The sequence below is a fragment of the Anoplopoma fimbria genome, chromosome 16 (assembly GCF_027596085.1).
Source record: "Anoplopoma fimbria isolate UVic2021 breed Golden Eagle Sablefish chromosome 16, Afim_UVic_2022, whole genome shotgun sequence".
Taxonomy (NCBI): domain Eukaryota; kingdom Metazoa; phylum Chordata; class Actinopteri; order Perciformes; family Anoplopomatidae; genus Anoplopoma; species Anoplopoma fimbria.
The window spans coordinates 11,308,100-11,451,684 of record NC_072464.1 but is presented as its reverse complement, the minus strand read 5'-3'; the positions used below and the strand labels follow the sequence as shown (position 1 = coordinate 11,451,684).

Here is a 143,585-nt window from a genome sequence, read left to right as displayed (position 1 = left end):
TTTTGTGTTGCCCCAAGACCACCTGTGGGGAACTAAAAACATAGCAAGTTGGAACAGAGGACAAATATTTGAGAAGTTTCACTTCCCTCTCAAATGGTTAAATGTTCCATTCTGTCATGAGGGCAAATTATAACGTGACTCTTAAAATGTGTACTACCTTGGGAGTGAGATCATCGAAGGGTTTCTGAATGTCACTCCTGAATGAAATAATACAGACAGTGATGGCCTATATATTTATATTCAGAAAATAATTGCATAATTAAATATGTTATACACCCCAATAGTCTTATTTCTGTGAATTATGAAGTAGCAAGGTCACTACTATGTGTAACTAACAAATTCAGGCTTATCGTGATTAATGCACCTTCAGGTATTGTTTGTGCACAGTCTGCTTAGTGAATAGATTACGGCTGTGGGCCAAGATCCCCATCAGCAGATAAATATTGAAGCAACGTAAACATGCATGGCATATGGTGTAATTAAGTTTCTGGAAACTTTTGTATTTTGTAAACTGTTTTTACCTTAACAATCAATAATGCCTTGAGGAAAGTGTAATGAAAGAGCGGTCATGATTGAGTGAACAGTTTTCTTCATTTTTTGGGTTTATTGTTTTGAATAATGATTTTGATCTTTAAAGCACTTAAGTAACATTTTTAACAGTTTGAAGTCTTTCCAACGGCTTAATATTTAAAATGGTGAACCATTCATTTACTCTGTTTGTCATTCACATTTAATTTACATTCAAAATTGTACTACTGGAATGCCAAATGATAAATAAAACCCCCAGAGAATTGTCTCTTGAAGCATGTTTTGTAGCCTGCAAACTCTGATAAGTCTGTTTGTTATCCCAAGGTTCGGACTGAACTGGATGTTAGAATTCTGCTGTGCGGTGCTTAACCAATGCAATTATATAACACCTAAACCGGTAGATATCACAAAGCACAAGATTGTGTCTATTAATCTAAATGTATTTTTTCCATTGTTGGTCGAGCTCACTGGGGAAAGGTTGAAGTTGTAAAGCCTTAAAGTCTAACACAAGACAAACATTACCTTAGGAACTACATCAGACAAGAAAATGTTTTTTATAGGAAACTTTTTTGAATACATTTTTCATTTGTGAAACAAGAAAGAAAGATATAAGACATCAAATATGTGTTAGGTATATACACAACAAATAGACAAGCAGATGCATAAAATCCTTGTGCATGGGATGCAGTGATTAACTCAGGAGATGTTTCTTTCCAAGAAACTGTACTTTCCTCTCAAAAGCTGTTGAGCGGATTGGTGCATTGATTTCATAGAATGGATTCATCGCAAACTGAAAGACAAAACAGGTTTAAATCAAACAATGAAGGCATAAAACAGACCAAAGGTTAACTCGTGCCTAAAATTCTTGTAATCATATGGAATACAACTCACCTTAATGTATAAATCATAAACATCATTAAAAAAGTTTTTGATTCCATCTTCTTGTCGCACATCATGCAGCATGATGAATCTTATATGTACGGCAAACAATTAAAGAAAATAAAGCCGTGCCAATGAATTTCTTGAATATGACAGTACGTTATGACAGAACAATATGACTGATGATAAAATCACATACTGCAAACTAACATGTTAAATAATGACAGTGGATATTCATCTTACAATTATTTCCATTATCAATCAATATGGTGATTATTTTGTCTATTAATTCTGTTATCTGAAAAATGGCTCATCACAATTTCCTTGAACCTAACTGACATCGTCACTTTTCTTCAACAATCAGTCCAAAACTCAAAGATGTGCCATTTACAATGATTTCATTATGGCATCATTTAACTGAGATTATGAAATTATTGTAAATTGATCAAGAATTGATCAATATTCCTGAAATGTACAAAAGAAATGCAACTAAACTTTATGTTAAATTGGCTGGATTAAAAGAATCGTTGGCCTGCTTTGATGAATGACTAAACAATTAACCACTTATCGATTAGTCAATTGTTTCAGTTATCTTGCATAACTGTATTCAAATTACAGATGTTTATTAAACATGTAGGGTTTTGTCTGTCTCTTCAGTCAGTAAACTATAACATAGCAATACGTTTGTTTGTTTTTTGATTGCGACTACCACTATTTATAGAGAATTATGTATAATCTGTTGTGTGGCAATAAAAAGGGAAGAATCAAATAGAGTTAAAAAGGATATGTCCTGCAGTGACGAAGGCAGAAACAAACCACTCGTTGAACTTGTCCACAGTTTTCAAGTACATATTGTTGGACAGCCACATGTTTTCATCCACCAAATCCAGGGCAGCGTGTGCTATGAACTGGTTCAAGTGACGATGGTCATCCTGTGGTCAATGAAGCAAATCTTATGAAACAAAGTAATACACGAACAGACACTGTGAACCATTTAAATAACCATAAAGGCATTGTACCACTTACATTAAACACAGTGGTGTGTTCACAAGCTTCATATATTGTATCCTGACAGTGAGCTGTGGTATATGGCTAGGCTAATGACTAACATTTGTTTACCACTGTTACTGCACTGGTGTGTACTGGGATGCATGCTTCTGTGATTAATAAAGTGTTACCTTTGATTCAGCCTTCCCAGCTGGTAGGAACTCCATCTCAAACACAGGATTGTCCTGATGACCGACCATGACATAATAAAAGCTTCCAGACATCGTGTTCCCGTCGTCTTAGCAGAGTCAAACTGTCCTGAACACAATTCAAAACCAACGGAGCAGGTTAAACAATCCAATCTTTACATACATTAAGTCTAATATTACTCAATTGGTGGTGAATCTTCCCGCTAGCAGGCTAACGTAAGCCGCAGTGCTCCGCAGACGTCGTTTAAGTTGAGACTAAAATAAATAAAAACTGAAATAAACAAATCACGTCTTTACAGAGTATAAGAACATAACAGAAAGCTTATTACTTTGATACAGTCGACTTTTTGTTTACCTGTTAATTTTACTTCCTGGAGAGAAGCTATAACACAGTCGCACAGAGATGACGACATGGCCAAGCGGCCCAATATCTTTATTAGTTATCTGATATAACACGGCTGTTTTAAGCTCAGCTTCACATAGATAACGTTTATTACGGCATTGAATACATTATTAATTATTAAATAATAATAATAAACAAATTTTCTCGTGACGTCATAAACATGGGACCGGAGCCGACATGTCCGTTGACGGGTTTGAACGCTAGAGGCACAGCTGGTGTAAAGGGGCGACGACGCGCTCTCTGGTCGTTAGGCTGGTAACTACAGAGATTGTTATTATTCCCAGAATGCCAGTTGTATCACGTGTTAATAATACAGCGTGATTACAGTCAAACACGAGGTAAGAAGACTTTGAAAGTAGTTGTTATACAGCTCTCTACGGCAGCTGTGCCCTTCTGTGGTCTGACGTTGTAGCGTTAATCTACTTGTGTTTTTCTCATGTCAGGATCTACACAAACATCACTCCACAGTTACGCTATGTCTTCACCAGAGGGAGACACGTTATCCCCAGATGAGCTGAGGAAAAGACTCTATCAAACTTTTAAAAATAAAGGAGTGCTGGATACACTCAAAGTAAGTGGTGCAGATCACGTTGTTGTTGTTGTTGTTGTTGTTGTTGTTGTTGTTGTTTGAGTCTAAAGAGTTAAGTCTTCATCCCTCTTGCTCTTCTGATCTCATTCAGACACAGCTGAGGAATCAGCTCATCCAGGAGTTAAAACACCCACCTTTGACAGGAGGAGAACCAGTTCCCAGACCAGTACATGTGAAATATGAACCCCTTTTGGTCTCAGCCTGTAACAGCATAGTGGCTGATCATCTCCGCACCTCGGGGTATGAGTACACCCTTTCTGTGTTCAGCCCTGAAAGTGGCCTATCTAAAGACAAGGTAAGCACAAGCATTTGTCTAATTGTCTGTAGTTTAAAGTGTAAAGAACTTCACAGCAGATGAAGATTTTGGTCTCTGATCCATTTTTGGCAGGTTGTCATGACAGCAGACCTTCTTCAGCTTCTTAAAATTAATCCTGAATCGGCGCTTTACAGATCCCTGGTAATGAATAATATGATTGGCATGTAGAATGTTGCAAATATAAATAATAATTATATATTGTTAGTAATAAAAGTGTTATTTCTTATTGTTTACAGTCTTCAAACAAAGGCAGCAGGGATAAAGGTATGTGCACCATACTGTTCTCAGAATAAAACTGCTCCTGCCGCCTTAGGCCTGTCCTTGATTTTCTCTTTGTCTTGCAGGGTTCCTGATCAGCCTCCTAACACAGCTAGCACACCATTATACTCACAGCCAACGCCATGATGCTGACACTCAGACAACCAGCTCAGCAAGTTGTGGAGAGTCTCTTGGTATGATGAGATAAAGCGTCGCATCATGCTCCACAAACATTCCTTTCAACCTAAATTTGTAATGTTTTTGTTTTTTTCCATACACAGTTGAGAAGATGAAAATTATCGATAAGGAATATGAGAGCTTCAATTACAGTGGGGACAAATGGTTTTCAATCGAATCAAAACTGGCGGCATATAGAAAAGAAATTGAAGCACAGATGCAAGCGGAAATGAACACAAAGGTTTGTGTATTTTTATGCAATGTTAATGAATCAAAAACTGTATGAGAGTGTATGAGGTACAGCTGTTGTTGCAGAAAAACTTGTACTACAGTTCAATCTTCACTTAGATGAAACTCGACTTACTTAAATATATGTTTATTGCCTCCCAACGTGAAGCATGCCAAGGGTGAAGGAATTCACAAAGGCCTCTTAGGTTAATTACCATGAAAGCATACATTTTCTACAACAGCTGCATACTCATATCTGCACCAAACACTAGTGTAAAAAGTTTAAATGCTTTATGGTGTACATTATTGATATGAAATGCTTTACGTTTTATGAGTGGCTAATATGTGATCATGTTGCTTTCCTGCTGGCCTCAACATTGTGTCTTGTTTCTTAAGATGCAACATTTTAAGGATGTTGAAATCGCAAAGGTAAAGATGGAAGAAAAAGCAAAATTTCATAAAGAATTTGATAAGCTGAAGCAAGACCTGGAGAGGAACTACGAGATGAAGGCAAAGGCATTGATGGAGCGAGAGAAAAATGCCATTGATCGATTACAAAAACAACAAGAGGTAGATTACAGCTAATGTAATGTTGTGTTCAGTTTTTTTTTTTTTCTCTCAAGATAAACCACAGCAAATCATCATTTCTTAAAAGTGAATTTAGATCATGCTCTCAGCGTCACAGTATTCATTGGCATTATTTCCAATTACTCAAACCTAAGACTTGTGTTTTTGTCTCTCCTTTAGATTGAAGAAAAAAATGTGTATATGCAGAGACAATCGGTCCTGAAAGAAATTGAAACAGTGCGAAACAGAGAGAATGAGCTGAGGATGAGAACGGAGGCTTTTGAAAAGTAAGGGCTTTTTTTTTTTTACCATTCATGTATGCAAGGCAATGTTATGCTCTCTTAATGTGACTACTAGTACACAGAGAATGTTAATGTGTTTGTATAATGATAGGACATGTCAAATTCATGAGGAGAAGGTCAAGACCACTGAGGAGCTGCTGAGAAGGAGAGAGCTGTCAGTGAAGACTATGAATGACACATACGACCAAACACTGAAGAATGAACTTTCCAGGTATTTTTATTTTGTTTTTTTGCTCACATTGTCACCTCCAATTAGACATATTCAGTTAGTTAAACATGTGCAATCTCATTTGATACATTCTCTCTCAATTCTGTTAGTTCACTTTATCCATCAAGTTGAGGGTATGTGTCATGTTTTTATCCTTGTTATGGGCAATTTTCACTTTGTGAACAGAGGAGCTCACTCTTTTGTAGGTTTAAAGGAAAAACAGTTTCCGTATGTGCATTGGAATCTGCAGTTATCGATTGATTCAATTCTACAGCAAAAATATTTTAGTTCCAACCGTTTGAATGCTGTCAATGAGTCTCAGAGTGCTTTGTTTTCTTTTTGAATAGATGTCAGTAAATATATTGATATTGGGCACATTCTATATTTGGACCCCAAAGTCCAAAAAGTGAATTTCTGTGTTATTATGCTTATAATTTGTTATTACATCACTGGTTGGCTAGTGACTATGGAGTAACATACAATAGGGGACCTGTCTGTTAATATGTACCCCTCTTAAATAGGGAAAGGCCACATGGACATCCAAGATTGTTTGTGTTGATTTTATTTACAAATCACTTTAATATTATTTCAATTTCTTTATTAAATTAGGTATCAGCTTGAGTTGAAGGATGAATTTATCAAGCGAACCGAAAAACTTACCGAGAATGAAAACCGAAACAAAGGTGAGATTTTTGATTATTCCAAGGTTGTTAATTGGTTTTCTATCGCCCATTGGTTTGATTTTGTTTACTTCTTTTTTTTTTCTCAGTGGAAAATGTTCGTATCCAAAAAGAGTCTGTTGTAATTAACGGCAAATTAGAGGAGCACAGCAGAGCATGTTCAGAGCTGAGACGGCTACAGGTAACACAAAACTGCCCCGGTCATTAAGCAGTGTTAGCTTGTATTCAGACACAACTTTTAATCATTCCGTGTGATGTGATAAAATACTGTAATGAAGTAATTATACGATGCACAATGTAATAGATTAATTGAAAGTCCAGCTTTATTTTGCCTGCTCTTTTCATGTCTCCTCTGTTGTTTTCCAGGTTGAGCTAGACACAGCACAGCAGCACATTGCTCTGCTGACTCAACAGAAGGAGCTGTTAAGGGAAAGACTGGAGGCCATGAGGGACTACCCCAGCTTGAAAAGAGAGAAAGCAGAGCTGCAGGGGCAGCTGCGACTGCTAAAGAAACAGCTGGAGGAGGCCCAAGAGGAGAACCGGCTTCTCCATGCAGGTGAGGATTAACTTGGATGGGATAATTGTTTTCTTTTAGCAATAATGTGTAACTGATTACTGTGTGACTCGCAAATGTAATACCTGAGAGTTATTTATTTTAAACCTAGATAATTGGTACCTCAGAATAATTGTCCTTTTTCATAACTGAGATAAATCCAGTTCCTATGTTGCGTTCACAGTGCTTGAGTGTGGGCTCATTGTGAGCTGTGGGAGATGCAGTGTACTGTGAAGCATTCATGTTAGTCTGTCACACTGCTTCTGGCTCAGCTCAGTCTTTTTTGAATGTGTCCTGCTTACAAATGTGTGCTGTATTTGTAGCTCTTCAGACAACTCTCTAAAAAAGAACCAGTGAGGGAATGGGGATAGGAAGGGGAGCAGAGACAGAGGGCTTCCTTTACCCATGGACGAGAACCAAACATTTACCTCTGTCTTAGGGATGCAGTGTTCTTACTGTTTGTGGATGGGGCGCTTTTAACTCATCACTAACAAAAGGCAGAAACATGGTACAAAGCCCCATGTGCTGTACTCTCATGCTGGTCAGATCCATACAGCCAAATCATTGAGCTGGAGAACTAACCTATGACACCCTAAATCAGACTCCTGTGTATCCCCAGAGGATTAATTTTTTTCTCAGATAGCTCTCCCACTGTATAGACAGTGAACTGGCACTTTTTAAAATTATGTTTTGACACCAACAACCCGTCTTTCAGATTTAAGCAAGCCGTCCAAGGAGCAGTTGGCCTTGCAGATGGAGCTACGGAGGCTGCAGAGCGCTGGCAGTCTGGATAAGGAAGAGTTTGACAACCAGAAACAGGTGCTGCAGGCACAGCTCCAGAGTGAGGTTAGTCCCATCCCAGCATTTTTTAATTTTTTTTTTTCACATGGTTTTGTCTCACCTTGGAGAATTTCTTGTGTAATCTGGGTTTTCCGGTGACCCACAGACCTTTATATACTGTGTGCAAACAATAACTCCTCGTGTGACGTGCTGTTGTCTGCAGGTGGAGAGGTGTGCTCAGCTCAAGGCTCAGTTGATAGAGTGTGAGGAGAGGTCACAGTGGATGAGTAACCACTGTGAGGAAATCAAGATGCAGCTTCGCCAAACTCAACAAGGTACCCCATAACTGGGCATGCGTGTCTGCCACGTCTCTATGCAGTCATAAATGTTAGAATATATAACTATAGTTAACTTTATTTCTGCTTTTCACAAACTGGCTTCCTATCTTGGTAATATTTACAATATAAACCTCAAACATTCTCCCTTTTCAATTACTAAAATATTTTTTTTTTCGTTTATCATTAACAAGAACGGAAGCCATTTAATAGTAATAGCAACACGATCCTAGTTGTGAATGCATGTAAAGATTTCTTAGAAAAAAGTTGTAGCAACCCCCTTTTTTCTGATTAGTACCCTCTAATGGTGGTTGGTCTTCTGTATTAGTGTTCAACTCTCCTCTTCTTTGCTTTTTCTCTTCTTTCCTTTTCTTTTTTGTGTAATCCATGCGATGATGGCAGCTCTTGAAAATGAAGTGCTGCGTAACCCCAAGCCATCTCTTGTTGATCGCACAATTCTGGAGCTCAGCACGGACAAGCTCGTCCCCCCTGACATCTATGTGGACCGAGCTCTGCTGAGGGCCACAGTGGGTTATGACGATGTTTGTGAAGCAGGTGGGCCCTTGCGAGCACATAAGTCGCCTTGGAGTGACTCTCCAGACTCCGACATGGAGCTGGTGGCAGATGCGAAGGCTCGGATCCGGGAGCTGCAGAGGGAGGCTGAGACCTTGGAGGAAGCTTATAGGAACTACCAGCAGAGGGCAGTGCGCTCCACCATCTCACACATGCTTCCCCCAGGACCTCTCTCCCCTCAAAGAGCACATCCTTCACATTATCCTGACTCTCCTCTGAGAAAACAAGCCGCTCACCATTCACACACCCACTTACCCCTCACATCAAAGGTCTCACAGAGACCGCTGTCTCCACGTACTACCAGAACCCTCTCCTCGGCACCCTATGACACAAGAACCGCACAACCAAGAGTGAGCTTCTTAGACGACCATAACCAACACCAGTCCACAGTTTGCTCTGACCCCAGTCTCCAGTCATTGACTGAATCTCTTCTGCTAAGAGATAGACACCCTCAGGATGCAAACAGCCTTCCTTCCAGACGCCTGTCCTCCACCCCGCACTCGTCCTCCAGGAAAAAGCTTCAAAGAGAGTTTGCAGAAGGTACCTTCAAAAATTGCTTTATCCCGTGAAAAATACTTCAAAGGGGATTAGATGCACCAAGCTCTTTTAACTGTCACGAATTAAAGAATAAAATAGTTTTATATATGCAGCGCACATATACTGCACATTAAATACTCTCACAGTTTAAACATTCAAAACAGTCAGTCTCGACATTTCCATGTCAGCTTTTGGCTTCTAATCTTCATCCCATGAAGATATTGCCTAAAATGAAGTCTTTAAATTTGATAGAAGCAGTTGGGTCTCCAATGGCGTTTCCGGAGTTGTCGTTTGACGGACAGCTCCCTCGTGCCCCCCACAACGAGGTGGCGACCTCAGGTGACTTTTCCTCTGAGCTCAGTCCACCTCGCAGTCCTCAGCTCAAGAGCACAGCACGAGACCAGTCCAGGTACCATCTGGCATCACTTTGACAAGGACATTACAACATATTTATGCACTTTCACGTAGCGATAGTGAATACTAATGTCCTCACTTTTGTTCCCTGTTTCTGTCAGTCCACCAAAGTTGCACCCCGAGTTCTCCAGCTCAGAGTCATCCCCACAGCCTGAGAAAATAAGTCTAGAAGATCTCACAGGGATTTTGTCAGGTACTCTAAACTAGTATTTATTTATTTATTCATTTTTATTATTGTTTTAACTACACAACTGCATAACTCAGTTGTGTTGCGTTCATTGTATTAATAAACTGCAGCCTTTCTTTAGCAATGTGAGTCCAAGTTTAGATCTTTTCTAGTTTGCAAATTCAAAATAGTTGTTTGATTTATACTGTATAGTGATATTTGAAAGGCTGTTTGGTTGTGTCATTGTATTAGAGCAGAATTGTTGCTATCAAAGGGGAATGTTTAATTTGTTGGCACATAAAGTACTATTTTTAGTTCTGTTGCATGTGGTTTCACTGTCTGGAAGACATGGAGCAGAGATGACAAACCATCTCGGCATCCACTTCAAAAGCACAATTCCCTTTTATAATCAACACCTGGAGGTTTTTCTTTTGGTCCAAAGAATTCACTGCTTCCTGTGTGGAAAAGCCATACTTTATTATTCATTTATCTTTCTTGAATTTCATTAACAATAAGTTAAACAAAATCCCAGTAACAAAATGGAGTATATTTGGTGAGGAGGTTTTTTTGATTTGGGAATGGCTGCTTTTTAATGAGTGTGTGACTGGCCTCCAAAGTGTCTTTTCAGTGGCCTCACACAATGGTGAAGATGAAGGCCAGCTGATTATGTATTCTGTGCCGGTCCTCTGGCCCTTTTGCATTATGGTGGAGCATAAAAGATCTCTTTGTGCGTGTCTCCCTCCAGAGCCCGGCCACATTCCAGAGCTTCTCCTGGACACTGCCATCCCTCTCTGTGAGGAGGCCCCTGACGGCCCCACTGTCCCCCGCCCACAGGACCTCCCAGAAGACCCAATGGACTTGCAAGGCCAGGCGGGTGAGTCGTTAGTCCCCCCCCCCCCCCCGCTCCGTTATTGACGCATAATCTTGGTGACCCCAAATGACAAGTATGGCCACCTTCTACTGTACACCATCAGTGTGACTGTATGAATCTCTCATATATGGTGGCCATTCTGGGGTGCATTGCCTCTGTAAGTGATGACGGACAATTGATTCGTGTCATGTCAATCCCTATGTTTTATAGAAGACCCACAGGCCTCAGGTGAATGTGCTAGGGAAGAAGAAGAAGAAGAAGATGAGGAGGATGAGGAGCAGAGGTGGGAAAGGGAGCGAAAGGAAAGACTAGAAAAAAGGCAAAGGGAACAAGAGGAGGCCAGAGAGCGGGAGCTGCAAGAACTAAACAGACTGGAGAAAGAGATGGTAATAATTATCTTACATCAAGCAAGTTATTTTAAAACACTTCACCAGGGAGGCCTGGTAAAATGAATATTGACACTTTTTATGGCTAAACAGCTTTTGCAAGATACAGAGCAACCAGGACTGGAAAAAGAAGAAGAAGAAGAAGAAGAAACTGAAATTAAGAAAGGCGATGAAGAGCAGATGCAAGAGGCAGATGCTGACGGAGAGGAGTCTAAAGGTGAAAATCCATTAGAGAAATACATGAAGATGGTCCTGGAAGCAAGAGAGAAGCAGCATGAACAGGTGAGTTGCACAAACTTCTGCAAAACTTTTTCTTTTGTGACTTTATTTATAGCAGCTGCCCTGTGTGTTAAACAGAGTGTGTGTGTGGGGGGGGTTTCAGAGCCCTGGAAGAGAAGAAGCAGCAGGACATACGAGCCCAGAGGCTAAGAGTTTGTCTGATGAGAGAGATAACAGGTAACTAAAAACAGTCCACTAGACTTATGGCTTTGCTTATGAACACATCAATGTAAGTTTTCTAATCCAATAGCTATGCTGTTACTGTAGGAAAGTTTAATAAATATATAAGCCTACAAAATCCCCTTCCAAAACATTTAATTTCTTTCCTGGTTTCTCATCTCCTGGTAATTTCAATGTTATTTGTTCTGGAATAATGTCGTCTTAAGGATACATTAATTGAGAAATACTATTTTGGTTTAGCTTTTTCTGTCCCTCTAGGCTCCCACTAATTAACTTGATATTGTGTTCCCAGCGTTGCATTATATTCACACAAGGATGAAGATGATGATTTCTGGTGAGCTGCTTGTTCCAACGTGCTATCTTAAACTGATGAATTTTACACGCCTCTGCACTATTGTACTGTTTTTTTATTGTTTATTTTAAGATTTTGCTTTTCCGTATGTATATTTGTCATATTTTTTACACCTACTCCTTTTTTTTTAATAAATCATATTGGATTCTTCAAAAAAATAAAAATGTTTGTGATGACTGTATACCACCAAACAAGATCTTTCTATCACACAAAAGTAAACAACATCACAACGGAGAGAAGCTTTTTTTTAAATTTATTTTTATTTTCATAAAAACAGTCAACAGGCCAGTTGAGTAATGTCATAATGGGATTTTCAGACGGGATGCTGGATTGTTGTCCTCCTGGTGATTGATAGGTAGCTTTTATTCTTTAGTTTTTGGTTCATTCATCAGGAAACACAGCATACAAACACAAGATGAGATGCAACTTGGCTTCATGTTCATCTGACATCTTTCTCCTTGGCCATTGTGCACCTGTGGCTATTAATCCTGCAGAGAACTATGCAGGTTTTGTCCAACAACATCTCCCAGATACTGAGTAAAACACTGGGCAGAGAGTCACAATGGCATTCATACTTTGGCTAAATTTACCATTTAGATTGCCGTACAATTTAATAAATGACTGGTGTTGCAACTAATTGTTTGAAAGTTGAATTAAAAGTTAAGCATCAGTAATTCATGAGGAAGCCCTTGACATTCATAGAAAATACAGGTATGCTATGAGGCAACAAATTAATATAAGACTCATATACCTTTTGACTTGAAGAAAAAAAAAACTATAACTAATTATACATAAAATGGATTAATTTGTATGCATTTAGAATAAAAAGGAAACAGGCAAACACTGCCTACTACTGATGTCAGTATACATGACTGTACATCACATGTCACTGCAGAAACAGTTGTCTTCATGCAACAAAGAAACTTATCCCTGTAACTCAACTAATAGAAATAAAAGATTACATGAGTAATTATGTCAGCATTATAACAATTGCACATAAAAACAGGTGCAATAATAGAAAATTAAGAAGAAAAATTAAGTAATTCAATCTTTCAAAATGAGACAAAACTGAGAATCCTGACTTGTAACAAGTTGACATTTTTCACACTTTAAGTTCTGTAGGTTTTTCAATAATACCAATGCACATGGGACATAGTTACACTTGCTTTATAAGATTTTTCTTAAGTCATTTTTGTTTCATATATTACAATATATGATCAGATATTACAATAGATAATCAGCTAAAAAGCTGCCTTGATCTGTTTTCATTTGTATTAATGAATATACATGGACCAAGTTTTAAATATAGAATATCCTTTTGTCTGATTTTTGGCTGCAGTTCACATTTAGCAAGCATGGCATTATCTGTAAAGGTTACATCTAAGATACTGTGATGTTGAGGAGCTCCCGGTGTGTGTGTGATCATGAAAAGGATTTTAAACCATAGTTTAATAATTGTTTGTTCCAGTTAAATTGTTCCATAGGCTCAAGTGCACACCTGAGGTAGTGTTAATGGAGGCCATGAATGTTCTGAGTGACTTAATTATCTGTACAATGGGATTTAGAATCTAGAGCCAATTATTAACACAAATATTATCACTACAGAACTGGGTCCACTGTCCTTACTGTGAAGTTAAAGCAAAATGTCTAGTGAAAGCCTTGTGTCAGTACATTATAATTTGATGGTTCTTCCGACATGCTATCTAGACGTGACACACTGACTCTGAATATAAGGCCTTTCATGTTGTGTATAATTAATCTGCATTTTCGATTTGGAAAAAAAGAGCAAACAAGTAAAATGTTATATATTCCCTTGAAATAAAAGACGGAGCAAGACGGTAAAACAAACATGTCATCGTTATGCGTTGTATGAGAATAGTGCAACGTCTCAAGCTTTGCCAGCAAAAAAAACTGACGATTTAAAAAAAGGGCAAGAGAAAATCGAACACTACATGAATATCTGAATTAAAACCTTCTGTTTTTCCTTCAGAAAAAAAAAGCATGAATTACATTTTAAGTAGCAGTTTGAAAACGCTTCTTGATGGGTTAGTGCAGAAAGCAACACTGATGCATTAGTTTGTTAGGAGCCTGGTTAGTACTGCACAGTGTTAGGGCAGTTGGCAGGTTATTTTAGCTTAGCGTTGTCTTGGTCCAAAGGGGCCACAGTGGTTGGCCGCAGTGTCTATGTGTCTTTAAGTGTATGTGTATGTGTGTGTGTGTGTGTGTGTGTGTGTGTGTGTGTGTGTGTGTGTGTGTGTGTTTGTATGTATTGTGAGTGTGTATCCTTATGTGTAGGAATTGAGGCATTCCTTTGAGCGTGATGTGATGTCCTGCAGCTCCCGCTCTTCCTTCATTTTGATGTCTTGGTAGGCATGCATTTGACTGGCATCCTTAAGGTAGGCCCAGTTTGCTGAGAGAATCATGAGGAAGTGGATCTGGAAGAGAAGGGCGAGGTCGATGGCCAGTGAGCATGTCAAAGACGCAAAGCAAGCTACAGGAGTCAAAGCTACAGTTTGTACTTCACAGACATACACAAACATAAAGTTAAGTTCTTAAAAAAGACCTTACAAACAAGGTTGACAAAAGACATAACTGAAAACGACTCATTGTAACATTACTGTTACAGTCATCACTAATACTGGAGTTATGCTACTACCTTGCTATGCACAATACTACAGAAGTGACACTTTTAAGGCGTGAGGATGAGTAAAGAGAAAGAGAGCCACAGGTTGTGCATGTGAGTTGTATTAAGCGGCAAAAGCTTTGGGTTAGTGCAAAGCATGACATGTTGTGAATCTGACCCTGATCCATATGCAGTTCAGTACTGCATCCTGCTGTAGGATTAATAAGAAATAGACCAAGTACGGAATACTTTTGTAAACAAAGATTGTTTATTTTATATAGAAAGTAAAAGCTACAGTCTTCAAAAAACTTAAGAGAAAATTAAATATATGAAATATAGAGTATAAGTAACTATAAACGCATCAAAGAATCTGAAAAATGTAAGCATGCAGGTTCAGTGTTAAGATTAAAACAAATGGCTCTTTAATGGCACTTTGAGAAAGAATAAAAGGAAAATGTAGGAAACAAAACATCAACTTCATAGCTGAGGCTCTTCCAGCATCAGCCTTCATAGAAAAAAAAACACACATTTACTCTACTCTAAAATAGGATAATTTCTTATTTATTTATAAAATGCATGAAATTAAAGTGAGGCTTAGGGCCTCATGCAGAAGTATACCCCTGGTACTGGCCTAACCCTTCATAGTGTGCTGTGCTAGGTATGTGCAGTTACTTTTAAATCTACAATAAACACAACTGATCACCATAATATTCACCAACAGAATACAGTTGATGAAAGGGTTTTAGTTCAGTTTAGAATCTAACTTGAGACAAAAGATATAATACTGAATATTTTCTGTGTAACACTTCATGGTTTCAGGGGTGTCAAAATTTTAAGGCAAAGGAAAGAAACAAAAAATATGAGGAGAAGGCACTAATTGGTCCTTTTACAGATGTATTACTAGAACTCATCGTCACCAAAACTGCTAATATGGCATTCAAAAACAAAGCCTGAGAACACCTTTTATATTTGTAATCAGATGTCCTCACAGACTAATTTCAGAGCTGTAATCTGTTCATCTATATGTGCTTGGTGCAGTGTATATATATTGATGGCCTCATGTCCAACTTTTATCATTTCTAAAATTGTGTATTACAGCCTGTGCAACAATCTTACATAGAGTTCCAAAAGTGCCTCAGGAGTTTGTGCACAAATTCGCATTTCAGCTCTGACTGCAGTCGACTGATGCTCGTCCATTAATGCAAGCTAAATACTGTAAGGTTTTGTGCAGGTCAAGCATTACACATCTAAATAACCCATTTGTGGATTTCTAGCTGTGCACATTTTCTATAAAATCTGATGGTGACAAATTCCTATAAGTGAGTGCCAAAGAAAGCAGAACAAGCCAGCCAACTAAACACCACCCCAATCTTAAGAAAACTTTCATCAGGTGTCCTCAGACAAGCAATATTCCTGGGTACCAAATACTAAAGGAAACATACAGTGAGCTATTTACACTTCATGTGATAACTAATGGAGAAAAGATGGTTTTCCTATTTTCAGGTTGTTGTTTTTTTAGTTCAATTTTTGTCAGTGGCAACTGCCTCTATTGAGTATGTGCTCTTAAAAACAGTTTAAAACTTAGTGCAGCAGTCTTCTCGACTTTTAAACTTCAAAACAGCAAAGTTATAAGTGGTAGCCATCATGTAGATCAGCTGGTGGAAGAGAACAGAAAAGGTTGTAAGAGAACATGCCGGTGACCTCCTTGTCACTAGTACTCTGACAAGTTAGTAAAGTGACCAATCATTTTCCAGCAGTAAAAAGTTCAGGGAAAAAAAGTATAATTTTACAAAATCCTATTTGTGATTTTGTGGTTAAAACTCATGATTGTGACTTTTAGAAATTACATTATTTTATGGCCCAAAAAGCAAGCCCAAACTGTGCTCTCTTTCATCCATCCTATTATAAAAACATGGCCATGTGCATTTATGCAAATGGTAAACAGCAAATGGAATTGGATCTGAGGAAAAGACTGTGTGTAATTTTCCTTGGTATGGGAATGAAAAGAGGAGCACTTGGCACATGATCTACCGGTACAAACCGTGCAAAGATGGACTAAGTGGAGAGGAAGGGGAGACTGAAAGGAAGCTTACCAGAGCGATCACAGTGGCTCCTGCCCCGGCGCACGCTACGATGTATAGGTGATAAGACAGGTAGAACTGGAAAAAGATAACAAACAGTGATTATTCTTCCATATAAAACTTGATTTCCATGACATGCACTGCTGCTCCCATTTGCTGATAGATCTATGCAATTTGTAGGAATGTGTTTGGTTAGAAAACAACGTCTTACCTCACTGGTGTTGCAGATGTCACCCAGCGTAGATCCACAGGCCTTGCCAGGTGTGGCATTCCATGGGATAATTCCTACAGCCATGAAATGGAAAGTTTTCATATACACTCCTTTCTACTTCCTTCATTGCACAAGGTGAATTAATATCAAACTGTCCACTACTATGAATTGAGCAAACCACAGAATTATTAAAATATTTTTTCTTGCTAAATGTCTGATAAACAAAGAAAAAAAAAAGGCATTCCACCAATTTTACACATGAAGATCATTCCTAATTATAATGGAAAGCCAGTTAGGGAGGGTGTAATGAAAGATGCAGTCAAGTTGTATTAAGTGTAGAATTAAGATTTCTTTAGCCTGACCTATAGGCTCGGCCTATGACGCTTTGATTTGGAGCATTCAATTATTTATTTTATTTATTCTTTGAACTGGTCACAATCAGAAGACATATGCAACAGGTGATGAGGGCTCACAAGTAGACATTTCTTGGTTTTAAGGGGTCCCCTAACCCTCTTGTTTATAGTATTGTACTTTTTTAAGCCACCTCAGTGTATACCCTAAAAACACAAGAAATATTCTTGCAGGGTGCTATTCTCTTACCGTACTGACGAACATCCACACAGATGGAGTCAATGTTGGTGAGGTTGGCCATGGGATACCTCATGGTGGCACAGGTAGACCACATGTTGTAGAAGAGGAAGACTGGCACGGCGGAGAAGCCGAACACACCGAGCCAGGCCACACCAAGAATGTATGTGAGGAACACAAACTGAGAATAGAGACATGGCACAATGTTATGCTCTTCCTCCTCATCCATTGTTTTCTGGCATACTTTGTTCCTATAATGACCACTTTTCTATGTATCATTTATTTTAAATCACATGGCATGAATCCATTTTTAAAGCACTCTGTGTTTAAAAATCTGGTTTGAGACAGCAGTGTTGTCGTCTTAACATACCATTCCACTGATGCAGCGTCCACAGATGGTGGTCTTGAACTCGCTGTGCAGTTCTTTAACTGCACTGGTTGTGTAGAAGCCCTCAGCCAGCAGGATGATCCCGTACAGGAAGAAAAACGAGGCAATGCCATAGATGACATACTGCATCAGCTGTATTCTGTAAAGAGCAATGTCACACATGAGCTGGAAGTGGTGCCTGTAAAAACAAAGTAAGGAAAAATCCAGCGCTAACATGCTTTTAGCCTCCACGCTTAACACCTGGAGAGACCCGATACAAACGGGAAGCAAAGTAATACAATGACGTACCGCGGAAAATAGCTGCTTACAATCATTTATAACTTGTAATTTTGCAAGCAATCTTTAAAACACGAATAACCTGGACTGGATTCTTAATCATAAACAGATGTTCATGATAAAGATAGGGATCCTTCTTCCCTAAGAGGTGAAGAGAGACGTTAAGCCCAAATGTGGAGATAACAGGTGATGCATGTCTCTTGAAATCATCTGCCAGGAGACAGACTGTTTCTGTAGACATCTTAAAATTAAACAGTGCACTCCAAATCTACGCCAACATAAAACATATGTGCAGTCCTGTCTCTTGTATGGCCTCTTTTATTGACTCGACTAATGGATCCACTTCAAAATAAAATAAAAAAAAGGTCCATATTAGGACTTTTGTCCAGGATGAGTTGAACATGGGAGATGTAGTCAGCTAAAAATAGCCTACATAAAGTCAACCTCATTAAAAGTGAGATCTATCTTACTTTAGACCTCTCTTCATCGTGATGGTTATGTACGAACACACTTTCCAGAGTGAGTATATTGTGTAATGGATCCTACTGTGACATTACAAACAAAATATATTGTAATTATCAGATCACAGCACGGGCAATCATTAAAAGCAGCCATGTAGCACATACACATATGAGGTCACTTACACATCAGTCAGCATGGCATGATCACTGGTGACCTTGGAGAAGTGGGTTTCCAGGATGGTCACGGTGCCAGTGAGAGCCACATGGCCACATCCACAGAACAGGGCAACGCCAGAGAAGCACAGGATTGTGGCCACCAGCGACGCGTACGGCACCCCGCCTAAACATTTGATGCAGCACTCAAAGCAGCCTGTAAAAAAAAAAAAGACGGACAAACTGGGTCAGTGACAAGTGTCATTTGATATCATTGAACAGTGTTTTATACCAAATCTATTTCACTTTAAAATACAATAGTAAACATCAGCCCCCAATTCCATATAAGGGATTGTGTTTTACTTGCACGACAGGAAGTGACCTCAGGGAGATGAAGTATGAGATGAATATTCACGAGTCATTTATTTATGCATTAAGCCGAGCCCAGTACACCCAGGACAGATCGCAAGTCTACGTCAGACACCAAAGGACATTTTTTCCCACAAAAAAGGACTCATTAAATAACAGCAACACTGGCTTTTCACTTATACATCTTAAGAACAAAGGAACTGACAGACAGAGCAGACAAGTGGCTGTGCTTCCTATCGAGACTCCTGCAATGTAAACTACCAGCTGCAACAGTCCAGTGTGCTGCATGTGGCTGAGGCTTTTTACAGTCAACATTGCCTTTACTGTGTCATCTGACTATTCAACACTACACTTAAAGGGCACTAATGGCCATCCAGTGGGTCAGAGCAATGAGTGTCAGCAAAGCTGTAGTGAAAATCAATGGCAACTCCCAGTGAGGGAATGAAGTGACCCAGAATGATCTGCTTCATCTAGTGTGTTCTTATGCCTTGTGAAATGGAGCCGGTCACCACAATGTGGTGTTTGTGAATGCATGCAAACAAACCACAGTGTGCTTCCAATCGGATCCACATGTGTCTGACAGGATGTTGTTGAGTCACTGGACGTCCAGATCATTGGCTGTTTATGCTCCCCAAAGCTCTCACATATGCCTGATGTCATATGGAAACTAAAGTGTTTAAAGATGCTATAATCAATATTTTTTACATTATCAATGGATCAAATGACTCGTTATGAAAAAGAGTAACCAAGAGTGAGAACTGGACTATATAAATGGTCAGGTATAAATTAATACTAACGTTACTCCACATTTGCTGGATGTATAAGTAAGCAATTGTTTGATAAAAGCGTCTGCTAAATGACTGTAATGTAATGTAATGTAATGATAAAATGTTTGACATATCAGCTAGCTGTTCTGCTCCCAAGTGGCAAAAAAAACCCCAATTATAACACGTTTACCAACTGCATCAACCTTCACAGAACAGATTATGCAAATGCGTCACTATCCAAGCACAGCCTACTGTATGTAATAGAAACAGGACAATAATCATGTTGTAGAAAATATATAGTGTAGAGAAACAGTTGTATAAAGGGTGAGTAAAATTTAACAAGTGATTTACACAATACATGAATTATCACATTCCTCTGCTCTTTCTTGTATGTAGTAGAAAAGCAAGGCTGCTGAGCATATCTCAATCCTACTTTGTGTTTTTCTTGAGGAAAAACACACCAACAATTCTACTTGCTTGCTTCTTCCATGAGGCACGGATCCTGAAAGTTCATCTGTGTTTGTGCTCTTTGCCATAGCCAAAGGAAATTAAAACTGATATACTGCTGCTGGGCCAACACTTCTGCCGTCAGACGCTTTATCCTGTCTGTTTGTGTAGTACAGGGAGATAAAAACATTTTTGTCCCATAGTGGGTGAATAGGAGTTGCCATGGAAGCATGTTAATCACAACTCAATGAATGCGCCCACAGCAGAGTCGCTGACCACCACCGCAGCCCACATTTCTCTGATGACCATGTCGGGGGAGGGGGAGTCAGAGCGCAGAGCTCCACAGGATATTGAGCCCAGCTGCAAAGTAAACACACTTCATTTAAAAGGGGAGAACTGCTCTAGTAGTGGATGTCAATGTCAGGTGGTTCTGATCCAGGAGCAGACTGTATCTTTGCTATTAATCCACTAGCTCTCACTGCCCCCCCTTCTGAAGAAAATAAATGTTTCCATATGATAAGTATGCCTTCTACCAAATCTTGTATTTAATGCGCTTTATTGTGAATTAATTTGATTGTTATCAATTGTGACATGTCATGATGAAAATAAGTATGACTGCCCAACTCATTATGTGTCTGTTTGTCTTCAAACCCTGTCTTGACATGCGTCACTAGTCCCATTAGATCATTTGTCTATATGTTGATGGATTATTGCTGGTTGACATGATATCTGTCAGTCTGCCTTGACTGCCTGAGTTTTACTGGATCTGAAAATGAGAAAGAAACGATAACAGACTGGGATGTCTTCAGCTGTAAGAACTAAAACTGTCTCTGCCGAATGTATGAAATGCTTTAAAATGGTATGTTGACCATGCAGCACCCTCCCCTGGAGCCTGTCACGGACAAGGTCAGACCATGCTTGTCTAACTTGGAGCACTTAGGGAGTGAAAACATACTTTATGTTTGAAAGCCACCATTCCAATCGATAAGCCATCTGTTTGATTAGTGTCCATTCCACAGGGGTGGTTTGCTTTTAAAGCATCCGGCCATCCAGACTGAGAATATTGACACATTAGACATCTCTCTCTCTCTCAATGGATAAACTTTGTGTCACTTACTGGTTGTTATCCTTAATAACGCAATAAATCCAAGGTGGTATTTTCACAGCTGGAGTGGACATGTTGGCCGGTTAGTAGAACTCTGTTCTGGTTGACAAAAGAAAACTGGCAAGGACCGACCGACTGACGAGGTTCAATTATTAGCAGTGCATCCTTGTCATTAAATCTGCCATCTTTAATGAAGCCCTCATGATTCAGACTCAGCTCTTGACACCAGTGTTGTTTTTTTGAGGGAGGTGGGGCTGGCTTAAAAGGAATGAATTTACATTTTGGGAAATTCACATATTGGCTTTCTTGTTATACGAGAAGATTGATACCACTCTAATACAAGAGTTGTATCAATATTCTCATCTAACTCTTGAACTCTTGGCAAGAAAGCAAATACGGTTATTACCCAGATGAATTATTGTTTTGATGTACCGTAAAAAAAGCTACAACTTTAAAGTTGAAATGAAAAATCTCTGATCAGATTAAAAGTTATTCTTTTACGTTGCATCTATTGAAATTACAAAGTCTAGTTCAAAGAGGACGATGGATTCTGCAACTACAGAAGACTGATTGTTAACAAAAAAGTTCACAGAGGATGTTGTAATGTCTATTTATTGTAAAACAGACAGGCAGTATCAGTAAATCTACCACACAGAAAAGTACAGATCAGAGTGTACTGTGTGGGATTTCATAGCATACAGGATATTGCGGGGCAGACTTTAGCTCAAATCACCCTCCTCCGCAGGGGATAACAGTAGGAGCTGGTGACTCTCTCCACAACAAGTTTGTACTAAATGGATCCGGCTGGCTTGTTCTGAGTGGAGCACATTGAATAAATGAAAATCACGTTGGGCCTTATCCCTCTGATGACTTTCACATGCTTCCAGCCCTTGACTAATACTCCTGGTTAGACATACCACTTCAAGAATCTCCACTCACCATCTCATCACTACAGTATACAGGAATCAGAGGAGGATACATTGAATGAAAAAATAGCGTGAGAGAGAGAAACACAGACAAGTTAGCGCCTGTTTGTAACGACAATGTCAGGTCTTGCAGCAGAGGCTACATTTGCCACATCGGGATCACGAGGAGGGAGAGGAAAAAAAACGCTTGTGTGAGGAAAAGTGTGTGTGCGCATTTATGAAATTGTGTGAGAGAGACAGAAAAAAAAATAGAGACAAGAAGTCCAAGAAGCCCTGATACAAAGAGCCAGTGTGTGCAGCCCTGGACTGTCCATCACACTGGACTCTTAGGGGCCATTCAGAATAGCAGTGAACCACGGTCCCGCTCTTCCGGCCCGCAGGCGCAAGGCCCAGGACAAGCCCACTGCTGAGCTCCATCCTGTGCGCCCCTCCAGCACTGCACACAGTTTGGCAACAATGGGCCACAGCGGCCACTTCACACTCCAGGAGGATCCTGTTTGTCAAAGCAGCTCAAATCAACCAATGTGTGAATGAGATGGCTCATTAAGACCGACCCGCGGACAGACAAACACACAAAACTAGGAAGACCAAGAAACGAGGGTGGATTTCAGGCAAAGGGGAGAGAGAAAAGGGAATAACCAACAAAAAGTGCACACAGTTCATGTTTGGTCACCACCAAGGTGCCCTGTTTTTTGGTGATTTGATAACTTGCAAATTTGGACTTCCAAAGGACTATATCAACTGGACGCCGCATTATTACATAATACATCTTCATTATTATAGAGTATATTGCGCTCATATGGTTCCTTTTTCATCAATAAAGCTGTGTTACATCAAATTACCACATACTTAGGTACAGAACACCTGGGTCCAGGTACTACTTTGGCAGTTAGAGTTGCATAGATTAGTCAATTCATTGGTGAATTACTTAAACAGAAAAATAAACACTTTTGATAATCGATTATTTAAAAGTTAATTTTTCCAGCTTCTGCAATCGTCTGGTTTCTTTTGTTTCCTGATAGTAAACAGAATATCTTGGTGTTTTGGACTGCTGGCCAAACGGAACAAGACATCTGAAGATTTATGATTGGACACCAATTAATAAATCAATGAACACAAAAAGCCTAAAATAGATAAAGAAAATAATAGTTAATAGCAGCCCTAGTAGGAAGACTAGGAATAAGAAGGAAGGGAGGAGGGAATAGGAAGACTTTTGGTTGGTTTGCCTACAAATATAAAGAAGCCACCATAGTGTGCTGTGTGCAATGTATTTGATGTGTTTTTTAATGGACAACAGGGGCCACATCAAGTTGCTTTTCCCAGTGTCTCCAAACAGGTTAATCCATCCATGCCTCTCACCACAGTTTGCTTGAGCCCAGACTCATCACACTAACCCCTGCAGCTGGCTCTGCTGCATCACCTTCATCACCTCCCTCCATCATCCTACAGACATCACATGAACACAGCCTGTCAACTTCACAAAGCTGAAATCTTCCAACAGCTGGGATCCTCAGTGGAAAGTGTAAAAAGCGTCCTAGATAAAAAAAAAAAAAAAAATGTACGTGACCAAGTCTGCAGCAGACCTTTTTCAAAAACATTGTTTAATTTGATGTCCATGCCAGACACAAACACAGCCACACCTACGCAAACAATTTAAGCATTTAAGCACCACATAACTATATGTACATAGTAATTTTATGTATATCCCATACAAATAAATCCCACTCACACAAATAAACAAACTTGGACACACAATTTGAGATGAACACGTTGCAACTCTTCCATCTAATCCCTGAGCCCTGAACAACAAGGCTTCCAGCTTCCAGCTCCGACAAAAGCATCATCCAGTTTTAATCTTACATCCATCCATTGCTAACAGATGTGTCGGTTTACAGCTAATGTTAAGTATTGTTGTTTGTTGCTTCACTGGGGCGACCTGCCAAAACACCATTTATGAGAAACAGTCTCATTTTCCACACTCTCCACTTTGAGAGGAGATTTTAAAATGCCATAATGGCTATAATGGCCATTCTCAAGGGACGGGGGAGATGTGAGCCTGCCAATACGTCAAAAAGTGGTCTCAGCGTTCTAACGAGGGAAACTTACACTCTGTCAGCTAATAGCTTTTGACTGCAGCTCACCCATGGCTGTGTGTGAATGGAGAGGAGGGAGATGTGTGGATGAACTCAGTGACAATTAAAGGCAATGATGGCCGTAATGGCTCATAAATTGAATGTTTGGGTACATAATAGGAGTTAATTTGTGAACATGAACTGTGTGAAATGCAAGTAAATGATGGGTGTCAAGTCAGGTCAACTCTTTTTATAAGCCAATATCCCAAACAGTGTCTCAATGGGCTTTACAGGCCCACAGGTTCCTGACCCAGCCTAAGGTTTCAGGAGCAGCTCTTTTTAAAAGGAGATAGCTCAGAGCCCGAACCATGTGATCACAATGTTTGTTGTATGTCATTCCCAATCTCTCATCCATCATTTTGGGACTCTCTACTGCCCTCTAAAAATGTTGAAAAAAATAAAAGAGAGTGGGGGAATACAGAATATTTGCAATTTACATTTTTTGTTGGGCAAAAAATACACTGACAACTATTTTTGAAATTGGTTAATCTTTTAAGTAAGTTGTCAAGCAAAACTTCTAAACATTAGCTGGTTCCATTGTCTCAAATGTGAGGATTTGCTGTTTATCTCAGTTTTATTTCACAGTAAATGGAGTACTTAGGGGTTTTTAAGTGTTGGTGGGACTTGGACTATGGGGAGCTGCCACGGACATTTGCTCTATTATCTGACAGATGGACATAATGACAGTTATCTTTAGTTACTGCCCAAGTGACTAATATAGACTTTGTCAACAATATCAAAAGGTGCAATAACTAGTTCTATAATCAATTTTGGAACAAAATACTTCTGATATACAAATTTAGAGATGATTAAATATCCCTACAAGAAAAGCGATGTTTCAAAGTTACAGTTCTTAATTAGTAGTATTAAATAATCACAACCTTTATTTGAAAAGAGCTTGTCTGAATGTACAATATTTTACCTGAAATAGTTGTGATGTTCAGAAGAAAGAGCAATAGAAAAAGCAATGATTCCAACAAGAGGGTGAGCAATTTAATGATTTTCTCTCTCCTCAGTGTACACACTCCTCACGGTTGTCTATTTGTGAGACTGGTAATGTCTGATTCATTTATCTTTGTCCTTGCCAACACCCTCATCCACCTCATTAATCATCCACCCCCCCTGAAAGAACAAGTCAAACGCACCCTGAGGTTTGATGGATCTGCTGTTGATTCTGCAACAGGCTCACTGACACTAGCATGATGATGAACAGTGGCATCCCAGCATCCCTTCTGCTGCAGGAGTGATGTCTACTGAAAACACCCCACATACTTGAATGAACTAGATCATAAAACAAGCACAAGCAAACTACTGCAGCAAAGAAAAACACACTAGAAGCATGACAGAGGCAATGTGTTGCACAATCAAAAGCTGGAATATCATTAATTATTGCGATTATGAAACAAGGATGAAAAAAGTCCCCGCTGAGCCAAATCTAACCAACTATTGTGTTGAGTGGATCCCAGCAGGCTGGAGTAGGTTAAAGCTCCAGTAAACACAGTAGTGAAAAGAACTGAACTGGCTCTTTGTGAGCGCTCATCGGTACCTCTTTTGTCCAGCCTCTGGTCTTGGTTTTCTTCTGATGGAGTTTCCATGGTTGTTTTTCTCCCATTCAACAAAAATGCTTCCTTTCAGCAAATTCTCTCTTCCTTACTCTCTCCTCTCTCGATCCCTCCTCTCACGTTTTCTGCTCTCTCTCTCTCTCTCTCTCTCCCCCTCGCTCTCTCGCTCTTTTCGTCTCGTCCTGCCTCACAAAGGCACCGCTCAACTGTACATCCCAGTTCCTTTCCAAAAAACAGAGGTATTGTCAGAAGAGATTTGATTGAGCCCCGTTCATATGTCTTGTAAATCCTGGTTTCACAGGCAAAATGTGCATCTGTTCTGTTTGTTAGGACTGTTGTGCGATTCAGTTTAAGTCAAATTAATTTGTCGTCCTTATGACCAAGTAATCCTCGTCCAGGCCCTTGAAACACTCCCTCCTCTCACCCCTGCCTGTCTGAGAAACTGGAGTACAACCCTGAAAAGCAATCCGATGAGAACAGGCTCGGGCGCAGATGGGTGAGTACGCACCCCTTCTTTAGTTGACTGAGTGGGTGAAAACCCTACTCTGTTGTACAGGCTGGGACAGAAAGCATATAGGCACACAATCACCCCTCTCTATTTCACATCTGACCACAGTTCAAGAAAGGGGGAGTGTGTGAGTGCGGGCGTGCTGTGGTGGTGTAGTGTGGCTTGGGGGGTTAGCCCTTCATCTTCTGATTGGCACCATATGCCCTCTGCTCCTGCAGCATACATTAGCAACCTCTGACCGCTGTCTTCCTTCCATCTGGTTGCTTCTAACTTGCATAAAAAAAGGACACAGGAAAGACGCAAATCTACATTTCCTAAACAAGGTTACAGACCGTACTCTGGGCTGATACAAACAGGGGAAAAACAGCATCTGAAAATGGAAAATCCAGAGAATCATAACAGCAAAAACATGAAGAATGGTGATGAAAGGAGGGAGAAAATAGAGAATGCTTGGAAGATGATCCAATGAGAAACAACTCGTTAATAATAAGCGAGAGTTGACTGGCGAAACAGACAGCGAGGGAGACAGTGAAGAAGATCTTGGCCGTGTTTGTTTGGCAACAGCAGGACGAGGAGCCCCAGGGGCATGCTAATGAGAGAAAGGCCTTTCAGCGGTGGGAGGTTGGGGGGGAGCTGGAGTGGGGTCTTCTCACGGATACCAGACCTCAGAGAGGAGAGGGATCAGTAGGGGAGGGAGGCCTCAGGGGTCAGGGAAGTGAACTTAGCGGGGATCCCACAACAACAAATGCCGCACTAATCTTCTAGCTTTCTAATCATCAGCCCTGTTAAACGACGGGAGAACTGAGATCCTTGTGATGTGGGGAAGGAAGCCTCCAGCCCATCAGTAGAAGTGATGGTGGTTAAATTCTACAGCTGATCAGAGGTTGCTGTGCTTAGGATTTCCCCATTAATTGTACCGAGGAGCTCAAGTGACGCTTAAAAAAAAGCAGTTGATACACACACTGTTTATATGTGAATGGACAACAAAATGATTGAGTTTATTGCACACATGTGATCAGGCCTGATCAAATTGTCTTGCAGACTGTAATGTATTTGATTAAATATACATGTGCTTTTGATCTGAAATAAAAACAAATGTACCCTGCGATTAAAATAATTATTTTTGGCTTGGATCTTAAGAAGTTAAAAAGTTAACAAATTGTTCTTCAACGGAAGAAAAGTCATGCATTGACTTGGTTGAAAAAGTGTGGTCAAACCAGTGAAATGGTTTGGTTTTACATTACTAGTCAGCTAGAAGCCAAGCAACTGATGAACGAGACAGTGATTGTGAACCATGAATTAACTGAGCTAATACAATTAACCTAATTGTAGGAATCTAGTGTAAAATATTACATCTACTTTGTGTTCAATAGAAATAATATAAAGTTCTGGCTAACAAATATGCCATTCACTCTCCTTTGAGCTCTGTTTTGGGTCTCCATCAACTCTTGAGTTAAATATCTTGCTCATTAGCAGTTTGATGTTCAACTGCCTGGGCAGGTAGCACAGTGTGTATTTTTTTCATTTATTTGCTGGAAACAGCTGCCTGTTGCTGGAAACAGAGTTAAGTTTGAGCCTTAAATCCCAAAAATGAGCTAAAAAAGAAGCTTAAATGTCACAAATAAATGAAGCAAGAAAGGTATTGTTAGACACATAAAGAGCAACAGACAGATTGGAACTTTACCAAAAATACTGTGACAGACGGAGTGGCTGTGAGAAAAACCATGTGAACATAGGAGGCCAAGCCTGAGAGCTGCATGCTCCGCTTCAGTGTCGAGACAGCGGCACTCCCCTACTTGAGGACACAATCTGAATGGTGATGAAGCTCATACAAATGGAGGAGGCTTCATTGTGGGTCAACCTTTCACGCTGTGAGACTGGGGGCCCTGAATGCTCCTCAGTGTTCAGTCACCCGTGAAGACCTGCACCCTGCTTGGCTCACAGCGAGGACCGAGTTCTCAGGGATGCAGGCAAGGGCCCAGGTCCGAGTACCCCCATTACCAACACTGACAACGGCCTGAGAAAGCAGGCTCACCACACCAGAGCAGAGCAAAGGAGGACAGATCAAACCATATGAGGAATGACTGATTGTGAAGGCCAAGGTCTGATTAAAAGCAGATGAAAGCCAAAACAAGAGAGCAAACTGGTCATCAAAATTCCCCTGAAATTTTTGCTGCTCTCATGGAAAAATCTGAAACATTTCATTTCTTGGAGCGATTGGCGGTCAATTACCAAATTGCAGACAGAGATTCTTGTAAACCCTGCTTTGGGCGTTTTGGTTGCAGTCAGGGAATATCGTTTCCCATGTACTGTGGTGGTATTACTGCCCTAGATTTGAATGCAGGTCATTTTCATAGGTCAATCTGCTCTGTGTTTCTGCAAACATGATTGGCGTGCTGAATCTAAGTCATTGATTGGTTTACAAATGCAACACACTACCAGCCCATTTTAAAGATCCACTCACTTGTTTTGCTGACCCTTTTTCCTCTGCGAGTCTACCGAATAATAAAAAGGCACACATTCTCTACAACTTTTGCTCAACAATTCAGCTATGAAATATGATTAGTAATAACAGTCAATACATAAAAATGCATGCCTCAAACTCACACTATAAGAACAGCCAATTCTTTCATGTAAATCCAACCAACTTGAGACTATGAATTGTATTAATATTTTCTAAGAAATGTCTCTCACCCTGCAATGGAAATAAATAACTATGCGAACTGTCCTCATCCATTATAGCAAAATATGTGGATTGTGAGACGGAAAATCAAAATGGTCTGACTTATAATGATCCTTTTGCTTCCCTTTGGCCGTGGAAAGAAGCTATAAACTAAGGAATATTATCATCATGTGTATTGCAGGAAAAATAAATTCAATACACGCAGTGTTTGAGTAGAGTGAAGGTTAAAGGGTATTTGAATCATTATGGTATAACACTAATGTAGCCTTGAGATGCTGGCTTCTAGCAGAGATGAGGAGAAGGCTAAACGTTAAGCTTACTGTGCAACTTCACACTTTTTTTTGCTTTAAACCTTGTAGTCTTCAGCACCAACAAATGCTGACTCAGGTGACATCGCTGGAGGCAACTTATCAGACTACTCAGACCACACACACACACACACACAAACACACACACACACACACACACACACACACACACACACACACAAACACACAAACACACAAACACACAAACACACGACTTCTTACAATGTTTTCCACATATAAAAGTAAGCTCCCAACCCCTGAAAACATGTGAGGGTGTCTGCCGAAAAACAGTAATCCAGCTCTGCTATTCAATTTCAGCCGTTTACTTTATGTCTTGGCGTTTCTTCCACTGCACAATTTCCAGATTTATTTTTTCTCTCCAGTGTAATTACAAGCATTTGACCAAACAATGCCCATGGTATCTGACTCAGCACTTCTCTAATTGCATGTTTGTGATACTATACCGTGTTAGGTCTAGAAATGGAGCAAAACACTCACTCGAGGATGCCTGGCAGCCATGTTTCTTCTGAAAATGACTTCACAACCCTGACTCTGGCACCTCCACAGCCACTGTGGTTTTGGCCTAAGTGTGTTGCAGAATGAGTAAGAGACACAGATGCTTCCTATTAGCCAGGCTTCCTAGCTTACAGTACCCTGGAAACTGGCACTATGGCTTGGCCAGACAGAAAACCAATGCAATGTCAAAACCTTTAGACTAAGAATTTCATAATTTTAGTCTGGAGTCAAAAGAGCAAATCAATGCCAGGAAACAGAAATCTGGAAGAGAGTGAGTGAGATAAGGCGTTTATAGAAGTTGTACCCCGCAATCTCACATACAGGCCATGAACTTGCAAATTTTAGACAAAAGTAAATCTCTGCATAATTGTTTGTTTTTCTTTCAACCTGCAGTAAATATTTTAATGATGCCTCTGGTCTGGAAGAGGCTTTTTGCTGTCTTTGTGGTCTCCCACACTTACATTATGCTGCCATCGAACCAGCCAAAAAGTACTGGAAGCAAACACCTCTCCATTATCCAGTTAGAATAATGCTAGATAATAACCTCTTGTCTTTTCAATCTATATTGTGATAATACTTTGCCAAGATATGAAGGGAAATTAAATTACCCAGCAACTCCAGAATAGTTGACTCCAAATAATAGGGGGTTTAAAATACAGTTGTATTTCCCAACATGGGCCAACACATTTCTTTCAATAGTTTCTCCAGAATAGACAAGCTTCAGGAGAGAATATTTATGAGAAAAAAAGAAAATTGTCCGGAGGCTTAGTGGCCAATCCATTAACCGAATGTGTCATTTCTTCAATAATGCTTACCCCAAAGTCTATATCTAGCAGATATATGGTCTTCTTTTGGTCTCCACAAACTCTTGAGGGATATATGTGGCTGTGCAGGTGCTACACGTTCCACTATGGTCATCATCTAATAGGAAAAGTTGTGCGTCGGTCATTTGGTGCTGGACAGGTAGCGATGAGCAATTCAGTGAAAACAGCTGCAAACCACGAAAACCAAAGCAATGAGTTGAGGCATGCTATAAATCAGAACTGCAAAGTCAGGTGTTAATGTTCTGTGGATTTGTCACTATGAGCGACACCTTCCACATACAAATATTCATGTGATCAAATTGTTAATATAAGAATATTGATTATAGCCACTTTAGAGCTCATTCATGTACATCTAATTATGGCCCCTTAAAGTGCAGATGTCCTTCTAATCTGATCCAAAGCCCTTTTAAATGTCTGACAGTCTACTGCAGAGAGTACAAATAAATCCCACAGGGACTTCCCTTAGTGGTGTTAATCCTTTAAGTACAATATATATAACTGCAAGTATTTTTATATTTAGCTAAAGACACAGAGCACTGAGTTGTCTTTCATAATACATGTGTGACTGGACAACAGTCACTTTGAATCTTAAGATAGTTAGCAGGTTATTTGTTTAGTCTTGTACTACATACTGTTATTGAGTTAAGAATATTATTTTGGAAATTTAACAACACACGCATGCTGATATTAAGTGAGAGTAACGTCAAACCTGAATAATCAGCTCCAGTAAAAAAAAAAGACATTTGACTTGGTGTGCAAAAAAATAGCACATCAAATTTAGCACTAAATTTCTAAGGATGTTTGTAAAGAAAATCCAGCATGTTGTGCCAATAGTCCTAGAAATTGTGTGAAAGCTAAATATTTCTACATTCTTACAGTGATGAGGATCTCCACAACTCAAACGTTCTCACACTCCAATTTCTTAGACGGAAAACAACACAGGACTGGAGACCGTCTTTCATTTTCCTACTTGTTGCACAGGGCAAAAGCATGTGAGCATACACACACAATAGAGACATAATAAAGCAAAGAGACGTGGGGACTTTAGACGAGACTTTCCAGCTAATCTTGGGGTTGATTCCCATGAACAGCCCCCACCCTCTCTGTCTATCCCAGCTGCTGGGATTTCTTTCTCTGCGTCGCTCCCGCCAAACCCATTGTCCTCCGCCTCATGCTGCCAACCTCTCACCCCTGACCCAAGACTTTACCCTTTTCAAACCCTCCTCTTCTCTGTTACCCCATCCCTCATTAGAAGGAGAAGAAACCTCCTCCTTTCAGCCCCAGCAAGTTAGACAGACTAGCCACTTGGACTCCACCGTGTCAGGATTCATCGCCGGCGCTATGACAACAGAGCAGATGACACGGAGATCACTTTAATGCCATTGTTCCAAAAGGCTCTTCTCTCTTTTTTCTCTAAGCCCTGCGTCCCGCGGCTGGATCCTGGAAGGACCTGAACCTGACACCACCCCTGCAGGGATCTGTTTGTCCTCAGATTCATGATGGAAGTAGTTTAGACGTGGACTAAGTGCTAAACAATAACTGGCAAATACAGCTCATCACAAGAGAGATGGGAGCTAATCTCTCTAGCGGTTGGTGTGTCCTCCCCTCTGGCTGAAATTTGCGAGAGTGGGTCAATCCATTACTTTATTGCTTTCAGTACTGACAGGCAATTGTCCAACAGCACAGGCTGTAATATCCTTTTGTCCATCATACGTGACATTTTAAAGCATCTACTGTGCAATGTAAAACCCATTTATGGCACCATCTGATGTGATACAGTCACTACATCATTATTAGTGTCTAAACATTTACACTCTCACTCTCAGTCGGTGCATAATTGATGGAACCACTGGTCTGATAATACATTAAAAGAGAGTCATGTTTCTTAAATAATTTTGCTGGTATACAAATATAAGTGCTTCTATCTGTGTTTACAGAACACTTTGGCATTAGAAACTGATAAAAAAAAAAAACATTTGCATAACTGTAATAACTGTCAATGAAGAAATAAAACACTGTTTACTTTGTTTGTTTCTTTTTGAAGATATGTTGCTTTAAGTGTGAAAAGAAACCAGACAAGTCAGTGCCTCAGATTCAAATTATTTTGAAATCAAATAATATAGGAAATTATGTTCTTATATATCTTGGAATTGTATAATCTAAACTGCCTACTAACAACAAACACAAGGCCATCCAAAGCAACTCTTGATCCAGACGGTACTGTACACCACACATGTAATGGAATGATTGCAAACAAAAGACACTATGCATACATCTACAAGCTTGAATACACTGTTCTCTCTCTCTCTCTCTCACACGCAAACACACTCACACACACACACACACACACACACACACACACACACACACACACACACACACACACACACACACACACACACACACACACACACACACACACACACACACACACACACACACACACACACACAAACACACAAACACCATGTGTTCCGTTGCAGAAAGCTTGCTCTGTACATTCCAGAACCTTCGTTCCCTCACAACATTACTTTCCCATTTTCAGCTGTGGAGCTTATTGTTACATTATGGTTTTTCCATATAGTGGAGGTCAAAAGCTAAGATGACTTATGAGACCTCTCAGTGGTGAAGTTATAACATTCATACTGCTAACTGATCTCTCCTCTGGTCTGCGTGTGGTTTACAGGGTCAAACTGTTTTTCAGACTGAAACATCTGGGATTTCCTCTCCCCTAAAGCTGCTGTTAGCTGGTAAGTTTCTCCTTACCTGTAAAGTGAACATACAGTGAGTAGGGCTGCTCAATTAATTGAAATACAATATGGCAATATTTGTTAAAGGCAAAATGTGTGTCAAAATACCAATTAAAATCACATATTGTAGTGCTGCAGAGATGTCCTGGCCTACACATCATATTTCACAGAGTGAGAAATCCACTTTGTTTGGTACAGATCCCACCAAAATCCCACCTGATAATTTTTGTATAATTTTCAAGGAAAATGAGAAAAACATTGCGAAAATGATCAATCCCTCTGATATCGTAAATAACATAGCAGTTGCAATATTAATCAAAATAATCGCAATTACATAGTTTTATAAAGTAATTTAGCCCTAAAAGTAAGTGATTAAAAAAGCATGTGTGTATAAATGGTAAAAGCATAACACATTACTAAATGACTCAGTTAAATACATTAAATCTTTTCTACAAACTAACCATTCAACAATTCAGTCAAATTGAAATCCATCTTCTCAAACCCCCAAACAGTTTGTCTGTGAAGTAAAACTGTCTCCCCAAACTCTCTCCCTCAGCTATTGGGTTTCCCTGCAGCTGTTGCTTTCTAAAAGCTCAGCGATTGCAGATTTCCTTCTGCTTGGCAGAAGTTCCTCCTCCTGCATAACAAGACAATCTCTGGAGGATAATAAGCAGACAATGAAAACTCTAACTAAGAAACTATTTCCTTGGGCAGGAAAATTATTCCTGGCTTGCGACAGAGAGAGAGAGAGAGAGAGAGAGAGAGAGAGAGTGTGTCTAGTGGCCTTTAACTCTAGTTTCACTGTGTCACATGAAGAACCACATCACGACAACATGAGCAGAGAGGAGTCATGTGCATTTCCTACCGGAACTTAGAAAAGCAACAAGCTGCGGAAAAATAAGTCCTCACAAAGTTCGTTTCTTACAGTATCATGGAAAAAACATCTTGAAATATCCTAGTAGGATTTCACAAATAATCCAGAATATAGGGGCAAAGAAAAAGGCATAAGGGGTTACATGGGTATTCATTTAAATTCCTGCTTAATAAAGCATAGCATTTGGTTGCATCCAAATGGTCTCAGGCTGTCTGGCAGGGCTCTTCATATGGTGAACATTTCTCACTGGTGTGCTGGGGTACCCCAGATGCTTTTGTCTTACGGTTGTTTAGCAGCTGCGTAAAAGCGCTGAGGACAAAGACCTATCTGTAGAGAGTTGAATACACTCAGTGGGCACACAGCCAACAGCTCAATCCTACAGGCTCCCACAGTTGAAAAGCAGTCTAATGCATTCTGCTCTCACTCCTCACAGATGATCTTGCAGGGAAATTAGCTGGAGGCCCTTTTATTTCTTCTCATTTCACCTAACCGCTTTCACATCTGAACTGTGGTCACATCGAGGTCCCAAATTATCATCTACATAGGAGCTCTGGAAACTTTGAGACAATAACGGCATTTATGCACTTTCTCCCAAAAATAGGAAGAATTAATACATTGTGTTGAAAGAACCAACCATCTTAACTGACAGGCACACCTCCTCACCCCCCTCTCTGATTATAGACTGTGGAAAAATATCAACATAGCGTCTTTGACAAATCCAACAGTGTTTTGAAAGGAGATTCTGAAGCCTGGATTTGGGTTCACTACTTGAAAGCAAAGATTTAAAATTTGAACAATAGGAAAACCTTGGGGAATCTGGAGCAAGCACCACTAACATTTGAAGGACATTTAGAGTGGTTATTTTAATGGCTTCAAAGCCGAACTTCACAAACCAATGGGTGACGTCACAGTGACTACATCCACTTCTTATATACAGTCTATGGGAGAGGTAATGGTTTCGGATGCTGTTTGCAGATAGGTCAAACAAACATGGGACTTTCACCCAGGAGATCCCTATTCATGTTACATGTGAAACTGAAAGTCACGTTGACGTATTTTGTCACACCAGTATACGTAACTTGAGTAGTAAGTCTCAACTCAATTTAGATAGCACCTATCATGGACCCCAAAATGGCTCACAGAGCAAGATTAAAAACAGCACAAACAAATTAAAAGACAACAACAATATTTCACGAGTTGGGAGCGAGAATATGTTGACAGAGTAGGTACATTAGTTAGCGTAGCCCTCTCTGCCGCAGGGATCAATCACACTGTTCAATCACTCTTAACATTGACGCATTATGATCTATTTACTTGTTTACCAAAGACTGGAACAGGAAAATAGGTCATTCTGTTAAAACATTATTGACTATTTAATCAATGTCCCCTGCTCATGGGATTTGGAGAGAGTGAATCAAGGCATAGGAAGTGGTTTTGGTGCTGTAGCAATTGTGTTCATACAGAGGTGCTGCAATGTGGTTTACAGTAGATGGGAGAACCCCTGCAATGGAGCTGAATGCCTGTTGAATGGGTGAGTGAATGTTCATCAGCTGCTGGGGCTCTTTGCTTTCCCCAATCTATTATTTCCCTCAGACCTTCTGGAACAATCATCTGACTGTGAACAAAACACTGATAGATTGCAGCTCCACTAGAAAATATCACCACGGCACTATATGTGCATGTACTGATGCCAACATACTGTAAAAATGAAGAAAAAAACAAATTAGATTCCCTTATTATGCATGTATTTGACACTTTAACCTTGAAAAATGTGGGTGTTCTTTCTGAAGTCTTGCAGATAAAATAAAGGCCAGATTGTATCTTTGGCATATTTTATATTGTGCATATCTGAAAGCCTGTGGTCTTTTGCATATAGGGACTATTTTCAGATATGTAAATGCCACCCTGTTTCTACCATGTGGCAGTTTGACTGTGACATCTCTCTAACAAGGACAAAGTTGGGTACACACACATACACAGTCACCCACGCAGCCACTTGCATCCATTCTGTTCAACAGTGAAAAGGCTTTTAGTAAAAGTGACAGCCAAGGCACATGCTTCAACAAGCATCCCCACTCAGGAACTTCTATTCCTATCATTTCATGTCACAATACTCAATGGCCATCTTTGTTGTCGGAGGAGTTATTAGGCTCAACAAATTATCATGAATGCCCTGGCAGACCTGCAGGGCTGGAAGGAAACAAAAAAAAAAAAAAGTATAAAGGCAGAGGAAAGCAGTGAAGATGAGAGAGGAAAGGAGACCCAGAGAGAGAGAGAGGAGGAAATAAAGTGGAGCAGGAAGGAAAGCAGTAGATGAATGAGGTCTTGATTGAACTAACTGGTTGCAAAAAGGCTGTATGGCCATCATCTGCTGTATAATTACCAAATACGCTAGGTCATACCCTATGCCAAATGGATAGGAGCCCAGAAATCATTTAACTATGACAGCAACTACCTCATTATGAGGGATATTCAGCGTACTTAATGATTGCAAACCAAAGACGAAAAGCAATTCAGGAGTTATTGATGGTGACATAAAAATGTGGGGATCAGTCGTAAGAAAGGTCAGCGCGTACTTTTTTTGGACTAAACTCATGGAGGGCATCTTTTGGAGTTACCAAGAGAAGGCTTTGAATCAAACAAACAAACACAAAGCAGCAAAGCTCATTTTTTCTCTCAGCACACTTTGACCATCTCTGCAGTGACTCACTCTTGCAGGCCTGTGGGTTTCTTTTCCTCTCTGAATCTCTTGGAAACAGAAGCGTGTGCATGACCTACGACATTCCCTCTGAGGACCATATTGCCATGAGTCAACTAAAAGCAGGGGGAATTTATCTGACTCTCTGTTATTGCTGCCGTCAGATGACAACTTGTTGATTCTGATAGCAGAAAAACACCTCCGCCGACGCAGCGTTAGCAGTCATGGGTCTTTCCTCTCCTCAGACTCAGGATGCAGGGTCACAGCACGTGTCTGTGACAGGGATCAGTGCTGATGTGTGAGCTAAATAATCGGACATTTTCCAGACATCCTAGTTCAGATGGAGGCGGAATACACGTTAAAGAGCATTAAACAGCCGACACCTTGGAGACACATGTAAAAAACAGTATAAATAATAATAATAATAATAATAATAATTAAGCCCCCCACAATGGGGAAATTACAATTATCTGCATTTGACCCATCCTGGAGGAGCAGTGGGCTGCTAAGAAGCGCCCGGGGAGCAACTTGGGGTTAGATGTCTTGCTCAAGGACACCTCGGCATGTTGACTCAAGAGGGGTTCGAACCACCAACCTTGTGGTTACGGGACTGTTCAACCCCGGTGTTTGTGGATCATTGAAGAACAGAATCATCAGAGAAAAAGTCTTCAATAAAGTCTTTATAAAAATAGACTACTAACATTTGACACCAGGTTTAGGCATCAACTTGTATACAAGCAACCCATGTGTCAAACAACTGCAGCAAGATGTTTAATTTAAGACACATTCAAAAATGTCAGCTCTGATTTACTCTCTTTTTATTGAAATAGTCAAAAACAATGATGTAACACTTGGATCTGGTTTGCATCCAACCTTGATGACCTTTTTCCACAAGACCACCACGCTGAATACAAAACACTCCGACTAGAGGGTTCATGAGTTTCCATAAGGGAAAACAATCTTTCCTTCATCTTGTTTTTTTGCGATTGGAATCTGGCTAAAAGAAGAACAGACACACTGGTCATAGCCATGTTCATAATTTTCTGTATTTGATTAGTTGAGTCTTCTGTCATAAGACAGCTTTAAATGCCAAGCACATAATCAAATTATAACTGTTAAAGGCATAAATCGAAAAGATGGCAAATCTTCCACACTAAATGAGAGTTTCTAAACTGTTTTCCATAGTGAAAATAAAATATAATCTTTTCTTATGTTTGACTGCTATTTCTTATCTAGTGGGCTACAATCTGCAGCAAAGACAAACTATTAAGCTTTCTTTGCAGTGTCATGTCATTTTCTTGGTAAAATGAGTATGATCATCACATGCATTTTTTGTCTTCAGGCTTTCTTTTCAGATGTTTGACTGACAATTCTTTCCTGTGTGTTTAGTTATCAAGTAACTCTTGGTAACCAAACACTGTTGGGTGAGTAATTGTCACAGGACAAACACCAAGAACCAAACAAGATATTTGTGTAAAATGACTTGCTGTCTCCCTCTGAATGGAGCAAAGGGGACTGAGGCCAAGTTATACTCCCCCGTCCCCCACGCAGGCCAAAGCACTGTTAAATCATTGGCTGCAAGGACGGAGGAGAATTTATCTTAAAATCATGTGGAACCCTCTGTGAGGTGAAGGTCACTGTTAAATCAAATCAGACATAGGTTCTATAACCTCTGAATGACATCTTCACTTCACAGCTCCACAAAGAATCGCCTTCAAGACATCCTGTTTATTTTGGGCTGAAAAGGATTCATGCACACAGTTACTCCATTTTCTCTGTCTTTCTGTCTTGAAGGCTATTTCACATGAAACGGCAAATCACAGCACAGCAGAACAATATCAGTTTCTCAGACCCAACAAATAGCAAGTCTCCAAATGAACTCCCTCATGCCCACAACAACAGGCTACTTCTCCTAAAAAGGGTCATGGAGAATCTTTGAATAAAAAAAGTGTGAGCTTTACCAAAGTGGACAATACACAAAGGTTGATTGCCATGCAGAGTAATATCCTCCGCGAGACAGTGAAAGAGGGTCTGTCGGGGAATTAGTTCACAGGGCATCCGCTCTGAAACTTGCAATCCTGTGAACTTCTCTCTCTACATTAAGAGCCACTGAAGCCGCACAAAGGAACAGCTCCAAATTAGAAGCACAAAGACGCCTCTGTGAGAGCTTCAGAGCGAATTAATGAGCATTGATACACATTCGCACACATCGTTCTTCGCTGGCCTCAGCTGTGCCGTGGCAAACAAGACAAGCCATTAAATGCTGCCCAATAAAACAACAAAAAAAATCTCAAAATGGTAAATTTACAATTAATGGATCCATTCTGAGTCATTTTTACTTTAAAGTATCTACCCCAGAGCTAGATGAGTGTTTTTCATGTCAACTATCCCATCTGGTCCATAGTTTATCACTCTTCCAAAGACTTAAAGTTAGCGAGAAGTTAAACATCCATAGCATGAGCACCTCAGTCCTCCCATGCATCCCCATGCATCCCCCCCCAACATGTTGCGAGCACAGATGGCCAACACTTGAGACTCTCTTTAAAGATGAGAGCCCATCACATAGCAATTACAAGTTTTGGCATAACACAAAGCATATGGAGCATCTAACTAATACAATATGTTGCCAGCTAGTTTCCCAGTAATTTTTAGTCATTCCTTACCAGCAGAACCTGCTGTTGAGTTTGGGTTGGGAAATACTTTATCAAACACAGCAACATGATCAATCACTGCTGACCAATGATCATAAAGACAAGTCAAGTTTTCATCAAATATCTCATCTGATCTCAACAGTTCAGCACTGTGGCCCTATTGAAAGCATGGAGTAAGAGAGACAGTAGAGGCAGCAAATTGATCTGGATTTAACACCTCCGCAGAGTCGGACAGAGTTGACTGCAGGAATCCCTGATGGACTTAATCTCTCTAATCGCTTTCCTCAAGTTGCTTCAGCAGGCTGATTCTCGAGAAACCGGGTCAGGTAAACAGCCTTCCTCTGCAGCAGCAGCAGCAGAAAGCGATTGAACGTTATGGAAATATCGGCGTGCCCATAAAGTTTGGGCGATGGTAACAAAGTATGAACCATGCTGTCATCACGAAAGAAAAGCGGTGACATTGTTATCCGTCTCCCGCAACTGGAGCATTTATAGGTAAATAAATTAAAAGAATAAATAAAAACTTACCCATTGTTGTTAGTTTCCCAAAGTGTCCAAAGTGAAATGATCAGCTGAAAGTTTAGCCACAGCTACACTGATGTTGCGTCCCGGGATGCACACTGGCCGCCTGGCTGCTCAAACACTCAACGCCGCGCTTCCCTTTGGAGACAGCCTGGATGACGTCACCGCGGAGGGGGGATTACTGATGGGAGGACGTCCCCCCCCCCCCCCCATCATCCCCATCATCCCCTCATCCCCACCCCCTTCATCTCCTCAGCACTCATCAGGAAGTTTCTCTGGCCACCAACTCATCATCAGCCACTTCCATTCTTAAGCAGTCTTGTGAGTCCACAACGTCACACACGAGAGATAATGCCCGGATTATCATAAACATTATCTGGAAATTGATCAAATAAATTGATTTCGATCAAGATTATTATTGATATACTATGTATACTATTGTTCTTTACAAAAAAGCAAGCCAATGTTGAGGATTAAGTGTTATCAGGTCAGTTGTGTCAAATTGACAGCAGACGGATGAGGTGTTATCAAAGGTAAGAGACCACCAATTAAACTGCAAAGTCAGGGAATATTCTAACACTGGTTTGTGCCTCTCATGTGTTGACATAGTATTTGTTATACAGAAAAAAATGTATTACCAAGATTGTTAAACAACACCTGGCTTTTCTGAAGGAATATTTTATCATATATGATAAAAAAAATATGATATCTGAAGGTTAGAAAAATCTTTTGGTATTTTAAAATATTCCTTCAGAAAAGCAGTGTGTTGAATTAAAAAAAATATATTCTTATTTTTGATTGAGAATTAAAAAATGGCACAGTGTACCATCAACATTTACAAATAAAACATATATCAATATGCCATATAACAGGGCAAACTTTTTTTTATTGTGCAACAGAAGGAATGTATTTTTTTATAATTCTGTAAATATAATTGGGGAGAGGCTTTACGACTGTAGAAGGGGATAAATTGCAGTCTTTCACAAAGATGAGGCCTTTACAGAAACAATGCCAATCCCCATCTATCCAGTGTGCTAGTATCCGGTATCCAAGGAGTTCTGAGCACCCCTTAATCCAATCCAGTCTTTTCACTGGTAGCCAAGTGGCAACTCTCAATGGTTTGTTTCATGGTCAAACAGGGCATCTGCCCAACATAGTGCACACAAAAGCCCCCGAAAGGCAAATATTTAACTGGTCAACTTCAGCGTTACAAAGACAATATCACTATTTTTTCCCCAAGTACATCTTTTATTCTTAATCCACCATGCACATATATTCATTTTTTTTTTCAATTCAATGGTTTTGGTTTTTGATAAAGTGTCAACAAGTTTTATTTTTATTTTTTTTAATTTGTGTTTCTTCCATCTGGAAATCTGCTTCCATGAATGTAGATACAATACAGTTCTGTAATTCCCGCACATATACTCTCCAAACATTTTGTGACCTGACTCTCCGAGAGGTAAACATGACAACTACGACAAAGAAGTATTGGTAATTTATATCAAACATATTTTATCTGTATTTTTCACAGCTCTTTTGCCAGGACTGCTAATGTCTCCACCAACTGTAGGTCTGTGTAAACGAGCTGCATGTCAGTGTGTGGGAATGGAGGACCTGCATGGGAACATTCCAGCACTGTGCTGGCTGTTACAGCAGGCACGGCAGCTGGCAGACAGCAGGCATGCAACTGTTATTAGGTCGGACCATTGCAAAACAAAACACACCAGACAAAGCCTTTTCATCTGACATTACACAGTACATATGGCCATGTCACTTATAGAGGAATACACCCAGCACATGACGTTTTAATTCCTCAGGGGATGCTGTAAACTGAAGAAAACCATCAATACAACACTATCTGTGTAGGTGTGTAGATATATTTTTTGTTATTCTCCCAATAAAACTTTATGCCATCAAGTAATTGTTCTCAGAACCCATCAGCTGTCGCTCCAATGATGAATAAGCCTCTGGGGGCAAGGGCCTACAGATTCTACATGTGATTGCACAATCTTTTTGTAGAGATGTGTCAGTAATAATAAGTGAAATAAAAACACTGCAAATGTCCATTCAGCTTCGCAGGTCCAGCACTGATTCAGACCTTCGACAGAGCTGTTTGGAGCTGTCAGCCCATTTGATTTATTGAGTGTTTGATTGGTGTATACAAATACCTGAAATATCTCATATGGGCAAAGTATCTGATACAGTAATACTGAAGACTGTAGCACATCTTGAAGCAATTCAGTGTTCTCTTATTCATGTAATGTTTCTATTTAAAAATTGTACAGAAAACGATGTACAGAATACCGCCAAGTTATGTGACTGCTTTAACGCTGCAATTTCCCATTGGAATTGCGATTTCATCTATCTATCTATCTATCTATCTATCTATCTATCTATCTATCTATCTATCTATCTATCTATCTATCTATCTATCTATCTATCTATCTATCTATCTATCTATCTATCTATCTATCTATCTGTCTGTCTGTTTGTCTGACGATCTCAATGTGGCAGTGTTCTCTAAATTCATTATGCGTTTTTTACTAATGATCTCACGTTTAAATATCATGGCCAATGTATTATTTGAACAGTGATGTGACTTTTGTTATAATTAATTGAAAGAAAATTCATTATTTTTCCCCTTAAACTGCAGCACACCTGTAGAAAAAGAAGAACAAAGCTTGACTGACATGTTTTGTTGGTGAATTAATAAAAGCTAATGTTTGTTCAGACAGAAATCACTCATCTGTGTCCAGCTCAATCATTACCGAACTCACTCATCAGTGGGCTTTGATAGAAGTAAACAACTGCATGTACTAAAATTACCTACTGTCCATTATTCAGCAGATTAGGTATTTCAATAACAAATGCCTTCTTCCTGTCACAAATGTTGAACGTCATGTAATCCCTGTTATGTTACTTGACTGATTAAGAAAGTGTGCCTGAGTTTACCTGAGGGAAATTATTAACTCATTGGTTGACAGGAGACTTGTGTTATTTGAATGCTATCACCTTCAAGCAGCTGCTCTCCTGTTGACTATCCTTAGTGTGAAATTAAAGAATGTAGTCTTGTGTGTGCTTGTGTGTGTTGGCAATCACATCTGTGCAATTTTTTGTCAGATATAATAATAATATGTTTTAAACATTTAACAGATATTTTCTTAGCTTATCTTTAAATATTAAATTTAATTTATGATTAAATATATTTTTGTTGGATATCGTAATACTTCTTGGCGGATATTTTACACAGTACATATGGCCATGTCACTTATCGAGCAATACGCCCAGCACATGACGTTTTAATTCCTCAGGGGATGCTGTAAACTGAAGAAAACCATCAATACAACACTATCTGTGTAGGTGTGTAGATATATTTTTTGTTATTCTCCCAATAAAACTTTATGCCATCAAGTAATTGTTCTCAGAACCCATCAGCTGTCGCTCCAATGATGAATAAGCCTCTGGGGGCAAGGGCCTACAGATTCTACATGTGATTGCACAATCTTTTTGTAGAGATGTGTCAGTAATAATAAGTGAAATAAAAACACTGCAAATGTCCATTCAGCTTCGCAGGTCCAGCACTGATTCAGACCTTCAACAAAGCTGTTTGGAGCTGTCAGCCCATTTGATTTATTGAGTGTTTGATTGGTGTATACAAATACCTGAAATATCTCATATGGGCAAAGTATCTGATACAGTAATACTGAAGACTGTAGCACATCTTGAAGCAATTCAGTGTTCTCTTATTCATGTAATGTTTCTATTTAAGAATAAGCACAGTCAAAAGGAGATGATTGCAGGCAGTGGAGGTCAAATTGAGGTAATCCTGCAGCGTCTAATTGCAAATAAAGTAAAGCTGTTGAAGTGCTGCACCCAACGCAACTGCCACCATGGTTACGAACCACTGAGAAAATGGCAGACACTGTGAATGGGTTCAAAATGAGAGGCGCTTTAAAGTGTACTCAGAGTGAAGTTGGCGTCAGATCGAATTTTGCATGACTTGGTTGGACAATTCTGACTCATAATTCTGCATTACAGTAGATGAAAAACAATTCTCTCATATTAGTGATGAGATAGCAAAAAGGGGTTTCAAAATAATACAAAGTATAAATACAAATAATTGTCTCCAGGAGATATGCAGAATGTTGGCTAAAAATAACTCAGTTGATTACTTCAGCTCTTCCAGATAACTTTCTTAGGGTAAACAGATGTTACGGAATGCGTCAGCAAACACCCAGTTGCTTAACACGTTTTGCTAAAAAAGGCTCAATGAGGTTTGTGCAAACTCCTTCCAGCTCAAATGTTTTGTGGTTTTCCCAGAAAAGCCATTCTTGTATATATTTTACATTTATACTTTTTGTGTCTTCATTCTTTGTCACAGAGACATTAGTCATTTTGTTGATTATTTATGATGACTGGCTGCAACTGATGATTATATTCTCTGTGAAAGAATCAATTCAGTGTCATGTTGTCGGGTGAAAACAGTTTATCTCCAACATTGCTGACTTTGTTGTTTAAAAATGGTTTGAGAAAATTCACTCAAACTCATAGAACCTTCTCAAAACCCAGTGAATAATACCAAAAATGTATAGACACATTTTTCACTTGAACATAAGCAAACAGCTCAACAGAAAATGAGGAAAAGTGTAAATAACCAGAGCACATATTGTATTTATGTGTAAAATATGATATGTAAAACTCAGGAAATACAATTCCTCCCGAGACTTTGAGTGAACAACTTTTAGTGAGGTTTAGTGTGGAACGAACATCTGGTTTAATATTTGAAAAGAAAAGAGAAACAATGTTTCATTGCCTTCTCAGGGGAAAATATTCTGAGGAAATATGTTGTTTATCCACAAAAGGCTATCAAAAGAGTTCAGTCTAATCAAATTCCCTATAAAACAAAGTCCTGCTAACAAGTTGAAAACATATGCCATTGATAAAGTATGCTTTCGATCGAGTCTAACAAAAAAAGGTCATGTCTCGGAAGGGTTTAATAGACATGTCAGTCTCTGCTGGAGGTTCTGCTAACACAACGCATCACCAGTGCTTATGAGTCAAAACAGACAGTGGTGAGGCGCTGGTGACTGACTCCAGCAGGTCAAGGGGAGTGATGAACATGTATGCAGCACTGAGCTCATGTAATTTATGGCCCCTGAGGCCCCAGGCAGAGGGCAGTCACAAAACAGCTCCACACACAGCTGGGGGCTGGGCAGGAAGTTACATACAGACCAGTTATCTCCTCAAGCCCATGTGTAAGACAAGAGTTTAAAAACAAAAAGAAAAAACTTGCGTTACCATTAGATCCCTGTGGATAGACATGCTGAAAGTGTGAAATGAGTGAGAAAAACAGTCCAGCTGTGGTGTAACAACCATACACTGTATGGTAACAGCACTACAAATTGTGGTGCATGTACTGCCCTTGGTTTCTGGTGGTGTTAAAAGAGTGAAAATACTTGGGAGTGGCAAGATTTTGGAGGACTCAACAGACAGACTTAACTCTGGGAATGGAAAAACAACAAGGGCAACTATGCACACCCTCGTGACTCTGCCTCCAGATAATTGGGTCACTGCAACTCCGATCCTTACCGGTATACAGAACTCATCCTGATAATATCATCAGCTGTGTGTTGAATGTTCAGATATGAAATATTGCTGTACAGAAAGGGGATAACAGAATATGGACACTGGATCAAAGTTAATCTTGAATGCATACTTTCTTAAGCTAATATTCTATTGTACAGAAATAGACACTGAGTACCATTAACATATATTGATTTGATGTACACTGTTTATGTGGACTTGTTAACTCGGCTGTGAATAATCACACCACAGTTACATCACAATGTCATTTGTCTCCAAATGCTCTTGATTGTTTTTGTTTTAATTCTGTTCTTAATGTAGATGTACCTTCTCATATTTATTTATGTTATTTTCTATAGTTATCTGTATTCATTTCTGTCCTTGGACTGCTGCAACAGCTGAATTTCCTTGCTGGATGTATCTTATTCTCAAATTTTGCCTTAATACTGATGGAAACTATTCCTCCACCACTCCCGTCATTAGTTGCCTGGCAGCAGTGGTCATGGGCAGGGGACACATCAGCAAATGAGTCATTCTAGCAGATCAAAGTTGTGTTTTAGCCCATATTTTGCAAGTCAAAACTAATGGCCTTATATAGCGCTAATAAATGTTTTATATGAGGACTTTTTGTTTTGAAAATGTACTTTATTGTTACACTAACTGAACTCATGGCAATAGTTTTAACAGTAGTTATACTATGCTGCCATCCAGTGGATTATTTTATGGTGGCCTCAAGGTGCCCACTACAAAAACACTGAACAAAATATATTTTCTTAATTGTTCAGATGCACAGCTGCCAGTTGTGTTCTAACACAGAATTTGATAAAAACTTGATTGATTGATTTGAGTTCCTTTCACACATAAAGGTAGGTCTGCAGAACATATACGGATGCTCATCTGCAGTGACCGAGTGCAGATTTCACCTTTTGGAAGATTTTCAAGGAAGATTTTTAATAACATCTCAAAACAAAATGCAAGTACGAAATAAAATGTGTCTTTTTGCTACCAGGATGAAGGTTTTTTGCAGCATTTTTGCTGTTTGGTTGCAAAATGCAACATGATTTCAGCACTTGTGTAACCTATTCTCAAGTATGTGCCCCTTCTTTCTACAATAGTATCCCAAGAATTAGTTTTTTTAAGGATTAAATTGTTTTGCTTGAAATCTCATATTGTTTTTTGAACTAATAGCAATAATTGTACAGTACAGTTTTTTCTATAATTAAAATAACGATGTACAGAATACCGCCAAGTTATGTGACTGCTTTAACGCTGCAATTTCCCATTGGAATTGCGATTTCATCTATCTATCTATCTATCTATCTATCTATCTATCTATCTATCTATCTATCTATCTATCTATCTATCTATCTATCTATCTATCTATCTATCTATCTATCTATCTATCTATCTATCTATCTATCTATCTATCTATCTATCTATCTATCTGTCTGTCTGTCTGTCTGTCTGTTTGTCTGACGATCTCAATGTGGCAGTGTTCTCTAAATTCATTATGCGTTTTTTACTAATGATCTCACGTTTAAATATCATGGCCAATATATTATTTGAACAGTGATGTGACTTTTGTTATAATTAATTGAAAGAAAATTCATTATTTTTCCCCTTAAACTGCAGCACACCTGTAGAAAAAGAAGAACAAAGCTTGACTGACATGTTTTGTTGGTGAATTAATAAAAGCTAATGTTTGTTCAGACAGAAATCACTCATCTGTGTCCAGCTCAATCATTACCGAACTCACTCATCAGTGGGCTTTGATAGAAGTAAACAACTGCATATGCTAAAATTACCTACTGTCCATTATTCAGCAGATTAGGTATTTCAATAACAAATGCCTTCTTCCTGTCACAAATGTTGAACGTCATGTAATCCCTGTTATGTTACTTGACTGATTAAGAAAGTGTGCCTGAGTTTACCTGAGGGAAATTATCAACTCATTGGTTGACAGGCGACTTGTGTTATTTGCATGCTATCACCTTCAAGCAGCTGCTCTCCTGTTGACTATCCTTAGTGTGAAATTAAAGAATGTAGTCTTGTGTGTGCTTGTGTGTGTTGGCAATCACATCTGTGTCATTTTTGAACTCTTAAGATATACATTTTCTAAAATATAAATCCACGAACACAAGAAGTCAGTTACTAGATTGTGAAAAGCTGGTTGCAATTTTTTGTCAGATATAATAATAATATGTTTTAAACATTTAACAGATATTTTCTTAGCTTATTTTTAAATATTAAATTTAATTTATGATTAAATATATTTTTGTTGGATATCGTAATACTTCTTGGCGGATATTTTACTAAAGTTCACTGGAGATTAGTGATATTTTTTCACATATTCAACTTTTTTTGTCTAATATTTTACTAATAATTTTTTATATGTTTTTGACATCACTCACTTTTAGAAAATGTTAGCATGCTGATGTTATTATTTAGCTCAAAGCATCCCTGTGCCTTAGTACATCATAAAACAGCATCTGGCTCTGCAACCTTTCACATAATTATTTTAAATTAAAAATTTTAGTCAGAACGTTGTTTTTTTACAGAATTGTTCATAACAGTAAGCTTCATGAAAAATAGAATCATATTAAACCCTATAAAAATATGACAAAATTAGCATCACTTATCATTCAAAATGTAATGTAGGAGGTGATAGTTTTGACAAGATTTAGTTCCTCGAAACAAAGCGTTAACTGCTGCATTTTATGGAAGCCCATCTGCTGCACAACCTTTTTAAACATTTAAACAATTCACTCTCTTAGGTGTGATTACTTTTCCTTTTTCTATCATCACTGTATATTATTTGGTGTTTCACACCTGTAATTGAAACTTTATGAATTTTCCTCCCTCATAATTCAAAGATGTGTTCTCATTGTTAAGGAAATTAGGCTATACGTGGTATGTAGTCACTGAATCAATATATTGAATGGTCTGTATATGGATAATAGTTGTTCTGTAAACATTTGTTATATTTACAACTAATGCCATCCCCAAAAATTATGTCAAATTGAATAGTGGTACAATTCAACTTTTGCTGGCTAATTCTCCTCACCAGCCTTGATTCCCCTGCCGTATCTTTCCCAAACAGAATATCAATTGTTATTAGAGATAAATGCATCTTTTTCATATTTATTCATTCACAGGTTTAGTGACCTCCAAATGCTGAAGTTGCAATGTGGTTTTTACTTCAACAAACAGTACTTGATTTCTCTGAGAAGCCATTTGTGTTCTGAGTCGCACATTAATACGCTGTTAGCTCTTTGCATTGTTTCAACTGATTACTATTTTGTCCAATGGATTTTATCTACTTGCCCTCCATAGTGGTGTTGTCACAGTTCTTGCTCTCTGCTTTAAAGGAGTAAATGAGGTGAATCACACGGTTCGCTACATTTATGTCAGTGTGACATAAACAAATCTACTATATTAGAAAGCACTTCAGCTTCTATATGACCACATTATAACATTTTGCCACATATCTCTGCAATTTTGCTATAACATGCTGTCTATGTTGATGTTTCTGTTCCACCTCTGTATCAGGGGAAACTGGGCTTTTATATTGTGAACATAATGATAGAAGGCTCTCTTTTGCTGACCTGGTAATTGCAGTCATTCATTATTATTTTCAATTATTTTGCCAATGGCTCACTGAGGCTTTTGAATGCTGCGCTGATATTAGTGTCTGGCACATTGGATAATTTTGACCCAAATTTCTTTGCTTTAAATATGGCAATTTAGAATGAGGAATATCAAAAGGAGCAAATAATCTCATTTTGTTTCTCATGCTCCCCTCGTTTCTTTTATAGCATATACAATGGCTTTATCATTATCATTAAATATTGGTTTATTTTTACTCATAGCACCCACTGTAGAGAAAGAAAAGAAGAACATGGCTGGGCTCCACTTACTGATAGAGGCGTGACATTATTTTCTTTCTCATTATAAAAAGACCCATCAGGCTGGCAGCAGGGAACAGGTTCATCACTGAGCCTCATCCACATTGATCCACACAGTGCAACAACATAATTAGAAATTCAAACTTAAGATGTGTTTTATCAAAGCAGACAAAAGTTCTGTACAAAGTAAAAACTGAGGTGACATAAACTACCAATTTGCTTAATTTCACTACATTAACTCTGGGCAGCTAACGGTTGTTGGTGTTTCAGCAGTACTCTATACACTCCACCAATCAACATCCCATTAATGAAGCTGTATACGTTCTCTGAGCTTTGAGGGGAAAAGACTGTTTTTTAGGTCAGATCTCTAAAACCTTCTGTGCAGGCCTTTTAGGACCATGAAAGCTGAAGAAGGGAATTTAACTGCTCTCAGGCAAAGCATCTCTCACGACATCAACGGTTTCACTGTGATCAAGTTCTTTGTGTCCTCCCAACAGCTGAGTCTTAGGCCATAACCCTGGAAGACATGTGACACCGTGTAAATAGGCTTTTGGTCTAAACTGCTTTCATACAAAATTAAAGATCTCACCAAAACGATCTGAATACTCTCCTTGGTATGATAATTTGTGTTGAATACGTAAAAAAAAGAATGATAAAAAAGCAGAAAAATACATGAGAGACGGTCAAACATCCAAGCCAAGTACATTTTTGAGTGCCTGTTAGAACTGACCATGTCTGACCTTTCTATGTCTTCTTCTTCTTGCCCTGCTTAAGACTATTGACTGATCCTAAATTAACGTGTGCCTGATTGTTTCTCTCCAGCTTGATGAGAACAGCTGCACCAGATCAATATATCCATTTGTAAAGTCAAATCTAATTGGAAATTGTTTCCCATTTGTGACTGCACTCAGACACACACAAGCAGACCTGCTGGCTGGCTGGCTGGCAGGCAGGCAGAGCCAGAGTGTGCATTTGGCCAAACCAGATAAGAGTCATTTGTTATCTGCCTCATAATGAGAAATCAAACAGATTCCTCCGCTTATGTGGATCCCTCCATCCCGAATATATTGGCTGCGTTTAATTGTGTTCACCAGCTGAAACCCTCACAGCTTTTGAGGTTTCATTCGTCATCAGAGGAATACAGCTGCTCCAATCCGCTTATCAATGTGTGTCTCGGTGATGTTTCCATGGAAACTGTGTTTACTGCCCCACAGTGTTCTAAAAATGGTTCCAAAGTGATAACGGTGCCAGACTAGTGAAAGCAGTGCAAAGATGTGACAGACAATGACAATGATTGACATTGTGACAAGTCTAATTTTAATGTATATAAGCCATCGAGATTTTCTATATACAGTGTTAAAACAAATTCAATGTTTAAAGCTGATTATCTAAAGTATTGTGGAAAATGCTGAGTAAAATATTTCTCTCTTCCCCCCTCTATTTTCTGTATGTCTCATTCTTTTTCCTTACCACCGCTCTTCATAAGTCTTGCTGGCTGCTCCGGAGAGGTGCTGAATATGTTGAATTGATGAGCACAATTTAGATAGAGGCAAATTAGAAATTGAAGTTGACCTTGTGGTAGTCTGTTCTCAGTGGGAAGTCAAAATGGTGGAGTTAAAAAGGCTAACTAATCTAATTACTTTTCTTTCATCTTCTAATATTATCGTTTTTTGTTGGCACTTTACCCAAACTTGAATACTTCGAGATATTTCCTTTTGTGCCATGGGAAGATATTTTTTTGTGAGTCTGATTATGTGTCTGTTTCTACAGTTGTGACAGTGCCCTCCTCTTATAAACCTCCTGATTATTCTTGGTCAGCGCTTTCACTTGAAGGTGAAGGACATCATTGAAAATTTTCAAAAGATGAAAGAACGCACACATAACAAAATCATTTGTATCCACAATTATCTCTTCATAATCTGTTTTATTGTATCTTATTCTCCATACTATATCATCAAAGTAGTTTTTTTTCACTCTGTGAATGCTGTAAGATATCTTTTGAAGAAGACAATTATCAGCTGTCTTAGATGGAGGAGACAGTTACTGCACTGTTCCCATGGCAATCAGACAAGAGGAAATAACTTTGCATTCATCAAGTTGAAAGCAGGATTTTCTATCACTGGGGGAAAGTTGGGTTTCAGTAAAGCTCTGATATCTTGTTTAATCATTTCAATGTGATCAGTAGAAGAAACTTTTTTTGGATTGAACTCAAATTAAATTCAGATTCTCTTGATCTTGATATCTTCTGCTTTCTTTAGCATGATTCTTGATAATGACATTTATTACTGAAGTAGTCTAAGTTGCTAATCAAAAATCTGCTGAACACGTACATTCCAATGCAGCAGCAAATAACTAATGTTATGCACAATGTTAAGGTATATTGGACTAATGTCTACCTGTGCAGAGAATGTGTCACTCTCCCTCTGTGTGTGTTGTAATCATAGCTTCTCCATGTTAATGTAGAAGGGCAGGCCTCGCGTAAATCTTAGTGCATGTTAGCGTATGTGGCGGATACAGCTGATTACCTTGTCCCATTCTGGTTCATACCAGGTAAACAATGTTAGCTCTGTCAGCACTGTTGCTGTTGTTTGCACTGTTAGGGCTGTTAGCACCGCTAGCTTCTAGCAGGTGGCTCAGCCGTCGCCATGTTGAGAGCCATGTGAAGGCGATAGATATGCTTTGAATTCTGTATTAAGCACCTTGAATGTTGAAAAACATTTGATTTGTTACAAAGCAACACTATTTGATAACAAATTCCATCCAAGTGTATGTGATTTATGACTGTGAATGAATGAAAGAAAAGGCTGTCATAGTTTTTATTAAATTATTTTTGAGTTCAGACCACTAACTGGTCAGAGAGAGAATTCAGTCGACCTTTGACTTAATGAAAGTGGAGCTGTTCCACAGACACATAAGACCTGGAAGCTGTCAGGTATCTTCTCTGGATGATGGTAGCTATAGATCATGTCCACCAACCAATTAGACCAAAGAAACGGTATTCCGAAATGACATCTGCACCCTTTTACTTTAATATTTATGAGACTCTGATCTCCATCATTCTAATCTAAGTAGCTTTCATTATGTAGCAACTTCCAAAATCAAATTTTTTTAGTTTTTAATGGCTTCATTAATTGTTAATACATTACCTGTAGTTTGTAGATCACTTATTAACCAATAATTAACACTCTTGGGCTGCAAGTGATTTTGGGATTTAAGTAAATGTGTTAAACATGAATAAAGCCAATAGCTACAACCTATGAACACTCTATGAATGTTTGGAATAAAAATGTTAATTGTTTCATACATGTGAAGATAAAAAAGCAATGTTATTTGACTCTTAGAGTTTCGTCTGTTGGTTGAATTTTGCATATACTTTCCCTGCAATTAGTTAGTAGTTGGCTTCCTTATTATAACTGCTGACATTAGATTTAGATTGTATGGACCCAGTAGAAGAAATTAAATGTTGCCCCGCACTTGTTTGATCAAGTGGCCAGGTATTACATATTGCAAATTTGAAGTTAAGAACATAACAAAAGACAAGCCAAACAGGTCAGATTCTTAATCAAAAACAATTTCAAAGTAAATTTAGTTTTGGTACAGCTGTGAATGACGTAAACCTTCAATTCGTTCTGACATTTTAAAGCAAGACAAACATGATGAGTAGGAAAAGAGATGTGACAAGTGTCCATTGAAGAAGACACTGATGCTTGATAATAGAGAACAGTGTGTCTTTGGGCTGCCAGCGATCCTTTGCTTCTTTACTTCAGGAGAGCACACAGCGGTGCGGCTCACAAGATAAAGATGTAATGCTTTACCTCCAAGTGGTATTTATATTTAAATGCACTACAACAGATAACAACAAAGACAGTATAGTGAAACATGCTGCTCACCTCTATAGAACTAGATTCCTTTTGAGTGTGACAGGCTGTCAACTTTAATGTGTTCTTCCATCTGACAGGCTGCATGCTAATCACATTTATGAGGCCATGTTTTTGCAAGCATACCATGTCTTGTGCTGAGCCTTTAAAACTGTACACCTGCACATGCTCCCCTATATGACAACAATTAAAACCTTCACTGTTTCCTCTGACAGACCTGGTGAGATGTTGCAACCAACCACATTTGACAGAATTCCTTACCAGCCACAGTTTAAATTTTGCCACATTGGGGTAGACTACCAACACACATTAATATTCAACACAAGACTCTGCATATAGCAGATTAGTTTCCCCATAAATGTCTAAAAGAGCTGCTGCTCTGTGTCCCCCTAATGGATAATTGCTCCCACAACATACATCTAAGCTCCACTGAGAGGAAAAAAAATGTTGTAAACCAGTTCAGCAATTGAAATTGCATTCTATCTTCAATCTATTCTTGCATCACTTTGACAGCTGCACAGCTCCAGCGAAAAACTCTCAGTGAGACAAGCCTGCGAGCTAGAAATAGATAAATGTGAGCCAGTGTCAACAGGGAGTAGGCATTGGACGGGGAAAAGTATGTGTATGTGTGCTGTTTAGGGTTTGGGTGACTGCACAGAAACTGGAACTCACAGGAGACAGCCTGACATGCAGATGTGAGTGAAAACATGATGGATTTGCCGTCGCTTGAATAATAATTTCCTATCAAAATGAATGTGGTCTTAAGAGATCGATAGGTTGTCTACATGCTGTAAAAGCAATGTGGCATTTTATTTAGCTGTTTGGACGGGAGAGACGAGTGTGTGAGGAGGTCTAGACTGAGGATCAGCGGGTTTTCAGTGCTCAGTGATGGAGAAAGGCTCTGTGGCTGTCAGGTTGCTCCCACTGATGAACGGAAGCTGTGATTGACAGATGAGTCCAAGTGAGGACCAGAGCCGCTCTCTTCACTTGCCCTGAGGGATAGCATGATCTAAGGAGCAGCATCCGTGTGGGGCACTTACGGTGTTATTTCTCCCCTGGTTCAATCCATAGCGCCTATACTATATCTAGAGGGGAGTATTTTTAAACATTTCAAGTGTCTGTGGTGCAGCCAAGATTTGTGTATAATCTAAACATGTTCATCTCTTGCTTGTGCGGCTCAAAATAGCTTCATTTTGCTACGACAGAGATTATGGTAAGTGTATTGGGTGTTGCGGCACTAGAGAATTCGCAAATCCTTCCACCTCTTTAGGAATCCACTCATTAAATCCTTTGCCTTCTTCTTCCGGCATGTTACCTCGTCTCGTCAAAATCGCTCCCACCACCAAGTTGCTTCTCTGTATCCCTGCTAGGCCCCGGATCAGCTCCATGAGATGAATTATAGAGCGAAAAAGTCATTAAGGGGGATAAAGATACAAGGAATCGATGGAGCAATTGATACTTTGCAGCTCTCAATTGTCTCCGGTCCAGTGCACATGAGCATTGGGCGATAAAGCCTGCTTTTTGTTTCCAGGTGAGATCTCCAGCCGGTCTACAACTCTTCAGTTATTGACGCGGATCAATGGCATCAACATACCCAGACTACATGGAGCATCCAACTGGTTACTTATTCAACCTTACTTATCTTAAAAACAATTCTCTGTACGAATAAAGATGGAAATATTAGAGTAGTAGTAGTAATATAACAGTGTTTTTAATCTTTTATGTGTATTATTTAGGGTTGTAATATTATATTTTAAAGCTATAGATTTTGCTGCAAATCCTTTCAGACAACGCCATAAACCAGATAATGCAAAACCCTTCATTCCCCGCAGAATAACAGGCGGTAGCGACCAATCTTTGGTGTGTGTGGGCAGCTTTAAGATATCGTCTTAAGCCTGTAATTTTAATGGCTGTGAGGAAACTGCTGGATAAATGAGACAGACAGACAGTGTAGTCTATAGAACTGTTCTGTTTTATTCTCTCCTTTCACACACACACCCAGCGAGGCACACTACATCTCTCTCTCCCCTCTAATGCAACGCAGATTTGACATGTTCTCCTTTAATTATGTGACCCACCTGGCCCCAAAGCCTTTCCTTATGGAAGCTAATGGCCAACTGAAGCTCTGGTTGGTCGTCATTACACAGACAAGCCAACTGCAGCTGTCTCAGAGATGGGAAATAAATGACTTGAGTACAAAGATAGAATGTTGGCCCTTAACCAGTAGGAAATGTATTCATTAAAGTGACTTCACAAAATATCTGATTTATAGATGTTATTCTGGACTAAGATCAGGCACAATGACATTGGAGTCATCCACATTGATGATGTGCTGCTCATCATGATACTTGCAAAGTCTGTTTGTTTCCTGTTGTGATTAAAAAACAAAATACGGCCATGCAGTACATGTCCCTGTTGGTGAATAATACATACAAGGCATTCAGTATTTATCGCGTCAAACACGCTGCTGCGCAAGACCTCTGATGACACACTGATGTTAAATCCCCAGACCAGAGCAAGCCATACATCCCCAACCATGACATGCAACACGACACTTGTAATTTGGACGTCAGCATTAAAAGAGGAGGAGAACTCGAGGACTGCTTCTCCGGCTAAAACTGGCTGAGATTATCAGGACACTGGTCAGTAACCGAGTGTCAGACTACAGCGTAATGTGGCCCAGAGGACGCCACAACGTTGAGACATGTGATGTGCTGAGAGTCATCTCACAATATCATGCCTGTGGTTGGCTTGATGTGAATGAAATACCTTTTTTTTTTAACCTCACTAAGTTTAGCTGTTTCTTCCACAGCACATGCCTGTGTGTTCATTTGGAATGAGTCATTCATGCCTGTGGTCCACGAAGCCTCACAGCCCACTCACATCCTCACACTGCCAGGTTTCCCATGCAGCCTCTGTATCAATACCTAAAGCTAACATAAGGCCGATTGAATAATGATTACTAGATCTGTGTGGTGGCCTACTAAACCTCAGTTCCTCCACCCTTAAGCCAACCCATAGTATTTTTCTTACCGTCTCTGTCTGTTTCTCTGTCTGTCAGTCAGCTCTCTTCTGTCTCGCTCTGGGAGGCCAACCTTTCAGAATTTCCAATGATGCCTCGGAAATCTGTTTCCAGGGCAACCAGGGTACCAAATACTCTCCCAGCGGTTTCTCGCTTGTGCGTCCTTTGTTTACACTTTTTATATCTCTGTGAAGATGTAGGTTGCTCTAAACAGACAAGGACAGGAGCAACAACAAAAAAAAAGGCACATATACAGCCAAGGATGATGTCAGAGTAACCCAGTCAAACTGTATGTTATATTCTGTTGTACACCCATATTATGAATCTCTTTTTTTCTTCTTCTGATTTGCATCCCTGACTAATTGTACGTCATTAAAAGTGCATGTTTCAAGTCATGATTTTACTAGAAGATGAAGATTTACATTAGACTCCCTACATTATCCATGTAATTGCTTGTACTTAATTACACCACTGGGAAACACGGATCCTAAGACAGTTGATCCATGATGCGCAGCTGGGCGCGCTCCCGTGAGACGAAAGCTCAAACATTTAAAACTGACACCTGCCGTTATGTAACACACACCGAAGACAATGTTTGAATGTCTTTCTGATGATTAGCTCCCTTGTATATTGGACTTATTGAAATCCAACTCACGTCCACCACTTTTAAGTCTTGCGCTTGCGCGTATTGGAGCTGTCCAAGTGCTGAAATGAGAAAAGGCGTTCCACTCCCATTCCTCAACAGAGGACGGTCCTCCACCTGCGAAAGATTTCACTTCACAAGTAACAACACGGGCCAGCGGGGTTGTCCTCACAGCGCGCACTCTGAGATGTGAGCTTCCAGGCGATGCGTTTTTGGAGTTTCACCCTCTCGGCGTCCGAACACGGGACTGATGTTTCTCCACACCTCCGCTTCGAGAAATGTGTTTTTGGGAGTCAGAATTTCGTGAAACTAAACTATGATCTGTGGCTGCGTTGAGGAATGTCTCCCGTATTCTTCTATGACACAAGAACACCCAAACACCCACGACTTGGTCAGGAAGAAAGCGATACCCCTATTTGGATTATGTGTTTGACCAATGTAAACACATGGAAGAAATAAAAAAGTGAGCACATGGGAAACCCACTAGGAATGAATCGCTCCTTTATTAAGGTTTTGGCAGCTTTATTTACATATTTCATGGAGACAAACAACTTCAGGTAGGCTAATCAATTTACTTAATATATATTATTGTATAGACTGAAAACTAATTATTTCTCCCTTCTCAATTTTCGATAATCAAATAATGCAGTCAGGTAATAGGCGTAATTAAAGAAACAACATGAGATGGGCAGAGACTTCTTTCTGCACAGACTAAGTTTGTAATTGCTAAAGAGCGGCTTTGATTAGGATTAACTAAAGTTGCTCTGAATTCTCAACTGTTTGAATTGTTTTTCGACCGCCATATGATCCCTATGATAGCCTATGCGTAAAAAATGTGTCATCATGATATATTTTTTTGTTGTTACCTGAAGTACAATGACTTTCTTGTCATATTAACGCACGTAGTAGTATTATCATTTATTCTCTTGAGACACAATAACAACATCCCTACAATGTTTTATATGAAATTAAAGCATGCTGTGATATCTGTGCAGTTGCCTTGCATGATGTGACACAAATATAGCTCTTTCTCGTGAAATGCCCACGATGTCGAAATCACGCAAGATTCGTCTGATACGTGTGTTCTCCTAAACGCATTTTCTAGTTTCCCTGTGCTTGCCCATCACACCCAGGCAGCTGTTAGGCGGCAGATAAGGTTTAACTCCTGGTTTTCAGCTGGGACTTCTGTCTGATAATGTGATTTTTTTCTGACTCTCTCTCTCTCTCTTTCTCTCTCTCTCTCTCTCTCTCTCTCTCTCTCTCTCTCTCTCTCTCTCTCTCTCTGTGTGTGTGTGTGTGTGTGTGTGTGTGTGTGTGTGTGTGTGTGTGTGTGTGTGTGTGTGTGTGTGTGTTACAGAGTTGTGGATGCCAAGGAGCACGATTCCAGATCATCCTCCAACATGTCTCCATCAGACTTTCTAGACTCACTCATGGGTCGCACGTCCGGGTATGATGCAAGGATAAGACCGAATTTTAAAGGTTTGTTTTTTAATTGTCTCTGTCTTTCAGATATGTTCACACACCTCACTATACACAAAGTCTCACCTTTACAACAAACAAAAATACATAAACACAGAATGTGTGATGAACACAGTAGAGTACTTCTGCAGAATAAAGTACTCACCTAACCCCTAAACACACAAGACTTTGACGTAATTACTTATCTGGAGATCAATTGACTGTTATCTGATGCTAAGATACCGTGCTGCCAGTCCTCTGATAAGAACAATCAATCACTTCATTTGACAGTAACATCGTTGTCCTGGCTTGAATTGAATCATCAACTAACCCCTCATTGTAACATCACACACTTGTTTTCATTTGGTAAAACCATGTCAGAAAGAATCTGCATCCCCATTAAGTCATAATTTGGAAATCAAAAAAAAAGGCTTGTAAATATCACGGTCACAGTTGCAGACAGGGATGCCACCATGACAGGCCAAGTGATGGTTGATGCCCCCGTGGCAAGTATACAGGCTACTGACTTCCTCTGCTGTTGATGCCGTGATGCTGGGGACAGACACAGCATCTGTCACTGGAACGGAGCTGAGTTAGGAGAGGCCGACCCGCTGGGGGCTCAGGCCCACTCCAAGCTGGGTCAGGTGGACCGGGATTTGTTGGTTGGGGAGTTATCGCAGCAGCCAAGACAGTGTAGCACGGGGTTTGATGAGCAGGATTCAGGAACACATGGCCCAGATATTTCCTCTCCAACTGGTAAAAGAAAAAGAAAGATGTTGACAAGATTGCTGGAATGGACATAAGATGGGAGGAGAACAGCCTGTTTAATACCGGCTGGCATTTTCAGGGGAGGGATGAAGTGAAAGCAACTATTTCTAGCTAATGAAGAGAGGATGAGCACACATGGATTAAAAGGCTTAAGCATATTCATGTTGCTGGTTGTATTTGTATTCTCTCAGTGTTTTACAATCCATCATCTCATAGCTAGAAAACAAACAGTATTGCCTGAATCCCACTGCGATGTAAACAGATGATTTGGGATGCAAACCTGCTAGTCATACTTTGAAGAGAGTGTTGAACTGTATTTCTGAAGGCTGACCTAGATTTCCTGGCTGAGATTGTTGTGAAGAGGTAGTGCTTTATTTTTCTGCTACTGCTGTTAAATGTAGCTACCTGACAACAAACTGAAGCAAATATTAATACCAAGTGCCATGCAATATTGATGAGGAAAGCACAGGGGAAGGGCACTATGAAGGGCTTACAACTTCTCTTATCAGATAGGGAAAAGAGATTTGCCGTGACTTTAAACCTGCCAAGCCTTGCAAAAGGATGTCAGTTTGGGCCACAAGAAGGACTTTGCTCATTAAAGCATGCTGGGTACTGCTCACAGTGTTGGACGGAAAATGCTCTGATTTGATACTGGAACTAACAGATTACTGTACGGCTGCAACTGACGAGTAAATTCATGGATAACCTACAAATTACTTTCTTGATTCATTGATTAATTGTTTGATACATTCAGAAGAATTTAAATTGCTTGTCTTTTCCTCCCAAAAGTTCAGATGGCAAAGATATTTTGTGATATATTATAGAAGATTAGGAAAATATTCCCAATTTAGAATAACTTTGTTTCAAAATCACCTAAACGATTAAGCGACTATCAAAATAGTTTCAGGTCAATTTCCTGTTAATCGACTAATCAATTATTTGGCTAATCATTGCAGTATTCAATTGCTGTTTGTTTGTGTGCATGCACTGGTGCATGCATTTGTCTTTGTGTGCATGTATCCTCTGCTGAATTCCTGAAAGACAGGATGTAAAAAACGAGTTCACAGTGTGTTAACCACAAAAGATCACCACAAAAAGGATCACTGCATAATTATACAGATAGTAACAAGCTGACACAATTAGCAATTATTTAATTTAATTTAGTACAACAGCATTCTAATATTATTCAGCAATATTTATGTTACTATATGTGATCTTTTGCCTCTGGTTTAACGAAGCATTCGATCTGTCACCATTCACTCCTGCAGCTCCTTTAAAAGAAGAAAAAAAAAACTGGTGCTTGTTGGTAATGCATGTGGACACACATAGTGAAACAGCAGCTTGTGAACCAACGGACCCAAATTCCCTGATGAAACCTCTTCGCTGCTCCAAACCCAGACGTCGTTGATGATGTGGTTAAAGGCCTTTCTTTTCCTGTCATGTCATTGTCATTCCGTTTCACAGGTCTCCCCGTAAACGTTACATGCAATATTTTTATCAACAGTTTCGGCTCTGTCACAGAGACAACTCTGTTCCTCTGGCACTTTTGGCTGATTTCTGCACAATGTGTTATCTATCCCTCAACCTGCAGGTCCACCAGTTAATGTTACCTGCAACATATTTATCAACAGCTTTGGTTCTATAGCAGAAACTACAATGGTGAGTTGAGCATTATGCACGTGTTCTAAAGTCCTGACCCTTGCTCAATAGTTAAGACTTAATCATCTTGTTTCTTTACCTAATCTACCTTGTTTTAAACATTTATCATTGCTGCGTATTCCCCTGCCGGAATACTTTGTTTTTGCCATTAAAAAGAGTCTATTGGCGGTTCCATTGGGTAAAAACAGACATTAAAGATGCAAAATGTATTCCTTGGCTATCCAAGCAAGTGTTTGTTTCCTCTACCATGATGCCCCTTATACATGTGTTAGTCCAGGCTCAATAATTTATAGAATAAATCCCAACCAGTAAGTCACTTAAAGTACAGCCAATAGAGGTGGGTGGCGGGGCTCAGGCTTTCAAACAAGCTGATCTACAATCTGTGATGTGTGAAGGCATCCAGCTGCTTAGGGGGTAAAAATATAAAAACCTGCGAGGCTGCATCGAAACTCATCACGATCAAAGGGGTTCATAATGAGTGATAAAAACTACTTAGATTGTGAATGAGGCATGTTAATTTGCGCAGGAGCAGAAGCTCATAAGATTGCAAGGGAATTACACAGCTTTAGACACGCATGCAAATATTTGGAACCGCCAATATTCTGATGAAATGTCAAACAACATAAGGGCCTCTCATCATCATGACATATCAATTACTCTGAGCAACTGAGCTTTGTGACACTAACTGATACTAAGTGCACTGTCAGAGTTTTCCTCATCAGCCACTTCATCTTATAAATCCACCATTACCTTCTATAATGGCTCTTACATAATTATGGTTAATAGGAAAAGTTGTGTTTTGCAAATGGAACTTTCAACAATAAGTAATTTTCAAACGTGAGTATAATATTTAAGATTAAAGACACCTATTTGTTTTGTTCCTCATCCATTTCGTTATCTATCATGTGTTGTTATCAATATCCAAGGACTTTTTTATGTTTTGTATTATCACAACAGTTGTAATTAGGTGAATTTGACAATGTAAAGTAAAAAGTAAAGAAGTATTTGCAGCAAAATGTACTTAAAGTTTCAGTAGACTACTCATTATGCACATGTGACCTTCCAGAGCATTATTGTATATTTTGTATAATTGCATTACTTTTTTATATGCATTCAGAGCATTTTAATGATAAAGTTGGTCAAAGTTGAGATAATTTTAGCTGCTTTATTTAGTGGAGTAAAATATATCCAACTGAAATATGGTAAAGTAGAAATATTAAGTACCAATATATGGAAATACTCAAGTGATGTTCAAATACCTCAGAATAGTACTTAAGTACAGTACCTGAGAGAAAATGTACTCAGTTACATTCTACCATTCAAGATAATACATGTGAACATTTAGATGTTACAATTGGTATAGATTCTTGCTATTATTATAATTTTGTCTATGATTATTGCATTTTTGTACATTAGAATAATCATGAAGATTCAAGTATTCTATTTTACCTCATCAAAAGGTGGATATATAATAATTAAAGACGATACCGCTGACTGCTTTCTTATAACCCCAATCACTGGATTACAAAATATGAAAAGTCGCTTGTCATCTCTGCAGGATTACAGAGTGAACATCTTCCTGCGGCAGAAGTGGAATGACCCTCGGCTGGCGTATAGCAAATACCCAGATTCCTCCCTCGACCTGGACCCATCCATGTTGGACTCCATATGGAAGCCCGACCTCTTCTTTGCCAATGAGAAAGGGGCCAACTTCCATGATGTCACCACAGACAACAAGCTGCTGCGGATCTTCAAGGATGGGACTGTCCTCTACAGTATCAGGTGAAGTGTTGTGTGTGTTGTTATAAACAACAACAGAATAAAAAATGACTCAAGAACTAATGATGGAGCGTTAAACTAGAGCTGAACCGTTCAGTTGATTATGTGATGGTTGATTAACAGAAAATGAATGTGCATCTATTTTGATAATCTGTTAATTAGCTAAGAAAAATGTAATAATGAAAAAAGAAAATTTGAAAAAAGAAAATTCAAATGTAGATATATCTGTGTTTTCTTCTTAATTAATAAATGGTAAGTCTTTGGGTTTTAAACTGTTAGAAAGACAAAACCACATATTTTACAAGACATCCCACTGGGCTCTAGTATTTTTCACTGCTGGTGGTATAGGGGTCAAGTGATTATTTGAGAAAATAATCAGCAGATTAGCTCATAACCAAAATAATTGTTAGATGAAGCCCTAGTTTACAGCATTTGGCATTGTAGGTCTGCAGCTGAGGTTGGAATAATGAAAAAAATGATACGGCAGAGAACCAAATGCTCTGATGCATAGCTCACCCCAGGACATGTTCACTCATTGCTTTTCATATATTTCCTCTCAAACATCAAAGAATGTCAATCTAAAAGATACAGTTTCAAATGGATTGTATCTCATTATAACCACTCCTTTGAAATGGCATAATTCACTGAAGTACAGTGCATCCCCGTATATGATGTAGATTTCGGACAAAAGAATACTGATTGAAAGATGGTAAATTAATCTCAGGGAAATAGTTAAGAATCCAAAGCGAATATAAAAATGGGAATCCTACTTTATCTTGGTCTCTCCGCAATCAGGATTTTTGTATTACATAAAAAGCATTGTGAAAGACTCTGCAACATGCAGGCAAGAACAGATGTTAAAGGCCCATCAGCCCAAACATTTGAGCAAAACTCAGTACAAGATATGAAAATATGTTTCATTTAATTTCGATACAACTTCAATTGCATGCAGCATTCAATTCTTTTTGCAATGATGCAATATGAAGCAGATCAATTCTGAGTCCATCTAGAGAGGCTCAGGTGTGGAAGCGCAGTGTGTCAACGGGAGAGATGAAAGGTGGTCAGCCACTCTCTGCATTCATGAGAAAAATGACAGAGACAGTAAGTTGCAATAATGAAAGTGTGATAGGAACCTGCTGAAGGGAATCCTACATAATATGTCAGAGGCTGTCGCACAGGAGAAAGAGGCACAGAAGAGAAAGATTGCCAAAAAAAAGTGCCAAGCAAATTATTTTCAATTCATGTTCCACGAGTTCAAGATTAAAAAATCAAACATATTCATTGATGTGTTCACTGCATCTTATTTTGTGACTTTGTCTCGCATCATAGGTTGACTCTCATTCTGTCCTGCCCGATGGATCTGAAAAACTTTCCAATGGATGTCCAAACTTGTACCATGCAACTGGAAAGTTGTAAGCATAGCCTTTGTCTCAGTTTTCTCCCAGCGCTTTCTACGCTCGCATATCCAGATATCGATTCAGCTATTCTTTTCTCTTACTAGTCGGCTACACCATGAATGACTTGATCTTTGAGTGGCTGGAGAACGGGGCAGTGCAGGTGTCAGACGGGCTCACGCTGCCTCAATTCATTATGAGGGAAGAGAAGGAGCTGGGCTACTGCACAAAACACTACAACACTGGTCAGAGGACACACACGCACACAACCATTATGCTGGTATTATACCATTATCTCTCCTGGTCCGGTAACTGAATTGTTTTTGTGTTTCAGGTAAATTCACCTGTATAGAAGTAAAGTTTCATCTGGAGAGACAGATGGGGTACTACCTGATCCAGATGTACATTCCTTCCCTTCTCATTGTCATCCTCTCATGGGTGTCATTTTGGATCAATATGGACGCTGCTCCAGCCAGAGTGGCTCTGGGCATCACTACTGTGCTGACCATGACCACCCAAAGCTCCGGCTCAAGAGCTTCTCTTCCAAAGGTGAACCTCTTTTAGTTAACCCATTGGCATACGTTTTGAATTTGCAGGTCTAAAAAACCTGTAAAATCACATAAAAACCTCTAAGTTGGAAAATATTAAGAAACATCTGGGGGGGGACTACAGGGGACTACAGGCAAACAGAGACACATCTTGATGATCAATTACTCTCCACTCAGCAATATGCACCTGAGCACCGAAGGCCTCGGCCACGTCAGAGATTCTCACATAAAAGACACGCATGCTGATAAATATTTAAACAAAAGCCTTTGAGAGCTCAGATTAACTTAATAATAACTTAATATGCCTTAACTGTCCTGAAAAAGCATTGTTGAGTTGTTTCTTCCACATGCTAATCACTGTCATGGAGTTAGTTGTTCACAATGATGAACAGTAAAGAATGCCAGCTTCAGCCTTCCTTTCTCAAAATAAACATATCAAAAACAGTGCTAGAGTTACATACTAATAATACAGTTCTCTTCCTATTGGTTAAAGAAGGAAGCAATTATTTCCCTCTATTTATGGCCATGCAATCACTGATATTACTGGCAGATCTGATACACTTGTTAACAAACATTACCTATAATTACAGTAATTTAGAAATCTTGGTTAACTGACATAATGAGCAAGATAAAGGGAGAAAAAATAAAGACAAACTGGGTAGATCTTACAGATCTAGGATGAATACAGAAAGGTAAAAACAAAACAAATCTACCAATATTTGAAGTCAAAGCATGAAATCATGCTTTTGTCACCCTGGAGGATCTGACAAAAAAAAATATGTTTTCTCTTCCAGGTCTCTTACGTGAAAGCCATCGATATCTGGATGGCTGTGTGTCTGCTCTTTGTATTTTCTGCATTGCTAGAATATGCTGGGGTTAATTTTGTCTCCAGGCAACAGAAAGAGTTCCTTCGCCTGAGGCGAAGACAAAGGAGGAATCACAAGGTAAGTCTTTTTAAGGTTTGCATTTGGTTATCAAACTTTTTAGCCACTTAAGCTGAGGGCCGATGGAAACATCCATCTGCTGGCTGCACCACTTTGGTCCTGACTGGAATTTTGTACAGGCGTTCATGGTAGCCAGAGGATGAATCCTAATTACTTTTTTGTAATTTGACAAATTTGGCACAGGGTCCCAAAATATGTATCCAAATAACTCAGCCATGGCATGGCCACCATGAGGTTGCCCTTTGTCATTTTCATTGAGATGTTTCCATATCTGCATTACATCTGCTACATTCCCATGTTAGCATGTTCATTGTGAGTGTTGAAGCATGCTGGTGCTTTTAGCTCAAAGCATCGCTTTTGCTAACTTTGGCCTTACAGAGCTGCTAGCATGGCAGCTTCTGGTTGGAATATTGATGTAATATAAATAGGTTATCAAGGTTCATTCTCTAAGCAGCTCAAAGTGGATTATTATTAAAGTACATCAGGTTATCTTTCTTTCATTTAAAACTGTTATGTCATGATTATTGTTCACATTGCTAACAGCAACAATGAGCCAGCGGCCAGTAAAAAAGACCAAGTAAGTTCATTCTGTCCACAAATGCATTCTTTTTTCAGGACGATGATATGCGTGAAGGCCGCTTTAATTTTGCTGGCTACAATATGAGCCAGTGTCTGCCAACGAAGGATGGCTCAGCTGTTAAGAACGCTGCTCCAGCTGCCAATCCTCCACCATCAGTCCCCAAGGACATCGACATGATGAAGAAGAAGTTTGTGGACAGAGCGAAGAGGATAGACACCATCTCCAGGGCAGCCTTTCCTCTGGCATTCCTCATCTTCAATGTCTTCTATTGGGTCACCTACAAGATCATCAGGTATGAGGACATCCACCAAAAGACTTAACCCTGGACAAACAACATTTATTTTTTCATTTCTCAGATTGAGAAATGCTTCGAAAGCACAGTGAGACTGTGCATTGAGAGGAACCATGGTGGTGATGATGGTGATGTTCTTTCAGGGATAATGTATAATGTCCGTGCATCATACAGTAATGTCCGTGTTCGGATATTGCGAACAGTCCTTGAAACACTGATGGTTTTGTTGTTGTTATTGAACTGCTGCATAATATTTCCTGACAAATCTGGAAAAATGGTTTAAAGATGGACCAATTCTTTCCTAATCAATTTTGCCTTGGCATCTGTACAAGGAACAAAGAAACATTCCATGGATTTGTAACTGTAACGTAGCTTAATTAGACCCTCAAACACTTTTTGTGATTGTAAAAAAAGGGTATTTCTTAAGGATGTTTAGGACTGTTTTATATTGTACTATTGTCATGGCACTTCCTCTCTGTTTATACAAAATAAAGCAGCATAACGTACAGGCAGAAAGCACACACAGACACACCCGTCAGACAATAGGCAGCAGCACACGTTTCAGGCATGAGCATGAATAAAGCAGATGAAAATCTGAAATCGGGAATTGGATACTGCATTTTTATGAAATACCTGAGGCCTTAGATATCAAAGATTTGGAGAGATGAAGTGCTGTGATTCTCTATTTTTTCAGTGGTCTATCAGAGCCGAATGCAGTGTTTGATCTTTTCTACCTGTTGCCAGACATCCACTTGTTGTTTGGTGTGTTATAAATGATATTCTTAGACATGGGATGTCACTTAAAATCAATGTAAGTGTATTCCAATGTAAAAAAAAAAGAAGTCACAATTTTTCTTTTCCATTCCTAAATAATTTTAACTAACTGTCATATATTTCACAGGCTATGTTCATAAAAGTATAATGGCCAAGTATATAGGTAAGCCTACAAACTGTGAACACGCACTGCATTACTTAATATTGTCATATGTCCATATCCACATGAATTCATTTATATTCCAGGTAAATACTCCAGGTATCTTAGGTATGGTTTTAGAGTTTGAGCCTATGTTTTTTTGTAGATTTAGTGTGATGAAATATTTATTGTAATGGAGGAAAGGTTATGTTTATTAAAAAAAGTAGCTTTCTGTATACTTCTTCAACCTCCGCTGTGGCCTGTTTCCCTTCACTTGGCGTGTTTGTTGCTGGAATATGACATATGTTTTTAGATGGATTTGACAGTGAAGGACAGAACTGCATAACATTCATGGTACAGAGCAGATAGTGGTCCTTGCACTCCTGATATACTGTGGTGAAGAACTCCTTTCTTGAATGCTATTCACGAAAATAAAAAAGCTTATTTACTGGTCGTTACATAAATAAAATTAAATGCACCAACTTTACTTTATTTTCACTTCTTCTGTCATGCCATAGAAGGTTAGAGGCTTTGTTTTATATTATAATGCCTTTGTTGATGCAATTACACCATATATGATTTATTTGCATGTAAGAAATGAATAGATGGAAGACTCAGAAGAAGAAAATACAATATAAGGTACAAGCACTTGGAAAGGCTTTTAGCGCCCTGCTTGAAGATCAGATCAAAGAAAACGACAAACACAGTCTCCTCACTGAGCCAATAAGTCAGGATGATGACACACGCCATGGATCGCTGGGTGGCCTGGAGTGACACAGATATGATCTGACAGCGGGTTTCTATTAATGCATAGTAATGGTCTTCACACTGCAATTTTGAGATTAAATACGCTGTGGTTATAAATTGAATGGAAAATATTTTATAAGTATTCACAGACAAAAGAGGACAATTGGTATTTATAATAAAGATGCTTCTTGAACTGTTTCCACCTGTTATAATTGCACGTAAACTCAGACAAAATATCTGAATAACCCAAATATATCATTCTTAAAGAGACAAGAGTGTAATTATATCATCCTAATGCTATTCATTCTCATAATGTGGGTAATGCCATGATCTATCAATCTTATATTGATTTAGACGAATAATACATTGCCTATGGTAGGTTTTTTGAGAAGGTGCGTGACTAATCTAACTACTATTTTAATGCACAACACACAGGGATTATAAATTAATCAATAATACTAATCCTAGCATGGAAATACCATCCATTTCACCGACACAGCCTTACATCGCTGCCCATTATGATTGCAGTTAGAATATGCAGGGATGCAACAGCCTTTATGCAATCAAGTTCAGTATAACAGCTTATGAAAGGAAAATAATTTGCAGCTTATGATTTTGTTTAAGAGGGAAAACAACTTTCCATCATTCATTAAGGTTTAGGGAAGCTGCTTTGTGAGGTCGGAGAGAGAGGCAAGAAATGAGCGTTGCCATAGCAACAGCACAGCAATTGAGAAGGCCAGTGTGAGTGAAAAGCAGGAAATTAATGGAGTTGAGAACACTGGAGCATGATTTTGCCAAAAGTGAGTCTCGTATGCCTGAACATGAACACTACACTAAATTAAACATTTATTTCTATTGTTTTAAATTTTAAAACCAGCAGCATATTCTGCTGTTTTCTGTAGTTTATTCAGATGATTATAATTCAATGGCACTCTTTAAACAACAAAAAAGACACTGAGTCCATGTCATTTATTATATGGTATATCTGCTGTACGAATGCTGTACCAGAATTGGTACATGTGGCACATCAGCAACAGAAATATTGCTAGTTGGTGTGAAGTCATCTGCAGGCTGGTAGTATTGATCTGTCCTCCCTAGCTCAAAGTAGCTTTGTTACGGTCATTTTTTTTTTTTTTTTTGCTTTGTCTATAATCACGGTGAACCTATGTTTCAATAGGCCATTATAAAATGAAGCAGCCATCTCCGTGACAACTGAGAAACGATCCTCTTCCTCTGGAAATATCATGTCAAGTTAACACAAATGAGTAGCCATATTAAATAATTATTATTCATCTTGTGTAGACTATTAAATGCCTGTAGTATTATGCATAATTAAGTTTTTTTTTTATAAAAATGTGACAGTGATAAGCAAAAGGGGCAACCTCAATTAATGCTGTTGTACTTTGAATTATATGATATTTGGTGAGATGTCCTAACAATTGAGCTTCTATGTTAAATCATTTAAATGTGGAATCATTGAAATCAGAATCAGAAGCTGTTTACTGCCAAGTACCTTACACATACAAGACATTCAGTAAATAACAAAACACAGTTCAATGAAATTAAGTATTTTTTGTTTTAGAACAAGAGTGTTAGCTTACATGGTGAGCTCCTTGCATACAGAACCCTACTCTACTGTTTGTAGGCTGTGCACTATGCATTGTGTTGTACATATATAATCAATGGCCTCCCACTTTGTTTGGTTGACTCACTGAGTTCCAGAGTCCATAGGACTGACCCTGATCAATATCAGTGGACTGCAGAGAAAACAACAGACCAGTGCCCCTCATCACACACCATCAATACAAACATGGCTCAGCACCATCAATCATCATTATGGAGATTTTAACATATTATTAAAGGCACAATCAGCGAACCTCCATTAACTCTCAAACTAATTAACGTGTTTAATAGTCACATTAGATTAAACACTTTTTAAATTAATTTAACATACTTTCTGATGCTAAATATTTTTGTATATCCATAATATTACAGACATAGAAATAAAACAGTCCTATATGAATATAAGTGTGACATGAAATGCTGAGTTTCAACCGATAACTCAAACTATGAATATAATGCCAATAGATTAAGGTCTAGGTCTTTAAATATCTTATTGTTGATATAATTAAATACAAAAGTATGGCAATCCAATACAAAAGTATGGCAATCCATTTTCTCCATGAAAGGAAAATGCAAGTCAAAATCAATTAATAGTAATAAAACATTATAAAATATATCTAACCATAATTACATTTTACAAATTCCACTTACCTTGAGCATTTAATTTTTTAATTAAAAAAACATGTATCTCTCTCTCTCACTATGTATATACATATTTTTTCTTAATATTTTTTAGTTAATTAATTTATGAGCAACTTTCCGTCAATTATTTTACTGTTCTTGGTGACAATGTATTGCCTAAAGTGACAGTAGATGGCTGGCATCCACACACGTCAAAAGATGCAGGACTCGATCAATTGTCAATTTGTCTGCATCAATAAGCAAGATGTGATGTAGATTTTGTTTTTTCCATGTCTGGGATCTTTCGTAACACAGCAGCAACATTATTCATCTACCACGTTTTCATTTCCCATTAAAGTGAGGGGGCTACGGCGGAGAATAGAAACCCTGCAGCCCTCTTCCAACACTCAGAGTTAATAGAAGTTCACAGACAATAATGGGATGACAAACCATATATTTTACTCTGGGTAACAGTGAGGGCTTTAAGGGAACACCAATACAATAGAATTTTCTTTTTCACATGCGATCCATTTCTCCCTGGCCCTTTAGTGGTGTTATTTAGTGTACAGAATTCACAAATCATAGTCTGCACCAGAAGTGACAGAGGTGTTTGTCACGCAGCCCTAAGAGGTAGTGTGGGTTTGCTTGTTTTCTGTATGTGAGAGATGAAAAAAAGGAAAAAAAGTGTTGATGTGTTTTATCAACTTACATGGTGGGGGAAGTTTAGTTATCTGGATAAAACAGCAAAACCTAACTGAGCTGCAAATAGGGTTCTTTATTTACATTCAAACAAGACAAAACCACAGCAGCATTACCATCATAGAGTAACACACAGGGATCACTCACTTTGAAGGGATGCTTCAGCTATGTTCAGGGGAGTCGGTGAGTCCACTGGAAGCTGTTACTTGCAACGAAGCGGACATATAAAAGTGTAAAAGAGGTTTATCTCTCCTGAGACTGAGTACTAAACACAGATGGAGTAGCTCCCAGAACAAACATGCACATCCTTGTTTCTCTGGCCCTACTGGGAGAAAAAACACTAACCATTTTGGCAAACATTACAGCCAAGAAGCCACAGACCTCATGCAGTCAAAGAAGTTTGGGTCCTTTTAAGTAGGATTTCATGTTTACTTGGACCAACTGCATTTTAACCAACAGTGCTGACAGCCTGTGCAGCCCCATAAGAAACAGACATCAATATTTTTTTTTGTTACTGGAGAATAACTGAAACATGCTGGGAAAGTAGCCTACCACTAAAAGCTTTTGGTCAACTACAGTCACTAAGCAGATCTATAACATCCTTGCTCAACCATCATCTGTTGCCTTTATTCATAACACAAACCGTTTCTCGACTGAAAGTGGTCTCTGTCTTTTAATGAATAGCACACAACAGCAGCAGCAGCAGCAGACATTGAAGAGCATTCTTGAACACAGAGGGTCTTAAGGGACATGAACAGACAAATAAGCTGAGCAGAGAGCAGTATCACATCAGTATCAGATTAAGGCTGGAGGTGATCCAGTGGAAAGTCTATACACAGCAGCAGACAGATATAAACACCAGGAGTCTGAGGGAGCAGACACACAGAGAGCTCCCAGTCCAGGTGAAATGTGAAAAACATACATGACAAACTCTTTTTAGTCATTACACAATGCACCATTTAAGATTGGGTTTACCCCACCCCCATTAATGCTTGTGATTTCCACGAAAACCACGTCTGCAGTATATTAGCTGACCAAAGTTCTCTGAGTGTCTAAGAGAGCTGCCAAATCCCCATCGAGTTGGACTTTGGACATGTTTTGGGTTAACCTACGATACCTCCCCACATCCACCAGGGGGCTCAACCTCGTCCTACTCCTCTCCACGTCCCGCTGGAACACTTCCCTACACCTCTGGAGCCCCTTAACAGAACTTGGCTCAGGGGTCTCCTCGTGTCCAAGGGTCTTCCTCTTTCTTCTTCTTCTTCTTCTTCTTCACAAAGTAGCAATGACAAACACTCTCTGCTTGACACCAACTCTTTCTCCAGGGCCAAAGACAATATTTGAGCTGCAGCCTCTCCTCTCGTACCTCTGACAGACTGGATGGAGCAGGACGTAGGGAGGTAAGCCATGAGAGAGTCCAGGAGCTGGAGCAGCTGTAACTGGCTGCAAAGGAACAATTTGCATGTCATTATTAATAAATGAAAACATGATTGTTGAAGTTCCTTCATGTCTTTTTATAGTTTCTGTCATTTGTCAGCTGCTTCATACTGCCTGCCTTTTCAAAATGTATTCTCATAGTTTGTAATTTTAAGCGCTTTGCTGTCCGGAGAAATCTGATAACTTTGATATTCAGTGGAATATCACACAGATATGCTTCCTAATCAACTTCAAAGCCCTGTCAACTTTGAGTCCATTAATATAAATTGAGCGGTGTCCACTTCTACTACCTTCCTTAGTTCTTTTAAATACAATTTAATTCAGGGGAGTTCCTAGTAGTAGTGTTTGAACCGGTACCACTAGCAGTAATATCATAGTTTGCAAATTATTGGAAAATATCTCAATTTAACAAAGTATTCTGTGTTTTTCTGACTTCCCTTTAATGTAGCGGCATTTCAAATTATGCAAACCAAATAAAGCTATACATAAAAAAGTTATTCATACAATAGAATAAAAAGGTAATATCAAGTCAGCGCTACAGAGAATTTTTTTCGGAGTGGATTCCTGCTCCCAATGGTTTTACACTATTCCACTGATCTACAGGTGGATATGATGCATCAACAGATGCAGTAATGTGCCCAAAAAAAGCAGGGAAGAAAAAGGCTGCTAGTAAGTACATATGGATAAAACAATGCAGGTTTAAAAATGTTCCAGCTTTGATAAATGTTTTATGAGGAAGAAAATGGATTCAATATATTTTGTTCGACCTCGAGAATACACACGATGCATTTTGATAAGTAACACTTTATGCAAACTGAAAATGTGTAAACAAGAAGAGTCTATGGGGCACCTTTAACTTGAAGCTTCAAAATACATTTTTTGACTTTATGAACTGAAAATATTACTGTATCCAAACCATCAACACGTACACTACAGCCTTTTCTTATTGCTATCCCTAATCCAAAATGATTTACCTGGAGTGGACAGTCAGTTCCCCTTGGAAAGGGGTTATCTGATGCCAGTGCAGCAGCATGAGAGCAGATGGTTCTGAAGAATTTAACAGTAGATACTGAGGGCTCACTTCTATCCTCCTACAACCCGCTCTTTTGTGAATCCAGCCATCTATATCACCTAAGCTGTGATCAGGAGAGTCTATGTGGAAGACCCAGCGATCCAGCAGCGCCATCAGGCTCAGCAAGTCCTCTTCGGCGTCATCTTGGTCACAAAAATAAGATAACAATAAACATACATGTTTCAGAAATAACAGCTGAAGTTGAAGGCATTTGTGATTTTACCTGTTTTGAGTTCGGGTTTTTTCAACAGTCGGGTTTGGAAATTACTCTGGATGTCTGACGCAACTTGACCACAATGCAGAACAACCGGTGTTGGGTTGCTCACAACGAAAGCAAAAGCATCTCGTCTCTGGACGTAATGGAGCATGACATGGCACTTGACACAGCCAGAGTTCAACAGAGGTGTCAGCCTGGCCACAGCAGTCACAGCCAGTCTGCACGTGTTGAGATCATTGGGTCTACCGGCATTGTGCTGCTTGCTTCTTTTGGCTGCAGGCTCTGAGAATGTGTAGGCAGAGGAGAGGGAGGAGGAGGAGGAGGAGGAGGATGATGATGATGAGGAGCAGGGCGCGGGGAGCCTGAACACTTGGCTCTGGGCCTGGAGGACTACAGGCGTTGAGCTCCGACCTGTCTCTGTCAGGATGGATAAGCTCACACTGGCCAGTGGTCTGGAGCAAAAATAACACAACACTAATAATCAGATATCACATGGACAGTTGGTAATCATACTGAAAATCAGATACCCCCACCCCCCATAAAATGTGTGTCTGCTTGTGAACTGATTAAGAACACCAATATCTCCAGCTGGTGAGATTTCATCACCTGGACAAGTGCCCCAATCAAAACAGCAATATATGGGCTCTTGAGGCAATCATGTCCGAAGTAGTTTTTTGCCAAATAGAAAAAAAAAAAACAGGAACACGTTGATGGAGAAATGTAATAGCTTCTTGTTCCCAAAAAAGGTGAGTGGGGAGTTATAATATACTCGTTGCCATGGTGAATGTCTAGCCAAGTTGGGGGCAATCAAAGAGGCAAAAAAAATAATAATCCTTACTCAGTTAGAGGTAGTCGTTTACCCAGATAAAGTGACTGACATTAAATTGAATTATCAATCAGAACTTTTAGATCTTTGAAGACAGGTAGAAGTTGTACCTCACAGATGCGAGTGATGTACCACCTCAGAAAAATGGCACCATAATGTTTTAGTTCTGACAAGTCAAATCCGGCAGCAATGAGAAAGTCTGACAGCTGGACAGTGTAGCACTTTCCACCTGATTAAAACATGGAGTGCCACATTAATATTGCCTGTATCTTGACTATACACACATGGATCCACTCAACCAGATGAACTCAAGACAAGTGGATGAGCTTTTTTACAAGAATCACCACTAAATGTTCAATGGGCCATAATTCTCAGTTCACAAAGTTAATACATTCTTCATCTTCACACGGACAAAAATATACAATCAATTTAAATTAATAATCAAATCATCTTTACACTGAGCCGTCAGTAGTTAGTATCACTCCCACAACCATTCGTTCCTCGGTGATGCGATGCCACAGCTTGTCAACTCTAGGTTTTGAAGACACTGCTGGCATGTCTTGCATCTTTTCATCCTTTGACTCATCATCATGATCATTATCATCATCATCATCATCATCATCATCATCATCACAGTCCCACAGAGCAATGAGGCCTTCCTGGACAGATAGAGCAGAGACTATAATCAGCGATGACAAGTGTGTGACAGCATTGACAGCAATAGCAGTTTACGTCAAACGTTTCCATTTTGCAGATACACATGTAGTGGACTTTTAAAATGCTATTAAAGAACAAAAAGTGCAGCACTGATACTTTCTGTCAAAACACAGTTTAATCATTCGGAGAAATTAGCTTTTCAAAAAAGGTCTGTTTGTGGCCACACACACCGTTTGTTGTGGGTGTTGGTTTGCCTCAGAATGAAAGTTATAGCAATTGCAACAAAAGCATTTAAATGCATAAAGAATGAAACAACAACAACAGTTACAAACAAGACGACAAGAAAACAATTGTGGCATTTGTCTTCACTGTCTGCATTTGCTTCCTCAATGCCTGTGGCAACATAAGGAACACTGACTGCTTCGGCCTCATGTGAGATGCCATTTCAAATATGACAACTTATCAACATGAGTGACAAGTGCTGGACCAAAACCTAAACAACTGGGAGGGAGCCTAACAGTAATATAACTCACTGTTTTAAGTTAATAAATACATAAGTCGATAAATACTAATGAAAATAATATACATCTTCCCATTTTGAACTATTTGTTACCCACATTTCATTATCATAGAAATGCCTTGTAAAACTTCAACAGCTAATATTATATTATCAAATAATATTAATCCTTACTTAGTGTTGGATGGCAACATTTAAAAGGTATAATAACACTCTGGTAGTGATTTGGTTGCGATTATCGCTGGTTCCATGACCTTTCTGAAAAAAAGAGCTAAATGCTGTAACACAACAGGCAGTGCTTGTTAAAGTTGTGTAGTCTCGGATGTGAACTGTACCTGCTCATGCTGGGGGAGAACAGTCTCTCTTTCTGAGACTGCATTAGTAAGGGCTTGGACCGACTGCTGCAAAACTCTTCCCTTCACTCTCATCTCTCTTTGAAGCTCCTGGAGCACGGTCAATCCACTCTAAATAACAGATGGGATTTGATTGAGAGTTAATAAATAGACACAATGAATGAGAGGTGTAAAAAAGTTATCTTTCAAAATGTGTCATATGAATAACAATCGGATAATCTACAATGCAGAATAATGGAGTGGTACGGATTAAATTACATCATTATCAAAGCACTTTTATGTTTTTTAATGACCATTTAAGTTTATACACATCACCAAATGGCAAATGTATAAAGAACTTCATTTAAAATAGTCAAATTGAATGCTAATAGTAAATTATTGCCCAGCCAAAAGAAGAGTGCTGCCACTCCAGTAATATCTTATAAATGCTCACCTGTAGTCTGGACTCTAAAGCTCGAAGGGTAAGGAGATCGTTCTCTGCTGGAGGAGGCAGTGTCGTTGGTGCTCTATTGTCATGCCCACGCTGAAATTTGCATTTTCAATGAGTCACTTTAACGACCTTCTGATGTTCACTTTATCAACAAAATAGTTTACATGTATTGCACATGAGAAGTAAAACGTATGCCTTACAGAATATGAAATGCCGCAGAGGTCAGTGAGGAGAAATGTTTCCAAAGGTTGTCCTGTTATGCCATTATCCTTAAAAACCAACATCATTTGGTCGGTTCCACATCCCAGGAAGTCGTCCACATGGACAGAGCTGACACTTGACCAGTGGGAGGCTATCTGGGGAGAGTTCAACATAGTAGGTTTATAAAAAAAACCTGTTAACTGAACATAAAGCTATTAAAAGTCAAGATATTGAAACCTCGGCTTACCTGAAATGTATCCTTCCACACGGCACACACATGCCCCTGGTGAAAAGATATAACAAACAGGCAGCCATTTCTTCCTGTGTTGACAACCTGAATATGTTCAGGTTGTTCAAAGGGGAGCTGACATACTTCTTTCACAATGCCATTCTCAAAAAAAACAAGTTGCTGATTAGAAGTTGCTGCGACCACAACAGACTTCAGCAAATCCTGCACCTTTTCAGCTGAAAGCACCAAGATGCATTGTGTGATGCAAACGTAGGGATGTGGCAAAATCATAGTGCCATCGAACACTTGTCCACTTTCAACCATATAGCCCATGGATTGACTAGTGGGCTGAGTATTGGAGGACTGGTCTTGAACATTTTGCAGTCCAAGAACAAATACCTGTTCTTTGTGGAGTGGGAGTTCTCCAATAACACAGTGGGACAACTGCACGGGTATCTGTCTCACCTCTCCAGTCTGCAGAGATGCATGGTAGACATTACCAGCATGTCTCCAAACCACTGTGGGGCCCTGGAGGATGGACACACTCTCCATCATCTGATAAGGTAGTTTAAACTCAATGCAGGACTCCAGCCGGTTTGAGCTGCTCAATGTGAGAAGACTATACTGGAAGCTCTCCCTCTCTCACTCTTCTTTGCCACTAAAACACACGGCGTGGTGACTCTCTTCTGAACATGCATTGCACATTTACATTTCACAATATCCACATGCGCTGATCTTTTCCTGCTGATGACAGCTGCTCCATCAGCCGCCTGCAGAAACGCGTTGACCTCCCGTTCAAATGAAAGGCTGCGGAATATTAACTCACTTCTTTCGCTGTCATTTGTGGCTGAAGCTCGTTTGCAGTCAAATAAGGTTATCTTTCCGCATAGGGAAAGTCGATGGGGATCTCGATACAAATCTTCCGAGAGCAATCTCTCCATTATGCCCCGGGGAAGCTTCGGGCTCCTACCAGCTCTGATCGCTCCTCATTGACAGCTTGATTTAAAGTGATTGCTAATTTGGGAGCTGTCAGTTTATAGTCTCACTAACGCGTGCATTTGGACTAGTTTGTATATACACTTGTGAGGGAGACATGTATCATCTATCTGCTGCTACACACGCGTAGCGGCGCGCCATCTGACATTGAACACTTCCTGGTGGGCCCGGGTGCATTGTGGGTAAGCCGCTGGTAAACAGTAGTGAGTTGACGGTATTAAGCTACAGTGTTTGCCTCGCTAATCATTTTTAAACGAATCAATTGAATAAATGCTGATGACATAAACGCTGTTCTTGTTATCTTGAGGACAGCTCGACACTCCCTCTGGTCTTCCTGTTAGAACTAAAGCTGCAGTAAGCGGTTCAAACTAACTGTGCAGCGGAGGGGCGTGGCTACGGACGGAGCCAAAATGGCGCCCACTGGACGTCAGTGTCCCACTCCCGCACTGATTCTCCTCACTCACTTCAACGCTAGCTGACTAGCTAGCTCAACAGGGAACTACAGCAGAGACGGAAACCTGGGGAGAGTTGACTATGGCCGAACTTGAGCAACACGAAGCCGAGCAGGTATCCACAACACTACCGTTAGTAAGTCGTTTAGTAATGTCTTGAAAACCAGAAGACGTGTCTTACATTTATTAACTGTGTTTTGACAGGACATGGAGAAGAAAATTGAGGAGACGAGACAGAGATTCAAGACTGAGTTCCTCCAAGGTAACACAGACATGATGCAGCAGCTGGCAACAAGTTTGTCCCTGAACAGTTACTTTTTAATTTATTTATGTTCATGGTCATAAAACTGAAATATTGTGCAGGTTAAGTGTCAACTAGTGAGCTATAATTATACTCGTGTTGATAAGATCATGACCTAAATGCTCAGAGCCGATAAGCTCCAACAGATAACGTTAACTAACCAAGCTAATGTGAGCTCTGTGTTGCCACATGCAGCTAGTTAGTAGTTTTGAATAATACAGCACATAGGTCTAACATTGTGGTCGTTTTGGTTGAGAGTGACACCTTGTACTTGAACTCTTTGTTTTCGGAGCGTCACGTGATTTCCAGCCTTTCGTTTTGTTTACAGATTCAACAGATAGGTATGACTCCAAAGATGTGGAAAGGCTTCAAGAGGACGATGCTCTGGTGGAGAGCTACCTGGAGTGGAGACTTTATGTTGTCGATGATGCCTTGAAAATGATTGATGAAAGTCTTCAGTGGAGAAAAGAATATAGTGTGAATGGTAAGAAGTGTTGCTGAATACATGACTTGTAATATGATATGGGACATTTCAGCTAAAAGTAGGACCATTCCAATACCAAAGCTTTGAAATCTCTCTTTTTTTTTTTTATTTTTATTTTTTTTTTTTTTTTTACAAACCCTCTTTCCGTTTAACAAAAACAAATATTAAAGGTTGTCTAAGAGCTTTGCCAAAAAAATTGTCTAAAGTTGGGCAATATTTGATTTTTAAATCATTAAATAAATCACTATAAATCCAACCAGTCCCGTATTACCAGTTTTGGGGAAAAATATGAATAGCTGTTGATGAAGGCACAGTGATCAGTACCAAAAATATATTGAAGTTAAATACCCAGTCCTGTGTAAAGGTAGAAATGTTCAAATTTCCATATTTAGATGTTTGCAAGCTGGTGAGACAGATCAGTGGTCATGTTTTCGCCGCTCTGGGAGGAATCCAGACAGAGCGTCATTGTGTGTTAAACAGCCATATCACCATGCATTGGCTTCCCCTGAGAACAATCCCCACTCATTCTGTTTTCTGAGGAATTGCTCAGAGTTGTTCTTTGTTAGCCTTTATTCCAGCAAATTCAATTTGTCAAGCTGTTGTTTTTTGTAAATTGGAATTATTCAAGTCCTTAGTATCCAGGGTAATCAGGGGCCATATCATCAAGGCCAAGTGTTGTTAGTTTGTTTAGCAATCTATTGAAGAGGGCTGATGATGAGTGTGTTACATTATTTTCTGAAAAACTCAAGCAGTCTCAGATTATAGGAGGGCTGGTATCCTCAACAGACATGTTTGATAAAACTATTAAATAATGGTAAGTGAGAGACTCCTTCTACGAAGGCTCTACATCTGTTCAGTCCTGTTTCACCTAAATTAAGTTTCATATAAAGTTGCTGTAAACCAATTTTAGTTCTCTTTTGTGCTTGGGATGACTAATCGTTGGGAATGGCTTTGCTCAATATTTTTATGAAACTATAAAAAATATAAAAATGTCTAACTGAATCATGTTGCGCCTTAAGTAGTTAAATTAAGGTTTCAAATAGTCTGGAAAATCTGTAGGAACCTTACAAACAATCATAGCCCTTTGCTTGTTCTGTATAGCTAATATTTATATCATAACAAACACCAGTGTAATGTGTGTCTGCCTGTGTCTTTCAGATCTCACTGAGAGCACAATTCCCAAATGGATGTTTGAAACCGGTGCTGTCTACCTCCACGGCTATGACAAAGAGGGCAACAAGCTCTGTACGTACATGTTCTATTACAGACCGTAGACCTTAATGTGATACACTTACAACTTAGCCTTTCTTCAACTGTTAGACAAGATGTCTGTTCCATTGAAAGTGTGTACCCGTCACTGAAATTCTACACAAATACAAAACTAAGTAAAAAGTAATACTTTATTTTTTTTGTTTACTTTGTTTAGTCTGGTTCAAAGTAAAGCTGCATGTCAAGGACACAAAAACGATCGTGGACAAGAAGAAGTATATTGCCTTCTGGCTGGAGCGGTATGCGAAGAAAGAACCTGGGATGCCGCTCACTGTGGTGTTTGACATGACGGAGTCTGGCCTCAGTAATATAGTAAGTCCATCATGATGGTGTTTCAAACAAAAAGTTTTTTTATTATGTAAGTAACTAGGTCAGAAACTTCTTCTTTATTTCTTTGTCATGCTCTTCAATTTTGATTATCTGCTGTTATTAATATCCAGGTCTCCAATGCAAAACTTATATTGCATCTTCATTTCCTCTTTATTAGATAAGCTTTACTCTTATGTAAAAAAATAAAATACCATTTATTTTTTGTGACTGTCATTGAAATGCTTTTGAGCATCTTAATTTGTCTTGCTGTTTGAGCTTTGGTCTTGCAGGGACTGATGCTCTTTAATGGTTTTACACTTCTGAGATTAAAGTAACCTTTAAATCCGGTTGGTCAATTCGAGTGGGCTGTCTAATCCGTACACTCACTGTGTCGCAGGCGTTAGCTCCTTGACGGAGCTCTCTGTCAGCGAGAGTGTTTCATTGGCTAGGCTCTCTCCTGGAGAAATGTCTCAATTAAGAACAAATAAACCAGCACAAGCACGGCATAAATGATGAATAGCTATGCAACACAAATATGGAATGAGTAGATTAGAAGATTAGTTTGGAAAGCAAACTTGTTGAACCACTGTAGGAGCTACAGCCAGTATGATCTCATTAAAGCTCGGAAGAGAGTCTCCTGCATAGCAATGAGGCGTCTAGCCAATTATAGAACTTAGCCAGGGCGTAGAGGCTTTATCTATTGACGTATCGGCTGTTATTCTGAAGATTAACATAAAATAGTAAAATGAACATTCATCATATTCACCTAGAAAGTGATTTAAAGTGTGGCAGAACGTGGATGTGTGTTTTTTAAAATTAGATTTATAATATGCATTAGATTTAGATATTCTTGTGCTATCCTAAGCGTAGAGAGGATTTTGTTTTGGATCAGAAGTCCTTAATTTCTTTAAATGGAGAAAATGTATTTAAGTCTTAAGCCGTTACTGTAAACCATCTCTCTTGATTTACTTCTTTTCGAAAGGTTGTTTCCTTGAAATGATTCATGTTGCTCTAGGTAATGCAAATGGTGACAAAACAGCATATAACAGCAATGTATTTGATTGTCTTTGCAAATGGTTCATAACTTAATATATGTGTATTATTGTTCAAAAACTTGAAGTAACAACTTGAAGTCTTTCTGAGACAGTATTTGAGGAGAATTGAGCGGGTCACCAGAGAAGTTTGAGACTTAATTTTTGTTTTCGGTTAATTGGGTCACTTCATATCTAGAGGCGGTTAAGAATGAACAAACATTCACCCTATTGAAAATCCTAAAGTGTCTGTTTCTAGTTGAAGCCCTGTATGTTGTTTCGCTTTTTAAATCCTTGTTATTTATTTTACCTCTTGTTTCAGGACATGGAGTTCGTGAAGTACATCATTAATTGCTTCAAAGTATACTATCCAAAGTTTTTATGTAAGTAACAAAGGTTTTTATAGAAGCACAACAAATATATTTCAATATTCACATATGTTACATTTGTCCATTAATAGCGATTTACAGCTACTTTCAAGTCAAACCTATACATTTTTTAGGCATAATTCTAACGGACAAGCTTTTACCTTTTTTATCATTTCAGCCAAAATGATCATCGTGGAAATGCCCTGGATCATGAATGGTGAGAATGAGACTGCCTTCTCTCAGCAGTCCCTACAAACTTCAATGTCATCACTATTTTGTATGAATAATTGTAATCTGATTCTGACATCTTGAGCTCAATGTTTGTATTTCAGCTGCATGGAAGATCGTGAAGTCATGGTTGGGTCCCGAGGCCATCAGCAAGCTCAAGTTTGCATCCAGATCTGAGATCCAGGGATTCATAGGCGTTGAATACCTACCTCCTCACATGGGTGGAACGGTATGTATTATGTCTATTTTTGTATGTGTTATATTCAAAAGGTCCAAAATAGCCTTACATCGTGCAGAAATTAATGTGTATCAGACAGTTAAAAAAAGATGCAATCATTACTAGTTTGAACTTTGTTATCTTCCAGTGGAATTATGTTACGTGTATTCATATAACTTATCTGGCTACGTTCCAGGACACTTTCAAGTACAGCTACCCACCTCTTCCCGATGACGACTTCCAAACGCCCATCTGTGAAAACGGACCAATCGTTAGTGATGACGATACGGAGAGCAAAGAGGGTGAAATGGAGAGCAAAGAAACCCTCGAGTCCAGCTTCAGCTCTGAGATCGCGGTTAAGCCCAAAAAGGTACATTTTCTTTCAAGTTTATATCCATTTTAATAGACTGTGTAAAGTAGAACGTAGAAGTGCATAAAAAATCGTTATCACCCTTGTACACTGTTTCATTTCGCTACAATATAAGGAAGGACTGCTTCTTTGTTGCATAAGTCTCCACTTGGCGGGCCATACTTAAGTCAGCAGTTACTGTTTTATTGATCTCACTATCTATCAAAATGTGGATGAGTAAGTGGTTATGTCCTTGAATAAAATTGGTACATGACTGTGATAAGATTTAGCTGATGCTCCAACTAATATAGTTAACAGGACCAGTGTTGCTGTTATCAGCGAAGCCGCTCTCATTTGTGATTGAGCAGCGATTAATTACGATTCCGGCTTTTCCAGGCGGTGGTGCTCTTATAGACGCGACATTCTGTTCCTAGTTAATAGATGCCCTATGGTCAGAGATTCCTCATGTTTCTTCTTTCACTCACTTTTTATAAGTTGAGCCTGAGATTACAGCATGTAATCAGACCGCTCCGTGGAGACAACTGTGAATTAAGTGGCAAGTAATGCCCTGATTTGGAAGACGTTAAGCTCTTCCTCATTGTCTCTGTGAAGGTGACTTTTAATGTCTCTGGCTGCAATTAACTCCTGCCAACAAAGCCCATGCATCACAGTCAGTGCTCTGCTTCTCTCATCCTATCTGCTCCTCAAATGGTCCACAGAAGTTGTCAGCTTTCTTAAGGCTGCGTGTCCATATAACCCCTAACCCATAGAAAATCGATTGCAGGGCGCTTCATCCACAGTGACGTCACCAACGCCTTTCGGAAAAGTCGAGAGTTTTTAACTAGAAAAGCGCCCGGAGGGGCTGCACAAAAAAAACTGCAGCCCTTTTTTTATTTTTTTTGTAGGCAGCATATGCTCTCTACTCATTGGGAACAATTGAAGGAAAGACGCTGCTGCTCAGAAAAAAACACTCTTTGTTTCCTGCTGTAGCTAGATTCCGACTCTCGCCAAACCGCAGCCTCAGTGTAGCACAATCACCGAGTTTTCCCACAGGCTTTATCTTGAATATCACTGGAAACACTGTCAACTTCCCTCTCACTCTGGTGTCCCCACACTTCACCCGCTTTCAGTCAAGACTGCATTGTAAGCCGCATATTTTGCTCACTTCCTACTGTACAATCCGTCCCTCGCTTCATAATCTATTTAGCTTTTTTTCCCCAGTAGGGGCATGCAAAGAAAGCCTGCATGGAAAAATAGATGGAGGGCATTAAGGGGTCACCTCAGATCACGCTCGGCATCAGTAAAAAGGAAGAAAGTTTTGCATTTACGTTACATTAGTGCATATGTTTTTGATCATGGCTAGATATTGTTGTTGCTTTTCTGTTATTTTGTGTTGAAGCTGTTACTAACAGATATTTTGCTAGATTTGGGGTTTGGGGTTAACCTACATTTCATGTGGGACATGACTGCCCTGTAATTTATAGCAGTTGTTGAGGGTTTTTGTAGCCTGCTGTGCTGCCTATAGGACACAAACTGTATCTGTTGGAGAGGTGCTGCGTCACCCACGGCTACTCCCCTGAGACGCCTAAGCCCCAACAAACAAACAGTGCTCCCATTGTTAATAAATACCACATTGGTCATGCACAGCAGATTCAGATTTACAAAGAAGAGATATGCAAATCAGTCAGTGGTTAGCCTCAACAATAATCTAAAGGCACAAGTTTAAAGTTTGTAAATGTTTGTCTATACACACATGGAATCACCTCACTCGTTTTATTATCGGTGCGAGCGGCATGAACATGCCCCGAAAAACCCTTTAGAAAAAGTACATAACTCTCTATTAAAGCATTATTGACATAATATAATTTCAGGATACTAATCCCAATAACTGTATTTCCTACAAGCACCACAGTCTGTAGTCTGAGGTGTCAGTCTAGAAATCAAAACATGTGAGTCAGCTCTGTGGGAACGGCGAAGATGTTTTTTCAGGTTATCCTGAAAACCTAGTTACACAACCACTCCTACATTATAGTATTAGTAAGTATTTGTATGTGGCTGACTGCAATAAGACGGGCTCAGGGGAGGATCAGGGCGACGGTGAATATTTATATAAAGACAATATAAAGACAATGCAAGTTGAAGCACTTGATACAAGAGGAGGGTGGAGATGTTAATATGAGAGCTTAAGAGAAATGTATAATTGTTAATGAGCAGCGTCTGCTATCTTTTTATATTTTCTCAACTCTTCTTGCACTGAGGGAAGTAGTTTCATCAGACATTATGAATTTTCACTTTATCATCGGTAGCGTGTGCTGTGACTAAACCCACAGCATTGGGTTGATCAACCAGCCTGTTGGCTCTTCAAGCCCGTCTGAACGCATGCCACACTACTGCTTCCGATCCATCTTGTCTAAATAAACAAGAGACTCTCCCCCGCCGCTACAAGCAGCCATCCCGACCTGAATTCCTCTGGGGTTCCAGGCAGCACTGTGCTGATAACTTGATGGCCTCAGGAAGCTAATTGCCTTTCTTTCTGTTTTGGAACAAGGGCTGGAAGTGGTAAGGCAGTGTAGGATCACACCCACACAAGAAGCTCAGAGTCCGGAAGATTTCTACAGGCTGCAAAGGCAGGTGTACTCACGTGACTGAATTATTGTGAGTGCACCTCCTTCACAGTCGACTGATGTCATCTCAACCCCTGCACATGCACATCCCTTGACCTGTCCTGGACCTCAAATTTCAATTTGGCCCTTTTTAAATAGTATTGCACTGTTGAAAGCCACAACATTTCTGCCGGTGTTATGAAGGAATGTAGGCTAAATGAAGGGTAGCCTACTGCCACAGTACCACGAAAACACTCAACCCAACAAGACATTTCACTGTAAAATGTGCTCCAAGTATATTGCAGTACACCAAGTTGTTAACACTATGCACTAAATCTTTAACCATACTTGCCTTTTGAGGCATTGTTTTTAACAAAGGCCGTGTGTGCCTTGTCTGTGACTCCGGAGAGTGCTTATCATGTAGACAATTGTGTTTTGATATGTACTGTATAACCAATAGACACTCCTTACTGTTGTACATCACACTATTAATTCATTTTATGATAATGTATAATCATCAATGATTTTTTTTGTCTTTGTATTACATATCTTACACACAACGTGTAGAAATCATGACGTTCTAAAATTTTATTATGATCATTTTTATTTATTTGTACGTGATTAATATAATTTGTTTGTTTTTTGAAGTATTTGTTTTTGTTCTTTGTTAATCAATAATGGAATTTTGTTTCCATGAGCCTAACAAATATTGTAAAAGCTGTGCAAAAACACCGCAATTTTAATGATAATAATCTGTATGACACGGCCTACTATTTCAATGTAAATTTTTCTGAAGAATTGGAGCATTTTTCACTTCTTTCTACTAACATTATTACATAATTGTGTTAAACTTGCTCTTAAATTGACGAATAAATAGAGACATTTCATCAGCAGCTGATTATCTCTTGATGTCTTCATTGTGGCAGTTGCATGACAGTCAGCCATTAAACTAAGATGACATCTTCCCTTCTGAGTCCCAAATGTTCTCATCACATGCAGAGTCCCCTCACCTTTGCTCCATTCCTTCCATGATGCACTCACTCTCCCATCTATTTTACACAATATGTAGTGCAAGCAACACTGAAAGCAACCATTTCCCCTACTTTTAGCCATGCAAACATTTCACAATTTCTATCCTGTCAGCGGTTTTAATAATCTTGTGATCTGTGAATGATTTGGGTCAAAGTGTATGGATGTTTTGCTGAAGTGAAAGGGTCCCGTGTCTGAGGGATGTTATGACATCTGGTCTGATTGAACTTTTTTTGGTCAAGGTTATTTGTTTTGTAAAAAAAGAAGAAAAAAACCCCATGATGAGTCATCATGGGGTTTTTCTCAGTAAAAGAAAATGTATTTTTGATAACGTAGCACTTCACTGTTATTTCACAAGAACCGTTTATTAATCATTACAGATGACTGTCAAGCTCTTCATTAACTGATAGCTTTCTCCGCATGAAGGGCAAGGGTCAAACATTTCATTTTCAGGGAAGGATCCAGATAAGGGTCGCACGATAACATTATCAGTATTCTGAGTCTCTTTTCTAATTAAGTGCTCTTTGTTGTTTCAGGTGAATTTCTTGGAAGACAGTATGAGGGCAGAGGACAATGATAAAGGAGACACAAGTTCCAGGACCAAAGGGGCCAGGAAGCCACTTACCACCTTCAAAGGCCCTTTGCTGGATGTTAGGTAGGCTGTCCTGCTCAAGACCTTCCCAATCTTGTCATTATGCACCTCACTTTGGGCGGCGTGGGCGATTTGCATAGGTTCGTGTGGTGGTGTGGGAGTGTTTCGTAAATGGCCCATTTAATGTTAAGCGACTGCACGACTATTAAGGCAAGTTGTACAGTTGTTCATGCTAACATCTTTTATCTACTATCACTTGAAAGTTGACCGGCACCCTCCTTTACTAGCATTGTAGGTCCCGTTGTTTAGTCCGCACCAGATTTTGATTGACAGCTTTCACAGAGGCCTAAAAAAAAGTAGACTTAGTTTGAACCAAAACAAACAGATTATGTGGAACAAATTCAATCCAACTTCTCTGCACTGAGGCTTTCTTTAAACTCTTCCACCTCAGACTGATCTACACCTACAGTAGCTAGAACAACAAAAACCTGAACATTATGAATACATGACGGTAAGATGTTTTGCAAGACTGTTGTGTTATACTGCATTTTCTTTTTAACAAGGCACACCTTTATAAACTGATAACTGAGCATATGTGTATTAAGGATCAGTATTCAAAAAGACACATTTTTATTGCTTTGTACAAATTGACAACAATGTTCTCTTCACATATTGATGAAAAGTGTAGAGTCATTATCGATGTGTTTGTACCTTTTTTTTAAAAACCCAATTGATCCGGTCACATGAGGGCAGGAATTAATGATTACCAACCAATAGTTCAGGGAGGATAACCGGTCATTAATCAATACACCTTAAAGAGGGGAGATTTGTCTCCTCTTGCACATGTCGTCAAACACGGCGTAGGTTTTAATTGAGCATTCGTTAAATTGCGACGTGAGTGTGAACTTCCAGAGCATATGTTTCAAAGGAGTAGCAACACACACAGCGATGTGCTCGGTTCTTGGGTAAATACTTAGCAGTGCATTCACACACTGTATGATATTACTCCCATTTTTCATGAATAAAATCCGTAGAGTTCTGTTTTCATAGTAATGGCTTTGATGTGAGCATTCTGACAGCTCTGGGCTGTGAATTATAGTGATAAACAGATTTAAATGAGCCTTAAATGCAATTATGTTTCTGAGCTGTGTTAGCCTTAATTCAAGGCTGGGGGCTTTAGAGGGGAGTTGGGGGCTTTGATCTTGTGTTTGCCAAAGGTTTCCAGAGCCCGAAGACTCACTCTGAGTGCAAGTAAGCGTCAGACTCTACAGCTGTTTGACTGGGGAACAGAACCAACGGATACTTGAAAAGGAAAAATGTACCTTTGTTCTTAGCAGTTTTAGTCCATGAAACGTAGCCAAGCTGCATCAATGAGAAGCTTTATACATATGAGGCAGATGTGATAATCCATTTTCTAGTTTCTTCTTGCCAAAGTTAAAAGTCCCCAATGCAAAAAGTGTTCGCTGTGGCTTGCAAATCACATACTATTTATAGCCAAGTTAGACTGTTGCAAACTTAACTTAGAAAGAAGCAAGTTTGCCAACAACCAATAACGATAGTCAGAGAGCGAGACAAAGGGCCTCATCCCCAGATTTTAGGCCACAGATTTGCTTTGACTTTACATTTTACAGCTTTGATGCATAATCAGAGTTCTATCCTGCTTAGTCTAAGCACAACTGAAATTAAATTGCATGTTTTTGCAGAAGTATTAACATCTGCTCTGTAAATCACATGTCCTGTACTTTTGACACAAATGAAAAACCAGAAAGGAGACATTTTATATTTCATAGTTTCATGATGACGCCAGATGAACAACTTGTTTCCAGACAGTTTGTTGAATGAGCCACCAACCCAACATTCACTGGGTAAAAGAGCACGGCTAGTAGATTTGCACTTTGGTCCTTATAGATGCTGGCCAGATCTGAAACTCATTACACTTCAAAGCTTTTATGCGGGCCATATAGATGCTGGTGTGGTTCTTCCTCTTCAGTGCCACTTCTGACAACAGACAACTGTCTGTAAGCCACAGTTCAAGTTTGTTTGCTTTGTCTTTGTCCCCTGCCAGCTGCTGTCAATCAAACACTGACAATAACACGACCCTCCAGTCACTGAGACGAGGAGTATTTCTGATATTTCCCCAAAGACCTCTGTTTCTTTTTTTTTTAAATACAGTAATAACTATTTGCATTTTTTTTTTAAAAGACACATTCTGTTTTACTGCAAAAATGATGTCTAAATGTGATTTTAGTTAGAATTGATAATAATTACCTGTTAGAGGTCCCAGATGTGGCTTTTCAACTGAAAGCTAAGAGAACCAAATGGGTCAAGAATAAGCAGCAAGTCAGAGGATTTGATAAAGGTTTCAAGAAAGGTATGCAGGAGCTGTGCTAGTATCTTGAAATCTACAAACAACAGCATGTTATCTCTGCTGAGGCCGAGGCTGGATTATTAACCAGGCAAACAGGTTGCTCATCTTTTTTTATTTTTTATGGGAATATGCAACACAAAAGCACATTTCAACTGAATTATTAAAACTTTTAAGGAGGGTCCTGCATTATAACCCATCGTGTAGAGGGGTCTTTTTCCAAAGCATTGGTTGAAATCGAAAATAAAAAAACACACACAGATGGTAAGCACAACTCATTTTTTCCCACGGGGAACCCCTTTGCAGGGTGATTCAACCTTGGAAGGTGTTTAATCAGGTGTTGAACACATCTAGAGTAATGAAAACAGGCTTGACAGAAATCCTGTATTTTATTATGCCTTTTATATTTATGCAAAATATTGTCACCAGGTACAGGAACTGTAGCAGCCCAATCTGTATTAATAAAATACCCCAGAAAGAAACAACAAAGCATTCTGTGAAGCAAAAGGAAACCCCTGTCTCCATCTAGTTGTTGAATCTGCACTGAAGTGCAGAAATAGACACTTTATTGCGCAAATTGTTAATGTATTTTTAAGACCCGGTTCTCTGCTTTCCACCATATTATGACATAGAATGTATTTTCTCTCCCTCCAGCCCCGCGGAGGAGCTCAGCTTTGGTTCTGCAGAGACAGAGAAAAAATGCCTCATTATCCTCAGCAACGTAACCAAAAATCAGGTGGCCTTCAAGGTGAGCGTGAAAGTGCTGACATGCATGAGTGTGTACTAACTTGTGTGATGAAATTGATTTTACGCTTCTACGTTAACGTTTGCTAAATCATTATATTAGAGTTATAAATCTGTTAGTTGATCAACAGAAAATGAACATTTTGATAAGTGATTAGCTAAAGGCATTTGTGAAGCAAAATGCCAATTCAACCGTTCCAGCTTCATAAATGTGAAGATTTACTGCTTTTTTTGCTGTTTTATATATCATTGTAAATTTCATTTATTTTGGTTTTAGGGTGTTAGACAAAATACAACATTTTAAAGATATCAAATTGAGCTGTGGGGAATTGTGAAGGGCATTTTTTACTCAACAATTTTAATTCAACAATAAGAATAAATGTTATTTATTAAAGGTGCCACTGGTGTCTCCACAGGTACGGACCACAGCACCTGAGAAGTACAGAGTGAAGCCCAGCAGCAGCAGCTGTGAACCTGGAGCTTCAGTAGAAATAGTGGTGTCCCTACATGGAGGTACGGCACTTTAGCTCCACTCACAACAGACGTTTCTGACTGTTGAACACCAGAATAATCAAATGGTCCGCTCCTTTTACCTTTCTAAAGTGCTGGCAGCCACTTTTCTGTGCCTGACATACATATTTCAAGAGTGATAAATGAATTATCTCCCCAAAACAATCCATCAGACAACTGACAGCGCCGTGCGAGTTAAAACATTTTATGGCCTTTAAGCACTGAAATGTCAGGTGCAGGTTATGATGTGCTGCAAATAACTTGGAGGAATCAGCGCTACCTATTTCAGGGTTGCTTTTTTCCCTAGCTGTTATGCTCTGGTGGGTTCTTCTTCAAGTTTGGACACACCTTCTCATTCAACTACTTTGAAGAATCTAAAATATAAAACATATTCTGGTTTGTTGAGCATTTGTTTGTTTACCACATAATTCCATATGTGTTCCTTCATAGTTTGGATGTCTTCAATATTAATCTACAATGTAGAAAAAATAAGATTAAAAAAAGAAAGAAAAACCATTTAATGAGAAGGTGTGTCCGAACTTTTGACTGGTACTGTAGCTCCTCCACTTCTGTTTGAAGGGCTCTGTGGTTTTATTATTGATTTTAAACAACAATTTATTTCACATTTACTGAATAAATCTAACCCTTCCCCTGTGTTGCATTGAATTGTATTGGCATGAATTATTTTGGTTAAATGTCGCCCTGAATGTTTCCGTGCAGGTTCTCAATCCTCTCCGCAGGACAGATTTTTGGTCATGGCTGCCGAGATGGACAATGCTGGATCACAAGAACTCGCACAGTTCTGGAAAGAAGTACCAAAAGCCAAGATCATGGAACACAGGTACTCTCTGTGCTCCTTATCTAGCCATGTCCGCAAAAATATATAAAAAAAGATGTGCACTATTCAGTCTCCACACAGTCCTCGATACAGTTGTGACAGTGGACTTGTAAGCTGCATCACCCCGTTGGCCTCCGCTCATTAGATTGTGACTTTCCCACAGATTGCGCTGTCATGTTCTGGAGAGCGTTAAACCAACAGCTAATCCTCTCAGAGACGGCCCCGTGGAGACGGGGACCAGCAGCCAGCAGGAATTTAACACAGCGGTGAGTTCTGGTGGAACAGTTCCTCTCTTCATTATTTTTAAGTTGCGTTACATACTTTTGACCACCATTATAGATTTTGTACACTGCCCTCACTGTTTTATCTCTCAGATTTTGTACACTGCCATCACTGTTTTATCTCTCAGGTCAGGGAGTCTGAAAGTTGAAACAGTTCAAAATATTTTTTTTGCATTTTTATTGCATACTCCAAAAACTGTCCACACCCAGGCACTGGATGATAACTTTAATTTCACATCAGTAAGTATAATATGTAGGTTGTTTGTCTATGTGTATGTCTAGACGATAGTTACCTAGTTTACATTCTTAAAGGTAAAGTTCAACATTTTGATTTATATCTGCATCTCCAGTATACATTTAGAAATAACCCAAACCTGCTCCTGCTGCAAATACAAAAACTTTTTTGCAGAATGCTTTTTTGCCGAGAGTTAAGTGAGAAAATGGCCACCACTCTAGTGTCTCTGTGTGTTAACTTTGGAGCTGTAACAGAGAAGCAGTTCGCCTAGCTTAGCATAAAGACTGCAGATAGGGGGAAACAGTTAGCCTCGCTCTGTCGGAAGTTTAAAAAAATATGCTTTCCGGCCTCTCTAAATGAACTCATCCTTCAGCTAATTAACACTGTTTGAGCCATACACAAAAATAATGACAAATGTATATATTTTACAGACCAAATACAACATGTTAACACACCTTTAGAGTTGCACACAGACACGAGAATGGTATCAATCTTCTCATCTAACTCTTGGCAAGAAATCAAATAAGCGTATTTCACTCTATTCCTTTGATTTGCTGTACTTTCTCTAGCCTGATTTGTTTCTGTGACTTTCATTACGATGGTGTTAGATTGATAAACCCGGTCAGTGAACCAGTTTGTTTTTTTTATCTCGCCAGCTCATGCGAGTGATGACCTGCAACGCACGGATGGAGCAGAAGCTGAATTTGTGTCTATGGCAGCAGAAGGTCCTCATTGGGTTGGTGCTGGTCCTCGTGGTGCTGAACCTCCTGTGTCTCCACCTGCTGAGTGCTTCCCCGCAGCCATCCTGACCTGCCACAGCCGCCTCCGCCCTGTATCTGTCGACCACGGACACACAGACGGTTCCAGCTGGGTCACAGTCGACCACCTGAGGGACCGTCATCCTGAGCGCCACCCTCCCCACGGGATGCTGTCATGGAGGGGAGGAGGGCTGACTTTAGGGACATGTGAGTTGTTGTGGAGTTACTATATGAAGAGATTGTACTCGTCTCTTTTACAGGCACTTGAGAGTTAAAACAACAGAGACCCTTTTAACAATGTGACATCAAATCATTAATGTATTTTTTAAGACCAACCATGGTAAAAATGAATGTGTATTTATTACCACACAATATGTAGGAAGAATTAGTTATTTTTGTGGTCATAATGTAAATTTTTTTTATATTATATAAATCTACAGAATATAAAATAAACACTTTTTGTCAACTAATCTTTTGTTGAACATAATGTTTTTTCACCTTGTATAATCAGCTCACAGCATCCAAAAAGAAGCCACACCCGCCTTTATCCCATAATGTAGATGTTTTGGTCGCTCTGTAGTCCTGTTTTGCACACGTATTCACACTAATAAACCCTCATTAGTACAGAGGTGTCTAATTGAAAAACATTGCAGTGTGCAACCTTGCTAAACCTCTCCACTCTCTGACCAAGGAGCCACTGGAGATCTCTGTCTCCACTATCTCCTCTATTTGTTTTAATTACCCCGAACACTCGCAAACTAAAAATACCAAAGCAATTACTGGCGAGTACAAGGACGTGGCACAACCCACTTGTAGCTTAGTGGGAAGCACTGATATCTATAACAAGATCCAGCTCTGAGCAATCAGGACGGGAGGCGCCGCACCACGAATGATCACGATTGGGTTATTAGATGTGTGCGCATAAGGGTTGTTTGGCGTCAACATTGCAGCGTGTTCGCAGTAGGCGGTGGCTGCTCGCATGCGAGGGATGATGAGGGTGACTCATGAAATAACGTGTAAACTAATCCTACGTTGATTATAAACACTGGGCTGTTTTTCGGGCGCCGCAAAATGGTTTATTCCCAGAAGATCTCGTCGCTAGCTCTGTAACTCGTTCTGTTTCAGTGGCAACTCTTCATGCCCTCCTTCCTATCAAACCTCCATTTACTGTGGTTTGTAGGAGGGATTGGTTTTAAGAAAGTTTGTGCTCTGGATGTAAAACTTGTGTGATGCGTTTCACTTAAACTCTAACTGAGAAATGCCTTTTTGTGCTATTTGGGTAGTAAGTGCATGTGCACAAAAGAAAAAAAAAAAGCATGGGGGTTAATGGGGTGTTTGCCTTTGGAGAATAAAAGTAAAAGCTTTTGGTATCACACATAGGTGGGCTGATTCTAAGTGCATCTGAGTGCCACACAGTACCTGTCTGGACCCAGGAAGTCGATCAGATGCACTGCACTGCACAGAGCCAAACAATTCCACTATCAGTGATGCCACAATGACTGAAGTAGAAAATTATTTGAGCAGTCATGTGACACTGATTACAACACGGACTCGTCTCCCCTGATTGTCAGTAATTACTTGCAGTGGATTCTGTACGTCTTCCTCAGCAGCTTCAGTAGTCAGACGCTCCTCCGCTGTATTGATTTAACGTTAGACACCAGTCAAAATCGAAAACCCGGTTCAATGTACGCCTGGCCCCTGGCAGTCAGCCGTTGTTTGGGGGGAGGGGGGGAATTATTAAGAATAAGTGGCAAATTGGGACATGGGGCCTTGATGGAAAGTCAATGATCGCTGCATTTAGAAGAAGGAGTGTGGGTGTTGAGCAGCTGTTGCATCCGTCGCCATGGAGAGGATGTTGATGTTCACGGTGAGCTGCGTGCGGTACCACACACTGGCCTCTTCATCATCTCTGTAAATGAGCCATTGAAATCAATGCTTATGCTCATACACTGGTGGTAAACATTAATCAGCTCCTGTAATTGTGTAGTAACACAAAAAGGATATGGTCCATGGCCAGTAAGAGCATGCTCTATTGAACAGATGTTATTCTCCATCTTCTCTATTTACCTCGTCATTCCCATCTATCCTCAACATGTTTTCTGCTTTCCAGCCCCTCTGATTGGCTGTATTCACAGGTCAGAGGTCATGAGCCCTTGAAGAGTTTTGGGATGGTGACGGCTGACAGGCTGCCAGGCGCTTTGGAAACGTTTCCAATGATGCCTCGCTCACACTCAATATTTATGCAGCTTGTGTGGATTAAACTAAAGAGAGATTCAAGATGTGAAGATAGGTCTACTTTGCATTTTTTTATGTTCCTGCTTCAGGCAGTGGATAAACAAATGAAGACCATGAAGTCACCCAGCATATCTTCAATACTAGATTTGGTCGATGGAAAGAAGAAGTGACCTAAATACAACATTGTAATTTTTAGTTTCTATCGTCTGAATTAATGGGAATGAGGAATTGTTTAGATCACTGAGTTGTCTTTGTTGCAGGGCCATTTCTCCTCCTCTGGTTAATATAAGTAGGTGAACACAACAAGAACATGGACTTGTAAATGCCTGATTCTTCACTTCAATGTTCTTCCTTGTGTCAGTCTGAAAAGTGGAGGTTTGCAGATATTTTTACGCTGATGTAAGACTGTATGAAGCTCATTTGAACTGAGCTTTAAGGGAAAATAGGCTATAACCTTTTTATATATGATGTGTTTTGTCTCTTTCTGAATGTATGTAGTTTGCATGTGAGGTTTTTATTGTTTGCTTGATGAGCCATGCATGTCTCATTTTGAGGAAACAGCTGATTATTCACAGAATTGTTTGCATAATATCGCAACATATCCTGTGTATAACCACAAACCAGAGACCATTAGATTCTTTGCTTCTACAGTGAGTGAAAAACATATTCCTTTAGTCAATATGCAGATACATTTATGTATTTCGTCTCTTTTTAAACATAATCTTTTAATCTGTAATCAAACAGTGCGTGTTTTAAATAGCCATAAACTATACACGATACAAACAACTGGATGAAAACAATTTTTATCAGTGTTTAATAATGTTTGATTTAGTGATTCCCAATCAAAAGCAACACTTGAAACAAAATTAGAACAGAAATTTTATATGAAATTAAAAACATGATGGAAGAGGTAAAATAAATAAACTCACACAAACCTCTGGTAGTTTGTGTGAGTGGATGCTGACTCATAGTTACATGTTATCTACACTCATATCTCTGACTGAAGTCATTGTTACTTAGCAGCCATCCAGCTACATATGACAGATACAAGTACCGAACAACATTCATTATTTTCAAGAAGTCTGTGGGGACAACATCTCCCAGGTATGGATAAGATTTGACAAAGGTCTGAAGGAAAAAATAAAAGAGGTAAATCATCAAAAACAGAATCTTCAGTTTCAACAAACAAAAACTACAATATATAAAATATTAGCTGAATACGGAGGCCTCTGTAATCTTAAGAATATTGTTTCAGAATGTTAACCTTATTTAACATTAATGATGCAACGTTTGAGCCCATATTTTCATTTTTAATATGCATGTCATTTATGGTTTATAAATACTTAATGATAAAAACTCGCTCCAAGTTTTCACATAAAAGTCCAGATTGATCCTGAGAATCAGTTTGTTTACAGAGATCTGTCACTAAGAGAACTGGAGTTAATTACAACCACAACCGTGAGCCATGATGAAGTCTTCTCACTGCAAGATTATGCAACTACACCCCCTACTGACCTGGAAGTTAACTGCTCAGAACCAGACATGGAAAGGCTAAGTTATTCAGTGCATTAGATCTCCCCCTGGGTCTGATTGGTAGAGAAGATACTGTTTCACTTCTGTAGGAAGGTGAAGGTCGTGAATCCCACACAGTCTCTGCTTGCCCACAGTTCTCCTGATGTAGAGCCGGCACAGCTGCATGAGAGGAGACGCTCCTGGGCAGGAGTCAGGGTGGAGAAGCAGGAGCCATGACAGAGAGACGTTTTGATTATTAGCTACTGCTCGAGGCATCAGCCGGCTGTAAAGGCCACAGTGAAAAAAAAATCCCCACAGTGAGTCTACTTGGTTGGATGGGATTGAATACCTCCTGCTTGTCTCAACAGCCTCTCCACCAGGCTGTTGGGTGGTGCGAGGTCCAGAGGCTGTTTGCCCTCTGAGTTCCTGAGGCAGCGGTCGGCCCCGTGGTCAAGCAGGACTGACACCATCTCAGGGCTGGACAGACTGGCAGCGATGTGCAGCGGCGAGTCACCAGACACACTGCTGTTCACACTGGCACCTAAAGGAGAGCAGAGACTAATGAGGGATGATGTCCTCACGTTACATAACTAGTGGGGAGAATCTGTGACAGTTCAGTTAAAGCGTTTCTACTCCAACAGCAGCACACAGAGCAGCTTTAATCCTCTTTATAGCTAACATTTAAGATTTTTGGGTCATTTCCTACTTAGACTTAATTTACTCTCTGGTTATAAATACATTTAAATCAGAAAGCCCTCACAAATATTTATTTTACATTACGTAAACCATAGCATGCATTTCATTTTTGACAAGCACTGTATTTACCTTTACTTTTGAGGTACTTTATTTTAGGATTCCCTTTTGATACCACTTAATAACTTACATGTATCTGGCAAATTATGGTTTTTTTAAAATAAAACATCTGATTAGCTATTTACATAAAAGTAGCAATATTGCAATTTAGAAGTACTCCATTACAAATATAAGACCTGCACTGGGTATGTCAAAAAGCATTTGAGTATTATTGGTAGTATATTTGAAGTGTTCAGAATATAAATACTAAAGCTATTATATCTGTGGATTATTCTTTCTGATACATTAGTTAGTAGTATTTTAGTTGGTATTTTGGTTTAAGTGGAGCTAATTGTAACTATTCTATATACTGGTGGGTTGTTTAATCAATGCATCATGTGTTATAAACTCAGTTACTGAAATCTATAGCTGTCAAATAAATAAAGTACAGTAAAAGATATAAAGAATATTATTTCCCTCTGAATTATAGTAAATTAGAAGTATAGAGTGAAAGGAATGGAAATATTTCAGTATAGTACAAGTACCTCCAACTTGTACTTCAGTATATGTACTTACTTACATTCCTGTGCTTTTGTATAAATTAAACCACCCAGCAGTTTTGCATGTAGTATCAAAGATCTTAATATTAAATTGCTGCTACGCGTTATGCATCAACAATAAAGATGAAATAATGTTAATATACCTTATATAATAATAAAATACTCAGAAAAGGGACCATGGTGCATATTATGTAACCTTACTTCAAATACTTAAAGTACATTTTGCTGGAAATATTTTTTGTCCTTTTACTTAAATGCAATTTTGAAATGGCTTTTACTTGTAACAAAGTATTTTACTCTTTGGTATTATTGCTTTTACTGGAATATTTATCTTGGTACTTCTTCCACCGCTGGAAATAAATTGTCATGGTTTTGGATAGCATTACTAACATGTTCATGCACATACATTGTTTCTGACCCTATTAAAACCAAATATGTGGAAATCTATTGAAGTGGTAACCCCTTCCCTTTGCCACAAACTGAGCTTTGATGGAGTCAGAATACAGAAAAGGTTCATGTTAAATCTAAAGGCATTCTTACCCAGTTGAAGCAGTTTCCTCACAGAACTCAGATGCTGATTTGAGCAGGCGACGTGGAGCGGGAACCCTAATTGGGCGATATACTGATCTACGTCGGCACCGTGCTGAACAAGAGGCTCGATGCACTCTGAATGACCTACAGAGTCAACAGAATCATCACAATGTGAGGTGATGTACTTTAAAGGATGTGCTTTCAAACCTGCTCACACTTCCCTGCCAAGAATATGCAATCTTTTTTTTTATATATACATTATACATTTCTAAGACATTTTCTGATGTTTTGGCACTCTCTGTGCATTTTGTAGTGACTGACAAAGCTGGTTCAGCATAGATTATCTTGGTATATGCAGTGGAATGGGACCTCTAACCTTTGGCTGCAGCCCTGTGGATTGCAGAGCTGGTTTGGGTTGTTCCCAGGGGAGTTGCCCCATTTTGAAGGAGCAGCGATACGCAGGTCACATGACCGCGGGCACAAGCCTCTGACAGGGGAGTTTGTCCATCAATCGTTGAACTGTTGACCTGCCAAGGGTAGGTATTATTTTTGAGACAATTCACTCGAAATTCTCCACAAAAATCATTAAAAGTCAGAATTATAAATAAATAAGTCAAAAGAAATCTTATTTTTAGCAAGTGTACGTAAAGTGACAATAATTTAAATGAGATACAGTCATGAAATGTAATGGACCTTTAACGGGGCAAAGAAATTTGATTTCATTTATTTATTTATGGTTGATCTGCTATTAAACAGTCAATGTACTGGATTCACAGACAGACTTTGTATCAGCAGATTTGTGTTTGTTAATGTGTTATTGCGCGTTCAAGTGGATGTTGCTGCATGCTCATTTGTCTGTGTTGGGTTAATCTCTTACTGATGTGAACCAAAACAAAGTTAAACCCAGCAATAATTGATCAGGTTTTTCTCTTAACTAGACTAGAGCAGGATTTAGGAGTTCCTTTCAAAGAAAGGCACAAAACATATTGTCTTCATTTGGGATCGTCTTGAGGTTAGTTGTATCTACAACAATGATGCCTTACTGACATTTGCACCGTTTTCCACCAGAAGCTTGGCGCAAGCCACGTGACCTTGTAAACATGCTCCATGGAGGGGAGAAACCTGGTCCAGAGTGTTCAGATTAACACATGTACCCTGTGAGCAATGCACAACAAATGTAGAGTCACAGAAACATGTGTAGTCGATGCATGTTTAAAGTTTAGCGCCAATATTCACAACAAAATGACACAATGTTCACAACATTAGGACATTATGTTCTCAATATGATCATTATGATGATTTTCAAGCAACAAAACGTTTTCTGAATGGATAAATGGCATGTCATAATGATTTGTGCAGTATTATGTAACCCACAGAGTGTCAATAAACATTACCTGAGCAATGAGTCTCTGCAGAGTGAGGACACGTCCATTTAAGGCAGCATCGTGTATTGGGGACCAGTCTGATTCAGAATCTTAAGTGAAGACGTGACATAAAAGACATGAATATGCATTAAAATGACATGGTAAAACATTCTCCGGCTGCAGTGTCAGCATATGATGCCTTTAGCTACTCACCACTCATCAAAGAGTTTGAGAAAAAAACTGCAGCTCCACTTTGACATGTAGTGTCTCGGGGAGTCTCTTTGTGTCTGGCAGACATACTTCACAGTGTCGTCCAAAAAGCTGTTTTTATGGCCGGGTTGTTTTGCCTCATGGGTTTTTTGCAACAGAGGCTGAACTGTGCGCGCCACCCAAAGTCAAAAGACATCTGAAACACATTTGGTCCTCATCTGTTTTCAGTGTTTTTGTGGCTGGTCTTGGTGCTGTGATGTCATTTCCTCTTTGACAAAGTATTTGCCTGCAGGAAACAGGGTGGTTGAATGAAACGTTTGGAACCAACCAATGAAGGTGCAGAGGGAGTGGGGCCTGTTGAGCAGGTCTGTAATTTGAGTGTAATTTGACACCGTACCGCCACACCCGTCCTCTCTAGCAGGAGATGGGCGGCGTCCAGTCGGTTGAAGATGAGTAAAAGGGAAATGAATTAATCTGCATGTATAAAGTTCTGCTCCACAGTTAAGTATTACATTAATGAGTTCCTACATTTAAATATATACCATATGCTTATATTTCTTCCCATTGTGCCTGATTTAATAACACAGCAGTACTTTTTCCACTGATAAAACCTGTTTTATAGGCGATTCTTCAATTTTATGGCTTTAGCTGGATTTTCACGGAAATCTGTTAATTTATAAAAAAAAGTATAGTTGCTTTACTTTAAATAGTTTTTTAATGGGCTGTAGCAATGACACTGCCACTGTACAGATGTCACATTTTTATTTCCACACATTTATAGTCCCCCATCAGTCGAAAACCTGTTTTACTTGTTCACTTAGATGTTTGCTCTTAACTGTGAATGATGTGTGTGCAGAGTTTGACTCTAGAAGGCCGTTTTCACATTCATCTGCTGAAGATAAGATAAGATAAGATAATCCTTTATTAGTCCCGCAGCGGGGAAATTTGCAAGGAAGGAGGAAGGTTTTGCTATCAGAGTTCAATTTGGATGATTTTGTGGCATCACTACTAGAAACCTATTTTCAGTGAAGTAGGGTGCATTGTGCCTTGTGGTAGCAGTTTAACTTTTGAAACACTAAATATTTGCATATTCACAGGTTCTGGGTTTTAAAAGAGGGAAAACAAGTAAAGATTTAAAAAATGAATTCAAGAAAGTACTTTTGTAGTGTTTTATCAAGTATTTATCGAACATATCCAAATTATTATTCAAAGCAAAGTCATTTATTCTAAGAACTTGGCAGAAGGGGATGTTTAAGTATTCTTAAAATGAGCATCCTTACATTGTTTCCCTCTTTGTCGTTTAATTTTGCTAAAATAACAGTGAAAGAAAAACATTAAAAAATCCCAAGAATAAAAGTTTTCTTAATGCTATGTAGTCAAAGTAAACTAATTCAAGATAATCTAGTGGCTTGCTTTGTAAAAAACAGGAAATCCACTTATATTTCAGTCTTAAAAGCATTTGAGTGAGTGGCCTTATAATAAGACAGAACCTTCCTTAAAGTCAAGAGGAAGGGTTCAGCACCAACATGCTCTGCTTCAGTGTCCTCGAGTAAAACACTGAATCCCTATAGCTCTGGCAATAAACTAATCTGACCTCTGACTTCCCTTACAGAGAATTAAGTTCCCACGCAACTTCTAAGAATAAAATAAATCCACTTCTAACAGCTGTGTTATGAGTATGTGTTATCCATCCCATGTGGTAATTTAATCAGGCTACAGGCCGCGCTTCATGATCCATAAATACAATACAACAATGTGTAATGGTTGTAGCTTAATCTTTCAGTACACAGCAATTCCCAAATGTACATCAGCAGCAATATCTGCTGTGCTTTGGGAGCTACGATCAGATTCTGTGCAGACCAGCAGAGGGCAGCAGCAGAGTGCAGACGTTTGTTGATACTGACCGTGTTCCTCAGGGAGTTGTTAATCCCTGGCAGCAGGCTACAAGCTTGCCATACAATTGACTTTGTGCCTTGTCAGAGTAGGTGCATATGGATCAGAATGCCATTGTATAAACTCAATGAATGCCCTCTCTGTGGTAATGAATAATGAAAGCCCTTGATGCTTTGTTTCCCAAATAAATCTGCCTCAAATGTCCTCCCGTTTTCTCAGATCTTTGTCCAAGCAAGCCGCTCCAGCAGCTGCCATGACCTCTGCCTTGACGTGCTGGACGTCTGCTGCATATATATTATGAGGGAAATGATATCAGGTATAGACTCTTTATCCGGGTGCAAGTCTCAGATAAACTTTGCAAGCAAAGGACACCAAATGTTATCGTTTTTTATTGTGAATCTGAGGATGGGATAATGAAAATGACAGATCTGATGCATTTTGCACGAACAGTCATGACTGTTCGTGCAAAATGCATCAGATCTGTCATTTTCATTATTGCCACATAGAGGAAGCAGGACATTGTTTATGCTGCTGTTTGGGGAGCCATGGGCGATATTTCGTCATATGTTCAAGTACAAATGTGTCAGTTTAAAAGATTGATGAAACAACATACTTTGCTCGTCTCTGGATTCAACTTGTAAATCAGTCTTTTACATCCGCTTGTGCACATTTATTAATGCATAACACTGGATCATTTGTGCTGTTATTCGCCAGGGTTATTGAGTAGATCTCCAATTGCTGATGTTTCAGTTTGGCCCACATCACCTCCAGAAGGCTCCATGTATTCATGTTATGTGTCCCAGATTACAACCACACAGTGATCTTAAAGGGACGGATAGGTGGGCTTTAACTTCAGCCAAATATAGGCTACCCATTCAGAATCTAAAAAACAAATAGTGTATGATTTTTATTGATAACTTGAATTAGTCTTTAATTGTTTAACATGTTGTTTTATCTCTATATTGTAATTATGATGTTAATATTTAGGTGATTTGTGTTTCTATCTGGTGTTTCTGTTTTCTGCTGCATTACCAGTTTCCCTTTTAGCTAACAAATGAAGTGTGTGGTTTATTGATTGATTGAGTTTTGCTATAATAAAACAGTATACAGTTTCTACATTTACAGAATATATTATGATTATTACATTAAAAAAAAAATATATATATATATATATATATATATAAGTCAGGGACACAGAACAGGCCAAGTACAGCAAATTACTGTAGATGTGTAAACTAATAAAACTATCCAGCAGCTGAACTCATACCTGAGACCTAAATCACACAACAGTCCATTGTCGGTTTCTTGTATTGTGGCACAGTTAAGCTACAACTGCAGGGATTAAATGGAAGCACATGATGATTCCACCGCGTGATTTCTTAGTCGGCTCATGTACACTCAACCATTTCCTCTCCCTTTCTCTTGTCTTTCTCTTCCTTCTCCTGATCACCGTCTTCAGCCCGCTTTCCTCCTCTGTCCTCCATAACTTCCACCCCTCCGCTCCGTCATGGCATCCCCGCGTCTGGAGACGTTCTGCTGCCCGAACAGAGACGCAGCGACGGAGTTCGTGGTCACCTTCCAGCCGGTCCTGTTCGCTGCTTTGGGGTTGGGAAGCGCGACTCTCAGCCTCCTGTTCGCTGTTCTCCAAATTCTGCCCAAACGCAAAGGATACAGGAGACTGGGCCAGTACCCGCTGCCACGGCCCGCGTCCTCCTCACGGATATTGTTCATCATCAGTATATGTGACATCCTGGGATGCACAGGTAAAGAGCTCATTCCTGTATAGGCCTTCTTCTTATCCCAGCTGAGAGAAAGTTATACGACGTGGAGCTGCTTGCTGGATTTAATTACGCACGAACATATGTTGTTTTTAACCCTATTGTTGCACTATATCTGCCTGTGTGCAAACAGAGTGAAAACATCAAACAAAAAGTTTGTACAGATATGGAAAAAAATGTAATGTGTCTGCCAAAAAAAAGAATTAAAAGGTGATTTTTTTGGTATAAATCAATCATAATAATACATGAGTTTTTGCAACATGTTGGGTCAATGTTACAGGTTGGTAGAATGCCCTCTCTTTTTTTCAAATGGAAAACTAAGTATAAACAAAAAATGTTTAAATAAATCTAAGTAAAGACCCTGATAAATTCTGACAAAACGGATGCATTTAAAATGTTTAGTTCTGAAGCTGCTTATTACAAACCCAAAGAATGAATCACGATCCTCTCATGTGAGTCATGAATGACTCCTAACCACTGCAAACCCGTTTTGTTGATCTGAATGCAGCATTGTTCTTAAAGCAAGCAATAGTTACACACTTAATAACCTACAAAAGGCTGCTGATTATTTTCAGATTGTTAAACTGCATCACAACCAAAGTAAAGACTTAAGCTGCTCATTCATCACTTTGCCTCTGTGCTTGGTGAAAGATGAGGCAGATGAAGTCATGTATTGCTGTGTAGTTAGTGCCCAGCGAGATTCATCTTCCACTGCAACCTAACTGCTTGAAGCACACCCCTGACACAGTTTAAAAACAAATACAAACAGAGAACAGCATGTCGTCTGCATCACATTAAGTTTCTGGGAGAGCTCCCTATTTTTCCACCCCACAGTGAGGAGTCTCTTGTAGGAAATGGAAACACCCTTATAAAACACACCTGGAGTTGGTTCATATTTCCATGACATAAAGCTGCTATTAAAAGGACTCCCATGACTGAATCTAATTATGAACACACCTAATAATACAGAATGAAATGATGCTTAAATGTTAATTGAAACCAGACTCATTTTTTGGGGGTGTTTGCTCCTTTTTCCTGGTGAAACAGGATTTGTCTATTGTGTTGCAGTTAACAATAAGAGATCACGTGTTGTTTTCCTTCCTCCAGGTATCATTGTAAGGTCCTCTGTCTGGCTGGGCCTGCCGAACATCATTGACAGCATCTCAGTGGCCAACAGCACTGATGTCTGGCCTGAGGCCTTCTGTGTTGGCAGTGCAGTATGTATGATGCTCTTTGACAAAGCTTCACAGTTCAGTTAAGCCTTTGTGCCAGTAAATGCACCATGTGACGTTATGCTTGACAGATGACACTAAGGGACTATAGCGGAAAATCAAACACATTATACTGTTAATCATACATGATCCTGCGAAATTCCATGCATGCTCAACAAACATCACTGTTATGTCTCTTCAAACTGCCGAGTCACAGATCACAGTGCAGCAGGGCACAATGACTCATGCTTCTTATTATCAGAATTATCATATGACCTCTACACTAAGTGTATTGTATCTCATTTATGTGTTGCAGATGTGGATACAGTTGTTTTTCAGCGCTTCTTTTTGGTGGACCTTTTGTTATGCTGTTGACGTCTTCCTAGTTGTGAAAACATCTGCAGGAATCAGGTGATCTGAGCCTCACCTTCCATCTACGATTCATTATCACCTCAACATCTCCTCCTGTAGAACCAGAGCTTTAAACAGATCTGAGAATGTGTCATTTACAACAAGCAGAATGTGTAAAACATCTTCTTCTCACTTATGTTCAATTTGTGCTATAGATGTAGTGCTTCTTCTCACATGAATCCATTTGAAAAACTCTCTCGTACAAGTTTGAATTTTGTTGTAGAGAAAGCATTTCCTCAAGGAGCACCAAGTTTGTCTGAGGCTGCCATTTGAGTCAGATTTTTTACACATTTCTTTTATTTCAATGGGCTAACATTCCCTGTCAAGTGCGTGTGGTACATTTGTAAAAAAAAAAAAAAAAAAAACAAAAAAAAAAACCTCGAGATAAAGAGCTGCAGCATGTGTTGTGAGGTCAGTCTCATGACTGCCTTCTTTCCCCATCAGCACCATTATCCTCTACCACATGATTACATGGGGTCTGGCTGTGCTGTTGTGTGTTGAAGGAGTGGCCATGCTCTACTACCCATCCATCTCTGAGTAAGACGCTTTGTTGTTCATTTAGATGCACCGTCAAGCACCTTTAATGTCTTTCACTGTCTTTTCTCCTGCCAGAGCCAGCAAAGGATTTTGTCAATGATGATAGCATCTCTGTTTAGCACAGTAGAGCTGTGATTCCAAAAGCTCATTTCATTGTTATGTTGCCTTTTCTGTGCAGCTGTGAACAAGGCCTCCAGCACGCTATCCCACACTATGTCACCACATACGCCCCAATGCTGCTCGTCCTTGTAGCCAATCCTGTCTTCTTCAATCGGACCATATCTGCAGGTCAGTTCCTTGCTCTCCAATCCCTCTATGTCAAATGTTTTCTTACGAATGCACACAGGCTTTAATATATCCACCTCTCTTATCCTTCCAATCTAGTGACATCTTTGCTAAAAGGACGACAAGGAATCTACACAGAAAATGAAAGACGGCTGGCCAATGAGATAAAAATACGCTTCTTTAAAATAATGCTGGTGTTCTGTATTTGGTAAGTTACCGTTTTTTTATCAAAGGGATGAACATAAAGGAAAAGGACATTTCTGGGATTACATTTAATTACTCTTGCTGAGAATTAGAAGATTGTAGCTTCATATTTACTTTACAGACATGAGAGTGGTGTCAGTCAGCAGCTGTAGAACGTTGGCTAAGCTTAGCACTTTTAAAGGTGATGAAATCCCCCAACCAGCACCACTAAAGCTTAATTAACACTTTATATCTTGTTTTGTTTAATCCATATAAAAACCTAAGAGTAAAAACAACACGCTGTTGTTTAACTGTGGTTATGTGCAAGACCCTCTTTGCCACTCTTACTAAATTCCTTGAGTCTTAGTTTGTGGGTTGACTGGCAAACCTCACAACGACAACAAGTCTCCAGGAAGTTAGCGCGCCTGGCCAAGAAATATTATGCGGCACATAACACCTCGTTAAACCACAACATGTGGCTTTTACACATTGTTTGTTAATAAGCATAGTTCCCAAAATGTTGCACTACTTCCTTAAAGAACCATATGAATCATGTTTCCTTTTTTTATTTTATTTGGTTGAATATAAATTAACGTAAAAACTTAATTAACTTTCAAAAAAAAGTGTGAACTAATCACATGAAGTCATAGTCAATTGGATTGTTTGTTAATAGTGAGCAACAGAGATTCACGATGCATCCTGCATTAATTCATGCATTAACGCATCATGAGTCACGCTGCATTATTTAACCATTACTTATATGATTTGTACGCTTATGATATAGTGTAACTGAGATAATCTAGTGTGACTCGCATCGTGGCTCTCACAAGGCAGATTCATGAAAGTCATATGGTAGTCCACAGAATATTTAGAGCTGGAGATGCGTATTCATTTGATGAAAGAAAATTTGTTGTCTTGTTGTTTTTTTCGTCCAATTTAAAGTCTTATTGAGAGAGATTTGTCAAAAGCTAATGAGGCATGTTGATGTTTTAGCTGGATTCCCAACATCATCAATGAGAGCCTCCTCTTCTACCTGGAGATGCAGACAGACATCAATGAAAACAGTTTCAGGAATATCAGAAACGCAGCCCTCATCACATGGTTTATCATGGTGGGTTAAAAAACATTAACACAGGGAATGAAGAGCGCTAGTTTTTTTTTATCAAAGTCTAACACTTTGAATTATCCTGCATTTTTTTCTCTCTTTCAGGGTATCCTGAACCCCATGCAAGCTTTCCTCAACACTCTGGCCTTTCATGGCTGGACAGGCTTTGACGTTGACTTCAGATTGCAGCGGAGGAGGGAGCTGGCCTGGGACTCCATTTCTACTTCAGTGCCAAACACAGCAGGCAATAATCCCCTGGTGGGAACTACTCTGCTCTACCAGAGTCATGTCCAGGAATCCAAGAAGAACATGAGCAACGGGCAGCACCACTCCGACGCCATCAGCGTCCTCTCAGAAGGTAATTGGGATTTCAGTGGCAGTAACAACTCCCCTGTATATCAGGGATGGTGAAGCTACAAAGCATTAGCATCCTGTATGGTGCATGGTGTCTGCTGATTGGCTGGACTGCCTCCTCTTTAAATGTAGTATGTCTTTTATTTTGGATGACATCATTATAGAATGATATCATTATAGAATGATATCATCCACTGAAGTGGAAAAGGTTTATTTTTCATCATGGTGATTAAATTAACATCAGTGGCAAAGCTCTGGAGACATTGACCAGGATAAGGTTTAAACTCCCTGCGATGATTTTTTAAATATTAAAATAACTTTTTAAACCAGTATTGCATTTTGAACACAGAAAACAGTGTCGCTACCATGTTCCATTTGTTTGCTAATCCACCTGGCAGGGCGTGTTTTTATTTTTTTACCATGCAACTTCATAATGGTTAAGAATCTGACCTTCTGTTAAAGGTGCTGCAATTGTGCCAAGCTATCACATAGAGCCTTAAGTGTCATTATTGATATGCATAAGATGATAAGCAGAGAGCAAGTGGCAAAGCTGTTGAACATGTAGATGAAGCAGGTAAAATGCATCAGTTGCCAGAGTGCTGGAGACACCTAGCTAACACTAAAGCAGCCCTGCAATAAATCCTCATGAAGGTAAAGTGTTCAGTGTTTGTTGAAACTATTAGAACTTTTTAGTCATTTTTGAAGATAAAGTTTGTTGTGCTGTTGAATTGTTTTATATTATACTGAGAGGTTTTTGAATATTGAGTTTACCCTCTATGATATAATTATGGGGAACACCTAACAGTATAACTTTTAAGGCAGGATTTATTGCAGGACAGTTGTATTAGACCGCTTTAGGTTTAGCTAGGTGTATCTAATAAACTAGTAACTGAGTGAATATTGAACAGTGATTTGCATTTACTGGATAGAAATGTCAATATTTATGAACTCTTTCTAATAACACTGAGTGATGACATAGGCCATTTTCACACAGGACATTTTGACATGTCACAGCAGGAAAAGCACAGATGTGAATAGTAAAACTAATGACGGCTGGGGTTCGTAAAGCTGCTTCAGTTTCAGGGTCCTGGTATTTTGCATGTTGGCTCACTGTCACGGTTTACCTGGACACTTGAACACAACCCAGACTTTGTTAAAGATAATAGATGCACCTGCACTTTTCCTACTATGACATGTGAAAACGTCTGCGATGACAAAAAGCCTGTTAAGATACTATTAAATGTGTTTTGGATGATTTTGTAAAGAACTTTATACCATTTTATACAATTTTGTTTGTGCACAATGTGGATCACATGTACGTAAAAGGCTGATCAGTGTTTTGTGTCACCATTCAGTGTCTTTAGAAATAAAGTGGATTTTTTTTAAAGGAGTTATTTTGTTTTTCATTTATTTGTATAGCATTGATTGTATAGCAAAAAAAGAGAATATTCAAAAAACATTTGGCACGATTCTAAAATGCAATACGTTACAAAAATGTACATTCAAGACTGCATTTGCAATTATTTTCCCAAAATGCATTTGTGAATCAAAACAAATTCACATTTTTGTAGGAGGGATGTATAAATGCAAGATCAATATCTCAGGAGATAAGCAGTTCTAACTGTGAAGGTGTCATGTCCAGTAACACCCAGTAATCTACCCCTATTTTGTCTTGCTAGGTTCAGAGTCTAGTACAGTTGAAATCCACATTTCCAGCGATCTACGAGACTATGAGGATTTAGACGCTGATGGAGAATCCTTGGAGAACTCTGTGAGGCACTAGCTGGGGGTGATCAGCAACCTGCATCTCTCTGCTTTCCTGTGGGACATTTTTCTTTTGCTCATCTACTTTGTTTTAGAATGTGCCCTCTTAGCCGCTATTATCCCATTGAAATTTCCCCCAGATATTAGCTGGTCATGAGATTTCATTAGTTGGTACAACAAAGTAAGTCTAATTCTTTATGCTAAGCCTTTTATTCCTTCCTAAACTTATTAAATCTGTCTGCAGTGAAGTGTATCATTACAGACCCATTAACTGTACAGCAGCTGAACAGTCCCAACGCTACTTCACTGTCTCTTGTAGCAGTCAGTCAACAGAACAAACATTACCTTTTTTGCATTATTAACTCACAGGCTGACCTTTAAAAATGCCTAATGTGCTTGAGAGAAAATGTCTCCTGGCAAATTTTCAGAATTATTGTGCGGTTGTTATGTGATGTGCACTCTTGTCATTAAGCTCTCAAAGCCCAACAGAATGTTATAAGCTAATTAGATTCTTTTTTTTAAACAAAGTTACTTTATTCCCGGTTGTCTACTTTGTATTTTTGCACAACATCTATTTTATACTGTATTAAATTTCAAAAGTATTTGTCAAGGTTTTGTTGGTGATATTTTCTTAATGTTTTTAAGTGGTTGCACACAAATAAAATACTGCTGTGCTCAGATAAACACAGAATTCAAGACACAGGCTCCATTGTTTCTGATATCAAAATAGAGTGATTTATTTGAGACACTGAATGACTTCAACGTTTTGTCATGGAAACAGGTGACTGCACCCTTGACCAGGTGCAAGAGAGATAGTAGCCGTCACAGCACTTATTCCATACCAGGCTCCTTAGCATGCCAAGAATGGCCACCGACCCACAGCCCAATTCTCAGTCTGACACAGACAATAATGGCTCTCAGAAAATGAAAAAGTCAGAAAACAATGAACCACCCAATAACATCCAATTGTGACATAAAAGAAAAAGACAAAAAAATAAAACATTGGCCCTCAACTTTTAGCAAGATTTGAACATTTGCTGTTCCCACCATTACAAAAAGTGCACTTCACATTGCTCTAGCAGACGTTGAATGAAAAGGGACCAGAAAAAAAAAAAAAAGGCAAATCAAAATGGTGGCAAATTTAATTTGAAGATTCTGTCTTTTCCATGAGATCCCACTAAGCAGCTGGAGCCACACTTGGTGCACACCTATGAAGCTCGACTCACAACGGTGCAATTTAAAAACAGCATTAACAAGACCAATCATAGCTCTTTAAAAAGACAGTTTTTTTTTAAGCAACAGTAGGACTTTTTGCTTGACCTCCACCTTCTGGTTAAAATGTGCTCTGAGCAGTAGATTGTTCAGAGGAAAGTGCCAAAGAGAAACCATGGTAATGCCATTTGAAGCTGTAGTTGTTTTCCTGCTCAGGTCTGCACGGTAATCTTTAACACTGATGCTGTGATGTCCTGCTCCACATACAATATAAAGATAAAGCAGAAACCAAGCAGGAGACTGCGGTGACTCTTATCTCCCATATTGTTGACCAGATAATTCCCTGAATGCCAGTAATGAGGCACAGATTTCTTCCACAGCATCAGGGATCAATAGTGGAAAGCAATGCTGTTGACAAAAAGCAATTTGTGACTCAAGAAAGACAAAACAACCCGATGCATTGGATATGATTGGCCCAGCTGAAAAAGACGGTTAAAAAGAAGCTGATGACACATGCACTTCATTTAAAAAGAGGTCTCGTCACGTATTATTAGCAAAGATGTGACGGCTCTAGCCATTAATGAGCCCCTACAGAATGGCAATAAAGTGTACTGTATATAAACATATATACACAGTATATAAGTCTGTGTATTAATCTAATTTACATATCTTTACATTCTGAAATTTACATCCAAAAAAGGGAGAAAATTCTCTTTGTAAACCACACTTTTTCACATCTTGTCCAAAAAAAAATGACATTTTCTAATCTCGAGTGAATTGAGCAGGTCATTTTAGGAGGTTAGGACTGTTTCTTGGCAGGTTTTCCTTTTTTTGTTGACCTGATGTTAGACGTGAGCTAAGAAATACCTTGCAGCGGCACATTCAATTTTGATTTTCAAAAGTCCATCTGTGGGAAAAAAAAAAAAAAAGCAAAGCAAGAAGTACTCTTGAAAACAATCTATTCTCCACTGGGAAGAAGTCAAGCACCCTGTCATCGTACAATACCAGTGCGTCAGTATTGATGTTACTTTTATCACGTCAGTTCATTTTGGACATGAGGTAACATTTTGCTCAGAGGAATTCTTAAACCACAACCTTTCTTTCATAATTTGTTCCCTCTTGCAGCCAAACACGTGTCTCATTAACACTTTTCTCTTTATAAAACTCATCTTTGTGTTTCCACCCTTACAACCCGATAACAGCTGGACCAGTGGCCCGGAGGGATCGCAGCACTTTCTCATTAGAAACCTTTAAAACACGGATGCACCCAGGGAGTTGGATTCAGTCCAGTCTTGGGGATCTCTTAACCGGCTTCCATTATGTTTCCAATAGGCGTATCATAAAACACTCATCAACAGACTGTAAGGTGCACGGAAGCCCTCGGAGGCTGCTGCAGTCATCTGGTTTTACTCCTGTGAGGGGTTTTGTTTCGCTCCACCTTACAGCTCTTCTCGAGCAATGAAAGTGTGTTTGCTGATGTCAGAAGAAGGCAACTTGCTGCACATTCCAGGACTCATCATCAAAAGTCTCAAGTCGGCTATTTTCGGAGATCAAGGACACATACCTAGAAAGTAAAGGATTGGGTAGCATTACTAATACGTTTCAAGCAGTATGTCTTATGTTATGCTCATTGTTCTCAAAGAACTAGTAATGAGTTCTTTCAGCCAATAATATTTAAAAAGTAAAGACGTAAAGGAGCAACAAATTGTTGTAAATCAATCAAAAAGGCCATCGCTTACCGAGCCGTCTGACGCGCTGGCACCAACTTTGTCCCCAGTGCTGTTCCAGCACACCTCGAAAATACCACCAGTGCCCCTGAAGCTGTGCACCAAGGCTCCAGTCTGATACAAGAGTGCAGAGAAATGGATGAACAACTCTGACAGCGATCACGATGAATCTTATCTGTCGTTTGGAACAGGGGAAAATCAGACGCTTACCATGGTGTTCCAAATGTGCACACACTTGTCAAAGGAGCCGCTTGCCAGGTGCATGCCGTCGGGGCTGAAGGCCACACTGTAGACGGGCTCCTGGTGCTTGGTCAGCGTATGAATACAAACCCCGCGCTCAACATCCCACAGTCGGACTGTCGAGTCGAAAGAGGCGCTGTGGGTGGAGGAGACAGAGTGCAGTGATCAGAAATGAGAGTAGCACCAATGATTCCTAGAAATGATCTGTTTTGAAAAGAACAAGCATGTGCTAGTCATAGAAATGACCAAACCAACTATATTCTTTAGTGCTGGGGCAAGATGCCTTTAAAAAGTGTTTATTATTTCCGGATTTATGATGCAGTGAATGAACCCTAAAAGCTCATAAACAGTTTTGTTAGCATCAGAACATCTGGTCCTAAACAATTTCACAATACTAACATGTCATTGCACATCTTGGAAACATCATGCATCACTGCTCCCTCAAGGAGAAAAACAACACAATAAAAGGTCACACTTTGCATATAAAGAAAAAGTGTGAACTTTAAAAAAAAATTAAATAAGTGTAAAACCATGAGCATCTGTGACCCTCAGACTGAGACACTGTTGAAAGCAAATGATAATAACGATCAATTAACACATCTTCTTCACCAAGGTATAAATAGGCAGGATTAATCTCATATGGGTGCCCTTGGCAACAAATGAGAGCGAACTCGGAAGGATATTATGCAGGGAGCAAAATTGAAATCAATTAAAAATTCAGTGCACACGTACTGTTCAACGGTGGCATTTGCTTAAGATTATGAAGTCCCTTCCGAGCAGTAGCAATGATGGCAGTTTCATTTCTTATGTGAATAACTATTCTGGGTTGTCAGTTAGGGCTGCAAATTCCTCATACACATATTTATAGAAACCTGTACACCCACATTATACACGGTTTGTGTTTCAAAACTGAGCGACGTGTGTGGTTTCCCTGTACGGTAGCTCAAAGTAAGTTATGTGCTCGAGATTTCCCACCTGGCGAGCATGATGTTGGAGTTGGGGTTGCTCGTGCCGGGGCCCGTGGGGCTCCACTTGATAGTGTAGATCTCTTTACTGTGAGCCTGGAGGTCGTGGACACAGGACTCCTGCTTCATGCTCCAAATCTGTGTTCAAAGGGAGGGGAGGGGGGGGGACGACAGCAAGCGCAAAGTGTGACTGAATACAAATTACCACTCAGGTTTGTTGTCTTTAGGCTCTACAGACTGAGGCCCCGGTCTTACCTTTAAGGTCATGTCATCTGAGCAGGAGGCAAGCAGCATACCTGATGGATCCCACTTAATGGCGTTAACTTCATTCTGCAAAACACAGAAGTCGTTAGCAGGACTGTCGAGGGAGGGGGCACGGTGTAAAGGTCAGAAGAGCAACACAGAAAAAGCTGTTCACCGTGTGGCCCTGGAAGGTCTTGAGGGGCCGGTCGCTGCCAAGGCGACACACGTGGATGCACATGTCTGTGCTGCAGGAGGCAAAGGTGCTGTTGTTCTGCCAGTCGACATCCAGCGCTGGGGCTGAGGAATATTCATTAAGGGTTCAGAGGTTTATGAGCCAACACTAACCACAACTAAGAAGGAACAATTGCACGTCCTATTTATTAGCTGCAATGATAAGCTTTTATTGTTCTGGTTAAAATAGCGAACTCGCTTTACCTGAGTGGAAAGGGAACTGCTGCTTGGCTTCTCCTGTGTGCGCGTCCCAAATGATTGTCGTCTGGAAAATAGATTTATGTTTTTCAAACTACGAATGCAACATTTCTAAATGCATCATTATGAAGAATAAAGAAGCGTTCTTTGAAAAGTACTCTAGAGGACTTGCAGGGCTTGAAATAAATCCCACCAAATAGGTAGGTAGGGTTAAAAAAATAAACAAAAGACTGATGCAGTCAGCTACTATCACTCCTTTGTAATATACATTTATTTCATCTGCCTGTTCATCTCCTCCATGACTGTTGAGAAAGCTCGATTGTCAAAGAATCATCCATAAAATAAGTTTATCTACAGCTCGTGTCGCTGTAGCACCAAAAACGTGCAATTAACACAAATAACTTGTAAATCAAATACCTCATTGTTACAGGCTACAATGATGCTATGATAGTATGTAGAACATATTTAAAAACACAATAATAATAATTCAAAATGTAATGATTGCAGGATTTCTCTGTCTGTATAGAAGATTTACTGATTAGTTTATGGATACCAGAAAAATGATACGTTACAGATTTACACTTTGGCTTATGATCAAAAAAAGGGGATTTCAAGACCTAGGACTGGTAAAAAAAAAAAAAAAAAACACATGAAGATGTTATTATTGAAAGACACAAATCAATGATTGAGGGCCATTATGAAATACCTTATCTACACCAGCACTGAGAATGGAGTTCCCCTTCTTGTTCCACTTGAGTGCAAATATGGGCCCTTTGTGCTGTCCCAAGGTGCTTGCCAGATTCCCTAACGGATAAGAGCCATATCCATTTCTTTTAGAAATGATCCTTAAAAAATTGTCACAGAGGTTGCATTATTCACGATAACAATGTCATAAACCTAGTGGCCGAGGAAACAACACCGTGCTGGAATGATGGAGGACTTACCATCCTTTGTCCATATCCTGGCGAATCCATCATACGAGCCCGTTGCCAGCAGAGTCCCATCGCTCTGTCGGATGGAAATAAATCAGAATGGTGACTTGTCTGTCTTCAGCTACACAGTCCTTTAACCACAAGGTAAAAGTAGAAGAGGACAGATGTGGTTAGATGATCAGTAACCTACATTCCAGTCTAGTGAGGTGACGTCTTTGTTGCTGGGGACGTCCTGGCCACCTTCTCGGATACAGTGGCGCAGCACCAGCTGGGTGGAGTTGGAGTTGTTGTTCTCGTTCAGGTTCCAGATCCTGGCGGTGGAGTCCCCCGAGCTGAACAGAATACCAACGCAGCAGGAGGGGGGGGGGGGCAAAAGATTGTTGGAATATAAGCTGTCAGCAATGGATCTTATGAGGTCATATATCTTATAAAAAAAACCCAGAGCCAATGCGTGCATACAATACAGTATGACTCATCCAGCCCACATTAAGATCTGTTTCAGCACAGACAGGGACTCACCCTGAAGCCAGCAGATCGCTGACGGGGTTCCAGGCACAGATGAACACTTCAGATTCATGGCCCCGGAGCACCGTGGCTTTACTGGCTGGTATCTCCACATCTACGTCCATCTCCATGGGCTCACTGTGGTTATCTGAGAAGAGAGGGCGCACGCACAGATGGACAGATACACATTAATTTATGCATCAACACATGCCTGCAAACACACATTTGTCCACACGTGTCAAGCTTGAGTACTACGCATAAAATGCTGATGAATGTACCTCGGATGAATGTTTCAGGTGGAGAAGGGCGATGAAGTTAAAGACAGATATTTAAGAAAACAATCATCTGTTTCTCTACTAGTGTATGTGCTTTTTCATTATGTATCCTTGACCCACTTGTAGTGCACACAATTAGTAGAGAATAACTAGAACCAAGACACAGTAAAGGATCAGGCCTTTAGAATGTGTGAAAGCTTTCAGATCAGTTCTACCATGTGGAAGCCAGAAAGGCAGTGAAACCTTACTCACACCCGACTCTTCCTGTTACCTTCCACACCTTTGAATTAAATTCCTCGGAGGTGTGCTGACACAAACATCCACTCCTCTCTCTCCCCCCTTGTCTAGAGCGCCACCTGATCTACACCTCTCTGGTTTCGCTCACAGATGAAGCTGAACGGCTACTAATGAGATCACATATTGTGAAGCCCACGCGGCTCTTTTTGTGTCTCCGCTTAAAACTGTGTGATCATTTGGACATGTCACCTGAAGTGTTGAGTTGGTGGGTGTAATAATGCAACTACTAGGCTGCTTCCTTGTGACAACACAGAGACAAAACACAGCACAGAAGGAGCAACTCCTGCGTGCTGTGTCTTTGAAAATGTCCTACATACAGAATCATATCATGGTGCAAACGCAACAGGATTTTTTGAAACGTTAATGTAGTCTGTGTCAAAACTGAGAAAACTGAGCTTTACTAAAAATCCAAATTATAATTCTGCCATGGCCATGATGATTTGAGTTAAGAAGTAAAAACATATATATGTTTACTATGAATAAGAATGCTGCAATGAGACCAGAAATTAATTTTGATCTTGAAGGTTTATTCTTGGTCCATTTTGCCAAGAAGCTTTTGTTTTTTTTACATTACCTTAAATTCAATAGAAAATAAAAAAAAACAACCTTAGATTTAGATCCCTTAGAAGCTGCAAGTCTAGAAACGTCTCTTTCCTTTTTCTCTGCCCCTTTCTTTTAAAACCTTCATGATTCAAATTTGATTTAAAAAAATAAAATAAAAAACATGTTTGTAATTTCCTACTTTGTGAGTATTGGTACACTGGTATTTAAAAGATTCAACGTACTCATGTTGTGAGTGCCGTTCTCCTCCCCATTGACGGTGGCTTCTCCGTTCTTTGGTGGGTTCGGCTGGTTTCCAGAGGTTGAAGCTGCCATGGCACAGGCCGCATGCTGCTGGGCTAACTTGTCACGGAAGGCCTGCTGCCGCGTCTGCACCACATCTGGCATCACTGCATCGATGAGCGACAGCGACTCGATTGGCCGACCGTCGAAGACTGTACCATCCTGTCAAGGACAACAGCGGGTTATAACACATCATGAGGGAGTGTGGTTTTTCATTAGTGATTTGTCAAGAGTTATGGTTGCTGTTAATGATCAAGTATAGACGTTAAAAAAGTGTTTCCTACTGAGTATTCTTTAATGTTTCCTACTATTCTGAAAATATTAAAAATCATTTCCAGTTAACCTGGTGTGTTGTCATGGAGATCAAAGTCTAATTTTGTATGATAAAGCAATAGAAAAACATCTGTGGGAGTTAGTAACAGCTGGTCCATGCTCTCACCTCATTGATGCTGATCTCTGCCTCCACATACTGAAGCCCTTTCTGCAGGATGGATATGAGGGCTGCAGGGGGCACTAGTGTTCCATTTATGTTCGACTGGCTGATGTGGCTCTCGATGCCAAAGGTGAATGCTGAGTGGGAGAAACCTGAAAACAAAACACCATTCACAGTCACTAACGGGAGAGAGCCAAGCACAAGATGTGCACAAACACAACACAAATACGAAGAGAAAAGTCTTGTTTGATCCAAACGAAGCCAACAGGGAATGGAAATAAAAACCGAGGGGCATAACAAGTATGACATTTGAGAGTACAATAAGGCATGCCAATGGCAACGTTGACCTCTCAGGGCAACTTGTAGTTGTTTTCTGCCAGTAATGAAGCTAGGGTTTTAAATCATTGATCCAAATTCTATCCATGAAGTGAATAGCATATTGACATCTAAGAAGCAAAGCAATATTCTGTCATCCACAAGGTGTTTATGTTACAGGGGCTGAAAGGCCCGTTTGTTTCCATCTGGGTAAAGGAGGAGGACCGCAAACACTCCTGTTCGTTTTATCATTCTCTGGGGTTTTTTCATCCACTACAAGCTGAGGAAAAAAATATCTTCATGCAAGTGACCATGTTTCACCATGAATAACATAAACAAATACTAGCCTATAATGCGCATTGTCTTCAGAAATTGTTTATCATAATTGCATATTTTTAAGACAATGGTCATGTAAGATGTGCATAGTTAGCAAAATCCTGCAATACTGAAAAGAGCGCCAGCAGTTCATGTATCAAGCACAATAGATCTTTCAGAATAAGTAGAGTGTTCAGCAGATAGAACTGAGACCAACCTGATTCCTGGAGGTATCTGTAGACCAAGAAGTTCACTTCGTCACTGGTAATACTCATTTTAGCCCAGTGGAAGGGAGGAGGTATGTTGGAAGGTTGGGCTCACTCCTGAAAATGTGAATGAGAAAGTTGAGATTACTATTAAGGTCTGTGGTCTCGCATATTACATATTCTTAAGCCATTAAAAAAAAAAAAAAAAAAAAAAAAGAAAAGATATCTCTATCGCACTCCAATAAAAATGGATGCAAATGTCGCACAATCTACAAATCTGTCCTGACCCTTGTTTAGTGAAGCAGACGTGAGCCAACATATTTTAATAGACGCGTACCCAAGCAGGACAGCCGTGACGTCCAGCCTCTGTTGGTACATGCTCACTCTAGTCTTGCCCATCGCCTGATTCCGCCCTTTGGGTGGGTAACTTAACCTGTAAATCCACGTCTAGTACTGAATACAAGTATTCCCAACCTCTCTTCTCTGGCCTAATGAGAGCGTCTATATCCATTTGGCTTTTATTGAGAACTGAATGGTGCTTCCCATTAGTAACCTGGCCGACTATATCTACATCGAAAGAGCCCTGATAAAGAAGTAAGGATATTAAATGCCGGTTGACTGTCCATCTAGTGAATTACAGAGGAGGGAAAGAGACAACTTATTCATAACAGCCGGCATGACCTTCACTTCTGAGTTATTTGCAACAAATGGTGGTGTTTAACAGAGCTTTTGTTTACATTTCAATTGAGAATGTCTCAAAACTGAAGGGAGCCGACGGAACAGATTACGTTTTTAATTCGTATTTGATCATGTTTTTCCTCAGGCAGATGAACATAGCAAAAATTCTATAGAGTTAATAATTTTTACAACTGGCTCAGGCATATGCTTTGCGAGGGCGTGGTGAACGGAGCTGTAACAACATCGTTTATGCACCAACACACGCAACGCAAAGAGAAATATCGCTCTATAAGCAGGTTATGGTGAAAATGCTTAACAAAAAGAAACCAATAGCAAGCTGAGAATGAGTCATGGCAAACGTTATGGCCATTACCTGCTCTCCCAGTGGGAAGTTAAGGAACAGAAATTTTGCTGAGAATATTAAGAGAAATGAAGGGGGGGGGGTCAGGTATGAAGACTGCATGGCTGTCCAACTTTCATTCCAAACACTGTCCAGGCCACCTCATGTTCTCCTTTGGTAGCATAGCAACAGGAGAGATCGAGCAAAACAGACAGAGAATGGTGTTGTCCCAATTACCAGTGGGCATTCAGCCAAAGGGGTTGAACATATACTCCACATGAATTATTTACCTTCACCTTGGTATATTCTTTCAGATGGAGTCTCTGCCTTTATTGTACCACAGCGGACATGCTAAGGGCTGGAATTATAACGACCTCTGTAAGTGGAGCTGCCACACTTATATATTAACACAAAGGTTCTATTAAAAGTGCCCTGTGGGGTTCTCTTGTAAACAAACAAATGTTGCATTCACTGTTATTTACCAAAACTCATTGTGCGTATTCTTGAGGCCAAACAAACATGTATTTCTTTCCTCATAAAAAAAATTGGAAAGCGGATTTTACACTTTAAATCCATGTTTTCTAGCTAGCAGTCTTTTTCTTCCCTACTTTTGTTGGCGCATTGCAGCCACTTGTAAGTTATTGAATTTGTATTAAATCATAGGCAGGGCTGTGTATTGGAAGACAAACCAAATGGGCTACATAAAACAGCTCCATAGTGCTACTAGAGGTCAAGAGCTCCACAGGTAACCTTTAAGTTATTCCCTGCAACAGCTTCAAAAAAGCAGAACACAACCTCACAGAAAATAAATAAATCCTGCTTTCATCTCAACGTTTCATACATTCTCATTATCATATAAACGCCAACAAACAAAACTTTAACTCAAAAGGCAAATACTGGATGCTGTATTCTCCCAGAACTCACAGCACTACGCTTGTCTGCATTAGCCGCTGTGCCCCGGTTTGACCACTGCCACTGTGTTTCTATTCATCTTACGACGAGGGCTAGCCACATCAAAGCAAGGCCGGCGCAGCTACATACCGAACAAGTGGAAACGTAATCAGCAGGCAGACTGGAGGGGCTCGGGTCCCATTGGTGCAGGGCAGCAGCAATAATCCCTCTATCAGATCGGCCCGTGATGCCGCCATCCATTAAACAACTCCCTGGGCATCCCGGCCTTCTTTTCCAAACAATGTGCCCTCCGGGGGAACCAGACAAAATGCTAACCTGTGCGATGGCTCTGACGTTTATCCGCTGAATTAATAAGGGGAGTCAAAGCCTGAAGATATGATCCCTCTTAAAAAAAGAAAGACATCACAAGAGGAATAAACATATGCTTATGAGGCCGCTGCTGCAAACACACCCTTTACCCAGCACATGGAAGTAGTGGATAGACACAGGAGACACAATATTGACACTCAAACCTCAGATCCTTGATTATGGTTATAGTAATAATAGGAGTTGCATCTTAAAAACAAAAAGGTACAGGAGACTGCAGAATCATGTGTCTCACACAAGTCCACATGGTAGGGGCGGGCATTTCAGTGTGATGCAAATCAAATCAAGAAGACCCTTGATATAATGCAGGCACCCTCCAGGCCCCACACAACAGCTACTGCTAAAGCTGTGAATCATGAGGCACAGTGTACAGGTAACAGAGAAAATAACACAGCCACTAAAAGCTTCAACCAAACAAACAAAAAAACTAATTAACAGTGTGTTCATGCTGAATGTTGACGGGGTATCGATACATCCATCCAAAAAGCCATTCTTCACCCTTCATCTTGTTTTCCAGCTTAGTTTGTTTTCTACCTAGTTCTGGCTGAAATAGGCACCGCATACTAATAAATCAGTTTTACTCCTCATTATCTCCATTCTTTTATAACTCTGAAGATTTTTATTGAAAGATGCACCGTCTTAAAATGCCCTGCCTTCAACTAGTTGATTAGATCAGTGACTTGTCGATCACACATTGATGACAACACGAGGAAATTAGCAATTGTTCTTGGTGTGACAAAACACTGTCGCAACAGACCCAATTCCTGAACCCAGAAACAAAAGATTGAGATTAGGTACAAAAACAATTATTGAAGCATCTCTATTAAGATCCATTTATTTATAGATTCACGTCTTAGTTTCCTGTAGCTTTCTATTATTATTTTCATTTTGTGGTCTCACTAAACTACACTTGAGTAACAATTGTTTGAAAGCCTTTCACACATCCTTTAACGTTTCCAAATGGAAACAGAGGACTGCAGAAAAGAGAGACAATACACAGGATAGACAAAGGGAAACTCTAATAGGCCAATGATGAGAAACCCCTGCTGTGCTCCTCTGGCTCATTAGGGTTAACTTTAGGATGTTAACTGAAACCTTGCGACAATTACATGACAATGTAAACTACACCAGCGGCCGGCCTTCATCCATACTTGCGCCTGACCACATTACATTACAGCCTGAAGCTGTGGACATAAAAAGATCTTCATACTGTAACACTCGGTCTACACAGGACATGTTTCTGCTCTATCTTTTCATTTCAAGCGCACGTGACAAACAGATACATACAAATTGCAATCAAATCTTTCTACACAAGTGTAACGCTTTACTCACACAATTGCAATCCAAAGTGTATGTCTAGGATAAAAATCCCACTTTCTACCAACTCACTAGTGTAACTTCATGGATTATGTATTGGGCTGTACAGTGTCACGTCTGAGTGCACAGCAGTACGGTGGCTGAATGTAGAAGCAGTGTAGTAACATGCTGCTTTCACTGCACGGTGGATCTTGACTTGTTGTACTTCTAACTTGGGTTCATAGACTATCCTGAGGACACAGAGCATTATCTTGTTAAAAAAAATATATCCCTCTATTAAAGTATTATTAGGTTAAGCTATCTTTTGTTGTGAAAGTTGTGAATATGCAAATATTAAAAGGATCCAATTAAATCACTCCTGAGCCGTCATCAGCTCCCCAACCATAGTCTGTGGTTTACCACATACAGAAACATTGTAGAAAAAAGGTTTCATAGCCATCAAGAAAGTGTTAACTCATTAATAGGTCTGTTGATGCGGCTATATGGGGAAACACAGACCCTGCTTACAGGAATTAGTCTGCAGACTACAGACGTAATAGAGGACAGTTGTTGATTTTTTTAGAACTCAAAAAGTTAGGCAAAAGGTCATGAAAGGAGTTCTGTGAAAAATTGGACAAGCCAGTCACAAAAGTAGTTCTTTATAATCCAAATAATAATTGGATTGAGCAACGCTAGTACAGTGTTCTGATTGTTTTGGTGCTTGCATGTTTCATAACAGAAACACAACTAATTAAGACATTTGAGAAGGCACATTAAAACTCAAATCAATTTGTAAAATAACGCGAGTGAAAGCCGAGCCAATACATGTCAGTGGTGTGTAAACATTCCAAAGATGACATGACAGCATTTTCAAACAGTTAAACTAAAGGAAGTAGTGTCTGGGGTAAGGGCCATATCTAACAATGAATGTGGGTGTTCAGAGAGAAGAGAGACAATGCTGAGAAGATCCATTATCTTTACTGTAAACCAGCTTGGAGATACGCTGCCCCGGGTTTGAAAAACAAACATGCCACAGCATGTTATTTCTTGAACAGCACTCTAAATACGGCTCATCATATAAAATCAATCATCCATCCATCGCTGAAACCAAATAAAAATGCAGACTGAACATTTTGAATGCAAAAAATGAAGGTGCAATGAGAGCTACACAACCAGACGTCTCCTACACATGCAGGTTTTTGAAAAAGAATAACGTTGAGAAGCCAGCATACCAGGGACCCCATTTTCTCCTGAACAGTCACCTCCTGACAGATGTGCAAACAAGACCTGGAAACAGCAGCCATTTTCTCTTGAACTGCTCTGCTGAGTAAAAAACCCGCCTTTGAAGCTTCTGGTTGGGCTGCAGTCTTGAGAGGGGGGAGGGGAGCGAAGGGAGACAGAGTGGGGGAGGGGAATCTGGGGGGTGGGGGGTGGAATGGGAGCAGGGTGATAAATAATGATCTCCGCACAGGTAATCACAACTCCCATTTGTGCATTATTCTTTTGCCTCTCTCAATGAGTCACTTAGCGACGGCCAATGTAGGTCGGCGAAACGGCGGGGGATGGGAGCCTTCCGTTTCTAGGGGAAACACTTCTCCCACGCCATGCGAGACAACAGTCTGAAAGGTTTTCATTCAAACCAAAGACTGGGCCCACTGATTAACACTCCTTGAAGTAAAGCGAAGAAGTCATTTGTGAAATGACCTGCTGAGGTGATCAGTTGGATGAAAACCTGCAGTCTGCTGGCTCTTCATGCACACGCACAAACACATGCACACGCACACACACACACACACACACACACACACACAGAACCACTAGGCCTAATCTACTGGTTCTTTCAGCAGTCAACAATGAAATAGGTCATCGGGGTAACACATTAGTTGGGGGTATTTAGCCCACTTCCTCAGCCACTGATACTGTAAACACGCCACAATGTCGTACTCCTCACAAGAACAAAAGTCTTTGATATACACCTTGATAGATCTTCGGCTTTAAGTGTGTAGTATTTTCTTGCAATAGAGAATTTCACATATACAGAAGCCACCATCAAGTGTATTTTTCCCCCCTTGGGAATAAATGGGGGAGGATCACAGAAAGGGACTGGCTCTTAAATCGGGAGCATCAGGACCTAAGATCCGCCCTCAAGCTGGAACCATTAGCATCAAATAAAAATGACAACTCCCACTTGCCAAATGGTGTCATTTAATATTCTCTGTAGAAACAAAAAGGTAGCAGCAGTCAAACAGTGTTCAAAGAGGAGACTGTGGACAATACATGACTATATGATTATAAAAATAAGAGGAGATGAGAACAGAAATATTCCAACCTGCCTTCATGGACAGTGTTTGATGCTGTACCTGTAGCTACATGCCAGCACTAACGCAGATCCTAGCATTTATTAAAATCTGTGATATATATTTTTTTTTTTAAACGGTATTTGAATATGAAAATTTTAAAAAGCAGCCATACCGCCTCTGTCTGCCTCGCTCACACTGAGTAGCAATTGCCACATTCCGGCATTTGTATTTTTTAAAACAGAAAAACATGTTTATATGGTGATATTTACTGGAAATGACACATCATGTAGCCATAAGCCAGTAAGAGACTTTCCGCTTCAAGGCGATCTCTTTTGGTAGTGAAACGATGTGCTATCATAGAGCTAACACCAATCAGACGTTTTCTCCGTCACTGCGTTGCTTTCAAAGCGAACGAAATAAGGGATCTGACAAAGTTACGTTCAAATTAAAGAGGCAAGAATTTTTTTATTCTAAAGTATTGTTTTTGAATTACAAGAAGTTCGCAAAAAGTTAAGTGTGTTCTATGCATATTAGTAATCCTCATGGGTTTACATTTTTTTTTTTTATATCAAAAAACCGAAAACCTAATAAATGAATATCCGAATCGTCAAATATTTGTGTCTAGCCCTGAGCTTGAGTGTTCCATGTGAAACTTTAGTCCGCTACTCAGAGAAGATTTGTGTTCGCATCAAGTCTGTGTTTCTACGAACATGACGTCCGTTGTAAAAGGGTAAAAGCACAGGGCTGGAAAAAAAATCTGATTATTAGCAGCTTTTACAGTAACGGAATTAATGCAGAGCATGAAAACACTCATTTTTCTGGTTTCTCAGAATAACCTGGTTTCATATGTGCATTTAAGCTCACAGGGAACAGGTCGCTGTGGGGCATGAATGTGTGTATGGCTGTGTGGGGGCGGGTGGCAAGTAAACGTGGTGCGGAGGAGATTGTGGGACACAGAAAGCTCTTTGATGCTCAGTGCAGCACACAAGTAACAACCCTTCATATCACAGTATTGCAGTACTATATTTGACAGTTACAATGTAAATTTACTTATCCACGGTACTGTGTGTGTGTGTGTGTGTGTGTGTGTGTGTGTGTGTGTGTGTGTGTGTGTGTGTGTGTGTGTAGATACAGCGATACCATATGTACTGAAATTGATAGACAGACATGTTCTTTAGCTTGCATTTGGGGATGTAAATAGAACTTTTTATAGAACCATTTCCCCCCGCTGAAGCAATACACAGACAGAAGGGAAACGACAGGGAAGCAAAGAGACAGTCAATGAGAGCCTCGAGCCGCAAACAGCTGTTTATACGAGCCTCCCTCTGCTGATTTTAGAGAAGCGTTGATGAATTTAAAATGTATATCTATATCTATATATATATAGATATATATATATATAAAATACTCTGAACATTCTTACGCGAGTGCTCCGATAAACATATTTTCTTTGATACGGAAACAATAGCGTAATATAGGTGTTATTTATCCTCTCCTCCAGGTATTTCCAACATGCTGCTCTGATGGTTCCAAAACCAAGCGATTCTATGTTAAATAAGACATCCAGCACCCCCATATAGCCAGAATGGAATGGTCCTTTGTTTCATAACCACATTATTCCGCCACTGCGACGATTCAACTGTGAGACTGGCGGTTGAATCCTTAGATTGAAACGTTGAAGAGCCGGCTATACAGAGTCAACCCCTCCGATTCACACAATGACAAGTGTGTACAATGAGGTGGCTTTAGATCTACGCCAGTGAAAGCTTTGCATTATACTTTCTGTTGCATGCGCCTGAAGTGCATCTAAAATTAAGAGTAAATGATCTGCACAAAAAAAATATATATACTTTATCATGAAGAGAACCTTTGGCAGTCTTCTGGCTGTGTTGTCATATTGTAGAAGCTACCTTTGTCTCCACTGACAGGAACAGAAACTACTACATCTTTATGGGAACTTAGAGTATGTCTTAACAAGCACAGTTTCACTAAGACAGTACGTTCTAATACTAATACTTTTTTTTTTTTTTTTTTTTTAGCTTGGTAGCGGAAATGTTCAAGCTACATTCATTCAATAATAGGAAAGAAGTGCCCTTGAGATTGTCACAGTCAACACAGAGGCCTCAGCCAGGCGATCCCTTTTTCAGCAAGATGAGGATTGCACAAATAAGCTGTAAACACAGAGACACGACAGTGTGGGCAATACAAGTGTTGCTATGGTGACCAGAATATCTTGCTTCTCTGTCAACAGCTGCTCATGCCATCCCTAAATACCCCCACTCTCCTTGAGCTTTCCCTCCATCTGACATCAGGGTGAAACAAACAAGTCAGACGACTGAAATACTGATCTTCACTGTAAGCTTTCCCTCCACTGTTTTTTTTACCCAGCATTTATACTGCGACACGGCACCGATACACACCAGAGATTACCCTTTGTAGTGTGTGTGTGTGTGTGTGTGTTATACACATTGTCTATTCTACTATCATGAAATACCAACAGCAGATCTTTTTTAAATTGAAGTACATATACAATCTCATAAAGATGCTCTGCGCCAAAAATATAGTCTTGCTGAGAGGCAAAAAATAAACCATTAAGCTCCTGTAATAAAAAAAACATTTCACAGGTTGGCGATAAAGAAAGACTACATACTGTTGTGTGTGTGTGTGTGTGTGTGTATATATATATATATAAAATGTGATATTAAGAAACTAAGCAACCATAAGTGTAATTATACACAACTGTAAGTGTAGAGTCATAACCCCGCTTTTAGAGTAACTGGATAAGATGCATGTACATTTGTCCAAATGCAAATCGCTTAGGCCAGACGTTGGTGAGACTTAGTCTCAAACCACAATGTGAAGGTAACTACAAACCATGCAGCAGTCAAACTGAAACTTTCACTGCCATTCTACAGGTGGTCGTTTTTGGGTTTTTTTCATGCTCAAAGCCACAATTCACTTTTCCTGAAACACACACCCGACCACTGGCTGCTTGGCTAAAACCATACACAGATAATAATAATAATAATAACGGCAAAATGGTGCACATTTTATGACAGACTCTTTAATTTGGTCATTAGAGAGTTCCGGCAAGGTTATATAAAGAGATGTACTGAGTAACATAACAGCAACAGTGTTTCCCAATGGCCTCAGACTGAAGCTTCTTGTTTCCTAGTGGCAAACATATATACGCAAACCCAATCAGCACATGTCTTGTTTTGCATTTTTAAAGAGGACTGTAACGGTCAGCAATTTTACAGTTTCCATGTCTGTAAATGGCTGGTCATCATATAACCCAACCTTAACATTAAGACAAACTGTTGAGACATAACTACGGCACTGTCTCAATATAAATGTTACAATATTGACAGAAATATTCAAGTAACATGGGAAGAAATCAAAGACTTATCTGGTTACAGAGGTGCCATGTGGGAAAGTCCCACTAATCCCCTCAACAGACAATGGACAGTCAGATCACTTCCATGGCCTGTACGGGCATGAAACTTACTGACTGAATCATCAGTACAAAATGATACAACTCTATGTTACAGTAATGCTGCTGTTCTCTTCATGTTTTTGGGGAGTATGTATACTTGTCTTTACATTTACACACTGGATAAAGCATCTGACAAGATAGCATAGCTGAATGGGGAGGGGCTGAAAAAACAATGGTAAGTTTCTCACTCTGGCGTGCATGTGCTTGCATAACTTCCTTAACAGTCATCCACCAGCAGCAATAGTGCTTCAAACGCATTCCTACTGAAAGACTAGTTAAAAACATTTGACCTACTGCAGAGGCGCAGTAGAGTGATGGCAACTAATCCTATTCTACATTCCAATTTTAAGAAATAAGATCGCCTGTTCGTAGGGCTTACGATTTTGGCTTCCTACGAAAACAAGATAAAAATCAACATAAAACAATTCATTTGCTATTTAATGTGCGTTTCCTCGGGGACAATGTATCGGGACAGACTGTTGGTCGGCATTGAAAAGGCCCGGGCTGAGCCGCTAGCTTTACAGCACGTGTTTTTCTCGGACCACGCCGCTTCCTGTGGAGTATTGCACTAAAAAAGCGAACATGTTCTACTTACAACAAATGTCAAGCCTTTAAATAAGGAAACTGAGTAATAAGCTATAATGGGTTCAGACAAAATAGAAACTGATTAGTTGCTAGACAGACACAGTCGAACATGACACGCCTTTTAAAGGCATGGTGCTTCCTCTTACTTGTTCTAAATTGAATACACACAAGGAGCCGCAGACAACAGAGCCGCCCTTAATCCAAAATAAACCCAAATAAATAACTATAGCCTTGAACTACCCAGCACTAGTATGGCCGTTATTTCAGAGTAACTACTAGTCTGCCAGTTGGCTGGTAGTCCTTGCACACCGTGTGACTCCTTTTTGGAGGGAGAGAATAGTTCACCTCCCCCCATGGCCTATCATAAATAAATACTGCTACAGAAATATTTGGACAGCCTGATACAGAGCTTTGCCGCACCACAAGGCAGACATGGGCTTTCTCAGGGACTTCCTTGCCCTACTTATGAGCAGGGGATCCATTTTTCTGTTTTGAACACAGTCTAACGCAACGCAGGTTGGATTTGACGTCGTCTCTTCTGTGCCTCAGTTCACCGAGTCCATAGTAGTTATGCTTAAATGACTTGTCAAAAAAAAGAGCTCGATGAGGACTGACTACAAGCTGTCAGGTGAATGAGCTATGATGCTCCTCATATAGTATGCGCTCCACTTTTGTCAGATCACCTGAAGCACTGAAAGAAAAGACAATGAGTTTCATCTCAAATCCTGTAACTGAACTAGAGGAAGAGAGACAATAACCTGTGGGCCGACAACATTATCAATTTATGCCCTCTCAGGACGGAGTACAAAAGGTAACCGTGACTGTCCTCTGAAACACTGAATTGAAAGAAAGTAAAAGCATTTAGAAAGCGTATGGCTACTCACTCTTTAAAAATTAGACCACCTTCCGGAGCTTTCAGTAAGAGGTAGTAACGACTATAGGCAGTGAGAGAACCACATATTTAGGGATCAATGAAATAGAAATGTACTACATGAAGAAGTCTGAAACCTGCAATTAAGGCATAGTTAAACTTCTATTGTATGTTGAATAGGTGGCACTAAACCTGTTTTTGTAATACAACTGCAAGTAGGACTGACCGCGAGTTCATAACGCTAGTGACAGAACTGGTAAAGACACTGGAAGTGCTGGGCAATATGGTTGAAAGACGTGTGAAAATATAGCAACACATCAGACAAAACTCTTCTAAAGAGGCCGCAAAACAATAAAATGTGTTTGCTTAGAGATATCATTAACAGATTATCTAAAACAATAAAACTGGGCCTAAATGAAAGGAGGTCCACTCTTTGTTCATGCTATATCTTTACTTAATCCACTGACGACATTTTCGAAAGAGTTCACTTGTGTTAAAATACTTGGTTAACTATACGGTGAATGGGCGATGCCTTGTCCTCCGGGAGGCTCTCCTCTGTAGCCAAAAGTAAACCAGGCTCTCTCTTTGTTAGAGCAGATTGGAGTAATCTACAGAGCTATGCTCAACCAACAATCACGAAACAAAGACGTCTGAGAAGAAATGTTGGGAAATCATTTTGAATGTCCCATCATAGGTGTAAACATATTAGGCGAAAAGGTAAAAGGGTGTTTGCAACCCGCCTTACGATAACATAACCAAGGCGACAAATGTGGAGTCTTCTGTTGGGTTACAACGTCTACAAAAGGATCGAAACAACGTCAACCGGACAATTAAATTCGGGGTGAGGTTAAGTGGGTTGAGTTCAAAATTGCTGATAATTAACTGTTTAACATTGATTTTTCAAAAAGTGACAGCCTTATTAAACAATCATGTTGTCACGATACCATTCCAGAGAAAGACAATAACTTGAAATATTGTCCATGCCATAAACGGCACTATATTCATTCATTTTTAAATATAAAATCCAACAAAGAGTTGTTTTATCTCATTGGTGATGACATTAGGCTTCTCTAGTATTAGGTGTTATCCAGCTTTTGTCCATTGGCTTACTATAAAAAAAAATAATAATAATAAAAAGAAAAGTAAAGGTGGCAGCCACAATATCAAATCAAAGAGGTTCTCTTCAGTGCAACTTCTTTGTTAAAAATGATTCCTCCTGATTTCAGTAGCCGAACAACATTAACTGTCACATGTCAATAAGAATAGTAGAGGCATCACTTTGGCGTTAATTATTTGGGCCATTGAAGTAGAATTAGATGAAGACATCATCCAAACAGAAGTTTGTTTTACCAGTTATCTTCATCTGAATCCTTCTCATGCCTTGCTTTGATGGAGATAATTAACACTTTGAAGCTCATAGGCTAGACGAGACATCTTAACTGTGCTCTGTACATGCTGTATCCCATTATTCCAATAACTACTGGAGGACCGCCAGGGCTACCAACTGGAAAATAAGACTTTATAGGTCACTAAACTGTTTTATTAAAGTGTTCTGTGAACATGTGAAATCAAGGTTCTCATTTTTAAAAGGAAAAAAAAAAGAAAAAAAAAGAAAAGGGGTTTCTTTTAATAATTTGGTACCTCTATTGTGCTTTTAAGCAGCTACAGCTGAAACAGTGAGGGAACAGCTTAACATTGTAGTTATACAGTAAGATGAGCTGTCCCTTGAAAAGTGGTGGCTGTTCATTCATGAGCCTCCCATGTCTGCAATACACAAACATCATTCATATTTCAGCTTGAACAAAATGACTCAAACTGCACCGGTGCAACTTAGTGGTGGTGTAGTTTCTCTGATATTAATGCAAAGTACATACATCTTAATAATTCACTAAAATGAGATTACATACAACCTCTAAAAACTTGTTGTATTTTGTTAAGTAGCATCTAAAGATTTAATGTGAGTGTGAAAAACAAAAACAAAACTCAGAAAAGTAGGTTTCTTTTTTTGGGGGGGGGAGAAACGAAAGAGAGAAAAATGAAAAAGACAGAAGCATGAATTGCAACACACGTGTGGAGTCAGAAAGGGGTGAATAAGCTACGTACCGGCAACCTCCTAATCTACGCCATAATCACCCATTTCTGAATGTCATTATCTTCCCCGCGTGCAACCCCCCCCCCCCCCCCCCACACACACACACACACGCACGCACGCACACACAACACACACACAAACAAACAAACACAGGAGCAGTCTGGATGCATCCTGCACCACCCCCCTCCAAAAAAAAGCCATGCCACTTTAACCTGCTTACCTTTTTTTTTATATATATATATATATATATATAGATATATATCTATATCTATATATATATAGTGAGAGTGAACTCGTGGTGTCCGCCGCCACCTCTTCCTCTTCCACAAGGAGAAACCTCCAACTTCAGCGAGCCAGCGACGACTTTCCTCCCATCGCGCTTACCGTCATATTTCAAGTTCCGACCGCCGCCGTGTGACTCACCGTCGACCGACCGACTGTGTCCGCGAACAAAGCGGTGGTCGCTCAGACGCGCTCCTCACACAGCTGGCGGAGAAGTTGGAATAAAAAGCCCCGTGGGTTGTTTTTTGTTGTTTTTTTGGTGCGGCTGAGGCTGCAGGGCTAGTTACCCCGGTGGAGTTTCACCGTTCACTGAGAACAGGGGACGTAAAGAGACAGCACCAGGCAGCGAGAGAGAGAGAGAGAGAGAGACGTAGACAGAGAATAGAGAGAGAGAGGGAGAGAGAGAGAGACGGGTGGTGGAGGGTGACTGACCTTAAACCTGAATATTAAAAACACTACCAAACCATTTATGTTAATTAATGTACCAAATGTTATTATTGTGTTTATCCCACTGCACATAAGTGGCTAGAATAGGTGCTAAAAATGTGTTTTTAAACCTCCACTAGTCTTTTAATACTAACTGTCTGTTGTCACCACATGGCTACTGTATGCCTGCTTTTGCCTAAATATGCAGCTAAATCTGTTTTTAAAATAAAAATACACATTTTGTAGTCCAACATATACCTTAATATAGCACACTCTCTGAAAAAAAAGTGTATTCCTACTTTGATAATTCGTTTTATTGTAGTAGTAGGCTGAGTCTCACAGACTACAGTCTATGTTGCCTATCTGGCCTCTCAGCCGCTTCCCCTCCCCCACATCCACTATTTTTCGCCTGCCCGGTCACACAGTGGTTGATTAATTCTCCTTTCGCCTTGCTCAGTCATTCAGATTTGGAAAGTAAATAACAAGTTGACATCATTACGGCTCTACACTGGTGTGACACATTCCTTTGGTTACCGTACACACGGCAATATGTGCGCATTGACATATTCCATTTCTAAAGCCACAGCTGCTACAGCTTCAGTTGCAATGTGTTTTACTGTGTGCCTTCAGTTTTATACCCCACAAGTATATTGAATATAATGTTTCATTTGAGCATGTAATGTTGCTCAAACAAATATTATTCAAAAAACAAAGTTTGGTAGAAAAATAAGTGCACAGTTGCCAGTTTGATTGTAAATAGGGACACAGCTACCAATGAGGACACAGGGTCAAATCAGCTGTACTTTTTTTTCTGGGTATTTAGGGGGTTTTGCAAACCAAGGGAAGAGGGGATAGAAAATACGGTTAACAGTTTAACAGGTAACTAACTTAATAAAATATGAAATAAAATGTATTTCAGAGTTTTCTGATTGTTAAACATTTTCCAAGATGAGTGTGGGCTGTGTGTGTGGGATATGGACTAATAACTTCAATATTTCTAAAAGCTTGGCTAAAGCCCTGATTTTAAACTTGATGGTTGCCGTACTTAACAAAAGGGAAATCAGCAACATTAGACTGTCGGGAAATAACCTAAAAAGAAAGCCAATGACTATGAACATACCATAGCAAAACAAAAAGCGGTAGATATGGGACTAAAATGATATCGCTATCTCACTGTTATACCAAAGGAGATAAGAAAATAATTGAAGATGTGATTATTATTACATTGATTTTTCATTTAAGGAAGTGTAAAGTTAACAACTGATCATTTCTCTCTGTGAACAAAGGATTTACCTTTTACTTTTATCTTGTGCCACAGTCGTTATCTAACAATTTGTCTGGCTCTTCTGGTTATTCCTCCACAGGTCACAGGTACATGATTATACTATACGTGGTACTAGTTGGTAGTGGTGATGTTTTGCAAAATGTATAAAACACATATTTTCCTAAGAATTGTAGTTATTGTTGCAGTTTTAACATACATATTGTAATGCAGTCCAATTGTATTTTTCAGACATACAACGTGAATTGTATTTGTATAACAACAAGGAGCAGCAATAGTGCCTAGAGACAGGTAATGGTAAAGTTGGGCGAGAGTAACCACTTCAGCCATGTTATTGAGAAAAAATATATATTGAGTACACGGTATCCAGTAAAACATCATGTAAACTGGTTTGGGAGAGGGATAGTTTGTATTGAGCTGCAGGCGCTACTGGTGGTACTACAAACACAGCAAAATAGGTGATTCTGATGCTGAAAAGTCACCTCTTTGGATACAACATCAGCCATGACCAAAACTGTCACTGTTTAGTGTACACAGAATAGTTATATGTGTCCTACAACTTAAAGGATAAAGTCACATAATTATATGTTTTATTACATAAAAAAAACCCAACAACAATGTATGTATCTATCTCTCAATTCCTATACCCTGCCCATTTTTTAAAAGGCTAATATTGACCTAAAACAGCTGTGTGCTGCAGTTTTTAGTATTTGGTGTATTTATTGGGGACAATTTTCAGCTGCAAAGTGATGTAAAATTGGTGGTCCATTTTTTATTTATTTACTTCAGCAAGATGGCATATTTGGGATTGACTTAAACTAACTACAGTGTCCTTTTCAACTATATGGTTAATACATATATTGAATAATGATTAGATAACAATGCAGCGCTGTGGCACAGAGCCAAACATCAGGCTTTGGCTTGACAGGTATTAGAAGGAACAAAATCACTAATACAAATCACAAACCCTCTTGATTTACTGCATGTAATAGTAAACACATTATTTAAATAGTTACTTATTAGTGCATCTCATGACTTTACACATTGCAGGGCATTGTTGTCATTCGACAATCTCCAGATTTTTATTTGGGCCATAACCATCAAGGGAGGCAGTTACTTTCAGGAATGTGTAGCTAGTATATTCTGACAGAGAGACAATAAGACGCAGTTTGCAGAGGACATGCAGGTGTCAGTCAGTCTCTGATGTGCAGATGTTGTGTAGGATCATATGCCAAAGAGAGAATCCTGTCAGAGCTGTTCTCTAGAGCAATTCATATTTAATGAGAGCAGATAAATGGATATATGAGCTTAGCCCTGCAGCCTGCCAAATAACAGTTTCAGAGCCTTTACTTCACAACAACTTCAAGTGTTATATAGATCACAGGGAGGAAGTGAGGCATCTCATTTTCAGAAAAGCTCTCCATTCATACATCCTGCCCTATATTCAAATATGACCGTTTGCATTTTGCAACACGCTAGATGTTCCTGAATGTTCTCACTTTAAGGTTATTCCCCTGAATTTCTGGGTTTGATGATGATTTTAGTCTCCATCAAACCCAAAACCAATAATTTAGTTATTATAAATGACTACCTTCCATGATATGCTGTATATAAATTCTGCATTCTGCAGAGCCCTTCAAAGTTCTCTCAAGATCGTATCACTATTTTGCTGTGATGCAGTACAGTGTAGGAGTTGCAGTTAAACTGGTTGAACTGCAAGATACTGATGCATTAAAGGCACAAACTTAAGATAAGATAAGATAAGATAATCCTTTATTAGTCCCACAGCGGGAAAATTTGCAGGATATGATAGGATGTTGTATAACAATTTAGTTCAGAAGTCATTTGGGAAAATGATCTCCAAACACATGGTAGTGCATTAATGAAATGAAATTAGCTTAACAATACAAACTGCAGCTTACAAAATGACCACCAAGCTGAGAACCCCTGACTATTTCAATAAAAAAAAAACATTTTCAGTTTCTCTTACGCGTGATTCACTTGAGGGCAATTTAATTTGGTTTTATGGTGTTACTTTTAGTTTTTTAATTATCTGTAAGGGGGATTTGTTGCCCTCCAGTTCTCTGTTCAATGTTCTCAATATCTGATTGTTTCAGTCAGTAGTCAAAGCTTGTTATGATATGGAGTTTGAGAAATTAAAATTTAGCAGTAAAGTGAGAGTTTTGTTTTATCTTTACAAACATGGGCTGATATACAGACAGTATTGTGCTGCCTGCTTATCGCACTACCTGAATTCACTATCCATCATAAATAAGACGCCTGAAATCCTCACTGCTGCTCCCCCTCACTCCCATGACGCCCTCCACTTTCTTTCTAGAATGCTGCCATCCCCCGGGATTTCCACATCTCAACCCTGTCACACTCTGCTGCAAACCGCCTGCGGTTACAGGCTGAAAGACAACATCATCTGCAAATAGTTGACTATAGTTTATGGCGCAGCTTTGTAGTTGGTTCCCCCACAAGGAATAATTCCCCTTATATTTATTTTGATTTATTGAAATAACCAAATATTCCTGCTTACATTTTTGTTGGCCTTCTCAAGCTGTAAACCCTTGGAAATGTCATTACCTCTCCCCACACAAACAGCAATAATATGCTTATTTTAACTGTACACAGACATTTGAGCCAGAACTAATGTAAACAGAGACCAGGCCTACAATTGGCTCATTTTTCTTTCAGTTACATCAGCCTTGTGTCATTTAAAAACCGCTGGAGCTGCATTTGTCAAGCAAGCCTCAGCACAGAGCTATGTGAGTCTGGCTTTCCTGGTCTTTATCGCATGAATGCTCAAAAAACTCATGTCAGTCATTTCTGATACTCCCACACTGCATTCTTCCCCTATTGCACCTCTATTACATGCTGTATGGTAGGCGCACTTCCTGCCAAAGAGCTGGGGCTGACCTCCTAACAAAGAACAGGTTCAATCTGCCTCCCCTCCCCCAACCCGGGAAGCTGATGAGGGTCACATGACCTTTCTAGACAGCACTGAGGAGCAATGGTAATATGTACGGGTGGGGGAAGGGTTGCTGCGAGTCACACGACTTTTGTTGTGTCGTTATTAGACTGGGGAAGCGCGTGGAAAGCTCAGTTAGTAGCAGGGGAATATCCAGTTGGGTATCTATTCCTCATTGTGCTCTGGTGTCCATTGACATATTGGATTTTGTTCCCTAAGCCCTGCTGCTTTATTTACACTGTAAAGAGAATAGGGGCATTGGGGCCGGGCTGTCAGAGCCAGTCTGGAAGAAAAGGCTTCACTATTTGTGTGTGTGTGCATATGAGCGTGTGGCATGAGAAAAGAAAAAGCGAGCCTTGTGTAGGCACACTCACTGTACAACACCAGCCCGACTGTCTTCCTCCTCCCCCCCCCTTCAGCAGCCATCCACACAGGCTAGAGATGCAGGAGGCTTTCTGTGGTACACTGTTATGTCATAGCCTACAGACCTAGTTTTTTCCCCCAGACAAAGCAAAATAGAATGAGAGAAAAGGACATCTTTAATGAAAAAGGAAATCTTTGTTTTCAGGTGCAAATCCTTTGGCTTTACGCACACAGAGGAAGGTGGATGTAGAACTAGCAGTTGACAGATTAGTGCTCCAATGAAACTATACAGTACACAAGCTGCTGCAAACATGCTGTTTATATATATATATCTATACAGCTAGTTCACTGAGTCGAGATCATTTTCCAAAGAGCTTTAGAATTTCACTTTAGGAAGCCGCTTCCCCCTCATGATCAAATTCCTTCGACGGATAGGGGGTGGGGGGAGAGAAGGCGGGAAAAAGCAGACAGATGTCATAGATTCAGTGGTCGAGGACAGAGGTCAAGGGTTGGTGACCTGGGCGTCCAACAGACTCGCCTTCCCTTTCCTCCCCCTCCGGCATAATGGCATGGTCATTGACTTTACAATGCTTTTTTTTTTTTCTTACAGTTGCATTTAAATCTTTCAAATTGAAACTTCTCTCTCAAGCTGTAGATTGCTCAGAAAAACATGTTCTGCAGTCTATCAATAATGTTTCCTCTTTTGATATAAGGTGTTAAAACATGTTTTATATTGAACATCAAACATAGTGCTACACAGTAAATTCATTTTAGAAAATATTCGTATTCACTTCCTTGCCAACAGTTAGATGAGAAGATTGATACCAATATCTTACAACGGCTGTATCAATCTTTTTCTTCTCTGTCAGCAAAAAGCATATTTTTCTCAAACTATCAAACTATTCCTTTCACCATAAAGGTGAGTCAGAAAAACCAGACCCCTTTGTTTGTCAGCTCTATTTTTTAGACTGTATATCAAAGGATCTTTAGCAGCTAGTCCTTTAAATTATGTAATTTGGACATATCTAGTTGAATGGAGGGCCACAGCACAAAGATCACATATGGGTTTCCATAGAGACCACTGTATGAGCCGCGATGTTTAGATGTTACACATTATGGAAAATATTCCTGCTAGATATCACAATGTATTAATTTTATGATTTAATTAGATGGCACAATGGGGAAGCTGTTAAATAAGTCCCAACTAAAGATAATAATACTATTGTATTTTACTGTATTTTATACCATATGCCCTTTTTATGACACTAATGTGTGTTTACCTGACATTACAGACTAACTTATTCCTTTGAAGTTTCTGTAAGTTAGTGTAGAGCTACCTCAAAATAGCTCTTTAGAAACCAGGCTGGTGAGCTTTGCTTGAAAATACAGGGCGGGGTTAGCTTTTTGGTTTACAACCTGGGGGCGTTATAAAACATTCCCGCCGTATGATTTCTAGCCAGGAGAATCTCACAGGAGCTGTGATCTCCCATTGACACTGTATTGTTAGCTCAGAGGCTGGGGGGATGGGCATGTCTGCTGTGCAGTGGATCACTGATTTCAGCCTCCTGCTTTGTCATAGCAACATAATGCTTTGTAATGGGCATCCACTCAGCTAGACACCTACTACTACATCGTGACATGTCACTATACACAAGCACTCTCCTGACCTCCAGGTTCAGGACATTTGAACACGGTTGTCATGGTTCTGGTTGTTGCCCCTGGAAATAAGTGAGGATGACAACGAGAAGCAGATTTACATGTGGCTGAGAATGAGGGGGCTGTATAACACGCAGGAAAGAACAAACTGTGTTTAACACATCCCGATAAAAGACATTCACATGGAGATGTCAAGCTCCTCGTGATATGATATGTAAAATAAAAATGATTCAGAGAGCCTTATCATCTGTCAACATTTCCTTACAAAGTTAGCTTATAAAACATGAATAAATCCCCCTTCACTATGTGAGAGTTGTGTCTATGTGCCTGTGTAAATCCATGTGAATGTGTTATTCCAGCGCGTGTGTGTGTGTGTGTGTGTGTGTGTGTGTGTGTGTGTGTGTGTGTGTGTGTGTGTGTGTGTGTGTGTGTGTGTGTGTGTGTGTGACAGATACAGAGAAAGAGAGATTACATTGAGTTACGAAATGTGTTCCATTTTCCATCTTCTCTGATAATTGTTTGCCTCAGACCAGAACAAAATCCCCCTGATAAATTCCCCATTGTTGGTATTAATGCTGGATCATCTCCTGGAAAATATTGTGAGAGAAAAAAAAGAGAGGGAAAGAGAGAGAGAGAGAGAGAGAGAGGTGACAAAGCGCTTGTCTGGACCTAAAATTTGTCTGTGGATACATTGCCATCTAGTGGTGCAAAATGGTACACTGTCTATTAAAAAGTATTGCAATCATCCTTTTTTGGATCACATGTTTTTTTGGTCTCTCTGCTGTGAATAAATGAGTTGAAATCAGTGCTGTTTCATAACTCCCTCCTCCATGTCTCCTCATTGTCTATTCATTTGTTTCAAGTGAAAACAAACCTCATCACACTTCGTAAAAAGGTGCCGTTACGGTCATCTTCCGTGCTAACAACCACCTTGGGAATCACTGTCAGTCAACCATCACTGTCTAAACTGAAACCAAGATGTGATTCCGGCTCTAAGTGGGTGGTTTGTATGTGAATAACGGGGTGTACTGTACTATCATACACCACCATTGCACAAAGCTGCATTGTTTTGTGTCGTGGTGACAGAAGGAACATGTTTCATGCGGGCAGCTATTTAGAAGACCTCCATGCCAAGTAGTTTTTTTCCAACCTCATATACAAGATAAATATTTTCACAGGGAATGTGAGAAAAAATCTTCTGAACACACCACGAGTGACTACACTTGACATTATGAATAGACAAAAGGGTGACTGTGGTTTTTATCAGTGAGACTGCCTATTTAGAAACATTTTCCACATACTATATATTTTTTAGTTTTTAAAACATAACTATCCACTCACAATTTAGCTGAAATGATAGCAGTGCACAGCGTCATTAAGGCATAACTCAAGATAGCAGAGCATCATCAAGTAATTTACCAAATCAGTTAAGGTGTATAGAAATCATATTTAAATCCAAATAATGAGATATACTGTCAGTCTGTGTAAACCCCTCTAATCTGCAAGAGATGTGCACAGCATTCTTTTTAATTATTCTCCCTGCGGCTTACATATCAATACTGAAAGAAAATATTTTGCTGATGGAATTGACTAATTAACATGCTTGCGATGCAAATCAACTCAAGCTCTGGTTATCGCAAATAAACACGACAGGAATACGACAGACGCTGACTGAACGTTTTAATATACTGCCATCATTGGAAGCACGTGTCTTGCCACAACATGTTATTTGATTTGGTAAAATTAACAAAAGAGGATCAATAAATTAAATGCATTTAAAAAAAATGATTTTTTTTTTTGTGTGTGTTTCTGTGTGTGTGCCACTTGAAGAACTGCCATTTCTTAATTTGGCATATGATGAAATGTGTTTAATCATAGCCGTTGCAGATTAAGCTATGATAATGTCAGGTGTGGTGGAAATACAGACTCACAGTTTTGGCTGTTGTCGAATGGGAGATCTTTGATCTTTCTGCCTCATATGTAAGCGGGTGTCAACCTGTTCTGTAGCAGGTGAAACAATACTATAACAAAATACATATGAGTAACTATTGGAAAGATCTTTGCTCTTTATTCTGTGAGTCCTTTCTTAACACACTGCTTGTGTCCATGATTGAAACAAAGGAACAATATTTCTGGACTAAAATGTATTACAGAAATGCACAAAATGATAATATGACTTCATCAATATTGTTGCACCTCATAGTTCATAATACTTAAACTATCCGTGTTGAAAGACTACCTCCATCTGAGCTAATCTCCTTCTCTTTTGTTTGTTAGAGTTCAGAACAAAAGACGGTGGTCCCTTCTGATCCGGGGGGGCCTCTCATCAAAGGTGCGAACTTTGAGTCCACCTGCAACTTTTTAAGCATCAAAGATACTCAGGTGTTTGATCACTATTCACCTTCTTTCTGAGGAGTATGCAGGCTGAAAACTGATCCTGCTGTGTTATCTTTTAAGATGCCTTTTTGTGAGATCATGTGATAGAAACCCTCATTGTGGCATCTGTGGTACTGCAGCCGGTCCATCGCCACACCAGCATATCCAGTCATCTTTCAGAAAACTGACAAGACGAAGAAAAATATCCTGCAAAGTAACCAACAATGACCCTTTAACCAATTTAAGATATAATATATACTGTCCGTTTCCGGTAAACACTGTACCTGGGGATATTGATTGGCTGAGTTAAACTCAGGTTGTTGATATTTTGTGATAATAGGCAGATTGAGCCTGAAAATTGGGGGATGACTGAAAATTTGAATTCTAAAAAGCTTCATTGAGCTAGAGATTTTTTTCAAATATGAGTTTAACCTGAGCAATATCTTCTAAATCAATCAGGTGAAGTCATAATGACTGGGTGCACCATGCAGGAAAAATAATTAGATCCTTTGTTGTAGTGTACATGTTTTATTGGTTCATGAGCCAGTTTATGCCCTTGCAGCTTTATTTACATAGGTAAACATATGTTGTCAACGGTGACTCATTGTAAATATAGGCGTGAATGCAGTGACATGACATAGAGATGAAATCCTGTCAGACAATTCCCCCCTTCTAGATAACCTTACAGTCTGAGTTCACAATTGGTGGAGGCTTTTCCCAGTCAATGAAAGCATGGCGTCGGAAGGGTGAGTGTCCCACGGGCTGCAGGAGACATCAGGACCGCACACAGACAGTGTGTTTCCTTCACTGCACACCATAAAACCCCTCACCACACATGGCTGTAATAAGCCAACAAATTAAGCCATTATGCTGTTTTTAAGGTACACAGACATCCGTGTTTAAATGTTTTAAGAGTGGCAAGGGATCGCTCAACCCGAGTAACATTGTGTGTCTGAGACCACCAGGGAAATGATCGCAAATCCATCTTATCATTGGAGACCTAAAGGATGATTTGTATGATAAATAGCCATACCTTTGGAAAACAATGACGGGCCAGCGCTCTCATTGCAGCGGCTTGCTTATCCTCACCGAGCAGGATGTTTATTATAAATGAATGACATTGGGATATGTATCTGATGGGATTTTCTAGTTTGATTCCATGATCCCCCATCATAGAGACAGTTTCTGTGGTTCAGGATGTGCTTATATGGGCATATTACAGTTCCAGTGCAGAGGCATGGGTCAAACTTCTTGGCACAAATGTGTAATCGGCCCAAGGCAAGATGGCGACCTAAGCCAAATCTAATGATGGCGTGTAAGTGTGTGTTCACTCCCACTCAGCAGTGAGTTTAAGAGCAACATCTATAAAACTTCATTATGCTGCTGCTGTAATGGGGTTCAGGGAAGTACTCCATGAGCTGACAAAAGCAGGAGTGTCTTGTAAACCCTCGAGGGAACTTTCTAATTAAATGCTCACTGTTTAACTCCAATAAATAGCAAGGATTTCAAGCTTTTCCTACATGTCATATTTTCTCCATACCTCAGGCCAGAAGTTGGGAGTCCAGCGTGAGGAATTTAGTCAGGATGGTTTTAATAGTTTTCCGAGTAGATTTGTTTTTCCAAGCTACTGTTAAACTGGGAGGTGAGAGCTAATGGGAGAGGGCTTCCCTGGGATGTTGGCAAGCTTCACCAAGGCCATATGTGAGGGTTTGATATGGAAAACCTGGCTTCTCCACATTTCGGATGAGTTGTGTCATCAGTGGATGGCAGTTGGGCTAACCCTCCTGCTTAGTACACAGGTGGTAACCCGGCTTTCCATTGTGCGTGATGTGTGAGTATGTTTTTGGGGCATTTTGATGATGTCATGAGCTGGTAAACTGCCAAAAATGTAGTTAACAAATGAAAGAAAGGAAAGACACAACCAAATAAGATACATTAGTTAATAAATACACTAGGCACAAAATATTAACACGTGTTTTTCATGTTTTTTTACCTTAATGTTTAATTGTAGAAATAAGTTTTGTCTGTCCAATATTTACCTTTACCTAGACTTGTGAAGTAACCCTGATGATGTCATCGGAGTGGATTTAAGACTTTAATGTTCAATAAGAAAGACTGTGTTGCTAACTGGAGGTGTGGAGTGGCAAATAATTGGGTCTATAAAGAAATGTGTTATCTATATGCATTATGGGAAATGAAGGATTCCCATACTAGAGGATTTAAGGTCAGGATATCCTGGCCTCTGCTGCTTCCTTATTGACCAGTCTTCCTTTAAGCTGTCTCTTGTGAGTCCCCATACTTTATGGATGTGACATACTAAAGTGCTGCAGTATCTCCGCAGTGTGCTGCTTTAATGACTGACAAACTTAACAACTAAAATATCTTAAATCTAAGCATATAGATTTGACCATGTCCCAAGTTATAAAAACACTGTGGATCACTGGTACAAATCGTGCATGGTACAAGGTTTTGGGTTGAGCTTGATTTAAAAAAAA

At 39.6% G+C, this 143,585-nt stretch overlaps 10 protein-coding genes across 16 annotated transcripts in view; 5 read left to right on the top strand and 5 right to left on the bottom strand.

The window, feature by feature from the left end:
- rab9a (RAB9A, member RAS oncogene family) overlaps positions 1–796 on the top strand; it is a 2,489-nt gene extending 1,693 nt beyond the window's left edge. For both annotated transcript variants that reach the window (XM_054614862.1, XM_054614861.1), the window contains exon 3: positions 1–796. This exon is cut by the window's left edge and continues 940 nt beyond it. The gene's annotated coding sequence lies outside the window, so the exon portion shown is untranslated.
- Positions 797–1,066: 270 nt separating this feature from the next.
- On the bottom strand, positions 1,067–3,021 carry trappc2 (trafficking protein particle complex subunit 2). Of its 2 annotated transcripts, none has more exons than XM_054615510.1 (5): positions 2,959–3,021; positions 2,586–2,712; positions 2,197–2,339; positions 1,420–1,507; positions 1,067–1,318 (listed from the first exon to the last, which is right to left on the bottom strand). In XM_054615510.1, the coding sequence occupies exons 2-5, from the start codon at positions 2,676–2,678 to the stop codon at positions 1,220–1,222; spliced, it is 423 nt and encodes a 140-aa protein (XP_054471485.1). In that variant the 5' UTR covers positions 2,679–2,712; positions 2,959–3,021; the 3' UTR covers positions 1,067–1,219. The 2 variants fall into 2 exon arrangements, with proteins under 2 accessions (XP_054471485.1, XP_054471486.1); XM_054615511.1 differs by lacking the exon at positions 2,959–3,021 and adding an exon at positions 2,933–2,953.
- Positions 3,022–3,200: 179 nt separating this feature from the next.
- ofd1 (OFD1 centriole and centriolar satellite protein) lies at positions 3,201–11,895 on the top strand. Its single transcript, XM_054615234.1, has 23 exons — positions 3,201–3,344; positions 3,450–3,577; positions 3,687–3,890; positions 3,984–4,052; positions 4,148–4,175; positions 4,256–4,363; positions 4,451–4,587; positions 4,971–5,144; positions 5,322–5,428; positions 5,535–5,654; positions 6,261–6,334; positions 6,421–6,512; positions 6,698–6,887; positions 7,600–7,730; positions 7,888–7,999; positions 8,402–9,112; positions 9,362–9,518; positions 9,625–9,716; positions 10,435–10,563; positions 10,771–10,946; positions 11,040–11,228; positions 11,329–11,402; positions 11,698–11,895. The coding sequence occupies exons 2-23, from the start codon at positions 3,482–3,484 to the stop codon at positions 11,741–11,743; spliced, it is 3,216 nt and encodes a 1,071-aa protein (XP_054471209.1). The 5' UTR covers positions 3,201–3,344; positions 3,450–3,481; the 3' UTR covers positions 11,744–11,895.
- Positions 11,896–12,044: 149 nt separating this feature from the next.
- gpm6bb (glycoprotein M6Bb) lies at positions 12,045–40,307 on the bottom strand. Of its 4 annotated transcripts, none has more exons than XM_054614835.1 (7): positions 40,187–40,307; positions 18,569–18,755; positions 17,631–17,787; positions 17,273–17,441; positions 16,673–16,746; positions 16,474–16,539; positions 12,045–14,192 (listed from the first exon to the last, which is right to left on the bottom strand). In XM_054614835.1, the coding sequence occupies exons 1-7, from the start codon at positions 40,188–40,190 to the stop codon at positions 14,043–14,045; spliced, it is 807 nt and encodes a 268-aa protein (XP_054470810.1). In that variant the 5' UTR covers positions 40,191–40,307; the 3' UTR covers positions 12,045–14,042. The 4 variants fall into 4 exon arrangements, with proteins under 4 accessions (XP_054470810.1, XP_054470813.1, XP_054470812.1 ...); XM_054614838.1 differs by lacking the exon at positions 40,187–40,307 and adding an exon at positions 25,831–25,894; XM_054614837.1 differs by lacking the exon at positions 12,045–14,192 and adding an exon at positions 14,677–16,035.
- Positions 40,308–57,682: 17,375 nt separating this feature from the next.
- Positions 57,683–66,661, top strand: glra2 (glycine receptor, alpha 2). Its single transcript, XM_054615781.1, has 9 exons — positions 57,683–57,768; positions 58,569–58,690; positions 61,029–61,096; positions 62,655–62,878; positions 64,205–64,287; positions 64,377–64,514; positions 64,604–64,818; positions 65,612–65,761; positions 66,377–66,661. The coding sequence occupies exons 1-9, from the start codon at positions 57,683–57,685 to the stop codon at positions 66,659–66,661; spliced, it is 1,371 nt and encodes a 456-aa protein (XP_054471756.1).
- A 5,229-nt stretch (positions 66,662–71,890) lies between these two features.
- fancb (FA complementation group B) lies at positions 71,891–78,401 on the bottom strand. Its single transcript, XM_054615236.1, is given in 10 exon segments — positions 71,891–72,493; positions 72,496–72,679; positions 73,648–73,888; positions 73,969–74,414; positions 75,245–75,447; positions 76,298–76,426; positions 76,749–76,838; positions 76,946–77,101; positions 77,194–77,816; positions 77,819–78,401. Coding segments are annotated over 10 exon segments (2,601 nt in total). The 5' UTR covers positions 78,117–78,401; the 3' UTR covers positions 71,891–72,262.
- A 190-nt stretch (positions 78,402–78,591) lies between these two features.
- Positions 78,592–93,589, top strand: mospd2 (motile sperm domain containing 2). The gene is made up of 15 exons (XM_054615238.1): positions 78,592–78,738; positions 78,828–78,885; positions 79,253–79,408; positions 80,567–80,653; positions 80,835–80,989; positions 82,340–82,400; positions 82,564–82,602; positions 82,718–82,842; positions 83,027–83,200; positions 87,348–87,466; positions 90,423–90,516; positions 90,929–91,025; positions 91,743–91,863; positions 92,024–92,126; positions 93,033–93,589. Exons 1-15 carry the CDS (start codon positions 78,706–78,708, stop codon positions 93,183–93,185), a joined length of 1,575 nt encoding a protein of 524 aa, XP_054471213.1. The 5' UTR covers positions 78,592–78,705; the 3' UTR covers positions 93,186–93,589.
- Positions 93,590–96,211: 2,622 nt separating this feature from the next.
- On the bottom strand, positions 96,212–100,594 carry LOC129104716 (ankyrin repeat and SOCS box protein 9-like). Its single transcript, XM_054615528.1, has 7 exons — positions 100,342–100,594; positions 100,159–100,238; positions 99,812–99,919; positions 99,141–99,291; positions 98,774–98,908; positions 97,231–97,422; positions 96,212–97,081 (listed from the first exon to the last, which is right to left on the bottom strand). Exons 1-7 carry the CDS (start codon positions 100,424–100,426, stop codon positions 96,930–96,932), a joined length of 903 nt encoding a protein of 300 aa, XP_054471503.1. The 5' UTR covers positions 100,427–100,594; the 3' UTR covers positions 96,212–96,929.
- Positions 100,595–103,528: 2,934 nt separating this feature from the next.
- On the top strand, positions 103,529–110,431 carry gpr143 (G protein-coupled receptor 143). Its single transcript, XM_054615654.1, has 9 exons — positions 103,529–103,994; positions 105,117–105,226; positions 105,537–105,631; positions 106,076–106,168; positions 106,347–106,456; positions 106,553–106,661; positions 107,630–107,747; positions 107,847–108,099; positions 109,775–110,431. The coding sequence occupies exons 1-9, from the start codon at positions 103,739–103,741 to the stop codon at positions 109,876–109,878; spliced, it is 1,248 nt and encodes a 415-aa protein (XP_054471629.1). The 5' UTR covers positions 103,529–103,738; the 3' UTR covers positions 109,879–110,431.
- Positions 110,432–111,642: 1,211 nt separating this feature from the next.
- Positions 111,643–132,823, bottom strand: tbl1x (transducin beta like 1 X-linked). 2 transcript variants are annotated; one of them, XM_054615243.1, is made up of 15 exons: positions 132,698–132,823; positions 118,807–118,912; positions 117,966–118,111; positions 117,469–117,688; positions 116,127–116,259; positions 115,798–115,939; positions 115,620–115,683; positions 115,382–115,479; positions 114,682–114,742; positions 114,422–114,543; positions 114,259–114,333; positions 114,014–114,141; positions 113,009–113,174; positions 112,811–112,912; positions 111,643–112,635 (listed from the first exon to the last, which is right to left on the bottom strand). In XM_054615243.1, exons 2-15 carry the CDS (start codon positions 118,862–118,864, stop codon positions 112,609–112,611), a joined length of 1,542 nt encoding a protein of 513 aa, XP_054471218.1. In that variant the 5' UTR covers positions 118,865–118,912; positions 132,698–132,823; the 3' UTR covers positions 111,643–112,608. The 2 variants fall into 2 exon arrangements, with proteins under 2 accessions (XP_054471218.1, XP_054471219.1); XM_054615244.1 differs by having other exon boundaries at positions 132,739–132,757.
- Positions 132,824–143,585: the final 10,762 nt, after the last annotated feature.

Coding starts and splice junctions, on each gene's coding strand:
- trappc2 (XM_054615510.1), bottom strand. CDS start 2,678: ATGTCTGGAAGCTTTTATTATGTCATGGTCGGTCATCAGGACAATCCT. Junction 1,508..2,196: donor TCTGCCTTCGTCACTGCAGG/ACATATCCTTTT, acceptor ATTGTTTGCCGT/ACATATAAGATTCATCATGC. Junction 1,319..1,419: donor TTTATGATTTATACATTAAG/GTGAGTTGTATT, acceptor TTTGTCTTTCAG/TTTGCGATGAATCCATTCTA.
- gpr143 (XM_054615654.1), top strand. CDS start 103,739: ATGGCATCCCCGCGTCTGGAGACGTTCTGCTGCCCGAACAGAGACGCA. Junction 106,169..106,346: donor TACTACCCATCCATCTCTGA/GTAAGACGCTTT, acceptor TTTTCTGTGCAG/CTGTGAACAAGGCCTCCAGC. Junction 108,100..109,774: donor CATCAGCGTCCTCTCAGAAG/GTAATTGGGATT, acceptor TTGTCTTGCTAG/GTTCAGAGTCTAGTACAGTT.
- ofd1 (XM_054615234.1), top strand. CDS start 3,482: ATGTCTTCACCAGAGGGAGACACGTTATCCCCAGATGAGCTGAGGAAA. Junction 6,335..6,420: donor GAATGAAAACCGAAACAAAG/GTGAGATTTTTG, acceptor TTTTTTTCTCAG/TGGAAAATGTTCGTATCCAA. Junction 8,000..8,401: donor GCTTCGCCAAACTCAACAAG/GTACCCCATAAC, acceptor CGATGATGGCAG/CTCTTGAAAATGAAGTGCTG.
- LOC129104716 (XM_054615528.1), bottom strand. CDS start 100,426: ATGTCTGCCAGACACAAAGAGACTCCCCGAGACACTACATGTCAAAGT. Junction 100,239..100,341: donor CTCAAACTCTTTGATGAGTG/GTGAGTAGCTAA, acceptor TCTTCACTTAAG/ATTCTGAATCAGACTGGTCC. Junction 97,423..98,773: donor GAGGAAACTGCTTCAACTGG/GTAAGAATGCCT, acceptor GCTCTCCTTTAG/GTGCCAGTGTGAACAGCAGT.
- gpm6bb (XM_054614838.1), bottom strand. CDS start 25,879: ATGGAAACTCCATCAGAAGAAAACCAAGACCAGAGGCTGGACAAAAGA. Junction 17,788..18,568: donor CATGCCATGCTGACTGATGT/GTAAGTGACCTC, acceptor TGCTCTTTACAG/AATACAGCTGATGCAGTATG. Junction 17,442..17,630: donor GACGCTGCATCAGTGGAATG/GTATGTTAAGAC, acceptor CTCTATTCTCAG/TTTGTGTTCCTCACATACAT.
- tbl1x (XM_054615243.1), bottom strand. CDS start 118,864: ATGAGTATTACCAGTGACGAAGTGAACTTCTTGGTCTACAGATACCTC. Junction 118,112..118,806: donor CAGATACCTCCAGGAATCAG/GTTGGTCTCAGT, acceptor TTTTGTTTTCAG/GTTTCTCCCACTCAGCATTC. Junction 114,544..114,681: donor GCAGTTCCCTTTCCACTCAG/GTAAAGCGAGTT, acceptor AATATTCCTCAG/CCCCAGCGCTGGATGTCGAC.
- mospd2 (XM_054615238.1), top strand. CDS start 78,706: ATGGCCGAACTTGAGCAACACGAAGCCGAGCAG. Junction 78,886..79,252: donor CAAGACTGAGTTCCTCCAAG/GTAACACAGACA, acceptor TTTTGTTTACAG/ATTCAACAGATAGGTATGAC. Junction 90,517..90,928: donor AAAATCAGGTGGCCTTCAAG/GTGAGCGTGAAA, acceptor GTGTCTCCACAG/GTACGGACCACAGCACCTGA.
- glra2 (XM_054615781.1), top strand. CDS start 57,683: ATGGGAAACCCACTAGGAATGAATCGCTCCTTTATTAAGGTTTTGGCA. Junction 61,097..62,654: donor CTATAGCAGAAACTACAATG/GTGAGTTGAGCA, acceptor TCATCTCTGCAG/GATTACAGAGTGAACATCTT. Junction 62,879..64,204: donor ACTGTCCTCTACAGTATCAG/GTGAAGTGTTGT, acceptor CTCGCATCATAG/GTTGACTCTCATTCTGTCCT.